This window comes from Delphinus delphis, chromosome 1, assembly GCF_949987515.2.
Source record: "Delphinus delphis chromosome 1, mDelDel1.2, whole genome shotgun sequence".
In the NCBI taxonomy this organism is placed as follows: Eukaryota; Metazoa; Chordata; class Mammalia; order Artiodactyla; family Delphinidae; genus Delphinus; species Delphinus delphis.
In genome coordinates, this window is record NC_082683.1 from 94,609,436 (window position 1) to 94,753,614 (window position 144,179).

The 144,179-nt window shown below is 39.9% G+C and overlaps 1 protein-coding gene and 1 pseudogene across 1 annotated transcript; one reads left to right on the forward strand and one right to left on the reverse strand.

Moving 5' to 3' along the window:
* Positions 1-23,066: 23,066 nt before the first annotated feature.
* On the forward strand, positions 23,067-24,133 carry LOC132422820 (protein LTO1 homolog pseudogene; annotated as a pseudogene).
* Positions 24,134-33,910: 9,777 nt separating this feature from the next.
* On the reverse strand, positions 33,911-92,990 carry SLC25A24 (solute carrier family 25 member 24). The gene is made up of 10 exons (XM_060026425.1): positions 92,575-92,990; positions 72,606-72,732; positions 69,001-69,088; positions 64,607-64,718; positions 62,498-62,656; positions 60,081-60,233; positions 53,836-53,943; positions 52,200-52,367; positions 37,389-37,539; positions 33,911-36,129 (listed from the first exon to the last, which is right to left on the reverse strand). Exons 1-10 carry the CDS (start codon positions 92,755-92,757, stop codon positions 35,945-35,947), a joined length of 1,434 nt encoding a protein of 477 aa, XP_059882408.1. The 5' UTR covers positions 92,758-92,990; the 3' UTR covers positions 33,911-35,944.
* Between the last annotated feature and the right edge of the window lie 51,189 nt (positions 92,991-144,179).

Sequence of the window (144,179 nt, forward strand, 5' to 3'; positions counted from 1 at the left end):
TTTGGGGGGCGCTGAGAAGAGCATTAGGTTGGGAAGGTATTCACTGGAGCCTCCTGAGGTTTTAGTAATGTTCGGTTCCTTAAACTGTGGCACAGCTACACAGGTATTTGTTTTCTTATTTTTCATTAAACTGTACATTTGCATTTTATACACCTTTGACTTATGTTTCAAAATTCAAAACAGCAAGAATATTAGTAAATAATTTGCCCAAATTGTCCACTAGCCTATAGTTCCCTAAAAAACTCCTGATAATGTTAACCCATTAGACTTTGTAAAGTACCAAGAGGGTCGGCCCTAAATCTTGTTCTTCATACCTTTTCCCTTGTCTAGTACAGTACCTGGGATAAAAGAAATAGCTCCATAAACTTTTCTTTAATGAGTGAATAAACGAAGCCTCATTAATTCTCTGTAATGGCATGCATCCATCCCAACACCAATTACTCTTTTCCTAAGAACTATGCTTTGCATTCACGTATCTCTAAGCTTTGCTGGTGTTCCTATTATTTCCTACCCACTGTCTACTGGATTTCCTCTGCTGAAATGCGTGACTCACTTCCTCATATATGTTTAATGAAGTTGTCAGCAAAGCCCTTTTTCATCAGACAGCCTGGCTTGTGTTTCACTTAAGGTCTTATTAGCATGCCTAATTCTACTTCCTGAAAACACAGTTAATTAACTTGCCAAATCTGTGAATGTAGCCCTACATCACATTTAGTTTGCATTTACACACCAAGGGAAATTGGGGAACATACTTCATTTCCTGGGACTTGAGTAGCATGGCAAGAGCACCTGGGGCTTTCTGGGGAGTCCACAAAGAAGGAATTGAGGTGGTAGTTGGAACACCGTAGATTAGGCTCAGCTCTTGGCAGCAATAGTGACAGGGGCCCATCTGCTCCAGTCTCTGGCAACAAACTCCTGAGCCCACCCTGACTCAGGGTTCTAGTCTCAGTCCCCATGAAATGCTGCCATAACACAGATTATTTCTCCCCAGAAGGTCACTGCATTTTTAAAAAGAGACTGATGGTCCCCTCCATACTTCCCAGGGGCTCATGCTCGTGAGTGGCTCTGGGATGGGGTGTCTTCTGATGACCTTGACAGAGTAACACCAAGCAACTTGGGGGTTTCCATACCATTTTGGGAGAAACTGGGGGCTCAGGGAATGCGAGGCAAAGCTGACACACATCCAGACTAGCCCACTCTCAGGCAGCCACAGAGGCCACCTGAGTCTATCCTCCTCCAGCTACTCCTCCCCACACTTACCTTCAGGGTCCAGGACTCCCGATGTAAACGGAGTTCCTGCAATAGGCCCAAAGCTCCCGAAGGAAGACATGCAGATTAAACTCTACGTGTGATTCTGAGCTAATTAGATATGTAAATATAACAAATTCAGAGTAGGAAAATAAACTTAATAGAATTCTAGTTCTTGGGTCTCAATTTCTTCCCAAGGTAGTTTATGCCCAGAATCATGGAGTTGAGGGTACTTCCTGCTGCTAACAGCATGTCCATCTCTAAGCAGCACCAGCAGTTTATGGCCTTGGGGATGGACTGAAATGGTATCATTTTGTCTGGCAATCCAAGCTGTCTTCTGGACCCTGAAGATGTGTAACTTGGAGCATGTCGTGCAACATTTCTCAGCCTCCCTATTCTTATCTGTAAAATGAGGACCACGTGCTGTCCTTCTAGGGTTGTTGAGAGGGTAAATGCTATGACATATATGAGATGGTTTGCATAGAGTAAACCAATAAACTGCAGCTACCTGACTCAATATTATCATTATTATTCCATCTCCCTCTCACATTGCCTCCTGGCCTCCCAGAGATACTGCCTCCCTTTCTTCCCAGAAATGCTCCATAGATTAAAGCATTGACTCTGAGTCAGAATGTCCTGGGTTCCAATCACAACTCTGCCAATTGATAGAGGCACAACCTTCAGCAACTCACTTACCTTTTCAAAACCCGTTGGAATAATAGTACCAACCTCAAAAAATCCTTAACAGATAATTCATGGAACTCAGTCAGTTCAATTATCGGTAAACAATAGTCATTATTATTACTTCCTCAATTTCTCAACTCAAATTGCTAGTATCCCAATACAGATTATCTTAATCTATACAAAAGAAAAAGATTATTAACAGATTTAACCCTCAGAATCAGTTATTCATAAATCAAGAAAAATTTCTCATTAATGGGCATACTGGAGAGATACTTTTGAACAGGAGGATCCCCCTGCCTCTCTGGGCCCTCTCTCCATATCCACACGCTTTAGAGCACAGCTTAAGAACTGCTCCTGACTTCTAAGTGGAGTCTGATGCCTGCTCTGAACCCTCCAAGACCAAAAGACTGTTCCTGTTCATATTCTTAAAGGAGTAGAACAGCGTGGGGTGATTAAGCAATTATTTCCTTGATACAATGCTTTTTTCAACATTTTTCTTTCTGGCAGTTGTTCCCTCTTCTTTTAATTTGGCAATTTAACATCTCTAGTTAAAGACACTTCTGTAAGCCAGAACTACTATGAGTGTAATTTGCATATCTACCCCGGGGACACATAAGGGTATTCCAAGGCTCACTCTGCCCGGTGCCCCATGCCTTGTGGGAAACGGGGTGTGGGAAGGTGTCTTTGAAGCTGGGGAAGGCTGATCTGGATGAGAGAAAGTGACTCTTACAGCACTTTTCCTTCATAGTAAAATTTTTTAACATTTGTCATTAACTAATTTGCGGATTCTCTGTTTACTGACCTTCCCCCCTTCCTGACCCCAACACGCACACACTGGATATTACCTTCCTGATGCTGGATTTGGTCACTGCAACATATCCAGCACCTAGCACCTGGTGTGCACTTAATAAGTATCTGTTGAATAAATGAGCAAATTTAAAAGAAGATTCTTTATGTCCCTCTCTCCTTTGGAATAAATTCCATTGTTGGGGTAGGATTTTAGGGGTCATTGAGGTGAGGGGGAAGGCATCAGACAGCTTTATTTCTGATGTAATTGGATTAGAGCATGTGGCCTGGATGTGTAACTACATGCACTTCCTAACGCCCCCAGACTGAAGAGACTTACCAGCACCCACCCCTCATCCCCAGCTGAATAATCAGAGGCCTCCCTGACCGGGTCAGGCCACATCATGTATGGCAGAAATCAGATTAAAATAAGCCTGTTCTGTGGACAGGCAACTCCAAAAGGAGTAAAAGTGGAGGGGGTGAGCTTCCCTGGTGGTGCAGTGGTTGAGAATCTGCCTGCCAATGCAGGGGACACGGGTTCGAGCCCTGGTCTGGGAGGATCCCACATGCCGCAGAGCAACTAGGCCCGTGAGCCACAACTACTGAGCCTGCACGTCTGGAGCCTGTGCTCCACAACAAGAGAGGCCGCGATAGTGAGAGGCCCGTGCACCACGGTGAAGAGTGGCCCCCGCTTGACACAACTAGAGAAAGCCCTAGCACAGAAACGAAGACGCAACACAGCAAAAATAAATAAATTAATTAATAAACTCCTATCCCAACATCTTCTTTAAAAAAAAAAAAAAGTGGAGGGGGGCTGGCTGAGCCACACGTGTTCAGGTCCTCCCAAAGTCAATCAAATAAGTTGCTTTCTCCCACTCTCCACACGTGGGGAGGAATGAGCTGAGCAATGGATTAAGTACAGGTCAGATGCATCATTTCATCCTGGAAAGAGCCACCTCCATCAGATCAGCAATCAGTTAGCCAAGGGTCTGGTGAACCCCAGGCTGGGGTCATGACGCTGAGCCTACAAAGGGCCAGCCCAGCTCAGTGTGACAGGTGACCAAGAGAGGGCCCTCCAGACCTGGCCTGAGCTGCCACATCAGGAGACAGGGAAGATGTCTTCATGCTTCAAACCAGGCTGATGGCCTCCACAGTGCCACTGGAGACAGAAAGGCCACACACACACACAGTTCCTAGGGCACTGCCTAGCCAGCTTGGGAAATGTCCCCAGGTTCCCGTGCAAATGTCAATGGAGCCACTCACTGGAGTAGGTGAGAGAGTGGCCACAGCCTGAAGGTCAAATGACTTCTCAGGCTTGTCTGGAAATGAGACCCTTATCCAAGGTCCTGAAGGGTATGGAGGGAGCAGGGAGCAGGCAGGTCCTACACACTCAGTCAGTCCTCAACAAGTCAGTCCTCAGCCTCCTTCTCTCATGCCCCTCGTTCCCCTCCCTTCCTTCTGGTACCTCATCTCTCTGCCTAAATTTCCCAGTGCTCTTGTACCTCTGGTTTCCCAGAGCCCACCCAGACCTGCCCTCCCTGAAGCATCCCCCAAAATCACAAAATTAAGTCTCCACTTTTCCCATAATTATTCCCATTCCCAAAATTCAATCTCCCTCAAAGAAGTTACACTAGATATTAGGAAGAAAACATATCATCGAGTTAATTTACACAAAGGCTCCCCTGTTTTGGTCCAAAACACAATTTAGTAGAATTTCACCCGCAGGTGTGTCCCCTCTTTGCCTCTGCATGTGATCACCTGTGGATGTAATTTCTGGGATGTTGCAGCAAGTTGCAATCCCATGGGACACTAATGTTGCGCTGAAGCTGACACTGATGCTAGCAGAATAGAAGAAGAAAGGAATCTGGGTCCTCGATGACATAATTGAGTTGATGATTGTGACATGCCTGGAGCCTGCCTGCCCTTATCTTCCTATAGATTTCTTGTCATGTAATACAGTAATTTCTTATTACTGTATTACTTATTACTAAATTCCCCCAGGATTAGGGGGAGTGTGTAAATCAAGCAAATGTAAGATCAGATTCTGGCTTTATTTAAAATTTCAATATTTTGCTCATTGTGAAATTTTTGCATTAATGTTGACTTGTTTAAACATTGCATTTAAATGGTATTAGTCTTTATTACTGACTTTTTTGGTGCCCTCCCCCAAATTTGCGCCCAAGGTGAGTCCCTCAGTTACTTTACCCGAGTCCTGGCCCTGCTACTTTTTGTTGCAACTTTTGTTACTCACAGCAAAAATCATCATCAGAATGAAAAAAGGGGGGGCAGAATTTGATAAAAGCTGTTAAGGAAATTCGTTATCCATATGAGGTAAATGTTGAAGTGAAGACAGGCCTGGGTAAATGCCTACATGCTAAACCTGCACTGCAGGAAGGAGGGAGAACAAATGCACGGAGGTGAGTTACTGAGCCACAGTCCTGCAACCAGAACAGCTCACTGCTTGGTCTCGCAGGACGCCTCCCAAAAGGTGACATGAAAGCACTGTGTCTTGGAACTCCACGGAGGAGCACAGACAAGCAATATAAAGGCTGGTTTTCCCCTTCCCCTCTTTTCTTTCTTGGTAGAAGTCCACCTGCTGGGGCTTTGACTCCCTCGCACTCCCTGGTTCTGTGTCCCTCCAGGAAGCCCCTGCAGAAGTTCCAAGCCTCCCCAGGTCCCATCTACTCAGGGTGCGGGTATGACGCACTCTCCTTCTCAGTCAGTGCCACGCAAGAGCTCCTTAGTCTATGGCCTCAGTGGCCATGGCTTTATAACCATGAGAGCAAAGAGAACCATTGCCAGGGTAACTCTGGCCAGGAAACAGGGCAGGTAGCCACTCCAGGCAGAGCCAAGGAGATTTGAGATGGCACATAAACTGGCTCTGCTACGGATCCTCGCCTCCCATTTTACACAAAAATAATTCCCAGGGCATTAAAGACTTAACGATTCTTCAAAGAACAATAAACTACAAAAATACTAGAGGAGGGCTTCCCTGGTGGCGCAGTGGTTGAGAGTCCGCCTGCCGATGCAGGGGACGCGGGTTCGTGCCCCGGTCCGGGAAGATCCCACATGCCGCGGAGCGGCTGGACCCGCGAGCCATGGCCGCTGAGCCTGCGCGTCCGGAGCCTGTGCTCCGCAACGGGAGAGGCCACAACAGTGAGAGGCCCGCGTACCGCAAAAAAAAAAAAAAAAAAAATACTAGAGGAAAATAAAAGAGCATAGCTGTATCATCTGGGAGTAGGAAAGGCTTGCTTAAACAAGATGAAAAAAGCAAAATCATAAGAAAAAGCATTATCAATTGTACTAATAATTAAGCTTTTTATAAACAGTGGTTCTCAACTGGGGGTAATCTTGCCTCCTGGGCGACATTTGGCGATATATTTTCCCTGCCAAAACTGGGGAAGTGAGGTGGGATACCATTGGCATCGAACGCCCTGAAACCAAGGATGCTGCTACACGTCCTACAATGTCCAGGACAGCCCTCACAACAGAGACTTATCCAGCCCAATCTGTCAGTAGCGCCAAGGTTGAGAAACCCAACCATAAACAAGGTTAACAGACAAGTTAAAGACAGAGAAAAGCTGTTTGGCATATATGTCCCCAATACAAGATTAGAGTCTACTATGGAGAGAGGCTTACAAATCAATAAGAAAAAAAAGTCAACAGAAAAATGAGATATTCCTCATCCTTTCAGTTGGTAAAAGTTTTAAAAATCTAACAATATCAAGTGATGATGAGAATTTAGGAAGACTCTCATGTACAGCTGGTAACCATGTAAACAGCTGCCCAATACCGCAAGTTATTTGACAGAAGATTTTTCAGATTTGAAATGTTCATATCCCACTGATGGAACGTCAGCAAATGTGAGGTGTGCCTTTATTAGATCCATTCCTGAGAACACAGGTGTGAGCGCCTCTTGGCATCTTCCTGACGGTAGGATTTGGAGCTTTCTTTGACTTAACTTCAACCATGCAGACAAGAATAAAACAGAAGGAAGGCATGTGATGGGCCATGTGGACAAAGCCATATTTCTACCTGAACTGTTCACCTTGCAACTATTATGTGAGAGAATATAAATGTCTATTTTCTTTAATCAGCTGTATTTGGGGTCCTCTTTGCTGAAGTAGCTTGCTTTTACCCAACTAACACAGCTGACCCTTGACCAATGTGAGGGTTAAGGGGGCCAACCCCCCTGCAGGATCTCACATCCATAGTTCCACATCCAGGGATTCATGTACTTATTTACATATTTTCTGGTACATGTTTAGTGAAAAAATCCACATATAAGTAGACCCGTGTGGTTCAAACCCAGGTGGTTCAAGGGTCAACTGTACAATGTAGGTGTGTGCAGTGTGTGTAAAAGTACAGAGAAAGATCTGGAAGACAAAGCTCATAGTTTCCTCTGGGCTGGGGGATGGGTTTGAGATCAGTGGTCAAAGAACTCTTTCTGCGATGTTTCTCTTTTAAATAAGAGAAGGTATTCACACACTGTGCATTTTTAAACATATCTTTTTAAAAGAAGTGACCAAGATCATGTTGCCAAAACCCATGCAACAAATGGTAACTACTGTCGGTAAGAGGCAGGTACAAGATAACTGAGAGTGTACACCTCGTTCTCAGGAGAGCCAGGTCTGCAGGCACGTTCCAAAGTCTGCTGCCGGACCTTGATCAAGTTGCTTCATCTCTGAGACTAAGTTTCTTCAGGCACAAAATAAGGACAATACTGCTTCCCTCACATGGCTGTTGTGAGGAATAAAGGAGATAAAGTATGTAAAATTCTTAGAACGGTGGCTGTCATTTGGAAAGCATTCAATAAATCGAAGCTGTTATTATTATTAGGATATGTGTGAAAAGCAAAAGAAGAGCTCTCTGTTTTACTAGAAATGTATTTGTGAAAATAAAAATGAAAGGGTTATATAGCTGGCAAAGAAGGACAAAATTTAGTTCCATTCACGTGCATGTGTTGAGCACCTATTATGTGCTAGAGGAGTACGACCTAGTCTCCTGCCCCTAAGAAGCTCAGAGTCTAGTTGTGGAGACAGATGAAACTAAACCTGTAAATACGATGTAGAACCTCTAATCTATACAAAAAGAGAAATTGGCCGTGCCTTCTATAGTTCATTGGAGAGACTGGACTAGGAGGGCTTTCAAAGGGAAGATAATAGAAAACATGAATAGAAGTTTCAGAGGCAGAAAAAGTCAGGACAAGGCAGTATGGGCAAGCAGAAGCCTTGTGCAAAGAGATGAAACAGGGCACCGCCACCGTTTGCTGGAATCTAGACATGAAAGTAGTAGCAGGGGTGAGAAAGAAGACCCTGGAGGCATCAGAGGCCCAAACAGGAAGGCCTTGAATGCCATCTTTAAGATCTAGCAGCAGGATGGAGGGTGGATATGAAAGGAGCAAAGCTGGGAAGCAGGAGAAAAAGGAGGGAGCTATTGCTGAAATTAGAGCAATGAACACAGTAAGAGCAAAAGGGAGCCAGAAGAGAGACTATGGAAGCAGCAAAATCCAAAGTAATTGATGCATTGGACATGGGGAAAAGAAAAAGGAAGAAGCTGAGGATGGCCGTCCGGTTTCCAGCCAGCACGACTGGTTGTATCTCTAAAACACAGACCTCAGGAGGTGGAGGAGAGAGCAGTGCAGCAGGTCTATTTATAAGTTTGGCGTAAGGACAAGCCAGCCGATTGCTGCGCTGCCAGGTCTGAGGGTGTGAATGCTTGGGTGGCATCACCAGATACTGGAGCGTGATGCCGGACAAGGCAGCTACTGGCCTCTGCTCTCCACTGAACCCTGGAAATGGCATCTACCTCATGGCCCATGACCAAGTGCTTAAATATGTCCGAGAATGGCCCAACTCACGTCTAAATGCAGCTGTGTCTTTCATGAGCATTTCTGTTTTCATTTAAAACTCATCAGCTGCAAGGGTTGCAGAGACAGAAGATGGAAATGGGTTATCCCGTATTAGAGTCCCTGGTATCCGAGTGCCTAATGTTTAATATTTTCAGTTAAATCATGAGGAAATAGTTACGCAAACCATAATTTTGCTATCCACAGGGAAATTATTAGCTTATTATCCTTAAGAGACTTGTACCAGGGCATCTAAATCTTTAGATAAGGAGCTAATTTAATTTTAGTTCCCCTTCTGCTAAGATTTCATACTCTGGGGTAATATATACAAAAAAGGGAAAACATGTGAGGTCTCTGGGTCAAGAATACTAGCATGATTATTAATGAGTAGAAATTTAGCTGTTTTACTTCTTAAAACTCTAAAGTTCCTTCTCACACACTATCTCATTTATTCTTAAAGATAATATAAAGCAAAAATTCCGAAAATATAGCTAAGTTATACGTGAGGCAAACTGCATTTGGGGAAAAGTCTTATTTTTATAAGTGTATATTACCAAACTTATAACACTTTGAATTATAGAGTTCTGTGGCTGAAACAGACCATTCCAGAGAGCATCACTTGTCTTAAAGGTGAAACAAAGGCTCAGAGCAGATAAATAGCTTAGTGAAGTTCACACAGTTGAGTCGTAGCAAAGAAAGGACTAGTTTCCAGGTTTTCAATCGTCCATCTAGCATTCTCTCCTCCACCTCATCCTATTTCCATTATTGACATCTATTCATTCTTTTACAGTGCAGGTTTCAATTTTAAAACTAAAAAAATTTTCATTATCCCTAGTTAGCCAAACCCATCTCCCTAACCTCTGCTTTCTGCTGGTTTTTCTAAAGTTCATAAACTTACCATCCTTAAAAACAAAAAAAAACGAAAGAGCATGCCACTGATCCTGCCTCCCCCTCAAGCTCCCTCCTCCCTTCACAGCCCAGCTTTCCGAGCGAAGGTCCACACTCACGTTCTCCTCTTTCTTCCCCCCATTCATTCATCAGCCCACTGCCAGCTGGAGCCTGTTGCTGCCGCTCCCAGAAACTCTTCTCACTGCAGTCACTCAGGATCTCACACCTGGCAATGCCCAAGGACCTGTCCTTGCTGGACGTCCCTGCTGCACGTGACGGTGTTGGCCATGTCTTCCTTTGTGAAAAACTGTCTCATCCTGGGCTCTGTGATGCCAGCTTTTCGGTGCTTCCTTCCTTCCTTCTCAGTCTCCCTCATGGGCTCTCTGCTTTTATGAGTAGGCAGGGCTGTGAGGCATGCGTGAGTGGACCTGGCAAGGAGCGGAAGGGAGACACAACCATCCTCAGATACAGCTCCTCTCAACATCCTGCAACCACCACCCCAACTAGTCCTGCCTTTCCTTCCTTCATTGATTCACTCAACAAGTATTTGTCAAGCACCAACCATATGCCGAATACTGTACCTGACCCTGGGGCTGCAGCTATGAAAGATGAGAGTGTAGTTTCTCTGCCTCCAGTTTGTACCGGCCTCCAATTCACTCCCCTCCAACCTATCCATCTTCTGGAAAGATCTGACAGGTCCTGTCACTCCCTTCTGATGAAATCCCTCCAATGGCTGGCTCTCTTTTTAAGCCCAGCTCCTCAGCATGGCATATATCTGGTTTTAATCTATCTGTCTAGCCATTCATCACAGCGAACACTCCAATCACACAGAACAACTCACAATTTCCCAAACACACACACCCTTTCATGTCTCTTTGCCTTTCCATACTCTGCCTCTCTCCCTCCCTCTAGAACACCCTTGCTTATCTTCTTTGTGTGGCAAAATTCGCTTCGTCCTTCACAACTGAGCAAAAATGTCATCTCCTCTATGACGCCTTGTCAACACCCCATCTGTTGTTCCCATTGTACAAACTCGTTAAATCACTTATCACTTTAAATTGAAATTGTTTTTTCATGTCAGCCTTTTCAATAGACTGTGAGCTCTGAGAACAAAAACTACATATTATTTATTTTCACACATGCCTAATGCCTAGCAAAGTCCCCAGTAGACAGTTATTAACAGACACCAACAAAAACGTGTAGAATTAATTACTCTATTTTCAGTGGTACCACAAATCCTCGGTACTTGTGCATCCCATCAACATTTAACATGTCCTGGGTTGATTTCATGTTCTTTCCCATTGTCTACATCTCACTCCTTCTTTTTGTTCTATTTATGTACTTCAAGAGGAAAAGGCAAAACCTGACATCTTTTCTTATCCCTCAGGCTCCTCTTCTTTATTAAATTGAAACCAAACTTCTTAAACCACAAAAGACTTTTGGTTCAAGCCCCTCCTCCTGTAGATAGCAATGAGGACAGATTTCCTTTCACTGGATTTGATTTATTCCTTCATAATGGAATAAAAATCAACTTCATGGAAATGGTACATACAACCAGAGGAAATGCAATGACTAATGAGTGAGATATTATATAACAAAACAGCTTAATTGGCTATTCTTGATTTAAAAAGCACAGCCTCTACAGTTTACAATGTTTCATTTCCTTTCATTCTTTCTAATTTTGTCATTGTGTAGTAATTACTACATACCCCTCTTTGAAAATCTTGCCTTCTGCTCAGCCTATTCCTGCCCTTGTAAATGAACCACGCCCACACACCAGACCTCACTGGGATTGAATTAAAAAGTCACTGCACAAAAAAGCAGGTCCTTGCTCTGCCTCCAGGATGCTGTCCCCTCCCCTGCCCACTTGTGCATCCCATTATTTCTCCCACTCAGTGTTTAGGTTCCTTCACACTCCCACATTTGGGGTTTGTACCATGGCCGCATACTTTCTTACCAACCGTGAATCGATGATTCTGTTTGGACTAGCTGTCCCTCCCCCCCATGATAGCCCCCAGCAGTGCCCTGCCTCAGGCCACAGAGAAGCACTCTCGGAAGCACAAGCTTCAAGGAGCACCTCCCCCCACCCCAACAGGGGAGGGAGATTGACAGGTGTCATTGCTGAGCACAGTCTTACCTGCACACTTTTTAAACTCCCCCTCTCATTACCTTCTTGCAAACTGTAGCCTCATAAAAGTCTACCCTGCCCCCGCCAGCCTCTCCCATCCTCCCCTCTCCTACTCCAGCCTCTCTCTCCCATGAGGACACCACGTGCCCTCCATGGGGTGAGAGGAGGGATATGTGTGCTCTTCACTGTCCACTTCAACTCCTAGACATTCCCTCCACATGCACCTCTATTTTTTTTTAAACATCTTTACTGGAGTATAATTGCTTTAAAATGGTGTGTTACTTTCTGCTGTATAACAAAGTGAATCAGCTATATGCATATATATATCCCCATATCCCCTCCCTCTTGCATCTCCCTCCCACCCTCCCTATCCCACCCCTCTAGGTGGTCACAAAGCACCGAGCTGATCACCCTGTGCTATGCGGCTGCTTCCCACTAGCTATATATTTTACATTTGGTAGTGTATATATGGCCATGCCACTCTCTCACTTCGTCCCAGCTTACCCTTCCCCCTCCCCGTGCCCTAAAGTCCATTCTCTATCTGCGTCTTTATTCCTGTACAGCCCCTAGGTTCTTCAGAACCTTTTTTTTTTTTTAGATTCCATGTATATGTGTTAGCACACAGTATTTGTTTTTCTCTTTCTGATTTACTTCACTCCGTAGAACAGACTCTAGGACCACCCAGCTCACTACAAATAACTCAATTTCATTTCTTTTTATGGGTGAATAATATTCCATTGTATATATGTGCCACATCTTCTTTATCCATTCATCTGTCGATGGACACTTAGGTTGCTTCCATGTCCTGGCTATTGTAAATATAGCTGCAATGAACATTGTGGTACATGATTCTTTTTGAATTATGGTTTTCTCAGAGTATATGGCCAGTAGTGGGATTGCTGGGTTGTATGGTAGCTCTATTTTTAGTTTTTTAAGGAACCTCCATACGTTCTCCATAGTGGCTGTATCAATTTACATTCCCACCAACAGTGCAAGAGGGTTCCCTTTTCTCCACACCCTCTCCAGCATTTACTGTTTGTAGATTTTTTGATGATGGCCATTCTGACCCGTGTGAAGGGATACCTCACTGTAGTTTTGATTTACATTTCTCTAATGATTAGTGATGTTGAGCATTCTTTCATGTGTCTGTTGGCAATCTGTATATCTTCTTTGGAGAAATGTCTATTTAGGTCTTCTGCCTATTTTTGGATTGGCTTGTTTGTTTTCATGATATTGAGCTGCTTGTAAATTTTGGAGATTAATCCTTTGTCAGTTGCTTCGTTTGTAAATATTTTCTCCCACTCTGAGGGTTGTCTTTTCATCTTGTTTATGGATTCCTTTGCTGTGCAAAAGCTTTTAAGTATCATTAGGTCCCATTTATTTCTTTTTGTTTTTATTTCCATTTCTCTAGGACGTGGGTCAAAAGTATCTTGTTATGATTTATGTCACAGAGTGTTCTGCCTATGTTTTCCTCTAAGAGTTTTATAGATTCTGGCCTTATATTTAAGTCTTTAATCCATTTTGAGTTTATTTTTGTGTATGGTGTTAGGGAATGTTCTAACTTCATTCTTTTACATGTAGCTGTCCAGTTTTCTTAGCACCACTTATTGAAGAGGCTGTCTTTTCTCCATTGTATATTCTTGTCTCCTTTATCAAAAATAATGTGACCATATGTGCATGGGTTTATCTCTGGGCTTTCTATCCTGTTCCATTAATCTATATTTCTGTTTTTGTGCCAGTACCATACTGTCCTGATTACAGTAGCTTTGTAGTATGGTCTGAAGTCAGGGAGCCTGATTCCTCCAGTTCCTTCTTTCGTTCTCAAGATTGCTTTGGCTATTCGGGGTCTTTTGTGTTTCCATACAAATTGTGAAATTTTCTGTTCTAGTTCTGTGAAAAATGCCACTGGTAGTTTGAGAGGGATTGCATTGAATCTGTAGATTGCTTTGGGTAGTATAGTCATTTTCACAATGTTGATTCTTCCAATCCAAGACCATATTATATCTCTCCATCTGTTTGTATCATCTTTGATTTCTTTCATCAGTGTCTTATAGTTTTCTGCATACAGGTCTTTTGTCTCCTTAGGTAGGTTTATTCCTAGGTATTTTATTCTTTTTGTTGCAGTGGTAAATGGAGTGTTGCCTTAATTTCTCTTTCAGATGTTTCATAATGAGAGATTTCTGTGCATTACTTTTGTATCCTGCTACTCTACCAAATTCATTAATTAGCTCTAGTAGTTTTCTGGTAGCATATTTAGGATTCTCTATGTATAGTATCATGTCATCTGCAAACAATAACAGTTTTACTTCTTTTTTATGATTTGGATTCCTTTTATTTCTTTTTCTTCTCTGATTGCTGTGGCTAAACCTTCCAAAGTTTTGTTGAATAATAGTGGTGAGAGAGGAAAACCTTGTCTTGTTCCTGATCTTCAAGGAAATGCTTTCAGTTTTTCACAATTGAGAACGATGTTCGCTGTGGGTCTGTCATAATGGCCTTTATTATGTTGAGGTAAGCTCCCTCTATGCCTACTTCCTGGACAGTTTTTATCATAAACGGGTGTTGAATTTTGTCAAAAGCTTTTTGTGCATCTATTGAGAGGATCATATGGTTTTTATCCTTCATTTTTTTAATATGGTGTACCACATTGATTGATTTGCATATACTGAAGAATCCTTGCATTCCTGGGATAAACCCCACTTGATCATGGAGTATGATCCTTTTAGTGTAATGCTGGATTCTGTTTGCTAGTATTTTGTCAAAGATTTTTACATCTATGTTCATCAGTGATATTGGCCTGTAGTTTTCTTTCTTTGTGACATCCCTGTCTGGTTTTGGTATCAGGGTGATGGTGGCCTCATAGAATGAGTTTGGGAGTGTTCCTCCCTCTGCTATATTTTGGGAGAGTTTGAGAAGGATAGGTGTTAGCTCTTCTCTAAATGTTTCATAGAATGCACCTGTGAAGCCATCTGGGCCTGAGCTTTTGTTTGTTAAAAGATTTTTAATCACAGTCTCAATTTCAGTGCTTGTGACTGGTCTATTTATATTTTCTATTTCTTCCTGGTTCAGTCTCAGAAGGTTGTACTTTCTAAGAATTTATCCATTTCTTCCAGGTTGTCCATTTTATTGGCATAGAGTTGCTTGTAGTAATCTCTCATGATCCTTTGTATTTCTGCAGTGTCAGTTGTTACTTCTTTTTCATTTCTAATTCTGTTGATTTGAGTCTTCTCCCTTTTTTTCTTGATGAGTCTGGCTAATGGTTTATCAATTTTGTTTATCTTCTCAAAGAACTAGCTTTTAGTTTTATTGATCTTTGCTATCGTTTCCTTCATTTATTTTTCATTTATTTCTGATCTGATCTTTATGATTCCTTTCCTCCTAACTTTGGGGTTTTTTTGTTCTTCTCTCTCTAATCACTTTAGGTGTAAGGTTAGGTTGTTTATTTGAGATGTTTCTTGTTTCTTGAGGTAGGATTGTATTTCTATAAACTTCCCTCTTAGAACTGCTTTTGCTGCATCCCATAAATTTTGGGTGGTCATGTTTTCACTGTCATTTTTTTCTACGTATTTTTTGATTTCCCCTTTTATTTCTTCAGTGATCTCTTGGTTATTAAGTAGTGTATTGTTTAGCCTCCATGTGTTTGCATTTTTTACAGATTTTTTCCTGTAACTGATATCTAGTCTCATAGCATTGTGGTCAGAAAAGATACTTGATATGATTTCAATTTTGTTAAATTTACCAAGGCTTGATCTGTGACCCAAGATATGATCTATCCTGGAGAATGTTCCATAAGCACTTGAGAAGAAAGTGTATTCTGTTGTTTTTGGATGGAATGTCCTATAAACATCAATTAAGTCCATCTTGTTTAATGTATCATTTAAAGCTTCTTTTTCTTATTTATTTTCATTTTGGATGATCTGTCCGTTGGTGAAAGTGGGGTGTTAAAGTCCCCTACTATGATTGTGTTACTGTCGATTTCCCCTATTATGGCTATTAGTATTTGCCTTATGTATTGAGGTGCTCCTATGTTGGGTGCATAAATATTTTCAATTGTTGTATCTTCTTCTTGGATTGACCCCTCGATCATTATGTACTATCCTTCTTTGTCTCTTGTAATAGTCTTTGTCTTAAAGTCTATTTTGTCTGATATGAGAATTGCTACTCTAGCTTTCTTTTGATCTCCATTTGCACGAAATATATTTTTCCACCCCTCACTTTCAATCTGTATGTGTCCCTAGGTCTGAAGTGGGTCTCTTGCAGACAGCATATATATGTGTCTTATTTTTGTATCCATTCAGCCAGTCTATGTCTTTTGGTTGGAGCATTTAATCCATTTACATTTAAGGTAATTATTGATATGTATGTTCCTATTACCATTTTCTTAATTGTTTTGGATTTGTTTTCGTAGGTCTTTTCCTTCTCTTGTGTCTCCTGCCTAGAGAAGTTCCTTTAGCATTTGTTGTAATGCTGGTTTGGCGGTGCTGAATTCTCTTAGCTTTTGCTTGTCTGTAAAGGTTTTAATTTCACCATAGAAGCTGAATGAGATCCTTGCTGGGAGAGTAATCTTGGTTGTAGGTTTTTCCCTTTCATCACTTTAAATATGTCCTGTCACTCCCTCTGGCTTGCAGAGTTTCTGCTGAAAGATCAGCTGTTAACTTTATGGGGATTCCCTTGTATGTTATTTGTTGTTTTTCCCTTGCTGCTTTCAATATTTTTTCTTTGTATTCAATTTTTGATAGTTTGATTAATATGTGTCTTGGTGTGTTTCTCAGATTTATCCTGTATGGGACTCTCTGATCTTCCTGGACTTGATTGACTATTTCCTTTCCCATATTAGGGAAGTTTTCAACTACAATCTCTTCAAATATTTTCTCAGTCCCTTTGTTTTCTCCTCTTCTTCTGGGACCCCTATAATTCAAATATTGGTGCATTTAATGTTGTCCCAGAGGTCTCTGAGACTGTCCTCAATTCTTTTCATTCTTTTTTCTTTACTCCTCTCTCTGGTAGTTATTTCCACTATTTTATCTTCCTGGTCACTTATCCATTCTTCTGCCTCAGTTATTCTGCTATTGATTCCTTCTAGAGAATTTTAAATTTCATTTATTGTGTTGTTCATCATTGTTTGTTTGCTCTTTATTTCTTCTAGGTCCTTGTTAAACGTTTCTTGTATTTTCTCCATTCTTTTTCCAAGATTTTGGATCATCTTTACTATCATTACTCTGAATTCTTTTTCAGGTAGACTGCCTATTTCCTCTTCATTTGTTTGGTCTGGTGGGTTTTTACCTTTCTCCTTCATCTTCTGCATATTTCTTTGTCTTCTCATTTTGCTTAACTTACTGTGTTTGGGGTCTCCTTTTCACAGGCTGCAGGTTCATAGTTCTCGTTGTTTTAGGTGTCTGCCCCCAGTGGCTAAGGTTGGTTCAGTGGGTTGTTTAGGCTTCCTGGTGGAGGGGACCAGTGCCTGTGTTCTGGTGGATGAGGCTGGATCTTGTCTTTCTGGTCGGACAACCGCGTCCAGTGGTGTGTTTTGGGGTGTCTGTGAACTTATTATGATTTTAGGCAGCCTCTCTGCTAATGGGTGCGGTTGTGTTCCTGTCTTGCTGGTTGTTTGTCAGGGAGTATACAGAACTGGAGCTTCCTGGTCATTGAGTGGAGCTGGGTCTTAGTGTTGAGATGGAGATCTCTGGGAGAGCTTCAGTGTTTGATATTACATGGAGCCGGGAGGTCTCTTGTGGACCAGTGTCCTGAACTCTGCCCTCACACCTCAGAGGCACAGGCCTGACACCCAACCAGAGCACCAAGACCCTGTCAGCCGCACAGCTCAGAAAAAAAGAGAGAAAAAAAAGAAAGAAAGAGAAAAAAATAAAATAAAGTTATTAAAATAAAACATAAAATAAATTACTAAAAATTAAAAAAAAATTTTAAGTATTAAAAAGAAAGATAGAAAAGAGAGCAACCAAACCAAAAAATAAATCCACCAATGATAACAAGTGCTACAAACTATATTGAAAAAAAAAAAAAAAAAAGGACAGACAGAACCCCAGGACAAATGGTAAAAGCAAAGCTATACAGACAAAATCACACAAAGAAGCATACACATACACACTCACAAAGAGAGAGAAAGGGAAAAAAAAAATATTTATCTTTTGGGAAGTCTGAGGTCTTCTGCCAGCATTCAGTAGGTGTTCTGTAGGAGTTGTTCCACATATAGATGTTTTTCTGATGTATTTGTGGGGAGGAAGGTGATCACGTCTTACTCCTCCGCCATCTTGAAGTTCTCTGCCACATCCACCTCTTGTTAAACCCTATCCCACCGAAGGTCCTGCCATCTGACCACTTATTCACTAACTCTCATTCATTAAAGACTTTAAGTAGCTGGATCATGAGAAACTGTCAGCTCTCCAAACTGTTTCTCTCTCAGAACTCAAAATCTGTCTGACCCACCCTCTCTCCTCTCAATTTATATGCTAATCATTCCCACCACCTTTGTTTTGCAAATTCATTAGGACCTCTGGTCCAACAACCCACACATTGCTATGCATCCATCTCCTCCTTTCCCCTTCCTCTGCTTTGACTCCACGCTCCTGACGTCAACAATTCCCTCTCCAGTATTTGCAATTTCCGTTCTGGTCTGCACTTTCACAGCACCTGCCCAGTTAAACCCTAGGTGGTGAATCAAGCTATGTGCTTTCTTGGTGCTTACATTAGGAACATAAATACTGGAGAAAATCACGTGTGGGAGGGCAGGATTTTCTTTTCTGTCACCCACTTATCTTCTTCCTCTCATTGTCCAGGTGACCTTCATGAAGGGAAAGCTAAGAGTCCATCCTCAGTCCTCACCTTACCTGGTTTCTAACACAGCCCATGTTTCAGATTTTCCTCTAACCTCACAGTTACTCCTTCTCATCACCTGGACTGCTTCCTCCTCATCTCTCTGACCTCTTACTAGACAGGAGCACCCAGCTTCAGTCTTCATCCCTTGTCATCTCCTCCTTATCTCTACTCACTTCTCTGATAATTAGCTTCTGGCTTTAAATACCACCTGGATGCTGTTGACTCTCAATGTCTATGTCTACCTCTCCCCTGAATTCCAGATATGCCTTTTTCTTTTCTTTTTTTTTTTTTTTTTTTTTTGCGGTATGCGGGCCTCTCACTGCTGTGGCCTCTCCCGTTGAGGAGCACAGGCTCCAGACGCGCAGGCTCAGCGGCCATGGCTCACAGGCCCAGCCGCTCTGTGGCATGTGGGATCTTCCCGGACCGGGGCACGAACCCGTGTCCCCTGCATCGGCAGGCGGACTCTCAACCACTGCGCCACCAGGGAAGCCCCAGATATGCCTTTTTGAATTTAGCCTTAGATATCTCAGAGGCATCTCAAATTTCAAATGCTTCAAACCCAGTTCTCTACCTGCCCACTCAGCCCCACCTTTTTTGGTATTAACATAGTCTTTCCATCTCGATAAAAGGCAACTTCATCATTCTATCTTTCTTGGGTCAAAAACTTAGTCATCCTTGACTCAACAATTTCCTTTAAACCTCTGTCTAATCTGTCATCTAATCCTATCAGCTCTCTATCCTGCTCTCCTCTTTGTAGGAGGCCAGAGAACATTACCCTTTATTTATAGTCCTTTCATCTCAACCATTAATGACATCATTTAAATGCAGTGGTCAGAAGGAAACAAGTTTGCTGTGGTTCTCAACCTTGGCTGCACACTGGAATCATTGCTTGGTGGGGGGGGGGGGCGGGAGGCAGTGCCTGTATCCCACCTGCAGAGATTCTCATTTAATTGATCTGCTTCTGGCCCCCCACCCAGGTGATTCTAATGTGCAGTCAAGTTTTAGGGCTTAAAGAGAGAGCCCCAGAGAGACCTGGTGAAAATCATTAGTATTAATCAGTGTTTAAATGTCAAGTAGATTTCAGAATCAGTATCACACACTAAAAACAATATCCCCCGAATTAAAATAAACAATAAAAATAATTAAAACTGGAAATCTATACCAATATGTTCTATTCTTTTTGAATAGGCCTTATAATTTCAATCTTTACTTTTATAATCTTTTCTTTCTCATTTTTATAAGAATCTTTTTTATTAGTTCTATATACTGATCATTTGATGAGAAAATTGTACTCCCGGCTAAAAACTGGCCAGATTATCACCAGATCTCAGCTCTGGATCCTTTCTGTGTTTTCTTTTCAAGCACTGACATTTCTCTGAATCTTGAGGGAAATGAGCTGAAAAGCTCATCCCAATATTAGGCAGGGTTGAAGGACTATACCAATTTAAGAAGGCCAGTTTTATTATCTTGATTTTCTTTTTCAGTTCTCGAGCATTTTCCTCTGAAGGCATCAGGCTGTGGGGTGACCAGTTTGCATTTTTTTAATAAGTTAACAAACAAGGGGAAAGAGACAATTGAGAAGTTAAAAAATGATAGGGAAAAACAACTCAAAGAGTGGTGGGTGAGAGGAAGGAGGAAAAAAGAGGCAAAGGAGGTGAAGGCTGGCACTTCTCAGTTCCTGCTATCAGAGGAAGTTGGGAAAACAGGTGAGCAGCTGGTGGACACTGTCATGTGGGGAGGGGGGCCATCATTACATCAGAACCTACCATTTCTCCTCCCCATCCTAATTTCTATTTTCCTCTGATTCAAATTTGTTAGAATCTGTGCAATAAAGTGTTTGCAGTCTTATTTCCCCTGAGAAATTCCCTACGGATGTCACAATTGTACATCGAACAAATATTTATACTTATGCAGTTGCATAACATTGAAATAAGAATTTAGCATTAAAAAAAAACCCTGTTTACTAGAATTGAAGGATACTTTAGATTAATCCAAAAATACAGATTGATTTGCCTAATAGTAATATTAAATTTTTCCCATGATGCTAATTATTCCAGGGATATACCAGAGCAAGCTTGTCTTAATCTGAAACCTAAACTGTATTGCTTTTAAAACATGTCAACCACAGTGCAATCAAGGAGAACAACTTCTTGTTTAAACAAAACAAAACAAAAAACAAAGGAGAATAGAGTAAACTCAATTTTGTGAGTAAACAACTCTGTGGTGCATTTTACTTGTTTTATTTTATTTTTACACTTATTTTACCCCTCCTTGTACTTCCAAGCTTGAATTATGAGTACACTTCTCAAAATATTTTAAGCAAATGAAAAAATATTCATCACACCATTAAAACAAATATCCCCAAATATCTTCTATGGTCACAGTTTTCATATCTGAACATTTAAATATAACTCTGTGTATGACCAGTAATGCTTGTTTTTCTTTTCAATCATTTCTAATTTGAACTTGTAAAACACAGAATTTTTCTATTTTTGAAAAATTGTCTAAAAAAAATAAGAACAAGCCTTTCTCTTCAATGTTACACATAAAGGACCTTCTTTGTCACCTTCTCTCCCAGAATGGTAACAAGCTGACCCTACCTTCCCTTCTCTAAACAAGGCAATGATGGTTCATGCAGGAAATTCAAATCTGGCCAGAGGCAGCCCAGTGATTTTCCAGATGGAGGCAAAGGGAGAAAGCTGAGAAGCTCTGGGTATCTGCAGTCCGCAGAGCTGGGAGAAGTCGGCCACCCAGTGGAGGATGGAGGCCATGACGGTTACTTGTAATAGTTTGGTGCAGGTCTTTTGGGACATCAAGAACTGCTTCTACGGGGTCCTGAGTCATAGCTTCCATTCGAGACATGGTGTACTATCGGGAAAATGCCAACAACAAGCATCCATACTTAAACCCAAGACACAAAATGTTCTATAAATGACAACTATGCAGTAGCGCCCTATATAAGAGCATAAAGTAGTACCACATAAAGTACTGAGTGTTTAACAAATCCTGTCTCATTTCTACAGTGATTACCAATGTATTCTGTGTGTCTTTTCCTACTCAATAGTGAAAACAAGGTGGGAAGGATATTTATCCCCCATTATTATGATTAAAGTTGTACTTTTTCAGTATCTGCAGAGAATATTTTTCATCTGTTCAGATCCATGCGATAATGTACCTCAGTTTATGGCTCTCTTTCAAAAGTGACTGACATGTTCAAGCAAAGTTAAGGGATCGGCAAATATGGGCAGAAGACCTAAATAGACATTTCTCCAAAGAAGATTTACAGATTGCCAACAAACACATGAAAGGATGCTCAATCTCACTAATCATTAGAGAAATGCAAATCAAAACCACAATGAGGTACCACCTTATACCGGTCAGAATGGCCATCATCAAAACATCTACAAACAATAAATGCTGGAGAGGGTGTGGAGAAAAGGGAACCCTCTTGCACTGTTGGTGGGAATGTAAATTGATACAGCCACTATGGAGAACAGTATGGAGGTTCCTTAAAAAACTAAAAATAGAGCTACCATACAACCCAGCAATCCCACTACTGGTCATATACCCTGAAGAAACCATAATTCAAAAACAGTCATGTACCACAATGTTCATTGCAGCTCTATTTACAATAGCCAGGATATGGAAGCAACCTAAGTGTCCATCGACAGACGAATGGATAAAGAAGATGTGGCACATATATACAATGGAATATTACTCAGCCATAAAAGAAACGAAACTGAGTTATTTGTAGTAAGGTGGATGGACCTAGAGTCTGTCATACAGAGTGAAGTAAGTCAGAAAGAGAAAAACAAATACTGTATGCTAACACATATATATGGAATCTATTTTTTCTAAAAAAAAAAATGGTTCTGAAGAACCTAGGGGCAGGACAGGAATAAAGACGCAGACGTAGAGAATGGACTTGAGGACATGGGGAGTGGGAAGGGTAAGCTGGGACGAAGTGAGAGAGTGGCATGGACATATATACACTACCGAATGTGAAATCGATAGCTAGCGGGAAGCAGCCACATAGCAAAGGGAGATCAGATCGGTGCTTTGTGACCACCTAGAGGGGTGGGATAGGGAGGGTGGGAGGGAGACGCAAGAGGGAGGAAATATGGGATATATGTATATGTATAGCTGATTCACTTTGTTATAAAGTAGAAACTAGCACACCATTGTAAAGCAATTATACTCCAATAAAGATGTAAAAAAAAAAAAAAAAGTTAAGGGATCTGGACCTAGAGCCCAGGCCAGGCCGCCCATATACATTCGTGCTCTCTTCTTTTGGTTTCTTTTGTCACATTATTCCAGTTTGCTTTATGTTTTAAATGATTGTTTTTCAGGTACACATACAGGCATCTATTTGAAGGCATCAGTTCCACCGCTTCCCACCTCCAGTCCTGGTCCAGGTAGAGGTAACTCCCCGTATGTCTGTCAGCTGTTTCTCTGAGTAAAATGCTACTGCTGCTATTTTCAGATCTGTGGGGGGCAGACTGCCTCAGTTTGGGTTCCCTCAGAAGTAGACCATGAGACAAGGATTCAAGAGCAGGATGGGGAAGTAAGATGAGGTGGGGAAGGCAGCCAGGAAAGGGTACATCACCAAACCAGCTGCCACTGTGGGCACCTGGAGCTAGACCCCAGGGCAAAATGGAGCCAGTGGACAACGGAGCCCAGGATCACTGGTTTAGGGCTGCTCCTGTCAGCAAAGTGAGTTCTGGCAGGCAAAACCCGGGAGCAAAGAAATGCAGAAGCTGGCAACTGGACACAGAGCTGCTGTGTGCTACCATGGGCAGGACCAGGTGTCTGGGCAGGGCACTGATTGCACCCACTACAGCCATCGTACCTAGATGAGCAAGTCCCTAGCACACACCCTACTTCCCCTTCCCATCCTCCCAATACCACCATTTTTTAATCCTTCTTTGGAAATCCTTGTAACTTTCAGTATATACTAACAGCTTTCTTTTTTGTTCCATCCACAATAGGCAGCATCTCATCCTCTAAGATGAAGACTTGCAGACACCACCCCACCGCCCAGCCTCCCACCTCTCAACTTCTGATTATATTTTCTTTCTCAGTTGCATTGTTCTATAGCTATACTAAGTCCTGGGAGTTCAGCCTATAGTTTAATTTTAAAAGTGCATTTAGGCGTCCGTGCCCAAGCCTCGCGGGTCTGCGGCCGCAGCGCCAGGTGCCGGAGCTCGAGGGGCGTGGTTTGGGGTCGGGCCGGCTGCCGGCCCGGGAGTCAGGACATGTTCGACGCCATCGTGATGGCGGATGAGAGGTTTCACCGGGAAAGGTATCAGGAAGGCTATGAAGAAGGAAGTAGTTTGGGTATGATTGAAGGAAGACAGTATGGCACGTTACATGGAGCTAAAATCGGATCTGAGATCGGGTGCTACCAAGGTTTTGCTTTTGCTAGGAGATGTCTCCTGCACGGTTCCGCCACTGAGAAAGACAGCAAAAAGATGAAGGTCTTAGAATCGTTGATTGGAATGATTCAGAAATTCCCTTATGCTGACCCTACTTATGATAAACTTCACGAAGACTTAGACAGAATTAGAGGGAAATTTAAGCAGCTTTGTTCATTACTAAACGTTCAGCCTGACTTTAAAATTAGTGCAGAAGGTTCCAGACTTTCATATTGAGGATGACAGATGCACAAAGACGAAACATCAAGGAACAGATGTTCGTATGTTAAGTGTTTAAAAATGTGATTAAAGGCAAAACAATGATGGGGGATTCATTGTTTTGCAGGGAGGGTTCCAGCTTGGCCTGTGAACAGGCTTCCTTCCCCCGAGGTCTGCCAGGTCGCCTCGGTGGCCCCCATGGGGCCCCTCCACACAGGCCCGTCCTTTGTTGGGCCCTGTCTGCTCTGCTGTGTGAACATGGCCCTGGCAGAGCCCTCGCAGGGCTGCTCTTCTCTGGTCCAGGGTCCAGGCCGCTGGCTCACAGGTTCTCATCACCTGGCAGGCCTGGCTGGATCTTGACTCCGTCTGGCTCTGGATAGGATAAACCTCCCCTTTACCCCCTGGGCTTTGGTCAGTGCTCAGAGGGACAGTTTTTTAAAAAATGAGAGCCACAGGGTTGACACGAAGCAGGTTAATGGGAAGGAGTCATGGGTTCTGTGACATTTATTGACCCTTGAGATGTGCCAGTGCTGTGACCTGCTTCTCATGTTTTATTTAGTCCCTTCAGGAACCCATGAGGTGGGCGTTATTCCCGTCTTATAGATGAGGAAACTGAGGCCCAAGAGACTGCCTGATCCAAGGGCACTGGGCGGCAGAGTTGGGACTCCAGCCCTGTCTCCTGGTGCCCGCTCTGGAACGCACAGTCACACCCACAGGCTTGGGTTCCTGCTTGCAGGTCCCTGCTATGCCCCGTGGAGTCCTGGGGCATCGTCCCCTGTGGCCATGGACGTGGGCATCTGGCTGAGAGGAGAGGCCAGCCCTGTCCCCAGGGAGCCAGGACGTGCTCTTCCTGTGTCCCCTGGTGGGTGGGGCTCTGCAGCGTGAAAAATGGTCAAGAGGAGGAGACTTTAAGGCCACCCTTCTATGTGCAGAAACTTAGGAGCCTTACTGCAGCCTTCCTTTTAGTGTGAGTTCTTCTGTCTTCTGCCGGACTTAAAAGGCATCATCTGTACATACCGTGCGGCCTCAGATGCCCCTTTGTCACAGACACCAGCAGCGCTTATCTCTGGCTAGTGGGATGGAGGGGCTTTTGTTGTCATTTTCCTGGGTGGATTTTTGTGCTCCCTAAACTATCTGTTTGTATAATGTATTATTTTTATAATTGGAGAAATAATAAACAGCATATTTTAAAGCAAAAAATAAGTGCATTTATGTGACTACACAGTATTTTTCAGTGCAGAGCTGGTGTTCACTATAATTACATTTCTTTTGTATTCAGTCTTTTCCATTTTTCCTGAAGTTTCTGTCTTTTAATGTTCTTGCACTTTTTGCCTTTGTTTCATAATGACATTTTTCCTTAACCTCTTCTGCCCATCAGGGATCAGGTGTTCTGCTGAACCCCTTTTCTCTGTGGAGTTTCTTTGCAGTGCCCTCCATGGTGCTGCTCCAGTCTGGACTCCTTCTCTCTGCACCTACTGTCAGCCTCAGACTTCCTGACACTGCTTTCCCTGGTTGGATCCACTGTTGCCTATATCCCGTCCTCCTTTTTTTCTTGGTATATTTACTCCCTAGTTTTACTTGAATATGTCCTAAGAAATAATGTGCGGGAAGTAAACTTCCTTTTACTTTGGAAATTTATTGTTCTCATCTTCAGTTTAGTAAACAGTTGCATTGCTTTTGACTCTAGATTATCACTTTTCTACTTTCTAGGGATACAGCTGCAAAATCTGATGCATTTTGATTCTTATTCCTTTGCAGATGGTCTGTGTTTCCTCCTCCATTTTGGAAGCTTTTAAGATCTTTTCTCTTTACCCTTGGTGTTCTGAACTTTGCAATGGTGGGTCTAGATGTGTGTGCTGCCAGAGGTGCTTCCAAAGGCAGAGGCACAGGGAGAAATACCCTGGCTTCCCTCTTCCTCTGCCCTCCAGTCTCCTGCCAGTGCCCCCACTGGGCAGCTCCCCCTGGGAGCAGGCAGACCTGAGAGCCTGGGAAACATTACCTGGAGGAGTCACATCTAGGAATACAGAGCAGGGCAGGGGAAGGGCAAGGGCAAGGGATAAATCTGAAGGCAGACAAGCCCAGGACCAGGGCAATTAAGATGACAAAATGTCATACGGAATACAATCTCACTTTGCTTTTTATGGTTTTAAAGGTTATAAAAGTAAAACATACTAGTTGTACAAATTCAAACAACATGTAGGTCTCCATTAAAAAGTGAAAGTCCTCATGCACAGCCCACCCATGATACTCCCTGCCCCAGAGGATAACACTGTGGGTTTCAGTAGAGATCCTATCTGTGCATTTACAAGCTTTATAGACACAGGCTCATGTGATATGTACATAACACATTCTCACTGTTTCTTTTACATCCCCTTTGCTCAATTCTGTCAGGCTGATTAAGTTCTCATGTTTCCTTTGTCTTCTTTAAGTAGATTAGAAATTATACAGCTATTTTACAGTTTTGACTCAAATAGTTCAATGAAATATTCTATATAAAAATATGTATGTATATATAAAATATGATGTGTCTCCATTACTCAGCCTAAGATGTAACAGTATTGCTGAAGTATCCAGAAAGCCCCCTAAATTATAACCCCCTCCCACCCAACAACCACCACTAATCTGAATGTTGCTTTTCTTAAAACTATATTTTAAACTATATGTTATTTTTAAATACTATACTGGTAACTAATTGTGGTGGGTTTTTTAAACTTATATGAAAGGTGACATATCATAAGTATTCTTATACAACTTGCAATTTTTACTCAATGTTATGACTTTTTGTTAGATTCAAACATATTGCTATGAAACTACAAAATATTATCAAGAAAAATTTTTTTAATTCATAAATGGAGAGAGATACCTTCTCTTCTGACATCTTAAGAAAGATGTCATTTCTCCCCAAATTAATCTATAGATTCAATGTAATCCCAATCAAATTGCCAGTAGGCTTCACTGTAGACATTGACAAGCTGATTCCAAAATTCATATGGAAATGCAAAGGATCTAGAATAGCCAAAACAACTTTGAAAAAGAAGAACAAGTTTGGATAATTTACAGTACTTGATTTCAAGACTTATGAAGCCACGGTAATGAAGACAGTGTGGCATTAAAATACACAAATAGATCAACAGAACAGAATAGGGTCCAACAATTGACCCACATATATATGGACAACTGATTTTCAACAAAGGTACAAAGGTGGTTCAGTAGAGAAAGAATAGTCCTTTCAACAAATGGTACCAGAACAATTGAATACTCATATGCAAAAGCTAGAACTTCAATCCATACCTTGCACCATACACAGAAATTAATTCCAAACAGATGATAGATCTAAATTCAAGGCCTTTAAACTACAAAATTTCTAGAAGAAAACACAGGAGAAAATGTTCTTAAAATTTTAAGAAAATCTTAAAAGCTAAGAAATTTTTCTTAGATATAATACTATGATTCAAAAAGAACAAATTGATAAATTGGACTACATCAAAACTAAAAACTGCTCTTCAAAGACATAGCTAAGAGAGTGGAGAGACAATCACCAGATTGGGATATACCTGAAAAAGGACCTTCATACACAATATATAGAGAGAACTCTCACTACTCTAAAATAAGGCAAACAACCCCCCAGAATGGTCAAAATATCTGAAAAGACACTTAACCATGATGAAACTTATAATTTGATAAGCCTTGACATATGTATACACTCATAAACACAGTTTTTACCAAAACTGGTGGCAAAAAAAAGCGCATATCTTGAGGGAAATGTACATTAAAACCACAATAAGATACCATAACTCCTATTAGAGTGGCTAAAATTGAGAAATATTCAGAAAGGCAAGGATGTGGAACAAGTGGGACAATCATGCCACTCCTAGGTATTTACCCAAGAGAAATTAAAAACACATGCCCATATACAGCTTGTACATAAATGTTCATAGCGGCTTATCTGTAATAGCCGAAACTGGAAACAATGCTAATGCTCATCAATAGGTCAGTGTCCATAAGCAAATAGTAGAATATCCCTATAATGGAACACTACTCAGCAATAAAAAGGAATGGACTATTGACACATATAACAACACAAAGGAACCAGTATGCGGAGTCAAAGAAGCCAGACATTTATATGAAATCCTATAAAATGCAAGCTAATCTATAGTGATAACAAGGAAGCAGATAAGTGATTTCCTGGGCAACAGGAAACTTTTAGGGGTGACGGTATGTGCATCATCTTGATTGTGTTTATGGGTAAATAGATACGTCAACACATCAAATTATACACTTTAAATATGAGTAGTTTATCGAATGTCAATTATACGTCAAGAAGGCCATGTAAAAAATATGACTTTCAAAGACTCAACTTATGTCTAAGAAGATCTGCTTGAGAAGTTACAATGTCTCCTTACTAAAAATTAGTTTACTTTTGTTCTTCCAAACAAGTTTATTAAATTTGTAACTTCCTCCTTAATCTGTATTACTTTGTACATATTATATATGCAATTGGTATGAGGTACATACTTATTGGCTCACTTTGGAAATCCTGGAGGTTCCATAAAAATACCTGGCTTTGCTCTAAGAAATATGCACTGCAATAGATGACTCCTCCCATAGCAGGGAAAAGCCTCGACAGTTCATTCTAACATTAAATTGGCAATTATGTACATGTGTCCATTTAAGTTACCCAACCAAGGCTGTCAGTATCCTCGTAAGGGCCGCAATCAACAAGGATACAGAGACCATCCCCCACCCCAGTTAAAGTCACCATTCTATTGCCTGGCAAAAAATGATTTCCCTCAGAAGGAGCATATACCATTTGGATTACACTTTATGAGAGTCAAGAGTATAAACTTTGGACCTAAAAGGCTGAAGTAAACTTGGCCTTACCTCACTTTGTAGATCATCTTAATTTGAATCATCTGAAACTGAACAATCGTATCTGGTCCTAAGTGAAAAGCTAATGCAAGATAGGCCATAGTGGGCTTCCCTGGTGGCGCAGTGGTTGAGAGTCCGCCTGCCGATGCAGGGGACACGGGTTCATGCCCTTGTCCAGGAAGATCCCACATGCCGCGGAGCGGCTGGGCCCGTGAGCCATGGCCGCTGAGCCTGCGCGTCCGGAGCCTGCCGCAACGGGAGGAGCCACAACAGTGAGAGGCCCGCGTACCGGAAAAAAAAAAAAAAAAAAGATAGGCCATAGTGTTAAAATTAAAAAATTAAATCAATAACTAGGAACTAACAGTTTATACTTTGGGAATGGTGGTCTTTGGGCTGCTGTGGGTAAAGCTCCCATGACCAGCACCCTCCAAGCCTTGCTCTGTGGGCCAGGTGTCACTATTTTACTGGTCCTGTGCTATCACCACCACAGGTAAAAATCAGCCTTCCCATTTCACTTTGCATTGATTGCATGATGGAACAAATACAAGGATCTACTTAAAGAGTTTTGTAACTCCTCTGTTCCCAGTCAGTAAGACAAAGGGTAAATTATGGCAAGAAATCCTTGGAAAATACTGTTCCTTTGGGCTGAGGCTCCTAGCCATTTGCTATATGACTATCCAACCACCTGGGAAAGGAAGAGCTTGATTGTACGAGTGTTCCCAAAGGCTGTGCTGTTTGCTTTTAAAGAGACAATTTATACAAGCTCAACAAGGGAAGGCATGAAGTGCGCTGCAAAACTCATCAGTCAATTCCCCCTCTCTCTCTCAGAAATTAGGCATGCTTGATACTTGGAAAGTCTATATTAGTGACTAGAGAACCATATTTATGGCCCATGGTGCCCCAAGTGGGCAAATCTATAGTTGAATAACATCATGAGCAATTATCATGGTGATAAATAAGGCTGTCGGTTCACTTCTCACCTTGAGGGCATGTCCACAGCACTGTACTGAACCTTCTTCTCCAGGTCCTTCTTCCTACCCCTCCTGACCAAGGGGAACTCCACTGCTGGGAATTCTGAAAAGGGGAGGGAAATACCTCACCAGGAGTCACCATCTGCTTATAAGTTAATAGTACCATAGAAAAATAGAAAGAACTTCGCTGAATAACATCATCTTGGCCAATGTATGGCTCTTGATGTTCTCAATCTTTGTGCTCATTGCCTTGTAAGAAAAATAAGTGAATTATTAAGGCCTGACAAAGAGAGGAGCATCTCTCATAATCTGGTCAGAATTCCCTAAAACAATAGCCATACATTTTTACTAAAGAAAACAAACATATGAAATAGCAAAATTTTCAAACTACAGCAAAATTCTTCAGTTGTTTACTGACTTTTTCCTCTCCTTGATATAGTTTTATTACCTTATGAAAGATTTTCTCATTTTTCTCCAGAAGGGACATCTTTATAAAGAGTAAAGAGGGAAGGGAACAAAATCAGAGGAGGAACAAATCACAAACGGATGGACTTAAAAACTTCTCCTCACCTTTAGTCTGCCTGAAGATTCTTTCACTGTAAAAGCCTCGAGCACCCGAGTCATTATTACCTGTAAGTCTACACTTGCACCTTATCACCCATGTCTTCTGAGGGCTTACACTCATATTCCCTAAATCATCCAAAAACAAAACAGATTTAGAAACAGTTCTAACTCCGAAGAATCTTATCATCCTTTTCCACATTACAATTAATTTTACCCTCTTCTTTCCATCTCCTCTTTCCCATCTCCTTCCATCTCCTTGAAAAGTGTCAGCTCTCAATTATACTGTTGACTTTTCACTCAGGACACTATTTACTGAACCGTCTGGCTGTGAGGCTACATTGCCACATATCAGTAACGTTCTGGGGATTTAGAGATTCAGTAGGCTGAATGATGTGTTGTTTCACGTGAGCAGAGCCCACCACTCTGCGGCACAATAATGCTCATTCCTGAGACACAGAGTACAAGGGGCAGGAGGTGTTTTGAGAGCCAACAGCAAGATAACTGAGTGAAAGACTAATTTGTATTTATTCCCCTTACATGTTCCCTTTCATCTCATTTCGGACAAGGAGGCAGGGCTTTAATATCTCCTTCCCTCAGTGATTTTTAAAAGTGGAAAACAGAAGTCACTTTCAATCAGAGGCTCTTCTGTCTTTTGCAAGCATCTAAGTTACCTGCAGAGAGGATGCCAGGAGTCCCAGGGGATGAGCAGATGGGTGCCTTTAGGAGCAAAAAGGAAAAGGGACAAACCCAGGGCCTGGAAAGGAGACATAAGTTGGTGGATCCCAAGGTATGGAGAGATTCACATTCAACTCCTAACCCTTGCAGAATGGAAAGGCCAGACCCCAGGTACAGATGCCCCATGTCTTACCAACTACCCCCATGCCAAGCACAGCACAGCCATGGGGTCCAAGGGACCATACAGGCTGCAAAAAAGGGCCCCTTAGCAGCAACTGGTCATGGTAGACCATGACCAGTGTCCATAGGGGCCAAGATCCCAGGTCACTTGCACAACACTGAGTGGTATAGGAGCTTCCAGCTGGACTTAAGCTAATTTAAAGAAAATTCAGAAATGTCACATGTTTTGCACATCCCAGTTGGCACACTAAGATTCATGTGGAGACCTCCCCTGGGGGTTGAGTGATGCATATCTGTGGCTGACATTGATTACAGGTTCTGGAATTTAAGCTAATTCATCCTGAACCCATGGTTGTGACTGTATTGTAGAATGGTGTGTAAAAAGATGAGTGTAAACTCTTGGAAAACACACCTGATTAGCAAATACCAAGGATCTGCGATAAGGTTCGGTTTGAAAGAGTAATTCATAATGCTTTAAAATCCCTAGCCCTCTTTTAAAAGTAACAAAATACAAATCACTTCTTCAGTTACTATTATCTTGACTTGGTGGAAGTAAATTCAAAGCAAGACAATATCAACTAACAAAAAATAAATAAAAGGATTGTTTTCAATATTGTACAATTTGTATAAATTATAAACAAATAAATCCTGGGCAGTTACAAGGTGGTCAGAGAAGGAAGTGAGCACAATGACAGCTTTGTTGGTTTGCTAAGATTCAAGTTCTCTAATTCTTAGGAAAATGTCTAGAAAGATTTTAAGGTCTCTAAGTTAATTTGTCTTTTTAAAAATTAAAATCCTTCCCAGAGAAGGAAAGGCAAAGAGTAGCCTATACACATGCCATCATGTTGGGACAGCAGTTTCAGGGAAAACCATTGTGTGTGTGATGGACACAACAGTTACAGAAACTGCAAGGTTTTCCAGTGATGTTTCCAATAATGAGACTTGCACCCCCAGAGGAGAGACATCTGAATCTTGGTTAGGAAACATTACCAAGGAACTGTGGCTATTGCAGTACCGGAAGTGCTCAGCAGACAGGCCTCCCTCCAGCCCTCTGTGGCTTCATCGCCTACTACCTTCCGTTTTGCTCACCCCACTCCAGGCACACTGACCTCCCCGATGTTCCCTCCACCCACGGCCTTTACCTGCATTCCCTCTGCCTGGAATGCCCTTCCCAGACACCAGTGTGGCATATTCCCGTGCCCTCTTCAGCCCTTTATTCAAACAGCACCTTCTCAGCAAGGTCTTCTCTGCCTAAAATTGCCACCTCGGCCCCAGCATTGCCTTCTACACTTAATCACCATCTGACGTATTACATATTTTACTTACTTCGTTTGTTGTCTGTCTCCACTAGATAATCTCCATTAGGAAAAGTATGGAGTCCTGTTCAAGGCTGTGTCCTCAGCCCCTAAAAGTATCTGACACACAGTAGGTGTTTAATAAATTCTCACTGAAAGAACCAATGAGCAAGTGAATGTTTACAGAATAAATGCCAAGTGGCCCAGGCTTGGGGCACTTCTGCTTTCACAACTAACAATCCTGCAGTGGCTATGGCCGAGCACCTGAGTATAGGCTTGTGGAGCCTATACTCAGGTGCTTTGCAATTTGCAAACAAATTTGCAAACAAACAAATTTGCAAACAAACAAAACAAGCAAAAAACAAAAAAACCAGAAGGCTGTGAACAGGTGTCTTCAATTGCACTGTGGTCAGAGGGCTGCAGCAGGTCCAGGTCCAGGCCCAGGCAGCTTGGACCTTAGCACAGCTCTGTCCTACATGGAAGCAGAAGGGCAGATGGAATTTTGCAGGGCATGCTCTCCCGGAGAGAGATTTGATGAGCTCAGTCTGCTCTGTGTTTCTCCCAAGCAGGGAATATGGCAAAGGAGGAAAAGGAGGGTTATTGGTTGATCCTCTTCACACATATCATTACTCATTTGGTGCTCTTCTCAAAACAAAGAAATTCCATGAGAACAAAAGAGCTGGGAAAATTCTTATTTGGGCATAGGGAACCTATGCTATACTTTTATACATGTGACCTGATGTAAAGCTCAAAAAACAAAATAGTATAAAATGCAATGCCTGTTCACGTGAAGCTTACGCTCTGGATGGGGATACAAGACAAACGTGTAAGAAACAAATTGGCGACATTTTTCTAATAAAGGGTCCCTGAGAGCCAAGGAGGGCAAATACGTTTTTCCTGGAGGTTGGGTAGCATTCAAGTTGGAAAGCAGAATTTCTTTGCAGTCTTATGTTTTATTTTTTTTAATCAAATTTTATAATCTTTACAGGTGTAAAATCTGCATTATAAAATTGTTTTAATTACTTACCAGTAAACTTACTTAGCTTTTGTTTCCCACAACTTCAAGACACACTGGTACTCCACCAAGATGTGCCAAGGAGCCCCGTGACTTTGGACTCTCTTTGGCACTATGAGCCCCGGGGGTATCACCCTAAATGGTAAATGTGGAATCTGGACATCACGAAAAACATCATCTTATACCAAAATATATGACAGAGGTAATAACTGTTATGGCTGTTCAGAAAAGGCCAAAATATTTGGAAAGACTACAGTGAGTCTTATTCAGTAATTCTATACAGACTATTCAAACTGCTGCCGAAGATATAAACTGCAAGACACAGCCATTCTTTTTGCCTTAGTTACACTATTTTTTTTAAATGAGGAAACAAGACATTTCAAAAACATTTTAATATAAACAGAAAGTAAATATGCAGTAATGCCAGAAATAAACTATCTTCAACTCCAGGCTCTTTTCAAAAGACACAAGATACACAGATAAATCACATTCATTCCTTACAAATGTTAAAGAGCAAACAATTTAAATTCATAATGAACAATGAATATTTTTCAGTAGCTGAAATTTTACTCATTCCATAATTTTACAAGTGAAAAAAGAGCTAATCATGTTCCTTAATATTGTCATTTATGTATTATTCAAAAGTACAAACACCCTGAAGATAGAGTCCCATTCTTATCATATGTATTATAAAAACACTGAGACATTTATCAGGTATAATTAACATAATGAAAACTATATGTTAGGATATGTTTCACAAACACAAGTCCAACATTTCTCTCTGGTTCAGAAAATATGAGAGGTAGTTTCAAATAAAGTAAATGTCTATTATGTCACTACATTTCCATTGAAATGTTGGCAATTTATAACAAATTACTAGAAATAAAACTTGAGTTTAAGAACTCAATTGAATATGGGGATATATGTATAGCTGATTAACTTTGTTATAAAACAGAAACTAACACACCATTGTAAAGCCAGTATACTCCAATAAAGATATTAAAAAAAAAGAACTAAATTGAAAAATGATAAGAATAACTTCAACTAATAAATATTTTTCTAAGTCCTAATCACACAAATCAGAAAAGATAGTTGATTACAAAAAATGGCTTCAGTAAAATAAAAACATGCTATCAATATTATAAATCAAATTTTCTATATCATAATGTGTTTCTAAGCTGGGGGAAAGAGAAAATATGAATGTACATGTTTGTAAATTGGGCCTTTCATTTATAGTACCAAATATATAAAATTAATATATACTATTCTCCTAGCTTTGTGCTGCCCAAATTGAGAACTGCAGGGTCAAATAAATTAAAAGTGAGGGGGAAGTGAGAACGCCATTCACCCATGATCAACCTACTTCACGTAATTAAGAAATTTCAGATAACCAAGAATGGTCCCCAGAAGCCTTCCTGATTAAAATGGAAGTCTGACTCAAGTAGGAAACAAAGGACAAAGAGAAGAGAGATGCTCTTCAGAAACTGATACAAGTAAAAGGGTTTTGTTTCCTGGTGCTTTTCAAAGCAATGACAATAAGCAGAATTTTTCAAATAAGTTGCCTTGTGTTGATAATTTAACAGTAATCTACTGACAATCAGTGTGTCATCCTGGGAACCAAATAACAGTACAAGACAAATGGAGAAGTGCTCACTGAAATAAATATTATTTTATCACTCTTCCTTACACAAAAATCTTATAAGTGGACCAGGGTATTCACATGCCTTGAAGTTCTGCCGCTTATGTTCATTCTTATTCAGCTTAAAAAAAGATTATAGACCTTATACCTATTTGGCTGCTGTAAGATTATGTTTTCATGCAATGACTCTCCATGAATGGTCCTAAAAGGAAATTTTAAGAAGTTTATAAAGACATTCAAAATACATAAATAATTTAAGTTTCTAGGTTTTGCAATCATTTTGTTTTTAAGAAAAAGATATTTAAGTATAAAGGAACTGGCATAAACTTGAACCAACCAAAATAAAGATCAAAGATTTATAATTCATACAAAGCAAATTTAGTTCAGCAAGTACATTTTTTCAGATTTAGGATTCCAGGCAGAGATTTGTAGAAAGGACTAATAAGAAAAAATATAATTGTATTGCCTTTTCAAGACTGTATGAGCTTATCAAGACAATGATTTTTAGCATTTCTGAATGTATAAAATTGAGTCCAAATGTTTGAAGTTACCAATGATTTGCTCTTCCCTTTTGTGAAAAAAAAATACAGCTTCTTTTTGCCATGGACTTGTTGCAGCTCTAGGAGAAAAGGTCACTCTGGAGATGGTTGAAAGTTTCAATAATTATGCTAAAGCAAAAAATTCAGCATATCACTTCTGAGTTACTCCTAAAGTTTGTCTCATATTTTCATAAACCACATAACTGATGCCTACAGCAGGAAGCACCTTCATAAAGTTTGGGGTGATGCCTCTGTAAAGTCCTGGTATTCCTTCCTTAGAAATTATTCGTCGAAAGAGCCCAACCATGTTCAGCTGTGCGGTTCCTTCTACCATGGCTAGAAAATTAAAAAATAAACCAGGCTAATTTAATATTCATGCATGTTTTATTACGACTATGCAATTATGATTCAGAATGATTTTCTAGAACGAACAGAATAAAAGGATAAAATTTATTCCAAGGGGCCCAAGAAATAATTCTCCCTGTATGGCACCTAACAGTGAATGCCTTGATTATAACAAATATGAGTGATTACTCTGTGTTAGATATTGAGTTAGTTACTTTATATACCAATCCTCTAAGGCAAGTGTTATTATACCCATTTAATAAGTAAGAAATCAGAGGTTTAGAAAGATAGAGAAACTTGTCTCAACACACTTAGCTAGCCAAGTGAGAGAGCTGAAAGCTGATGGTCTTTCTCTTCTGTAAATGGAATGAAAACTGCACAGCACTGAAAGAATCAGTAGCAACATATGTAAAGCAGTTGGCATCTGTCAAATTCTCAGTAAATGGTGGCTGGAGTTGTTTGTTATTATGGAACCTACAACTTCTGAACTGTGATTCCTCCCCACTGTGACACTGTCTCCTCGACTTTGATTACACAGCGCCCTCCTGGCTCTCCTGCCGTCTGATTCAGTATTCTCTTTTCTTATGATTTGCTGGTTTTTATTGCTCTGCTAAAGTAGTATTCATTCTGTGCCTTTCTTTCACTTTCTGCTTTATCCCTGGCCAATCTCACCCACTACCATTTCTTTAAACAGTACTCCCTGAGCATTGAGACGCCTCTATCCCCAATCTCTCTTCCGAGTACCAACCTCCCTCCCCCAACCAAGCAGTCAATCATTAATTAACCAGTACTTCCAATGTAGATGATCTGTAAATACAAATGTAAAGAGTGGACTGCATGGCAAATGCAAGTTTTACTTTTTGGAACTTTCTGGAGTTTGGGAGTCTTTTTGCTGAATATTTTCGATCGACAGTTGGTTGAATCCATGAATGCAGAGCCCACGAATATGAAGGGCCAACTGTACTCTTAAAACATGCACTCTCAGCGGGAGCATGAAAATCTTACTCTGTGCATAAACCACAGATATACATACAATATATGCACAGAGTAGCCGTGGTATTAAAATTTCATGAAGAGGAACTGATTTGGAAAAGAATTTCTAAAAAGCTTCCTTAAGGAGGCAATAATGCAAAAACGTTGAGAAATACTCTCTTAAAACCACACTCTGCTGTCTCAGTGGAACCTGAAGTTCCAAAAGCACGTTACTGATGCACTACTTTATCAGTGTCATCCTTTTATCCAAAACTCACCTTGAGCCTGCATGCGTGTTCTCACCAAAGCCAAGGGGTAGCTGGCCAGCTGACCACAGGTGCTGGATAAGGCACCACATCCCAGCAGCACCACGACTCCAGGGTTTACAGAGTCTTTGGCAAAATTATCTAGCCAATGGGACTTCAAGAGCTGCCAGAGAAGCAGAAAAGAAGAAAAATAATAAACAACTAACTTTACAACTGCTTTCACTCAACATGAATGTTCTCACAGCTACTCTCATCCTTATGAGACAGGACACATTTCTGCAAGATTGGGCGGCACAGCCACTGTAGGAAGCAGCAGCTCTGTAGAGAGGTGGGGAAGCCACAGGGGATTCAAAACATGAGAGGTGTGACTGGGTGCTCATCTTCTTCTAACTAAATGTGAAGATCAACAGCACACCAGACTAGGATCTAAACATTTCCTACGGTGCTTATCAATGAAAATAATATAATACTACAAACTGCATCTAATTTTGTACTTTACACATATGTTATTTCATTCAGTCCTTCTACAAAAGCTCTGAGGTGGAGCTATTCTTCTGATTTTAGAAATGAGGAAAGTTAGTCTCAGTGGGGTTTTCTAAACAAGGGTGCTGAATTAAGTATATGGATCCTCAGGCTATGCTTCTTCCCTATTATCCTAGGTCCTTGTATTTCCATTAGAAGGCAATTAATTGAGAGAAATGTATAATCTACTTTTTAAATAAAAAATATCTGAAGTATTAAAATATATGCTAATATGTGGGGAAAATTATATACTAGTTTAAATATTTTAAGATAAAATGTAACTGCATACTTGGACCTTACAATTATATAACAAGAAAATCTCTATAAATTTGAAAAAAAAGATTATATTTAAGTGTCTTATTTAAGGTCCATTTAGTACTGTAATATGACAAGAAAAAGTCAATAAGGCTAAAGATAACCATGTCTGAACTACAAACATGAGAAAAGAGAAGTGATTCACTAGAAACTAAGCAACTATTTACACTATTAACACCAGAATGGGGGGGGGGGAGGTAGGAAAATGCACTTTTAAAACAATTAATTTAAAATCCTATAAAATCTACATGATCTGTAAGTCCTCTCTGTGTGTCCCATAATCATTTTCTTCTACAACCTAGGATCCATTATCATTCCTTGCCTCTCAGATCTCACTATATTATTTTTACTTATTTATTTTATTTATTTTTGTCTCCCCCTCTTTATTGGCTTTGTACCCCTCAATTTATAGATATTCTCAAAATTCTATCACCTTATGAAAGTTCTCTGGCAACATCAAGGTCATAACAGTGGGGTCCTGATCCAATAGGATTAGTGTCTTTATAAGAAGAAATACCAGAGAATTCATTCACTCAACTCTCTCTCCCTCTCCCTCTGGGAACATAGCAAGAAGGGAGCTGTCTGCAAGCCAGTAAGAGAGCCTCACCTCAAACCAAATCAGCCAGAACCCTGATCTTGGACTTCTAGCCTCCAGAACTGTGAAAAAGTAAATTTCTTTTGTTTAACCCTCCCAGTCTCTGGTATTTTGTTATGGTAGCCCAAACATACTAATACACTACCCAAAGCAAACTGCAAATTCAATGTAATCCCTATTCAAATTTCAATGACATTGTTTGAAAAAATAGAAAAAAAATGCAAATAGAATCTTAAGGGACCCCACCTAACCAAAATAACCTAGAAAAAGAACAAAGTTGGAGACCTCACACTTCCTGATTTCAATGTATATTACAAAGCAACAGCAATCAAGATAATGTGGTGCTAGCATAAAGACAGATACATCGAATAATGGAACAAAATAGAGAGCTCAGAAATAAATTCTTGAATACATGGGCGCATGATCTTCAACAGAGGTGACAAGACCCCACATTGGGCAAAGGATAGTCTCTTCAACAAATGGTGCTGGGGGGACTTCCCTGGCAGTCCAGTGGTTAAGACTCTGTGCTTCCACTGCAGGGGGAACGGGTTCGATCCCTGGTTGGGGAACTAAGATCCCACATGCTGTGCAGTGGGGCCAAAAATTAATAAACAAAAATGGTGCTGGAAAAACTGGATACCCACAGGCAAAAGAATGAAGTTGGATCCTTATCTTACAACATATACAAAAAACTAACTCAGAATAAATCCAGGGCTGAAACATAAGACCTAATACTATAAATTTCCTAGGAGAAAACACAGGATAAAAGCTTTAGGACCTTGGCTTTGGCAACAATTTCTTGGATATGATCCCAAAAGCACAGGCAAAAAAGCAAAAATAGACAAATGGATTTCATCACCTTAAAAACTTCTGTGAAGCAAAGAAAACAACCAATAGAGTGAAAAGGTGACCTACGGAATGGGAGAATATATTTGTAAACCATATATCTGATAAGGATTTAATATCCAAAATAAATAAATAACTCCTACAATTAAACAACAATAAAAAATAACCTAATTAAAAAATGGGCAAAGGACTTGAATAGACATTTCTCCAAAGAAGATAAATAAATGGACAACAAGCATATGAAAAGATGTTCAACATCACTTATCAGAGAAATGCAAGTCAAAAGCACAATGAGATATTGTCTCACATCTGTTAGGATGGGCACTATCAAAAAACAAAACCCAGAAACTAACAAATATTAACAAGGATGAATGAAAACGCACTGTTAGCGGGAATGAAAAATGGTGCAGCTTCTATAGAAAACAGTTTGTTCCTCAAAAAGCTCAACACAGAATTACCATATGACCCAGCAATTCTGTATACTGATAGGTATACACCCAAAGGAACTGAAAGCACAGACTTGAAGAGAGATCAATACTTGTATCCCTTTGTCCCAAGAGGTGAAAGTATCCTTGAAATTAATTCAACCCCTCAACAACTGATGGCATTCCAAGCTCCTCAACCCTATCAGCAGGTTTTGCCCTTAAGACAAGCTTGGAAGGTAACATAGACTTAAAACTCAAGAACGTCCCTGAGAGACTCGGCAAAATCCACAACCCACGTTGGGCAGGCTCATTTGGCTCCCTCAATTAAAATTCAAATTGACCGCAGTCAGCCTCTTCCTAACATTAAACAATATTCTTTAAATCTTGAGACCTTAGCAGGAATTAAACCAATCATAGAGGAATACAAAACACAACACCTCATAGTCCCCTACACTAGTCTCTGTAATACACCCATTCTCCTCATTAAGAAACTCCACAAAAGAGGATGGAGATTTGTCCAAGATTTGAGGGCTATTAATAACACTGTCGCATGGCTTCCGGGAAGATGGCGGAAGAGTAAGATGCGGAGATCACCTTCCTCCCCACAGATACACCAGAAATACATCTACACGTGGAACAACTCCTACAGAACACCTACTGAACGCTGGCAGAAGACCTCAGACCTCCCAAAAGGTAAGAAACCCCCCACTTACCTGGGTAGGGCAAAAGAAAAAAGAATAAACAGAGACAAAAGGATAGGGATGGGACCTGCACCAGTGAGAGGGAGCTGTGAAGGGGGAAAGGTTTCCACACACTAGGAAGCCCCTTCGCGGGTGGAGACTGCGGGTAGCAGAAGGGGAAGCTTCGGGGCCGCGGAGGAGAGCACAGCAACAGGGGTGTGGAGGGCAAAGCGGAGAGATTCCCGCACAGAGGATCGGTGCCGACCGGCACTCACCAGCCCGAGAGGCTTGTCTGCTCACCCGCCAGGGCGGGTGGGGCTGGGAGTTGAGGCTCGGGCTTCGGTCGGAGCGCCAGGAGAGGACTGGGGTTCGCGGCGTGAACACAGCCTGCAGGGGGTTAGTGCACCACGGCTGGCCGGGAGGGAGTCCAGGGAAAAGTCTGGACCTGCCGAACAGGCAAGAGACTTTTTCTTTCCTCTGTTTCCTGGTGCGCGAGGAGAGGTGATTAAGAGCGCTGCTTAAAGGAGTTCCAGAGACAGGCGCGAGCTGCGGCTAACAGCACGGACCCAAGACGGGCATGAGACGCTAAGGCTGCTGCTGCCGCCACCAAGAAGCCTGTGTGCGAGCACAGGTCACTATCCACACCCCTCTTCCGGGGAGCCTGTGCAGCCCGCCACTGCCAGGGTCCCGGGATCCAGGGACAACTTCCCCGGGAGAACGCACGGCACGCCTCCGGCTGGTGCAACATCACGCTGGCCTCTGCCGCCGCAGGCCCGCCCCGCACACAGTGCCTCTCCCTCCCCCCCGGCCTGAGGGAGCCAGAGCCCCCAGTCAGTGGCTCCTTTAACCCCGTCCTGTCTGAGACAAGAACAGATGCCCTCCAGCGACCTACACGCAGAGGCAGGGCCAAATCCAAAGCTGAGTCCCGGGAGCTGTGCGAACAAAGAAGAGAAAGGGAAATCTCTCGAAGCAGCGGATTAAAGCTCCACAATCAACTTGATGTACCCTGCATCTGTGGAATACATGAATAGACAACGAATCATCCCAAATTAAGGAGGTGGACTTTCAGAGCAAGATTTATGATTTTTTCCCCTTTTCCTCTTTTTGTGAATGTGTATGTGTATGCTTCTGTGTGAGATTTTGTCTGTATAGCTTTGCTTCCACCATTTGTCCTACGGTTCTATCCATCCGTGTTTTTTTTTCTTTTTTTAATTTTTTTCTTAATAATTACTTTTTATTTTAATAATTTTATTTTACTTTATCTTCTTTCTTTCCTTACTTCCCTCCTTTAGACAATGAATCATCCCAAATTGAGGAGGTGGACTTTTAGAGCAAGATTTATGATTTTCTCCCCTTTTCCTTTTTTGTGAGTGTGTATGTGTATGCTTCTGTGTGAGATTTTGTCTGTATAGCTTTGCTTCCACCATTTGTCCTACGGTTCTATCCGTCCCTTTTTTTTTTTGTCTTAATAATTATTTTTTTACTTTAATAACTTTATTATATTTTATCTTATTTTATTTTACTTTATCTTCTTTCTTTCTTTTTTCCTTCCTTCCCTCCTTCCTTCCTTCCTCCCTCCCTCCTTTATTTCTTTCTTTTCTATCTTTCTTTCTTTCTACTTCTACTAATTCTTTCTTTCTACTTTTTCTCCCTTTTATTCTGAGCCGTGTGGATGAAAAGCTCTTGGTGCTGCAGCCAGGAGTCAGTGCTCTGCCTCTGAGGTGGGAGAGCCAACTTCAGGACACTGGTCCACAAGAGACCTCCCAGCTTCACTTAATATCAAACGGCGAAAATCTCCCAGAGATCTCCATCTCAACACAAGCACCCAGCTTCACACAACGACCAGCAAGCTACAGTGCTGGACATCCTATGACAAACAGCCAGCAAGACAGGAACACAACCCCACCCATTATCAAAGAGGCTGCCTAAAATCATAAGAAGTCCACAGACACCCCAAAACACACCACCAGACGTGGACCTGCCCACCAGAAAGACAAGATCCAGCCTCATCCACCAGAACATAGGCACTAGTCCCCTCCACCAGGAAGCCTACACAACCCACTGAACCAACCTTAGCCACTGGACACAGACACCAAAAACAACGGGAACTACGAACCTGCAGCCTGCAAAAAGGAGACCCCAAACACAGTAAGATAAGCAAAATGAGAAGACAGAAAATAACACAGCAGATTAAGGAGCAAGATAAAAATGCACCAGACCTAACAAATGAAGAGGAAATAGGCAGTCTACCTGAAAAATAATTCAGAATAATGATAGTAAAAATAATCCAAAAGCTTGGAAATAGAATAGACAAAATGGAAGAAACATTTAACAAGGACCTAGAAGAACTAAAGATGAAACAAACAATGATGAACAACACAATAAATGAAATGAAAAATACTCTAGATGGGATCAATAGCAGAATAACTGAGGCAGAAAAATGGATAAGTGACCTGGAGGATAAAATAGTGGAAATAACTACTGCAGAGCAGAATAAAGAAAAAAGAATGAAAAGAACTGAGGACAGTCTCAGAGACCTCTGGGACAATATTAAACACACCAACATTCGAATTATACGGGTTCCAGAATAAGAAGAGAAAAAGAAAGGGACTGAGAAAATATTTGAAGAGATTATAGTTGAAAATTCCCTAATATGGGAAAGGAAATAGTTAATCAAGTTCAGGAAGCATAGAGAGTCCCATACAGGATAAATCCAAGGAGAAACACACCAAGACACATATTAATCAAACTACCAAAAATTAAATACAAAGAAAACATATTAAAAGCAGCAAGGGAAAAACAACAAATAACACACAAGGGAATCCCCATAAGGTTAACAGCTGATCTTCAGCAGAAACTCTGCAAGCCAGAAGGGACTGGCAGGACATATTTAAAGTGATGAAGGAGAAAAACCTGCTACCAAGATCACTCTACCCAGCAAGGATCTCATTCAGATTTGATGGAGAAATTAAAACCTTTTCAGATAAGCAAAAGCTGAGAGAGTTCAGCACCACCAAAACAGCTTTACAACAACTGCTAAAGGATCTTCTCTAGGCAAGAAACACAAGAGAAGGAAAAGACCTACAATAACGAACCCAAAACAATTAAGAAAATGGGAATAGCAACATACATATCAAAAATTACCTTAAATGTAAATGGACTAAATGCTCCCACCAAAAGACACAGATTGGCCGAATGGATACAAAAACAAGACCCATATATATGCTGTCTACAAGAGACCCACTTGAGACCTAGAGACACATACAGACTGAAAGTAAGGGGATGAAAAAAGATATTCCATGCAAATGGAAACCAAAAGAAAGCAGGAGTAGCAATTCTCATATCAGGCAATATAGACTTTAAAATAGAGACTATTAGAAGAGACAAAGAAGGACACTACATAATGATCAAGGGATCGATCCAAGAAGCAGATATAACAATTGTAAATACTTATGCACCCAACATAGGAGCACCTCAATACATAAGGCAAATACTAACAGCCATAAAAGGGGAAATCGACAGTAACACATTCATAGTAGGGGATTTTAACACCCCACTTTCACCAATGGACAGATCATCCAAAATGAAAATAAATAAGGAAACACAAGCTTAAAATGATACATTAAACAAGATGGACTTAATTGATATTTATAGGACATTCCATTCAAAAACAACAGAATAGATCATGTCTTGCGTCACAAATCAAGCCTTGGTAAATTCAAGAAAATTGAAATTGTATCAAGTATCTTTTCTGACCACAAGGCTATGAGACTAGATATCAATTACAGGAAAAGGTCTGTAAAAAATACAAACACATGGAGGCTAAACAATACACTACTTAATAACGAAGTGATCACTGAAGAAATCAAAGAGGAAATCAAAAAATACCTAGAAACAAATGACAATGGAGACACAACGACCCAAAACCTATGGGATGCAGCAAAAGCAGTTCTAAGAGGGAAGTTTATAGCAATACAATCCTACCTCAAGAAACAGGAAACATCTCGAATAAACAACCTGACCTTGCACCTAAAGCAATTAGAGAAGGAAGAACAAAAAAACCCCAAAGCTAGCAGAAGGAAAGAAATCATAAATATCAGATCAGAAATAAACGAAAAAGAAATGAAGGAAACGATAGCAAAGATCAATAAAACTAAAAGCTGGTTCTTTGAGAAGATAAACAAAATTGATAAACCATTAGCCAGACTCATCAAGAAAAAAAGGGAGAAGACTCAAATCAATAGAATTAGAAATGATAAAGGAGAAGTAACAACTGACACTGCAGAAATACAAAAGATCATGAGAGATTACTACAAGCAACTCTATGCCAATAAAATGGACAACCTGGAAGAAATGGACAGATTCCTAGAAATGCACAACCTGCCAGGACTGATTCAGGAAGAAATAGAAAATATGAACAGACCAATCACAAGCACTGAAATTGAAACTGTGATTAAAAATCTTCCAACAAACAAAAGTCCAGGACCAGATGGCTTCACAGGCGAATATTATCAAACATTTAGAGAAGAGCTAACATCTATCCTTCTCAAACTCTTCCAAAATATAACAGAGGGAGGAACACTCTCAAACTCATTCTACGAGGCCACCATCACCCTGATACCAAAACCAGACAAGGATGTCACAAAGAAAGAAAACTACAGGCCAATATCACTGATGAACATAGATGCAAAAATCCTCAACAAAATACTAGCAAACAGAATCCAACAGCACATTAAAAGGATCATATACCATGATCAAGTGGGGTTTATTCCAGGAATGCAAGGATTCTTCAATATACGCAAATCAATCAACGTGATACACCATATTAACAAGTTGAAGGAGAAAAACCATATGATCATCTCAATAGATGCAGAGAAAGCTTTCGACAAAATTCAACACCCATTTATGATAAAAACCCTGCAGAAAGTAGGCATAGAGGGAAATTTCCTCAACACAATAAAGGCCATATATGACAAACCCACAGCCAACATTGTCCTCAATGGTGAAAAACTGAAAGCATTTCCACTAAGATCAGGAACAAGACAAGGTTGCCCACTCTCACCACTCTTATTCAACATAGTTTTGGAAGTTTTAGCACAGCAATCAGAGAAGAAAAGGAAATAAAAGGAATCCAAGTCGGAAAAGAAGTAAAGCTGTCACTGTTTGCAGATGACATGATACTATACATAGAGAATCCTAAAACTACCAGAAAACTACTAGAGCTAATCAATGAATTTGGTAAAGTAGCAGGATACAAAATTATTGCACAGAAATCTCTGGCATTCCTATACACTAATGATGAAAAATCTGAAAGTGAAATCAAGAAAACACTCCCATTTACCATTGCAACAAAAAGAATAAAATATCTAGGAATAAACCTACGTAGGGAGACAAAAGACCTGTATGCAGAAAATTATAAGACACTGATGAAAGAAATTAAAGATGATACAAATAGATGGAGAGATATACCATGTTCTTGGATTGGAAGAATCAACATTGTGAAAATGACTCTACTACCCAAAGCAATCTATAGATTCAATGCAATCCCTATCAAACTACCACTGGCATTTTTCACAGAACTAGAACAAAAAATTTTGCAATTTGTATGGAAACACAAAAGACCCCGAATAGCCAAAGCAATCTTGAGAACGAAAGAAGGAACTGGAGGAATCAGGCTCCCTGACTTCAGACTATACTACAAAGCTACAGTTATCAAGACGGTATGGTACTGGCACAAAAACAGAAAGATAGATCAATGGAACAGGATAGAAAGCCCAGAGATAAACCCATGCACATATGGACACCTTATCTTTGATAAAGGTGGCAGTAATGTACAGTGGAGAAAGGACAGCCTCTTCAATAAGTGGTGCTGGGAAAAATGGACAGGTACATGTAAAAGTATGAGATTAGATCATTCCCTAACACCATACACAAAAATAAGCTCAAAATGGATTAAAGACCTAAATGTAAGGCCAGAAACTATCAAACTCTTAGAGGAAAACATAGGCAGAACACTCTATGACATAAATCACAGCAAGATCCTTTTTGACCCACCTCCTAGACAAATGGAAATAAAACCAAAAATAAACAAATGGGACCTAATGAAACTTCAAAGCTTTTGCACAGCAAAGGAAACCGTAAACAAGACCACAAGACAGCCCTCAGAGTGGGAGAAAATATTTGCAAATGAAGCGACTGACAAAGGATTAATCTCCAAAATTTATAAGCAGCTCATGCAGCTCAATAACATAAAAACAAACAACCCAATCCAAAAATGGGCAGAAGACCTAAATAGACATTTCTCCAAAGAAGATATACAGACTGCCAACAAACACATGAAAGAATACTCAAAATCATTAATCATTAGAGAAATGCAAATCAAAACTACAATGAGATATCATCTCACACCAGTCAGAATGGGCATCATCAAAAAATCTAGAAACAATAAATGCTGGAGAGGGTGTGGAGAAAAGGGAACCCTCTTGCACTGTTGGTGGGAATGTAAATTGATACAGCCACTGTGGAGAACAGTATGGAGGTTCCTTAAAAAACTACAAATAGAACTACCATATGACCCAGCAATCCCACTACTGGGCATATACCCTGAGAAAACTATAATTCAAAGAGTCATGTACCAAAATGTTCATTGCAGCTCTATTTACAATAGCCCGGAGATGGCAACAACCTAAGCGTCCATCATGGGATGAATGGATAAAGAAGATGTGGCACATATATACAATGGAATATTATTCACCCATAAAAAGAAACGAAATTGAGCTATTTGTAATGAGGTGGATAGACCTAGAGTCTGTCATACAGAGTGAAGTAAGTCAGAAAGAGAAAGACAAATACCATATGCTAACACATATATATGTAATTTAAGGGAAAAAAACGTCATGAAGAACCTAGGGGTAAGACAGGAATAAAGACACAGACCTACTAGAGAATGGACTTGAGGACATGGGAAGGGGGAATTTTAAGCTGTGACAAAGTGAGAGAGAGGCATGGACATATATACACTACCAAACGTAAGGTAGATAGCTAGTGGGAAGCAGCCGCATAGCACAGGGAGATCAGCTTGGTGCTTTGTGACCGCCTGGAGGGGTGGGATAGGGAGGGTGGGAGGGAGGGAGACGTAAGAGGGAAGAGATATGGGAACATACGTATATGTATAACTGATTCACTTTGTTATAAAGTAGAAACTAACACACCATTGTAAAACAATTATACTCCAATAAAGATGTAAAAAATAAAAAAAAAATAAAAAAAATAACATTGTCATCAATCATCATCCAGTTGCCCTTAACCCTCATACCCTTTTAATGGCAATACCTACAGAGAATAAATTTTTCACTATAACTGACCTCTGTAGCACCTTTTTCAGCATCTCTGTGGATTGTGAAAGTCAAATTTTATTTGCTTTCATGTGGGAAGGACAATACATCTGGACTGTCATGCCACAAGTCTAGACTAAAAGCCCTTCCTACTTTTTACAGATCCTAAAAGCAGATTTAGCAGGTGTCATTTTTCTGTAAGAGTCCATCCTTTTCAATAGGTTGATGACCTTCTTTGCTTGTCTTCCAACGGGGCAAGTGAGCAAGATAGCATCCATCTCCCCAGGCTGTTAGCAACTAAAGGTCATAAAGGTCTCTAAAGAGAAATTACAACTTATTCAAACACAGGTCATATACCTAGGACCCTTGATCTCGGATTAAGGACTCCTTTAAGACCCTAATAGGATTCAAAGTGTCTTAAATTTCCCATAGCCACAGACCAAAAGACAACTTTAAAGATATTTCGGGCTGACTGGATACTACAGAAACTGGATACTTAATTTTTTAGTTGCCCAGCCTCTCAAAGCTTAAAGACCAGATCCTTTAGAGTGGGAAGAAAACGTCTTTAGGGCTCCAGAACCTGAAAAGTGGACTCTGCAGTCCCCTGCTTTAGGACATACTAATTATTAGCTTCCCCTTTTCCACTCGATGTTCGAAAGAAGAGAAATGGCTTAGGAGCGCTTACTCAAAGGCACAGAGGTCAACACCAACCCCTTGGATATTACACTCAACAATCAGACCTGTAGCCAGAGGCCTTCCTCCAGCATGAGAGCTATTTCAGCAGCAACAGCCCTTACAGCATCAACTGAGGAAATAGTTACGGGCTCTCCACTCACCATCTATGTTCCCCCATGTGGTAGGAGGCTTGCACAATTCTCATCACACTCAACACCTTCCTGCAAGCTGTCTTACCCCGCATGAAATTTCATTACTGACTTCTCACACAACCCTTTCCCGCTACAACAACTTCAACCCTGCAACCCTTCTCCCTTTACTTAGTGACAAAACTCCTCATGACTGTCTGACCCTGACTGATCAGTTATTAACCCTTAGAGCTGACTTACAAGAAACCCCTGTTGCTAACATTGAGATTTCATGGCTTACTGATGGTTCTTGTTTGAAAAACGGCAAAGGAAAATATTGTACTGGGTATGCAATCATCTGCTCCTTTGAAGTAACTGAGGCAGCTCCACTGCTGACCGCTACTTCAGCCCAGCAGGCAGAACTCCATGGTTTAACTAGAGATTGCACCCTAGCAGAAGGTAGAACTGTGAATACCTGTACAGATTGTCGCTTTGCCTTTACGGTAGCTGATGACTTTGGCATGCTTTAGAAACCAAGAGGATTCTTAACCTCAGGGGGAAGCCAGATTAAGAATGAAAATTGGGTCAATAAATCATTGGAATCGATCCAATTTCCACCTGTCCTAGCCATCATTAGGATACCTGGGCATCCAAAATTAAATTCAGATGAAACCAAAAGAAATAACTTGGCTAATCAGGCCACAAGGACAACTGCCTTACAAGCCACCAAATCTCCTAGGAGTCATTTCCTGTGCCTCCCTGTTGCCCAGTGGTCTAACCCTATGACACTGACTCCTTGAAATAACCACTGGAAATTAAAAATTCCCCCCCAACATGGGACATGACTTTCTGGGACAGGTCCATCCCAGTAATGTGAGACAAAGCAAATCTGTAAGTTGATTGGCAATGCTTTTAGAGAATGATCTTGATCAAAAGGGGGATATGTGACATAAGATGGAGTCACTTATGTCAAGGGGTTTTAAAATGAAGCTGCAAGGCCACTCAAGAGGTGGACCTTATGCCTGTCTCACCAGGTGGAACCATAAACATATGAACTGGGCCACACCACAGATAGTCCAAGAACTCTGCAAGAACACCTGCAACTTGTCACAGTAATGAACTCTTACCTCCCTCTAATGATAGCCTTAGCAATCAATCATGTTTAGTCAACTAGGTTCTGCCTTCAGCTCCAACTAAAATTCTTTGTAATGCAAACCTCCCTTCTTTACCATTAAAAACCCCTGACTTGGGCTTCCCTGGTGGCGCAGTGGGTGAGAGTCCGCCTGCCGATGCAGGGAACACGGGTTTGTGCCCTGGTCCAGGACGATCCCACATGCCGCAGAGCGGCTGGGCCTGTGAGCCATGGCCGCTGAGCCTGCGCGTCCGTAGCCTGTGCTCCGCAACGGGAAAGGCCACAACGGTGAGAGGCCCACGTACCGCAAAAAAACAAAGAAAAAACCCCCCAGAAAACCCCTGACTTTTATTCCCTAACAGACACTGTTCAGATTGATACGCAAATCTGTGTGTACTGAATTGCAATTCTTTGATCCCAAATAAATGCACTGTGTTTGATTATTGCCTCCTAGGTTTCTTCAGGTTGACAAGTACAAGGAATGAATCTGTACTACCCACATCAGTCTCTTGGTTTTATCAATGTTAAATTTTAACAAACCAAAGAAAATGTGCTATTTTTGCTTATTTTTCTCTCCTCAAAAAAATCCCTAATATCATCTGCTAAGCTGAACAACTGTATCTGTAATAACCTTTTTTTTAATTGAAGTACAGTGAATTTACAATGTTTTATTAGCTTCAGGTATACAGCAAAGTGATTCAGTTATACATTCTTGTTTTCAGATTCTTTTCCATTATAGGTTATTACAAGACATTGAATATAGTTCCCTGTGCTATACAGTAGGTCCTTGTTGTTAACTATTTTATACATAGTGGTATGTATATGTTAACCCCAAACTCCTAATTTATCCCTCCCACTCCCACTCTCCCCTCTGGCAACTATAAGTTTGTTTTCTATGTCTGTGAGTCTATTTCTGTTTTGTAAATAAGTTCATTTATATCATTTTTTTAGGTTCCACATATAAGTGATATCATATGATATTTGTCTTTCTGTCTTTCACATAATATGATAATCTCTAGTTCTATCCATGTTGCTGTAAATAGCATTATTTCATTCTTTTTTATGGCTGAGTAATATTCCATTGTGTATAAATACATCTTCTTTATCTATTCATCTGTTGATGGACACTTAGGTTAACTTCCATGTCTTAGGTATTGCAAACAGTGCTGCTATGAACACTGGGGTGCATGTATCTTTTCAAATTAGAGTTTGCTCTGGATATACGCCCAGGAGTGGGATTTCTCGATCATATGGCAGTTCTATTTTAATTTGGCAAGGAACCTCACTACTGTTCTCCATAGTGGCTGTGCTAATTTACATTCCCACCAACAGTACAGAAGGGTTCCCTTTCCTCCACACCATTATTATTCCTTTTCTCCACAGCATTTATTATTTGTAGACTTTTTAATGATGGCCATTCTGACTGGTGTGAGGTGATACCTCGTTATAATTTTGATGTGCATTTCTCTAGTAATTAGCGATATCAAGCATCTTTTCATGTGCCTGTTGGCCATCTGTATGTCTTCTTTGGAGAAATGTCTATTTAGGACTTCTACCCATTTTTTGATTGGGTTGTCCTTTTGATATTAAGCTATTTGTGTATTTTGGAAATTAATCCCTTGTTGGTAGCATCGTTTGCAAATATTTTATCCCAGTCCATAGGTTGTCTTTTTGTTTTGTTTATGGTTTTCTTTGTTGTGCAAAAGATTTTAAGTTTAATTAGGTCCCACTTGTTTATTTTTGTTTTTATTTCCATTACTCTCGGAAACGGGTCCAAAAAAGTATTGCTGTGATTTATGTCAAAGAGTGTTCTGCCTATGTTTTCCTCTAAGAGTTTTATAGTATCCAGTCATACATTTAGGTCTTTAATCTATTTTGATTTAATTTGTGTATATGGTGCTAGAAAAGTGAACAACTATATCTGAATGTGAGAGTATTCTCTTCATTAATAAAAATAATTAACAGGGAAATCTAATACAAAAGTGACCACAGGCATATGGGGTCTCATATTCAAGGAACTTGAAAAGAAAGATAAAAGAACACACCCTTGAATCTACTTTTGGTCACAAACTGTTTCCTGGTACATATGTACCTCTCTATATAAAGTCAAATTCTAACAATGAGAACTATTTAACTACATTTTCAGATTCAAAAGATTGCTACAAACTCACCTCATACACAGCAAGATCTATACCTGCATAAGGTATGATGCCTAATAAATTGGGAACGTAACCTTTGTAAAAAGCTCCCATGCCTTCATGTTTCAAAATCTTCTTGGCACAATCAAACATCCCAGAGTATTGTCCAGTTTTGCCTACAGCCAGCCTGGTTTTCAGAACCTGGTTATGAAAGAATATAATGAGTATTATTATTCACATCAATGCTATCATCACAGAATTCAAAAGACGTAACTTTACAAAGAACAAATATCTAGCATATATTGTCACTCAAATGACTGTCCAGTTTGTTGATGTGTTCTCTCTCACAAATTATCTCTCTTAAGGGTCTAAGACCAGAGCCAAGAAGATCCCTTTTGCTCTAAAGATGATCTGAATTAGGGCAGTAGCAGAGGAAATAGAAGATAATCTATTGACATCTTAACAAAATTGTGATGTATTAGATATGGAGGGTGGGGAAAATGGTAGTGTAAAGGATGATCCCAGTGTTTCTAGCTTGGAACTTGGGATGGGGCCAGCAGAGAAGAGGGAAGGTGATGCTATTAACTGAGATGGAGGATATAAGAGGCAGCCTACGTATTGAGTTAGGATATTTTTTGAGGGGTGTGTGGAGTGATATGAACAATCATATTAAGATGCCTGCAAGGAAAGCTATATTAATATGCATACCACAAAGGTGAAAACTAACAGTATTTCTTAAGTCTTATCAGTTATTGAAAAACGCTTTGTCATATCAATAAAGATATCCACATCTACAATATTATTCTTGCTCTAAAGCAGGAGTTGGCAAACTTTTTCTATAAAGTAAATATTTTCGTCTTTGCAGGACTGAAATACCAGGTCTCTGTTGCATATTCTTTGGTATTGCTTTTTTGTTGTTGTTAAACCACCTTAAAAAGGTAAAAATATAAAAACCATCCTTAGCTCAAGGGTTGTACAAAACAGTCCACAGGTCCATGGTTTGCTAACCTATGCTCTAATAAAAGGACGTCCAGTTAGATTACCACCAAATTCTAAGGTTCCATTACGAACTTTATGGTACAGAAACTCTTTGGAGAGGAATGGGTGCTATAATTCTTATCAACACTATGGGAGCCAGCCTCCAAGATGGCCCCCAACTATCCCTGCCTCCTGGTATTCACACCATGTGTAGTCCCCTTCCACACTCTACCAGGGGCGGTCTTTGTGACCAACAGAATAGAGCAGATGTGACCAAAGATTGCAGCTTCTATCTTGGGTGCTCTCTTTGATAACTGATTTGGAAAAACCAGCTACCATGTTGTGAGGATACTCAAGCATCCTATGGAGAGGACCCTGCAATAAGGAACTGGTATCTTCAACCAACAGCCAGGAAAACCTGGCAACAAACACGTGAATAAGCTTGAAAACAGATCCATCCCCAGTTGAACCTTGCAGTGACTGCAGCCCTGGCTGACACCCTGCTATAGGCTGTGAGAAACCCTGAGCCAGAGGAACCCAGCTAAGCTACACCCAGGTTCCTGATCCACAGAAACCGTGAGATTATATATACTTGTTGTTTTAAACTGTTAATCTTGGGATAACTTGTTACACAGTAATAGATAATAATACAAACACCGTTAATGCAATCAGACTTCACAATGGTACTTACCTCCATAGGATAAATAAGTGTCTGTGCAGTTGCTCCAGCCATGGAACCAGAAACGAATCTCTCAAAGGTTCCTACTTTTTGTCCTTCCTCAGTAAGCAACTTCTTGTACTGTGTAAATAAAGTTTTAAATGCACATTAATACCTGCTACAGAATGAATTGTGTTCTTCTCCCCCCTTTCGCGTCCCCCCCCACAAATTCATATGTTGAAACTGTAACCTCCAATGCGATAGTATTTGGAGCTGGGGCCTTTGGGAGGTAATTATGGTTTGATCATGAGGTGGGGTCTCTCTCTCTTTCTCTCTTTCTTTCACACACATGCTCAGTCTCTCCCTCCTTCCTTCCCTATCCCTCACCCCTCTCTCTCTCTTCCCCCAACATGTATGCACCAAGGAAAGGCTATGTGAGCACACAGTGAGAGGGTGGCCATCTGCAAGCCAGGGAGAGAGCCCTCACTGGAAACTGAATTGGTCAGCACCGTGATGACAGACTCCCCAGCTCTAGAACTGTGAGAAATAAACTTCTGTTGTTTAAACAATCCAGCGTATGGTATTTTGTTATGGCAGGCCAAGCTAAGACAATACAAAAATACAAATCAGCTCCTAGAAATCAATTGACAATATGATGTTTCTCAAAATGCACATTGATTATTAATTGTTAATGCACTGCATTAACAATATCTAACAGAAAAGCAAGGTTTGAATGCTAATACGTTCAGTTTACTGGACAGTGATTTTCAAGTTAGAATTCCACAAAACACAGATGATCACAGAGGGGACCCGGTAGCTCCTTTGCTAAAACAGATTCATCACAACATTCTTCCTCAGATGCACAGGTTAATAAAGTGTTCACAGTTTTTAGATATTTTCCCCATAGTTTTCCTTTTTTTAAGATGAGTTTATTTTCACCAGTATAAGTAAAACTAATAAATAAGTGACAAATATTAACAAAACAACTTAGAAAAACAGTTTTTGTAGGTAATACATTTAACCATACTAACATCTCGACCCCAGAGCCCGCCTGGCCCACCAGTACTAAAGCAACCGACATGGCTGATCTGGCCAAAGGGGGAAATCTGGCACAAATGCAGCCGAAATACCGATAGGGCAGGATGTTAACATCATGGGCTCCACAGTCAGGCAGACCTGGGCTTGAACCCTAGGTCTATGTGGCCCTGAGCAAGTTTATGAACATGTCCACATGCAGTTTCCTCATCTGTGATAACCCCAGTTTCACAGGGTTGTTGAAAGAATTTGATCAGATAATACACGTAACACAGCACAGTGCTGGGCAAATGGCAAATGTTCAGTAAATGTTATTGTTGTTGTTGTTGTTATTACTAATATATTCAATATTGTCTTTCTACAACTTGGAGAGAAAATCTCTGTCCAAACACAGACTGTGGTTATAAGCCAGGTAAACCAGATTCCTTCTCCTAGAAATGTGAGGTGGGTCTACAGGTATAATTAGGCACTGACACCTGAGGGAGAAATGGATAAAGCAATAGAGAAGCAGACACATGGAGAAGGGACAGGTCAGTGAGGTTCCACTTTCTGCACTTCCTGAGGCTCCTCCCCTTAATGCCGCAGGCTCCTCCCCTTAATGCCGCAGGCACCTCCAGCCTCCTTCCCTGAGCCAGCCACTCTCTGTTCCTGGGATCCAAAGAGCCCAATGCAAAAACACAGGAATACTTCCTCCTAGTAAAACTGTGTTTCTCTGCTCATGATAAAAATTAAATATATTATGATTTCACAAAGTTCCCCAAATAGCAGATATCTGCTTACCCCCAAAGAGCAATGTTTCCACAGGCTCCATTTCCTGAACTGCATCAGAATGTTAACCAAAACTCCCTTCTGCGTAGGCCCTATTGATTTTCCTGCATGTCAGATTATCACCATCATTAAATGTAATTTATTGAAAACCGTCCTGCGTATGAACAGGAACCTCAGAGACATCGTTTACATAGTGTACCCCCATCCCAAAAGCACCTATCAAAAGTATTCTTTAGTGATTGGTGAATAAATATTTAAAGTGTAGGGGTTTGGGGCCCCTGCACCCCAGAACATACAATGCACAAAGGTAAGAGTTGAGGACAGAGAGCCTGTACAGGGTTAGGCAAAGGGACAGGTGCTTAACACTATGTCACCAAGCTTAATTCCTACCCCAGAAAGGAGGTAACAGTCACAGAGACTTTAGGTGGCTTGCTCAAGGCCACAGAATTTGACTTTCTCAAAGATGACTTAGCTGTGCTCTCAAAGCCAGCCTAAAATCCTTTTCAGGATTTTAATTTTTCCTTCCTTTCTTTCTTTCTCTTTTTCTTCCTTCTTTTCTTTTCTTTTTTCTTTTCTTTTCTTTCCTTCTCTTCCTTCCTTCCTCCCTCCCTTCCTTTCTTTCTTACAATTTTCTTTATTTCTTTCTTTTTCTTTCTTTCCATCCATCCTATCTATCTCAACTCTCTCTCCATTTGTTTGAATACCATTTCAACCTTCTCCATTCTCCTCCAGCTTCCAATACCGCTTCCTCCCTCATTCTCAAAAAAAGTCCTTTCTTGGGAACTCAAGGAAGAACAGAGAGGCCACCAAGCAAGGATATCTTGGTATTCCTGCCCACTTCCCACAAAATCACCCACATCCACTTATATCTTTTTCTTCCCGAGCTGACATGAGAACAGTCCTCCACACAGTCAAAGGCTAATCCTGCCAGCAGACTGGTTAGTACCTATTTCTCCCCCAGCCCCTCCACCCCCCACTCCCTAGTCCACACACATACTTCCTCTGAATACCTGCTGCACTTGTCATCAGTCTCTCTCACTTATATTTTTTAACCTCCTTCTTTGTATTGACATGCTTCCTTCAGCCATAGGCATGTCATCAAAAGGAAACGTATCAAAACCCAACATGCTTCTAACCTATCACTCTCTCCCTCTTCTTTTCTCCTTCCCTTCACTGAAGTCAAGCTCCCAACAAAGGTGTCTACTGTCCAGTTTTCTTCACCTCCTGTTCACTTCAGCTCATTTCAATTGGTTTATCATCTCATTACCTCACTGAAACATTTATACCAAGCTTTCCCGTCTCGGAGCTGGTAAATTCTGAAAGATAAACTGTTTACTGTATTTAGTACCCTGCAGTATTTGACCCTTCATGGAACCCTCTTCTTCCTCTGACTTCTAGGCCGTCACTTTCTCTGGATTTCCTCCTGTCTCTTTGGCTTCTCTTTCTCAGTCTCCTCTACAAGTTTCTCCTACTTCTCCCTGGACATATCCCCAGAACTGTTCTCATTCTGTAAGCCTTCCTGAGGGCTCCATTCCAAAGGCTTTTCACCTCAATCACAACCTCCCTGTCCTACTGGACAGCTCCTTGTACGTATTACAGAAACAACTCAAACCCAGCATGTCCAAAATGCAACCTGTTGTCTTCCCTCAAAATCAGTTCCTCTTGTTCCTCTTATTGTGTTCTCTACATACTTAGTTGCTCAAGTTAGAAACCAGAGTATCACCCTTGATTCCTCTTTCTCACCTCTACATTCACTCAGTGAGTTCTGTTGTTTCTATTTCCCAAAATAGTTTTCAGTTCATTTCAGTTTTTCTTCAATCACTACAGCCGTCTCCTTATACTGGTACTCATTTCTTACCTGAATTCCTGAAATATTTCCTTAAATAGTCTCCCTGCCTCAACTACAGCCTCACTCTCTTCCAATACCTCTTCACTCTTTTTCCACATTGATCTTTCTTAAATGTAAATATACTTATTCCACTTCCCTACGTAAGATGCTTCAATAACCCTCTCACCACATTCAGGATAAAATCTAGACTCCTATCACATCTGACTCCTGCCTATCTGTCCAGCCTGCTTTCATCATCATCTTCCCGGACACACACTCCACTACACTTAAGCCCAGTGGACCACCTTCAGCTTCCTTATTGAGTGATGCTCTCCTGTGCCAACATTTCTGTCCACAGGCTGCTGCTTCTGCTCAAATACCCATCTTCCCCTTCATCTTAATGGACGTAAGACTCACACTCATTCAATGAGGATTTACTGGCACTGGGCAAGGTGCCGGGAACACACACCTGAAAACAGATCCTGCCTAAGGAAGCTCACAGCCTCCTTAAGAAGAGAGATAAGTACTGAGATCATCAGAATTCAGTGTGAGAGTGCTAACAGAGGGAAACAAAGGGAGGAAATAACTCCCGAGCAAAGTCTTGAAAGATGTTCGCCACCATATGACCTATAGGAAGAGGAATGGTGTGTGTGTGTGTCACTGGAGTGGGGGGTGGGGGAGGGATGACTGTAAAGTACCCTTGGGATATGTAAGCAGAGATGCACAGATATGCAGTGCTCAGGTGGATGTGCAGGTATAGAGATGAAGAGAAAAATGTTAGAATGGAAAGCAGTTAGAATGCAGATGGCAGCTGAAACCATGAGAACACAACACCGTACTGCCACCCTGTTCCTGATCCAATTGAACTGCTATGGCAATGAGGACCCAAATGGACCGCAGCTTTATCCCATGTTGATGTGTTTAAGAGAGCTACGTACCAGGCTGAAAATATTCTTTTCTTCGTTTTCTAAACTATTAGTTATTCAATGAACAAGACCTACCTGAATACAGAAGTGAGCTAGTTAGGTACTCTGGGAAATTTGAGAATATATATGGCATAACATTTATGCCAAGGTAGTTTACAACTCACTGGGAAAAACAATGGGTTTTCCATATCCGATGGAAAATTGGATCTTCTGTAAAATAGTACTCTAAGGAAACCAGGCAGGAGAGGCATCAGTTTTGGTTAGGATGCTTAGGAAATGCTTCTCATAGGAAGCTGGGCTTTGGACTTAAGAGAACCCTGAGGGATGAAAGGACCTTCAGCAGGGGGCAGAAAATGGACAGGCATCATAGGTCCCAGAGACCACAAGAACACTATACCACACTGTGCAGAGAGCTTTCTCTTGATATCTAAGAAAAGTTAGCATGCAGTAATTAAATATTGTGAAGAGGCCTGAGAAAGGAGCCTGGCTGGATGCCTGTTGGTAGTGTTCAAGGTAAGAATCTGCTAAGTAGCATAAAGTATAATACATACATTTGCTTGCAATAATACAGACTTTCAAAAATATTGACTTCCTGCATATGGAATAATGGTTTTATACTTGAATACTTATTTATTTTAGGGTCTGGTTTTCCTATCATAAAATCCAAGTATGTGATCAGAATAACCTACAGGTATCTAAAATGCTAGCCCTTACTAGTTGTGATATGTATCCTCAAACATCCACAGAAGGAAAATATACTTCCCAAAGATAAGCTGTAATTAAAGTCATGGAGGCTACATTTTCTTCAATGTTTTCTTTGCTTCTCTATTTCCTAAGCCAAGAAAAAAACACCACTAGACTTTGTAATCTTCTCAAGAGTCTTCTGTTGCTCAAGAACAAAATGTTCTCCAAAATTATCAAAAATCTATTTGAAATAATACAAAATATAAGGTGGAATTCAATTTCAAGGTTCTTATGGTTAACAATGATGGAAGAAGTATCGGAAAGAATCATTTTGTGCGTGCTTAACTAGACAATTCTGCTAATGACAAAGAGAAGCCAAACTCTAAAATCCACTACTGTATTTCCTCTTAACACCAAGTTATGCTGAAGCAGCATCCTAATATCTAAGCATCCTAAACAATCTAAGTCAACAGAGAAGTTGATTCAGAGGTAAATGCATTCATTCGTTTACTCATTCACTCACTCATTCTACACTTACTGAGCACTTATCACACGCCAGGCTCTGTCTAAATGCTGGAGTGCACGGAGGAGAAGCCAAGCCCCTGCCTTCATGGAGCTTTCACTCTAAATTCAACTCAATTTTATAGCAATGTCAAATTACACAAAGGACTCCAACTTAAAAGTTTTCCTTCCAGATGCCGGATGGGGATACTTTCACAAAAACTTATGTGAGTGTGCAGCTTCTATTCTGAATTCAAAATGAATAAGCTAAAATCTTACATTTCCTTTAAGAGCTACTTAGAAAAGAACACAAAAGTCTTTTTAAGTAATATGAAATTCAGAATCCCAGAATTGAGTCATAAGGGATCTCTGAGGTTATCTAGTCTAATCTCCTATAAGAGAAATTCCTCATGGAGTATATGTGGAAAATTATCATGTATTAAAATAATAATCTAAAAAGCATTGTATGATAATTGTTATTGAATCAGTTTATTAACTCCCCTTTGATAACAAATTCCACAGGTGATAACTATTACCTGTTCATATGCCCAGAACTTAACAGCTGTCTCAGGAGCAATTTTAATTACATTTGTACCATTTCCTCTCCAAAGTGAGCGGATACCTCCCTCTTTCACCATCTGTCGAAAGCCGCCATATATGTTCATTTTCTCTGATTTTGAACCATGGACCTAAAAACAAAAGCAAAACGATATGAAATACTGGTGGGATGTTATTATTACTATTTCTAAAGTAACCATACAATCCACTCTCTTTTCTTCAGTATTATTTATTACTGCATGAAGATGTATTTGAAAATAGACTATAGAAGGCTGAGAAAATATATAAGGGGAAGAACTATTACCATCATTTTAGAAGCCTGACTCTGAATCTAAAACTAAGAAAAATCGTAACCCTCAGTGTGGGAAAGCAAACAGAGAAGGCATGATCAAAAGTAAAATTATGAACAATGTTCGTAAGATAAAATGAACCAACTCATTATTTATTAGGCTATGGAACACCCTTTGGAACATGAGCAAGTTCAGTATAAGAAAAATTAGAAAAATATACTGAATGTAATATATTATCCCTCCCCCTGAGAAGTAATACTGACTTGAAATATAAATGGGACTCAACACAATCTGGATGTTATGTTTATCAGAGCCATAGAGAATAGAATACACACAGCCTGACACCAAAAATAAAAATTGTAACTTCTACAGCTTATCTCGAAATCTCATGTACCAACTGCCTAACCCAGTGAATACTGATGAATTACCTGGCTCATACTACCGATGTGATAGTTGTTTAAATAAACTAGACCTTATGCTTGCCTCTATATAAAACTGATTAAATCTAATAAACCAAAAGTAATTAAAGAAGTCAGCTATGCTTCTGATTGTTTCTGCTTACACAAAATGAGTGACTACTATTAAAAAAAAAAAAACCAAGAAGGGAGGAAGGGAGAGGCTGAAGACTAAAGGTCAGCCATGAGGGCAGTATGTGATCTAGTCACAATAAAAACTCTGGACACCAAAGACTCAGGTGAGCCTCCTTGGTTGGTGTGCAACTCTGTGCATGTTGTCACACGCCAATGTCAGGAAATAATACATTCTGACTCTCTGGGGAGAAAACAACAGAAACTCTGCATTTGGTACTTCCCTGGAAGCCCTATGCTCTTCTTTCCTTGGCTGATTTTAATATATATCCTTCACTGTAATAAACCATAACCATGAGTATAAAAGCTTCCAGTGAGTTCTGTGAATTAATGAATCTGAAGGTAGTTTGGGGAAACCCCTGAACTTTCAGGAACAGAAGTCTAAATATATCCATTTTATTTTAAATAAACTTCACAATAAAATACGACAAAGGAAAAGATGAATGCTTATTCAAGCTCTCTCAAAGTCAATTTACTATTGTTCCTAAAGAAAAACATATAGGCCGATTCCCTCTCCTTTTTTTTTAAAGCAGTATCTTTACCCCTAAACATATTTTGAGATGTAGGTACATTCTCAATGGATGCTGGTTTAAAATATTGTCAGAAATCATTTTGTACAGAAATCTAACGGCAAATATAAAAAGTGCTGACCATAGGTATAACAACACAACTTTTAAAACCCTTTTTTAAGCAGCTAGTATGTTCTAGCAGGGTGTTCCAGCCTACCAGGCATTTTCACATACCTTACATTATTTAATTCTTACAACCACCCTTGTTAGATATTCCTATTCCCATTCTAGAATGAAGGAAAATGAGGCCTCAGGGGTTTCATGCAGTGTGAGAACCATGAGCTTTAGAGCCAGAAATACTCCATTCCTTGTCTAATCTGTTGTAAAGGAAAAGTTATTTAACTCTCTGAGCCTTGTGTTCCCCACAGATAATATGAGGATAAAATCCCCCCATGCAGGGTTACTAGAGGATTAAATGGGTTACCATAATGAGCACCAAATAAATATTAATCCTTTCCTTTCCCTCTTTCTTTTCACTCTGACCAGCCAAGCCTACACTGCTAGTAAATAGGAAAGTCAGCTTATAAAACCAGGTCTTTCCTGCCAACCTCAGCTTTAGAATAATTTTTTAAGTTACATCCTTGTTTCAAGATTCTAGATTTCAGAAAAACCCTCTTTTGAGAAAGAACACAAAATACAAGGAAAATATAAGTAATTTAAGGAGAAGCCTACAATAATGGCTAGAGATTTCCTTTTCTAATTAAACATTTGAATAGTCACAGAAAGCCAAGATTAAAAGTTCATCACACACATGTACCAACAATTTAAGGTTTGGTCAAACACTGAAATACTTAACATGGACTGAATTTAGGATTAATAGCAATAAAATTGAGAGATTTCTTTTTAAAGGTATGACTATCACTGCAAAATTTTTAAACTTTTTTCAAAGCACCGTATTTCTCATTGTTTCAGGATATTTTGGGCAAACTTAGAAGATCGCAAAGCTCACCTGCATCATGACTTTCAGACGATCCAAAGGGGCAGTGCTTGTTCGAGAGACGGCACCAGCAACACCTCCTGCCAAAAGCTGCCTCCACCACTGCCCCGACTTCTTTTCATCTTCCGTGAATTCATCTGGAATAGTTAAACTATCTCCTATGTCAATACCCTGTTAAAATGGAAGAAAGAGCCCCAGGCTCCATCAATTAAAGACAGATCATTCCAGAAGGTTTGCTTCTTTGAAAGAAGAATTACATATTTTATAATTAAGATCAGCTTCAATCCTTAGAAAGTACTGTACTGAACCAATCTGAGCATATAGGCAATTATAAGTAGCCTATTCACGCTAAATGAAGTACAGTATCGGTCCGCAAGAAATGAAAATTAACAGTAATTACAAATTTACAAAACCAAAAATCACAACTTTTTTCTTAATAGATTCAGAATAACTTTTCTCTTCTAGGTTTAAGTCAGAATGAAAGAGCAGCATTTGATCAGAGGTAGTGAATCCTTAGCTACAGAAAGAAAACAATTTGTCAGTTCTTCAAAGATACACACTTTATCTCAAAATTATATCCACATTACACTTGATAACATGATATGTGCTCTAAAGATGTAAATAAAAATTAAATTAAAACTGTAATTTGAGTACCCCTAAACTCATTTCCTATATAGACTGTCTGTAAATATTTTTATAAATCTGACTTGTCATTTAAAACATGCGATAGATTCTATATAAAATTTAGCTTACAGAGAGGTATTGTTTAAAATGATCTACCTTCCAATCTTCTCTAAATATTACTATAGGTTACAAACATAGCTTGACAGAAACAAAATTCTATAATAATATTTTTACAACTTTATTATCTAAATGATTCTAGTGTAAAAGATTTTATAGGTAAGACTGTCAGGGTAAGGAGCTTTGCTATAGTAGTAACCCTCTATTTCTTCATTTTACAATCAATAAAATGGATACATGATTGTAGCCTCAACTATTACTATCTCCAAAGATACAATAAGAATTTGATTATGTAAATATGACTTCATATAAGTATAAAATTTATCAAGGCAACTGAACTACAAATATAGTATTATTTTATACTCATAGTTGAAAAGGCATTAGTCACCAATAATTCTACAATGCTCTAGGTAAGTTTAGGCATTGTTACTAGTAACAATGTGAACTCTAGGCTTCATTTAGTGCATATAAAATGTACTGAAATCCAGGAATATGTATAGAAGTCAAGCCCATTAGAAAAATAAAAATTCCTTCAAAGAGTTCCCACTGTTTTCAGGAACAGATTGCAGAATGAAATGAATTTCATTTACCCCAGGATATTTCAGTAGGATATTAATGTAATTTAATTAAAATTTGAAAGTTTAGAAGAATACAGATGGATAGGTGTGCAATACTAAGCAGATGAGCCAAAGATATTTTAACCTTCCATGATTATTATTATAGGTGCCTTAAGCCAGAGATAAATGTAGGTGGTTGACTGAACAAGCAAGTTTCAGAAGGGATCTTTGGTCATTATCAACCACGAGGTACTGAGATTATTTAGGCAATATATTATCTATAAAAAGTAAAAGCCCCAGGACTTCTCTGGTGGCACAGTGGTTAAGAATCCTCCTGCCAATGCAGGGGACATGGGTTCGATCCCTGGTCTGGGAAGATCCCACATGCTGCGGAGCAACTAAGCCCGTGCACCACAACTACTGAGCCTGTGCTCTAGAGCCCACAAGCCACAACTACTGAGCCCATGTGCCACAACTACTGAACCCCGCGTGCCTGGAGCCCATTATCCATGAGAGAAGCCACTGCAATGAGAAGCCCACGCACCTCAACAAAGAGTATCCCCCACTCGCTGCAACTAGAGAAAGCCCACCCGCAGCAACAAAGACCCAACACAGCCAAAAATAAATAAAATAAAAAATTTAAAAAAAAAGTTTTAATATACTCTGAGTATACACCTAACAGAATACGTAGAACTCTACAAGTTAAAGAGCTACTGAGACGGGCACCATGGCCCATAAGTGTTACAGAGTGCTCTTGGATGATAACCACACCAATTGCTTACAGCTCCAAATAAGTATAAATTAATACATAAAGCGTACTCACAGTAGAATGTTTCCAGAAACGGATAATTTCCTCAATGTCTGTAACAGGGTTAAATAAGAAGTAGTCTCTCCATTCATTCCAGTCCACGGTCATTGTCCCATCAGCATCGATGCTGAAAATAAAAAGAAGCTGATTAAAGAACAAAATAAAATGTATAAATAAAACTAACATTATTGGCCATGTTGCAGAATGACAGTTTCTCTTCCAACTTAATATTCTTAAAAGGTTTTTGGAAAGAGCAACAAGCATTCGATGATCTGTTTTAATCATTTAGATAAAAATAGACCCACAAATTACAGGTCTCACTAAAGGCTACTTTTGGTGCTCTGTCAAACTCCAAGTCAATGAGCTATCAAACACTAATGCTGGAAGATAAAACTGCGGGGTAGCAATGAATGAATTTATGATCCATTTTTTCTTACACTGGCTCAAGAAGATAGTTCTTAATGTTCTATTGTAACATTTGGATGTGACTTCAGAATATACTCAAAATACACTATCAATTTCCTTCTCCAATTTTCTCTAAGCTAAGAAAATTACCAATGATTGTAAAAAATAAAATCAAACTTGGTGATTGGGCCTTCTGAGTCTTAAGAAATCCTGGTACCTTATCTTCAACATTTAAAATTAACATATTAACATATGTTAATTAATTAATATGTTAACATATTGTAGCCATTAACTTTTTGCTTATTTTAGTAGGTTCTTGGTAATAATGTCATTTGTACCTGTTTATTTTCCTAAAAGCAACTTTAAACTGCCCAGGATTTTGATAGTTTTGTTCACTACTGTAGACCCAGCATCTAAAATGGGCAGTACAAAGAAAGTGCTCATTTATTTATTGAATTAATGAATATACCTGAAAAAAAAGTTTTGGTGTCTCCTCTGAATTTATTCTATGACTTGTGTGAAAGTGATGCATAAAGATGGCAGTCAGATAAAATGCTATTTTCAGATATTTATGATTATATTTTCCAGTGTCACTTTTAACTTTGATTGCATTCATGAAGTTACACTTAAACTTTCAATTGTCCCAGCACACAGGTGTTAACATTCCATATTTGCATAAGAGTCCTAGTTACTACTGATGTTTATGACACTATTCTTCTGGGTTAAAATATTTATAGCTCTATTTTTTAATCACTATTTGCTATTTTAATGCAATTGTTTATTGTCTGACCCTACCCCTCAACCCCCCACACACGCATGCAAGCATCCTCCACAAGGCAAGGATTTTTTATTTTATTCACTGATATGACCAAAGTGTCTAGAACAGTGCCTGGCGCAGAGCAAATATTTGTTGAATGAATAAATGAATTCCAAACTCTGCAGCTTAAAGCTACAGAACACTTAGTGTTGACAAACTTCTTAAATAAGATAGTCTCACTGTGGGTTTAAATTGCGTTTCTCTTCAACTTACTAACGAATTTGAGCATCTCATCATATTCATCTGCTATTCATGTTTTTCCCCTTGTGAAATGCTTGTTCATATCTTTTGCCCATTTTTCTAATGGGTTGTGTCTTTTTCTTAAATATGTATAGTTCTTTATATAGTTGATTTAATCCTTCAAGTTATAAGTTAGCAAGTACCTTCTCTTTGTCTTTTCATTTTATTTACAGTGTCCATGAATAGATGCTCTTAATTATAATACAGATGAATTTATCAATCTTTTCATATATGGTTACTGACTTCTGTATTTTTTTAAAATAAATTCTTCCCTATACTGAGATACAGACATTTGCTTCTTTTTCCTCTAAAGGTACTGCAGTGTAACTTTCACATTTAGTTTGATTTTTTTTTAATTGAAGTACAGTTGTTTTACAGTATTATGTTAGTTTCAGATGTACAGCAAAGTGACTCAGTAATATGTATAATTTTTTCAGATTATTTTCCATTATAGGTTATTACAAGATATTGAATATAGTTCCCTGTGCTATACAGTAAATCCTTGTTGCTTATCTATTTTATGTATAGTAGTTTGTATCTGTTAATCCCATACTCCTAATTTATCCTTCCTACCCTCCCTTTCCCTTTTGGTAACCATAAGTTTGTTTTCTATGTCTGTGATTTCTGTGCATGGCGTGAGGCAGGTACCCAACTGTATTTCTGTCTGCATGGATAACCAGGTGCACCAGAACAATTTATTGCATAGTCTCTCCTTTTCCCAGGAATTTGCAGTTACTTCTCTCATGTGACAAATCCCAAATACAGATGGGTCTGTTTCTGGGATGGTATGTTCCACTTGTCAACTTGTCTATCTGTGTAGCAATACCACTAAGTCTTAATTATAGCTTATAACAACTCTTTGATATCTGATAGGGCAGGCCCCCAGCTCCTTAGGGTTCTCCAAGAATGTCTTGGTTATTCTTGGGCCTGTATGGTTTCATTTTTCTCTAGAAATGTTTCATAGCCCAAATGCTGGGGCAAAGAGAACAACTGAGAGGGTGGTTCAGGATTGGGGGAAAGTAAGTAGGAGTGGTGGAAGGAATCGATTAAGAGGAGATTGACGGACTGGTGGAAATGAAGGGGCCAGAGATCTGTAAGTCAAAACGCAAGTACCATAGGAGCAAGACAGTGTAGAATCTGGAGGAAGAAGGGTCAGAAGGTAGGATACAGGTTTTTAAGACTTCAGACGAGGAGTGAAGTCTGAAGTCTGAAGTCAGACGAGGAGTGGCTTCAAGTTATGATACAATCCTGAGAGGGAGTGGGCTGCTGAAGCAAAATGGAATAAAAGTCTCAGGTGTGTTGAGGAAGGCAAGGAACACTGACGCTAGAAAGAGGAGTCACCGGCACGAATACTGAAGTTTCCTAGGACCTAAAGAGAAAATGACTGCTTGACAAGTGCCACAAGGTCCTCAATAAATGTGGAGAGGGAACTAGAGATAAGAAAATTAGAGGAAAGAGGGATGGATATGAAAGCCTAAATGGAAAATGGATTTTACTTGAGAGCGGAAGATAAAGATACATGAAGCACACATGTTTGGGAGCGACTGCCTACCTATTTCAGCTACTCCCCACCCATATCGTCTACTGAAAAAGTAGAACTAGGAGGCTGTATTTCAACCAAGTGATTCCTATTCTCATACTCTGATGACTCAGCCTCAGCTGTTTCAATCATCACCTTTCAGACTTCTCTCCCATGAATTCAGTTTTGAGTATACTAAGAGACAGTGAAACGGCAGAAAGGAAGCTGACATTTGGAGGTATTACGAGTCACACTGATGGCTGAGCACTCAAGGGAAGGTCCGTGATTTCCACTACTGAAAACACAATCCGATTCTGCCTTTTAAAACACTGTGAGATAATAGAAAATATATAACTTGGTCTCTGTTCCCTGTTCCTGGCAAGAGCCCCTAAAGCCCTTGTAATTTCCTAAGTGATAAGAGCACTAGGGCATCTTTTGTTCTAATGAGGCAACTCTGGGTGGGCTCCTGGATGGCTCCTGGATGAGGGCTGGTCACCAGAAAAACCAAGTCATGATTAGAAGCTTGGAATTTTCAGGCCCCTTCCCACCCCCATCCCACCCCAATTCTCCAGAGGGGGAGAGGGACTGAAAATGGAGTTAATAATCGAGCATGCCTACATGAAGAAGCCTCCATAAAAATCTCAATAGCACGGGATTTAGGGAGCTTCTGGTTAGAAAACACATCCATACACTGGCAGAGTGAAACACCTAACTCCACAAAGACACCTGTGCTCAGGACCCTCCAGGCCTCTCCTTACGTATCTTTTTGTCTGCCTGTTCATCTGTATCCTTTATAATATCCTGTAATAAACTGGTAAGCATAAGTAAATGTTTCCCTGAGTTCTGTGAGCTCCTCTAGCAAGTAACTGAACCCAAGGGGGAGAACGTCATGGGAACCTCTGATGTGTAGTCAAGTCAGGCAGAAGATGTGGGTAATCTGGGTACCTACTACTTGCGATTGGCATCTGAAGTGGAGAGCAGTCTTGTGAAACTGAGTCCTTAATCTGTGGGATCTGACACTACCTCCAGGTAGAAAATGTTAGCATTGAGTTATGTTGTAGGACACCCAGCTAGTGTCAGCTAGAATTGCTTGTTGTGGGGAAAAAAACCCACATATTCAGTGACCAGAAGTTTCAGAAGTGAAGTGTTTTGTGTGAGTGGTAAAGGAGTCACGTAAAAGGGAAAACAGAGCTTCCTCTACTGCACCAGCCCTGGAGGCCTTGAAAGAGTTTTCCCAGTCCTACACTTTAGGTATATGTATACACACAAAATGAAAAGCGAGAAAAAGGGGAGAAAGATATTGAAAGTACATAGTGAGGAATGGTAAGGTACAAGGATTTGTTTTAAGCCACACTTACAAAGGCAGATCTCTAATACAGGAAACTAAAAGTAAAAAAAAAAAAAACTGTCAATAGAGGAAGAGCTTACCTTTGAAGAATCAACTCTGCTTGTTGTTTAGAAATAGTTAGACCTAGTATCTGGAGAGACTGGACAATTTCAGAAGCCTCAATTTTTCCTTTAAAAAATAAAAATTATAAACTTAGAACTGATAAGGACCTTAGAAATCACGAATTTCAAATCCCTCACTTTATAAGGGAGAGGCTTGGACTGATTAAGGTAAAATTGTGAATTTAGATGAGCTATAGATTTGCTTAAGTACATATTGCAACACCAACTCAAATTTCAACAAATATATTAAACAAATATACACACATTATTTCACTCAAAAGTCATAACAGCCTTGTAGGTAAATAATGACATTCCATCTAAAGAAAAGACTGAGACGTACATGGCCTTACCAAGAAATGACATTAAGAAGCAGCAGAACTGAGATTCAAATCAAGATACTCTGACTTTGAGGTAAATTCAATTAAGCTAGGATCTATTCATTTTAAAGCATGCATTTCTACATTTTAATAAATGATTAAGCATTTATTATACATAAATATGTAAGGCACTGAGTTAAAAGAAAGTAGAAAATGACTAAATGAAGCCAAAGAGTGTGGAATATTCTTTTGAGAAATCTGGCAATAAAAATAAAGCAGGATAGTAGGATGATGGAAGTAGGAAAATTATTATTATAAGAGCAATTAGAGCATGTTGTAGAAAGGAGAAGAATCAGAAGAGAAGAAGAAAGAGAAAACATAAGCAATAAATGTAAGATTGCGTTTCCCTCAAGCATCCCACAGACCCATGAGGATCCTAAGACTAAGATGCATGGACCAGGTAAACAAACCAAAGGGTCTGATGCCAAACCAGGATTAACAGCAAAGTTCTCCAGGAAAAGAGGAAGACAAAAATTACTGTTAGTGGTGAAAGGGAAGACTCCCTTTAAGGGAAGGACTTTGAAGGAATGACAGGATTTGGAGAGACTTCTCCCAGGGAGAAGAAAGGAGCAGCACGAGAATCTGGACAATGTAAGAGCAGTTAGAGGCGTCACCCTGTTAGCGATGAAATTTTTCAAATACCACTCTGAATAATCTCCTTTCTGGCTGCACTCTCAAAGAAGTACAGTTGATTCTCATTATTCACTGTAGTTACTTTCTATAAGGTCACCATGAACACAGAACTAAAGAACCGAACCGCTGTTCCTAAGGGAAATACAGGGTTAGGCTCCTGTGCCTCTGGTCACAATATTCTCATCAACCAATCAATACAAAACCTTGTTTTCTGTGTGTTTCTGTTTAAAGACACCTTGCTTAATATATATTATTGACTCATAAACATTGAACTCATGGTCAACAGCACTATAACTCATGCCTGAGTGAAGCTTTTCTGACACACCTATTTTCTTCCAAAGGCACGTCACAGCCTTCCCACATTTAGGAACACTCGACAGCATTTCAGCACTGTTCTTGGGAGCCATTGCAAATAGTGAAATCACCAATAAAAAGCATAAAAATGCAAAACACATGGCACCAAGTAGACTGCAAAAGGACTTGTTTACAATAAAAAAGCTAAAACAAGAACGCAGCGCATCGCCTCTTTCTATCTCAGCTTTAGAAATGTGCTCACCAAGAAAATGAAATTTGTGGCTGCTCAGCGCAAATCCATGAATGACTGCAAAAGCGCTGTGAGTATTGATGTGGGGGTTATTTGTGGAGTTAAATTTTAGCAAGTAGAAAAATTCTCAAATACAGAATTCATGAATAATGAGGATAGACTGTATATGCTTTGCTTTAAGAAAGTCTAATAAACAAAAGTATGAACCTATAATGAAAAAGTGTTTTTGAATTACAAAAACAAGATAAACTAAGGGGAAACTGTTTGTATTTACTACAAATTTCATCTTTAACACAACATTATAAATCAACTATACCTCAATAAAAAATAAAAATATTTCACCTTTAATTATTTCTTCTGGTGCATTTAGAATTTTCTGAAATGGACCATTGATAGTGCATACTGTACATACTGAACGATCAGCCTCTACTTATCCGGAGATGATCCTGAGGTAACTTCATCTCCCGCTACTGCCTGCCCTAACACTATATAGACAGTCCCTTCTCTGCAGCTGAACTTTAGAGGGTTCAGGGTGGGATGAAAGTTTGTGGGAAGAAATAAATTTGATTGTAAGAATTGAATTTTGCTGCAAGATTGGACTAAGGTAGACTTGGAACATACAATGTAAGGTTTATGGGTGGTAACAAATATTCTAACAGTACTACTTTCCACCACAAACTCAGCTCTTCCTGGCCAAGTCACAGATTTGAACGATCATCAAAACCATTCAAAGGGTTTAGTTGTTTCTTTGTTTGAAGGAACTTGCCTTGAGTCTAACTGAAGTTAATGTTCAGTAAAAATCAGGGATCAGCAAACTATAACCCTCTGGCCGAATGAGGCCAGTTGCCTGCTTTTGTAAATAAAGTTTTATTGGAACACAGCCATGCCTACTCATTTACATATTATCTATGACTGTTTCTGCACTGTGACAGCAGAAATGAGTACCTGCAACTGAGATCACACAGCCCACTAAGCTAAAATACTATCTGGACTTCTACAAAAAAAAAAAGTTTGCCTATCCCTGGTATGAACCATATTTTCTCTCAATTTATTTGTTTAACTTGTTTCTTGAATAACAAATCTTGAATGAAATGGCCTTGACCACTCATGCGTGGGGAGGGGTCTGAGGCTGCATTATACATTTTTATTTTATTTTTTTATTTTAAATTTTTTATTTTTTTGGTACGCGGGCCTCTCACTGTTGTGGCCTCTCCCACTGCGGAGCACAGGCTCCGGACGCGCAGGCTCAGCGGCCACGGCTCACGGGCCCAGCCGCTCCGCGGCACACGGGATCTTCCCGGACCGGGGCACGAACCCGTGTCCCCTGCATCGGCAGGCGGACTCCCAACCACTGTGCCACCAGGGAAGCCCTGCGTTATACATTTTTAAAATAAATGCCCTCTTCCTATCAAAGGTTGCCTCTGGTGATAAGGGTTTGATAGCTCTTCCCTTTCTCCTACAGTGGCCCTTACTTCTTGCTCCACATGACTGGGACTCTAACTCCAAGCTATTAATCTAAATAGAAAAACTATAATCCCAATCAGAAGGTATATATTTAAACGTCTATCTGCTATTTTCTTTTTTAACTTTCAGAATCAGAGCATCTTCTTTGATCACATGTAATTCTTTCAAAAAGACTATCAAATATAAGATAATCTGAAAGTTGTTTAAATTTTAGAATATATAATACTCATGCTTAGTATGAATAAAAATAACTGTTGCCCAGAGAGCAAAAAAACATAATTATTATTTTTAACCCATAGCTTTAAGTCAAATCAGTATAAGGTTCCATAATTAATATTTTACAAAGGCCCTACTCACAGTTTATGATTCATTAGGCAAAGCTACATATAACTTTTCTTCACTAAAAACATTCTACATAAAAATCACATTACTAAGAAAAACAAGTATTAACACAAGTAATAATTATCATCTAAAAATAGACTGACTAAATATACATTGTTTTAGACTTTTGGAAGCATGAGATGTGCTTCTTCATAGCTGGTGATAAATAGAAAAGAAAGACACACCATCATTATTTTTGTCCAAACTCTTAAATGCCAATTTCATTTGTTTCTCATGGTCTTTAAGGTACTTCATAAATTCTTCAAAATCCAGCTTTCCATCTTTGTTGACATCACCAGTAGTAAAAATTTTCTACAAAAAAGAAAAAAATTAGAGATATTTTTATATGGGTTAAAAATACTAGATGTTTTGTACGTCAAGCAGATTGGCTGTTTTCCTATTAAGACTTGTATTTTATAAATCCCAAGATAGAAGACAAAATCTTGACCTAAATTTAAATGTTTAAAATAGTATTTTTCCCTTTAATTTCCAAAATTAAATAATCTTTTCCTAAAGATGATTCTTATAAAAAGCTGTCATATCAAACTGTCTATCTCTATTAAGAAAAATCATTCCTTTTGAGAAAGAAATAATATATTATTTCACACAAATATATGTATTGATATATACACACACATAATATATATATACATAATATATATGGGTACAATATATAAAATTGATAATACTATATATATAATTATATGAATACAATATATAAATTGATACTATATATATACACATATAATACTATATGTATTATACATACACATATGTACATGTATAATACTATATATTATACATACATATGTACATAATAAATATATACATAACACTATATATGGACACACATACATACACAAGATAAATGTATTACAGTAATCCCAGGTTGGGTTAACATATTTTTTTTAATCTTGTAATCCACCACAGTAACAGAATAAAAAAGAAAAGTCATGTGGTTACCTTAATAAATGCAGAAAAACATTTGATGGATTCAATATCATTTGTGACTAAAAACTCTGAGCAAACTAGGAATGGTGCTTCCTCAAACTAATAAAGGGTATCTACAAAGAATTCTAGCCTTTTTTGTTTAAACTAGTATGACTAGGATTCTCTTATCTGCAACCTAAATGCCATCAATTATTACTTACAGTTTTAAAAGCAAATACATTTGTAATGTCACTGAAAAATAATTATTGCTATTTAATTACTTTTACAAATTAGACTGAGGATGATTTTCATCTGGAAATTATTTTCTGATTACTCAACACATACACTGAGATTTGCATAATCCAAGAGAAAATGTCACAGCATTCTGGGGCCCCCTTTATGTACTGAAGTTTCATCTAAGAAGTTTATATCTCGGTCAATGAAAATAACAGTGAACAACTATCATTTTAGAAATTACAAGTTAAAGGACATCTCTAACACTATCTTTGAACAGCCTGATTTTTTTACCCATATTTCATTAGCCTTTGTTACGGTAAATAAAGGTTCCCAGAGTTACAACTGTCTAATGACTCTGACTTCTGAGTTTTCTTGCCTATTCCTCTGTGGAAATAAAGACCAGTCAAAGGAGAAAAGGAAAGGCTGTTTATTCTGAGATTACTATAGCAAGGAAGTCAACCACTGTCACTTGTATTTTGGCTCAAAGGCAGGAAGAAGAGCGGGAAAGCTTTATAGTAGGAAAAAAAAGGTTTTGGGGTGTGCCCTGATTGGAGACTGTTGGCCTGGGAAAACTGTAGGTGGGCTAAAGCAAAAGTGGGGCATCCTGTGTGATTGGTTACGGGGGCATATTTGGCTTTTTCTGGTTGGTCCTAAGTTGGAAGCAGGGACAAAAATTGGGGAAAATGTCAGTTATCAATTAATTTCTGGCCATTTGGGGCTGATTGTTACACAAGTTATTGTTTAGCTTCCTGGACTGTCGCTAGAGATAGCATTCTGGCTTCCAGTAAGTCTTACAGCGGGTTGGCTTCCTGGATTTTTTATTATAAACAAGGGGTAGTTTTCTGGGTAGGCCTTAGGTCAAAGTTCAAAATTTTTTTAATTGAAATATAGTTGATATACAATATTAAGTTAGTTTCAGGTGTACTACATAGTGATTTGACATTTGCACACATTATGAAATTCAAAGTTCAATTTTAAATATGGTCTAACACTGTCTATTTGCATATTCAGTCTCTCACCTTTCACAGCAAAAAAACAAACCAAAACAAATATCATTCAAAAAATCTGGGGCCTTTAAAAATGCTTTGCCAAAGCCCTTCAGGGAGCGTGAGGCTTTTCAGGCCATGAGACACCTCATCTCTTTGCATGGCCTTGCAATAAACTAAACCTTTCTTTGCTCCAAGCTCTGATGTTTCAGTTTGTTTGGCCTCACTGTGCGTCAGGCACATGAACTTGCATTAACAATTTTGGCGAAGCCAGCCTAGGAGTCCGTGCCCATAGCAGGTCCACTCCAGCTTGGGGCAGCCCCTTCCCTGAGCCCCCAGCAACTGCCGGAGCCCATTTCCCTCTGGAGATCTCAGACGGACTGTCCCCAAGAGGTGCTGGCTGCCATGGCATGAGGCTGTTTGGAATCGACAAACATCTGGAGTTGAGGTCCACATTCAGCGTTGTTGGAGTTTCTGACAAGAAATTTGCTGTGGTCCTCTCTTTGCTCCTCTGTAGATTTTAGGAGGAAGGCGGAAGATGGCGGAAGAGTAAGACGCGGAGATCACCTTCCTCCCCACAGATACACCAGAAATACATCTACACGTGGAACAACTCCTACAGAACACCTACTGAACGCTGGCAGAAGACCGCAGACCTCCCAAAAGGTAAGAAACCCCCCACGTACCTGGGTAGGGCAAAAGAAAAAAGAATAAACAGAGACAAAAGGATAGGGATGGGACCTGCACCAGTGAGAGGGAGCTGTGAAGGAGGAAAGGTTTCCACACACTAGGAAGCCCCTTCGCGGGTGGAGACTGCGGGTGGCAGAAGGGGAAGCTTCAGGGCCGCGGAGGAGAGCACAGCAACAGGGGTGTGGAGGGCAAAGCAGAGAGATTCCCGCACAGAGGATCGGTGCCGACCGGCACTCACCAGCCGGAGAGGCTTGTCTGCTCACCCGCTGGGGCGGGTGGGGCTGTGAGTTGAGGCTCGGGCTTCGGTCGGAGCCCCGGGAGAGGACTGGGGTTCGCGGCGTGAACACAGCCTGCAGGGGGTTAGTGCACCACGGCTGCCCGGGAGGGAGTCCGGGGAAAAGTCTGGACCTGCCGAACAGGCAAGAGACTTTTTCTTCCCTGTTTCCTGGTGCACGAGGAGAGGGGATTAAGAGCGCTGCTTAAAGGAGTTCCAGAGACAGGCGCGAGCCACGGCTAACAGCGCGTACCCGAGACGGGCATGAGACGCTAAGGCTGCTGCTGCCGCCACCAAGAAGCCTTGTGTGAGCACAGGTCACAATCCACACCCCTCTTCCGGGGAGCCTGTGCAGCCCGCCACTGCCAGGGTCCCGGGATCCAGGGACAACTTCCCCGGGAGAATGCACGGCACGCCTCCGGCTGGTGCAACATCACCCTGGCCTCTGCCACCGCAGGCCCGCCTCGCACCCCGTGCCCCTCCCTCCCCGCCGGCCTGAGTGCGCCAGAGCCCCCGAATCAGCGGCTCTTTTAACCCCATCCTGTCTGAGCAAAAAACAGACGCCCTCCAGCGACCTACACGCAGTGGCAGGGCCAAATCCAAAGCTGAGCCCTGGGAGCTGTGAGAACAAAGAAGAGAAAGGGAAATCTCTCCCAGCAGCCTCAGAAGCAGCGGATTAAAGCTCCACAATCAACTTGATATACCCTGCACCTGTGGAATACCTGAATAGACAACCAATCATCCCAAATTAAGGAAGTGGACTTTAGGAGCAAGATCTATGATTTTTTCCCTTTTCCTCTTTTTGTGAGTGTGTATGTGTATGCTTCTGTGTGAGATCTTGTCTGTATAGTCTTGCTTCCACCATTTGTCCTAGGGTTCTATCCGTCCATGGTTTTTTTAATGTTTTTCTTAATAATTAATTTTAATAACGTTATTATACTTTACCTTCGTTCTTTCTTTCCTTCTTTCTTTCCTTCCTTCCTTCCCTCCTTTAGACAACGAATCATCCCAAATTGAGGAGGTGGTCTCTGACAGCAAGATTTATGATTTTTCCCCATTTACCTCTTTTAGTGAGGGTGTATGTGTATGCTTCTGTGTAAGATTTTGTCTGTATAGCTTTGCTTCCAACATTTGTCCTAAGGTTCTATCCGTCACTTTTTTTTTTTCTAAATAAGAATTTTTTAATTCAATAACTTTATTATACTTTATTCTTTTTACTGTATCTTCTTCCTTTCTGTCTTTTTTCCTTCTTTCCCTCCTTCCTTCCTCCCTCCCTCCCTCCCTCCTTTCGTTCCTTCTTGCCTTCTTTCCTTCTTTCCTTCTTTGCTTCTTTCTTCCTTCCTTCCTACCCTCCTTTCCTTCTTTCTTTCCTCATACTTCTACTAATTCCCTCTACTTTTTCTCCCTTTTATCCTGAGCCGTGTGGATGAAAAGCTCTTGGTGCTCCAGCCAGGAGGCAGGGCTCTGCCTCTGAGGTAGGAGAGCCAACTTCAGGACACTGGTCAACAAGAGACCTCCCAGCTCCACATAATATCAAACGGCGAAAATATCCCAGAGACCTCCATCTTAACACCAGCACCCAGCTTCACTCAACGACCAGCAAGCCACAGTGCTGGACAACCTATGGCAAACAACTAGCAAAACAGGAACACAACCCCACCCATTAGCAGAGAGGCTGCCAAAAATCATAATAAGGCCACAGACACCCCAAAACACACCACCAGACGTGAACCTGCCCACTAGAGAGACAAGATCCAGCCTCATCCACCACAACACAGGCACTAGTCCCGTCCACCAGGAAGCCTACACAACCCACTGAACCAACCTTAGCCACTGGAGACAGACATCAAAAACAGCAGGAACTACGAACCTGCAGCCTGCAAAAAGGAAACCCCAAACACAGGAAGATAACCAAAATGAGAAGACAGAAAAACACACAGCAGATAAAGGAGCAAGATAAAAATGCACCAGACCTAACAAATGAAGAGGAAATAGGCAGTCTACCTGAAAAAGAATTCAGAATAATGATAGTAAGGTTGATCCGAAATCTTGGAGATAGAATGGACAATAGAATGGACAAAATGCAAGAATCAGTTAACAAGGACCTAGAAGAACTAAAGATGAAACAAGCAACGATGAACAACACAATAAATGAAATTAAAAGTACTCTAGATGGGATCAATAGCAGAATAACTGAGGCAGAAGAACGGATAAGTGACCTGGAAGATAAAATAGTGGAAATAACTACTGCAGAGCAGAATAAAGAAAAAAGAATGAAAAGAACTGAGGACAGTCTCAGAGACCTCTGGGACAACATTAAACGCACCAACATTCGAATTACAGGGGTTCCAGAAGAAGAAGAGAAAAAGAAAGGGACTGAGAAAATATTTGAAGAGATTATAGTTGAAAACTTCCCTAATATGGGAAAGGAAATAGTTAATCAAGTCCAGGAAGCACAGAGAGTCCCATACAGGATAAATACAAGGAGAAATACGCCAAGACACATATTAATCAAACTGTCAAAAATTAAATACAAAGAAAGCATATTAAAAGCAGCAAGGGAAAAACAACAAATAACACATAAGGGAATCCCCATACGGTTAACAGCTGATCTCTCAGCAGAAACCCTACAAGCCAGAAGGGAGTGGCAGGACATACTAAAAGTGATGAAGGAGAAAAACCTGCAGCCAAGACTACTCTACCCAGCAAGGATCTCATTCAGATTTGATGGAGAAATTAAAACCTTTACAGACAAGCAAAAGCTGAGAGAGTTCAGCACCACCAAACCAGCTTTACAACAACTGCTAAAGGATCTTCTCTAGGCAAGAAACACAAGAGAAGGAAAAGACCTATAATAACGAACCCAAAACAATTTAGAAAATGGGAATAGCAACATACATATCGATAATTACCTTAAATGTAAATGGACTAAATGCTCCCACCAAAAGACACAGATTAGCTGAATGGATACAAAAACAAGACCCATATATATGCTGTCTACAGGAGACCCACTTCAGACCTAGAGACACATACAGACTGAAAGTAAGGGGATGGAAAAAGATATTCCATGCAAATGGAAACCAAAAGAAAGCTGGAGTAGCAATTCTCATATCAGACAAAATAGACTTTAAAATAAGGACTATTAAAAGAGACAAAGAAGGACACTACATAATGATCAAGGGATCGATCCAAGAAGAAGATATAACAATTGTAAATATTTATGCACCCAACATAGGAGCACCTCAATACATAAGGCAAATACTAACAGCCATAAAAGGGGAAATCGACAGTAACACATTCATAGTAGGGGACTTAAACACCCCACTTTCACCCATGGACAGATCATCCAAAATGAAAATAAATAAGGAAACACAAGCTTTAAATGATACGTTAAACAAGATGGACGTAATTGATATTTATAGGACACTCCATCCAAAAACAACAGAATACACATTTTTTTCAAGTGCTCATGGAACATTCTCCAGGATAGATCATATCTTAGGTCACAAATCAAGCCTTGGTAAATTTAAGAAAATTGAAATTGTATCAAGTATCTTTTCTGACCACAACGCCATGAGACTAGATATCAATTACAGGAAAAGATCTGTAAAAAATACAAACACATGGAGGCTAAACAATACACTACTTAATAATGAAGTGATCACTGAAGAAATCAAAGAGGAAATCAAAAACTACCTAGAAACAAATGACAATGGAGACACACGACCCAAAACCTGTGGGATGCTGCAAAAGCAGTTCTAAGGGGGAAGTTTATAGCAATACAAGCCCACCTTAAGAAGCAGGAAACATCTCGAATAAACAACCTAACCTTGCACCTCAAGCAATTAGAGAAAGAAGAACAAAAAAACCCCAAAGCTAGCAGAAGGAAAGAAATCATAAAAATCAGATCAGAAATAAATGAAAAAGAAATGAAGGAAACAATAGCAAAGATCAATAAAACTAAAAGCTGGTTCTTTGAGAAGATAAACAAAATAGATAAACCACTAGCCAGACTCATCAAGAAAAAAAGGGAGAAGACTCAAATCAATAGAATTAGAAATGAAAAAGGAGAGGTAACAACTGACACTGCAGAAATAAAAGAGATCATGAGAGATTACTACAAGCAACTCTATGCCAATAATGGACAATCTGGAAGAAATGGACAAATTCTTAGAAATGCACAACCTGCCAAGACTGAATCAGGAAGAAATAGAAAATACGAACAGACCAATCACAAGCACTAAAATTGAAACTGTGATTAAAAATCTTCCAACAAAGAAAAGCCCAGTCCCAGATGGCTTCACAGGCGAATTCTATCAAACATTTAGAGAAGAGCTAACACCTATCCTTCTCAAACTCTTCCAAAATATAGCAGAGGGAGGAACACTCCCAAACTCCTTCTACGAGGCCACCATCACCTTGATACCAAAACCAGACAAGGATGTCACCTAGAAAGAAAACTACAGGCCAATATCACTGATGAACATAGATGCAAAAATCCTCAACAAAATACTAGCAAACAGAATCCAACAGCACATTAAAAGGATCATACACAATAATCAAGTGGGGTTTATCCCAGGAATGCAAGGATTCTTCAATATACGCAAATCTATCAATGTGATAAACCATATTAACAAACGGAAGGAGAAAAGCCATATAATCATCTCAATAGATGCAGAGAAAGCTTTTGACAAAATTCAACACCGATTTATGATAAAAACCCTGCAGAAAGTAGGCATAGAGGGAACTTTCCTCAACATAATAAAGGCCATATATGACAAGCCCACAGCAAACATCATCCTCAATGGTGAAAAACTGAAAGCATTTCCACTAAGATCAGGAACAAGACAAGGTTGCCCACTCTCACCACTCTTATTCAACATAGTTTTGGAAGTTTTAGCCACAGCAATCAGAGAAGAAAAGGAAATAAAAGGAATCCAAATCGGAAAAGAAGAAGTAAAACTGTCACTGTTTGCAGATGACATGATCCTATACATAGAGAATCCTAAAGATGCTACCAGAAAACTACTAGAGCTAATCAATGAATTTGGTAAAGTGGCAGGATACAAAATTAATGCACAGAAATCTCTGGCATTCCTATATACTAATGATGAAAAATCTGAAAGTGAAATCAAGAAAACACTCCCATTTACCATTGCAACAAAAAGAATAAAATATCTAGGAATAAACCTACCTAAGGAGACAAAAGACCTGTATGCAGAAAATTATAAGACACTGATGAAAGAAATTAAAGATGATACAAATAGAGGGAGAGATATACCATGTTCTTGGATTGGAAGAATCAACATTGTGAAAATGACTCTACTTCCCAAAGCAATCTATAGATTCAATGCAATCCCTATCAAACTACCACTGGCATTTTTCACAGAACTAGAACAAAAAATTTTGCAATTTGTATGGAAACACAAAAGACCCCGAATAGCCAAAGCAATCTTGAGAACGAAAGAAGGAACTGGAGGAATCAGGCTCCCTGACTTCAGACTATACTACAAAGCTACAGTTATCAAGACGGTATGGTACTGGCACAAAAACAGAAAGATAGATCAATGGAACAGGATAGAAAGCCCAGAGATAAACCCATGCACATATGGACACCTTATCTTTGATAAAGGTGGCAGTAATGTACAGTGGAGAAAGGACAGCCTCTTCAACAAGTGGTGCTGGGAAAACTGGACAGCTACATGTAAAAGTATGAGATTAGATCACTCCCTAACACCGTACACAAAAATAAGCTCAAAATGGATTAAAGACCTAAATGTAAGGCCAGAAACTATCAAACTCTTAGAGGAAAACATAGGCAGAACACTCTATGACATAAATCACAGCAAGATCCTTTCTGACCCACCTCCTAGACAAATGGAAATAAAACCAAAAATAAACAAATGGGACCTAATGAAACTTCAAAGCTTTTGCACAGCAAAGGAAACCGTAAACAAGACCACAAGACAGCCCTCAGAGTGGGAGAAAATATTTGCAAATGAAGCGACTGACAAAGGATTAATCTCCAAAATTTACAAGCAGCTCATGCAGCTCAATAACAAGAAAACAAACAACCCAATCCAAAAATGGGCAGAAGACCTAAATAGACATTTCTCCAAAGAAGATATACAGACTGCCAACAAACACATGAAAGAATGCTCAACATCATTAATCATTAGAGAAATGCAAATCAAAACTACAATGAGATATCATCTCACACCAGTCAGAATGGCCATCATCAAAAAATTTGGAAACAATAAATGCTGGAGAGGGTGTGGAGAAAAGGGAACACTCTTGCACTGCTGGTGGGAATGTGAATTGGTTCAGCCACTGTGGAGAACAGTATGGAGGTTCCTTAAAAAACTACAAATAGAACTACCATATGACCCAGCAATCCCACTACTGGGCATATACCCTGAGAAAACCGAAATTCAAAAAGAGTCATGTACCAAAATGTTCATTGCAGCTCTATTTACAATAGCCCAGAGATGGAAACAACCTAAGTGCCCATCATTGGATGAATGGATAAAGAAGATGTGGCACATATATACAATGGAATATTACTCAGCCATAAAAAGAAACGAAATTGAGCTATTTGTAATGAGGTGGATAGACCTAGAGTCTGTCATACAGAGTGAAGTAAGTCAGAAAGAAAAAGACAAATACCGTATGCTAACACATATATATGGAATTTAAGAAAAAAAAAAATGTCATGAAGAACCTAGGGGTAAGGCAGGAATAAAGATGCAGACCTCCTAGAGAACAGACTTGAGGTTATGGGGAGGGGGAAGGGTGAGCTGTGACAGGGCGAGAGAGAGTCATGGACATATACACACTAACAAACGTAGTAACGTAGATAGCTAGTGGGAAGCAGCCGCATGGCACAGGGATATTGGCTCGGTGCTTTGTGACAGCCTGGAGGGGTGGGATAGGGAGGGTGGGAGGGAGGGAGACACAAAAGGGAAGAGATATGGGAACATATGTATATGTATAACTGATTCACTTTGTTATAAAGCAGAAACTAACACACCATTGTAAAGCAATTGTATCCCAATAAAGATGTAAAAAAAAAAATCTGTTATCAGAATAAAAAGTTGTATCTTTTCTTTCTTAGCAGTATGTAAGTACCATTTCTATATTTAAAAAATCAATTGAATTCTCAATCTATATAAATAAACTTCTACTACGGAATCTGGAGACATGGGGGTGAAAACTCACATCAAAACTTCCTAGAGATGTCACCATCACCTGAGGAAAAGCCACATCAGTTTCCCTGAAATATACGGTTCTATGTGGCTGGTGCAGAGACTGCCAGAGTTTTGATATGTGAGACATCATCAGTCATAAAAAGCCTTTATATGGCTCACACCACCTCTTACCAAAAACAAAAGACAAATATGCAAAAAAATTTGTTTTGATAAAGAAGAAATGTGTTTTAAAGCGTTAAACTTGTTTATGGCATAACCCTGAATTTCTTATGAAAGGTTAGTTTGTATCAAATAAACAAATATCAATACAAGTCACATGTGAAAATCTAAGTACAAGAGTAGCTTTAAAAAAGCATGAAGGACGTTTAGGTTTAAAAGGAAAAACACAATTTAAAAATCCAAGTAAACTTTACAGAGATAATATTTTGGACTGGTCTGGTCCATGGACAACATCCAGTCCAGGCCTCTGATGTTACAAATGAGGAAACCAGGACACAGTGCTTGGCATATAGAACGTGCTCAAAATACAAATGATCAATGACTAAGTGAATGACAAAATAAAGACTCCCAAAGTTCACATGGCTAATAGGAAGAGTTTTACCAAATCTTAACACGACAGAACTCATTTGACAGTTTTTTGAGCATGAAGTGCCAATTATCTTAAATGAATTTGCCAGTCTTTAACTCTCATGGATCTCCATCTATTGGGTTAAACATCCAAAGAGCAAAGATCACTGGAAAGTAATAATTATACTCAATAATAACTTCTGAACAGAAGATAACTTGGAAATACACTGATAGAAATATGCATTAGGCACAGCATACTGAGAAGGATCCTCCCATCTAGGTTGCTGGGGAAAAGATTTGCAAAGGAAAAAATGCCCAAGCTCATTCTTCAAAAGTCTGATGATAGGGCTTCCCTGGTGACGCAGTGGTTGAGAGTCCGCCTGCCGATGAAGGGGACACGGGTTCGTGCCCCGGTCAGGGAGGATCCCGCATGCCGCGGAGCGGCTGGGCCCGTGAGCCATGGCCGCTGAGCCTGCGCGTCCGGAGCCTGTTGCTCCGCAATGGGACAGGCCACAACAGTGAGAGGCCCGCGTACCGCAAAAAAAAAAAAAAAAGTCTGATGATAAAGGCACCTTATGAGGAAACATCAGCATGGGAGAAACCCCAAGAGTACAAGCCACTCAGACTGATTGCCCTCCTTCCAAGAACAGAAACCAAAATACACTATTAGAGAATTTCCAACTACCACACAACTCCCAAAACACACAGTGATTATGCCAGTTCCCTAAAGTGGGAAGAGAGCATCTTTGGCCTAAATGCACATCTAGGCTACTATTAACAGGTGAGTACACTGAACAAGGTGACTCCAAAAACAAGGTTGCAGCCAACATCTTGAGAGCAATTTGAATTTAGAAGTGTTATTAGAGCCAGGGAGAAAATTGAGAAAAATGCTTGAGAGGAGTATTAGTAACGTTGTTATTCTTCATACAGTAACGCTGGTAACAGACCTGAAAACTATAGTGGGGCCCAGCATCAAGCTTGGGAACGTGTAAATTTGGCTTTACCCTTCTCTGCCCAAGGCCCCTCCAGAATTCTCAGACCCAACATCTCTCTGACCACAGCCCCACTGAAGCCCACCTTCCCTTCGTCCTGAATGACCCCTACGTCCTGCAGGCCTTCCTGAAGTTCAAGGATGTCCAGGGCCCCATCTTCATTATGGTCTAGGTATGAAAACAGTTCTTCATCGAAGGCGTCCATCTGGGATGTCTCTGGCGGCAGAGGTGCTTCGGGTGGTCCACGCTGTGACCCCCGTTAGTCTCCCCGAGGTGGAAGTGAGAGGGAGGATAGTGATCTCTGCCCCCCACAGGCCGAGTTGGAAAAGACCTAAGGTAGCAGCTGCCTCTCTGCTACCAAAGCCAAAGCCCCTGGGCCAGGTACAGAACGGAAAGGGGACGGTTCATCGCCACGGCTCCAGAGCAGAAGCATGAGATGCGCTGGGAGCCTCGGAGGGGTTGGTGCTGGAGGCCAGGCCTGGAGTGTGAGGCCATGGAGTTCCGGCCTCACTCCCAGATCAGCCAATCAGACTCCATGTTTCCCACCTCACTCCAGGAGGAGCCTTGTCTCCAGAAGCTTCCTGAGAGACCTCCACACAGGTCTGTCTCTAAAGGTAGAACTTCTTTTTAGAGAAAAGCGGGTAGGGGAGTTTTGAGACATGGACTGTGGGGCCATAATGACTGGTGGTGTTGGTCCAACATTTTTTTGTTTTTTAAGTTGTCTGGTCACACCTAAGACTTCTTCTTCTAAGGTTAAGGAACTTGGGAATTATTGTAATGAAGCTTGGGACCAGAATGAAAATCTGACCATGTGGGCCTTTCCTTCTGTGATCCTCTCCCCAGTTCCTTATCTTCACTCAGTATCTGCAGTGGCTCCAGAGCAAGGCTGCTGAACAGGAGTCCCATCTCCATCTGCACAGATTCCGGCAGCACACTTGGGAGGATAATCTCAAAATGGGCAGAAGTTAAGTCAACTGGGGTCCAGGAGATACTCATAAACAATGTTTATGGCGTCTTCTTAATCGCCACTTTCCGTAACCACTGAGAGCTCTGGCTTCCCTATACACATACCTGTTGGTCCCTCATCAGGCGCCACTGGAAATGTGGAAGTGTAGTTTCACAGTCAAAATTCCACTTTTTACATAAGTTACTTTTAAAAATATGGAGTACTCTTTAAAAACTTGAATGTTAAAATTCATATGGAGTAACAAGAACTCTCATGCTGGTGGGAATGCAAAATGGTACACTTTAGAAGACAGCTTGGCAATTTCTTACAAAACTAAACACACTTTTACCATATAATCCAGCAATCATGCTCCTTGGTATCTACCCAAAGGAGCTGAAAATGTAGGTGCACATGAAAATCTAAACACAAATGTTTGTAGGAGCTTTATTCATAATTCCCAAAACTGGAAGCAACCAAGATGTAGGTGAACGGGTAAGTAAACTGTGGTACATCCAGACAACGGACTATTATTCAGTGCGAGAAAGAAAAAAGCTATCAAGCCATGAAAAGACATGGAGAAATCTTAAGTGCATATTACTAAGTGAAAGAAGCCAACCTGAAAAGGTTACATACTGTATGATTCTAGCAATATCATATTCTGGAAAAGGCAAAACTATAGAGACATTAAAAAGATCAGCGGTTGCCAGACAGTTGGAGAAATGGGTGGAAGGATGAATAGGCAGAGCAGAGAGGATTTTTAGTGCAGTGAAAAATACCCTGTATGATTCTGTAAAGATGGATACACGTCATCATACATTTGTCCAAACCGATAGAATATACAACACCTAAGGTAAACTATGGACTTGGGGTGATATGTCAATGTAGGTTCATCAACTGTAACAAATGTTACCACTCGGTGTCAGATGTTGATCATGGGGGAGGCTATGCATGCGTGGGGGCAGGTGAGATATGGTTAATCTCTAGACCTTCCTCTTAATTTTGCTGTGAACATAAAACTGCTCCCCCAAAATAAAATTTTTTTAATTCATAAAGATAATCTAATCAAGCCGTTATCTGTCAGTTTTTGCTCTATTTACTCATCATGTCAAGTACGGAAAACACAAAGAGGACCATCCCATGTCCTTGAACTACCCATGCGTTTGCCAGGAAGAGATTATGCCATGGTTAGTCATAAGTACTACTGCAAGCTTCGCAATAAACGTTTCTCCCCAGAGCTGTTGAGCAGTGGCAAACATCTAATGTTGTTTCACAAGATGTGCTGTGGCCCAATCAACAAGGAATTCTCCAACAAAAGAGAATTTTACAGTCCACAGGGAATGATCCTTCCCTGGGCATTGCAGAGAATGCAAGTAGTCACAAAGAGTCATAGAAGACAGACATCCAGGCAGGCGCAAGAGTCTTAAGACCAAGTAGAAAAGATAGAAGTCACAGCCAGACTTCTGAATAAAGAAAACAGACTAACAGCATTTTATATAACTGATAGAAGAGAGCAAAACATAGACTTGATCATCTCATCATTTTATTGCCTTAATTCTAAATCCAGATTTTTTTTTTTTGGTTCTACACTATTCTGAAGTCTTCCAAGCCTAAATTGAACCAAAATAAGCATACTTCCAGCTAAAACTGCTGACTCTTCATCATCAGTTTATTTTTCTGATTTCCATTTCAGTAAATTAAAATTCAGATTATTTCTTCTGCTCTTTGATGTTCTGAAATTTTTTTCCTCAGAGTACCTCAAGTGACATCCAAACATTGGGATTGCCTTTTAAAATGTTCTAACGTGGCCTTTGATGAAAAACAATGAGGAGGGGGAGGCAAAGAGGGAGGAGGGAGGAAACGATGGAAAATAATGCAAAAAGCAGACAGGATTACTAGATTCTTATGGGAAAATTAGTAATAACTACTGTATCTCCTTGTTCCTCATACTATCTTCTACTCTCAATTCCTGAGTCACAGGAGAACTTAATGTGAATTTTATCTCTTCTAAAACACTAATTTCATAATGAGGAGATTTAGAAACACATGGAAAACCAGGGTCACTCATATCAGAAGAAACCATAGTGAGTTCGCCTCTAGCTGGTTCTTAATTTTGTCTCAGAACTTGCCTTGATGTCTTTTCCCTTCCCTGTATACTTTTGGAACACTTAGTAACAATTAGTTATTGTATTCCTTATTATGTTCCACATTCTTTCCATTTAAGGCCTAAAGGAACTTAAATAGAAATTTGCTCTCTTCTACTTGCCAAATTCGTTACAAAAGCTTGGCAACATGGAGATGAGATCAAGTCAGACGGAAATTTATAGAGATTTCACTTTAGGCTGAGTATTTGTTTTAGATGCAAATTATCTTGAAACCTTCCCTTGAAGAATCACCCCATAGTTCTCATTTCTAGATACTCCAGTGGGTAATCTCCCCAATCCTTGACATTATACAAACCCTTGACCTATGCCTCTGAAATTCTCCCCCATAAAGACTGACCATGTAACCCTAATTCCAAGTATGTGATTGGCTACTGTCACCCAGGCTCCCCTCCACACCCTCTCTTCCTCCTGTTTTTGCACAGCCACCAGAGTGATCTTCCTAAGTCATAAGTCTGCCTGTGTCCCCTCTTGCTTAAAATCTCCCAAGTGCTCCCATCACTCAATTGATAAAAGTCCAAACCACCTGGCAGGTCCTCAATGCCTTTCATGATCTGGCCCTTGCCTGGCCCTGACATGACACTATTCCTCAAGAAGGCCAACTGGTCACTCGGTGGAAAGTCAGTTATATTGGGTGCCTCCTGTGGTGTAAGGGGCACTGGGTCTTCCTCAGAGGAAGGTAGGGGTTTCCCTTTCCTGCCCACAAAGGTTCAGATAGCACCACTATCTGGGGGCTTGTGGAATGCCTGATCCACAGGCGTGAAATCCCTACAGAACACAGCATCTGACCAGGGGATCCCGTCATAGTGTAAGAGGTGTGCACCTGGGCCCGAGACCACTGGATCCACTGGCCATTTCACACCCCACACCATCAGGAAGCAGCCAACCTCACAGAATGCTGCAATGTCCTACTGAAAGCACAGCCGAAGCACCACCTAGGAGACAATATTTGGCAAAAATGGGTTGCCACCCTTCGGGATACCGTTATGTACACTAAATCAGAGACCTACCATGTAGCTCTGTGCCCCCAAAAGGAAGAACACATGAGTCCAGGAACTAAGAGGTGGAAGCAGGAGTGGTCCCACTTACTATCACTCCCAATGACCCAATGGGAACTTTTTGCTTCCCATCCCCACAACTCTGGGCTCTGCAGTGTTAGCTTCTGGTCCCCAAGCAGGATAGATACACTCCTGTCAGGGAACACAATGAGGGTTCCACTGAACTACAAGCTATAGCTTCCACCTGGACATTTGTAACTCCTTGTGTCCAGGGACCAACAGGCAAGAAAAGAAGTCACCCTCTTAGTAGGTGTAAATTGGCCCTGATCAGCAGGAAGCAGGGCTGCTTCTACACCACCGAGACAGAGAGGAATACTTACGGAACTCAGATGATCCATGTGGACTCCAGGGATGCCCAGTTATAACTGTGAATGGGCACATGCAGCAACATTGGCCTGAGAAGCTCAGATACTGCAGAAAGGAAAGTTTAGGTCACACAACCAGGTAAGTCACAAAGATCTGCAGAGATTCTAGCTGAATGTGAGTGGAATTTAAAATAGATAGTCAAGAAGGGAAATCATGAGTACCAGTTGTGACCAAGTGAAGCAACGGGGACCGTAGTTTGTCCCACTGTCCTCCCTGAGGAAGAGAGGCTGAGAACGATAAGGGAGCACTCCCCAAACCTATGCTGAGAAGCACATCTGTGGGTGCCATGGAGTGGCCTGTGGAGGCCAGGTCAGATCACTCTACAGGCGAACACTCCTGTTTCCTCTCCCTTACCCTTCTTTTGCACACTCAATCCCATCATGGTTTCTGCTCCTAGGAGAATCAGAAATGACGCAGTTAGCACCAGCAGTAGCCCAAGACAAGAGGTAAGAACATGGGGTTTGGGAACTGGCTCATTCACTGCCCAGCAGGCAAAGAGCCTGGAGTGGAACATGGGGGAAGGATGATGCTTTGTACAAGGTGGGAGCCCAAAGCTGAAGATTTCCCAGCGGTGACCTGGGAAAACAACCTGTTTAAGGGGAACACCTGGCTAGTGCAATGACTCAGGCATTTGTAAAATATGGGGGGAACCATGCTATAAGGGTAGGCAAGAAAGCATAATGATGAAAGGAGCAATTCACCGAGAAGCTAAAACAATGCTAAATTTGAATACACCAGCAGTATAGTCCATTATATAGTCTGTTTTTAAAATAAAAGGGAAAATCAACAGAATTATAAAGGAAAGTTAGCAAATGTGCAATTATAGAGGAAATTTTGACAGTAGTAACAGTTTTAGATAATTTAAAGGCTATGATTGCTTATTAGGTACCATGAATTATTCTAAATACTTTACGTATTTTAATTCATCTATTCACAATAACCCTATGAGATAAGTACTCATGTTACCTCTGTCACAGATGAGAAAACTGAAGCTAAAAAAGATATTTTTAATGGCCCAAAGTTAACTAGTAAGTAGCAGAACGAAGATTTAAACCCAAGTGGTTTGACTAGATTTTTCTTACAAGCTCATCTATGTATGTAAAACGATGTTTATCTGGAAAAACTATAGAATCAATAAAAAGATCAGTGGTTGGGGATGTGGGAATGAATAGGCAGAGCACAGAGGACTTTTAGGGCAGTAATAATACTCTATATGATATTATAATTATGGATACATGTCATTATAAATTTGTCCAAACCCATAGAACATACAACACCAAGAGTGAAACCTAAGGTAAACTATGGACTTAAAGTGATAATGAGGTGTCAATGTAGGTTCACCTTTGGTAAAAAATGTACCATTCTGATGAGTGATGTTGACAATGGGGGCGACTATGTATGTGATGTTTAGAGGCAGAGGGTGTATGGGTAGGTAATCTCTGTACCTTCCTCTCAATTCTGTTGTAAACAAAAAACTGCTCTAAAAAAATAGTCTTTTATATATTTATCTTATTTTATCCAACATTTCTAGGTATCTAGCAACAGGAGAATTTTTGGTTTTCTTGTCCTACATATGCTGGAAATAAAAGCACTAACAACTGCTTTACAATTAAGGTTTTTTTTCTTTTAATTATTTCAAATGAGCCACTGTCTTGTTTAGGGTATTTCAAATCACAGCCTTAAATCTTTTTGTACCACTGTGCTTAGATCACTGAGACATGACCCTCATCTTCAAGATGTTTGGTCTTAGTGGAGGGCACAGTCAATAAATAAAAATAGTACCTTTTGAAAATTATAGCAGTAGTGATACAGGAGACAAAGATCTACAAATAGTAGGGTGAGACCAACTCTTCTATAGGGGGTGGTCCAGAAAAGCTCATCACAGAGGAGGTGATATTTATTAAAAAAAAAAACAAACTCTATTTTTTCCTAATCATAAAAATAATAATGCATGATCATTTTAAAAAACTGAAATAATACAAAAATTGTGAAGAAAAAAGTAACAAGGTAATTTAACTCCTACCATCCAGAAGTAATTATTATTAACATTTAATTGAAGAATATACCCATCAAAAAAGAGTGCTGGGAATAGTTAATAATATCTGGCATGAGCACAGAGTGATACTATGTATATGTATGTAGGTATAAAATATATTTTATGTATATGTATAGAATACATATATTGTGTGTGTGACAAATATACACCATCCTGTTCTATATGTTTGCATACACACAGTTTTATACAACTTATTTTATAATTTGTTCTTATATAAATTTTGGAAAATTAAAGACATTTTTTATTCCTGAGTTCCTCTCTCTTTTTATTAATCAGTCTTGCCAGAGATTTGTCTATTTTATTCATATTTTCAAAGACCCAACCAAAAAAGCATATAGTTGGAAATTTAAAGCACACAAATAATTCATGGGTCAAAGATGAAATCATATTGGAAATTAGAAAATACTTAGAACTAAATTACAACAAAAGTACAAACTTACGGGATGCAACTAAAGAAGTGATTAAAGTGATATTGTAGCTCAAAATTAATAAATCAAGCATTTATTAATAACTCAAGAAATTAGAAAAGGGACAAATGAGTAAACCCAAAGAAAGTAGAAGGAAATAAACAAAAGTTAATGGAAGAAAATTTTAAAAATGGAGACAATCTTCAAAAAGTACCAAAAGTTGGCTCTTTCAGTGTATGAATAAAAAAGACAAAGGTTGAAAGGGAAAAAAAAAAGGTTGGCAAGAAAAAAAGATTTGGCAAGATTGAAGAGGAAACAGGGGTGGGGGGGGGAGATATCAGGAATAAAACAGAGAACATAACTACAGAACAGTCAGAACTTTTTAAAAATCACAAGTGAATATAAATATTATGAGCCTTGGACAGAAAGTGCAGTTTCCTAAAAGTTGTAACTTACTAAATCTGACTCAAGAAGAAATAGTAACCTGAAGAGGCCTGTAACTACTAAAGACATTGAATGAGTAGCTTAAAATATAACTACTATAAAAAGTTTTTGGCTCTTATAGCTTAATAGCACTTTACTCTTGGGATAGGGAATGCCAAAGTGTCCTCCTACGTTTCAGTGGGGTTGGAGAGGTTCCAAATATCTCTGCTGATAGGGGCTGCACTTCAGGGACACAATTAAAATGACTCAGAGAAGCTGAAATTGCTCGTAGGATGGGCCAACCCTTCAGGTCAACTTATGTACTTAGGGCATTAAGAATGTCTTAAACAATGGAATGTTGCCTCTCCTCCTCAACAGGAGGTTGGGGGAAACATACCACTGGTTTTCAAACAGTTTTGAAACAGTAGACAAACTAGCTGGTGTAAGAAAGTAGCTTCGAAGAGATACAAAATGTGAGACTTTTTACAGAACTTGGGGCTCACTGAAGTGTGAGAGCTAAAAAAAAAGAAAAAAAGTGGCTAAATTTTTGCATAGGCTTAAAAAGCCCTGGGATGCATTCAGACCAAAAGTACTGGGCACAGGATTTTTAATTCTCAGAGTGAGTCAGAGGGTCCACTGCCCTAATTTTTCTGTAAAAGTACCGGTAGGCTTTCAGATCCTGATGCGCATCCGTTCCGGGGTACCTGGCCCCATTCCCGAGCTTCTGAACCCACTCGCGGGTTGGAAGCCACACTTCCAGTTACTTCCTGCAGAGCCGCGGGCAGCCGCCCTCCGTCCTGGAAGCGCCCAGAGTCCCCGCAGCCCTTCCGGCCCTCAGGCCCCGCAGCGACCCACCTCCTCGGCGTCCTGGCCCAGGGGGATGCCCAGGCTCTTGAGCCCCTCCTGCAGCTCGCAGATGTCCACCACGCCGTCCCCGTTGCGGTCCAGCTTGTGGAAGAGGGTCTCGTAGCGCGTCGGAGGCTCCGCGTCCTGGCAGGCCGCCGCAGGCAGCACGACGCCCCGCAGCCAGCGCAGCATGGTCCCGGAGGCGCGGGCCGGCCCAGCCGAGGGAAGCCAGGGAGGCCGAAGGCTGCTTGGGCGCGAGGCCTGGCTGTAAGGGGCGCGAGGCCTGGCTGTAAGGGGCCCGCGGCCTGGCTGTAAGGGACCCGCGGCGCACAAGCTGAAAAGAGCCAAGTCCCCACCCGAGCTCGGCTCGGTGCACGGGGAGTGGCCGCTCCCGCTGCTGCCTGGGGAGGAGCTCGCCCGGCGCCGGCCTCCCCGATAGGCGCGGGGGACGGGCTAGGCACTGCCTTGAGCGGGCAGGAAGTAAAAGGGTTGCAGGGTGCGGCCCGGGAGGGGCTGTGGGACCTGGGAGGTAAGCTCTGCGGCGTCCTTACTGGAGCTGTCAGGGGTGCGGCCCGAGGAGCCAGTCCCGGGAGGTTGTGGGATTCTGCATCAGGGTATTAAAGGTGGGACGGGGGACGGAGGAGGGGTGGTGGTGGTGGTGAACAGGAGGATTGAGGGAGCAGCTGGAAGCTCAGGTTACTTAACTTCAAGCTCCCTGCCCATCGGGCTTGGTACCCTGGCGAACTGCCCAGAAACAGTCCTCTCTTCAGGGACACCGGGCCTTCTCGGGCTTTGTCTCGCGCAGATCTCGCACTTTTTCGTGCAACTCCACGGACACTACACATCTCTGGGACTGTTTTCTTTTCTTTTCTTTTTTTAACATCTTTATTGGAGTATAATTGCTTTACAATGGTGTGTTAGTTTCTGCTTTATAACAAAGTGAACCAGTTATACATATACGTATATTCCCATATCTCTTCCCTCTTGCGTCTCCCTCCCTCCCACCCTCCCTATCCCACCCCTCTAGGTGGTCACAAAAAACTGAGCTGATCTCCCTGTGCTATGTGGCTGCTTCCCACTAGCTATCTATTTTACGTTTGTTAGTGTATATATGTGGGACTGTTTTCTATTTACAAAAAATGAGAGAGTTGGGTGGCTGCTCACTTGGGATGGGAATTAAGCTTTAAGAAGCAGAGGAGTTAAATCTGAAAGCAATTAAGAAACAAAAAGGAACACTTAAAACTAATACAGTATCATATAATTATAGCTCCACAAAACTGGGCGCGGGGTTGGGGGGCACTCAAGGGTCTTTTGCAGAAATTATCAACATCCATCCAGGTGGGCAGTGGTAAAAAGAGGGTTTACTTTGCCCTACAGCTTAGTTAGTGTGATCTGCCCCGATAAATCTTAGGGAGCATCTGCCATCAGCACTTATTAGGAAAACCTCAGGCCCCTCCTTCTCAAGATGGATGCAGTTACAAGGCTTGGGGTTTATTGCCCAGGAAAGACAGAAATTCTTACTGCATAACATGGGATAAGCAAAGGAACAGTGGACCTCCAAAGAAAATACCAGACAGGGTCCTAATCCTTCAGCTGTGTAAACTTGGAGATGTGGCATAACCTCCCTGGGTAGCCTCTCTCCTCAGTAAAATGAGAGTATGAATATCTGCCTCATAACAACAAGGTTGTATATTGTATGTGAAAGATCATAACACTCTCAAGTGCCAATCAGATGAGATATTAATTGTAATAATTCTCTGTTCATCCACAGCTGCTTATAGAAACTATCACAGTGTTCCTGTTACCTGCAGGGGATACAGATCTGTACTTGTACTATAAATAAGGATCTGCCCACGTTTTCTGAAACACTAAACAAAAACTAGTTCCAACAAAATCCAGGAACTCAGACCTTGAATTTACTTCCCCTCATACTATTTTATATATTTAAGACATATGCAAATCGAGAGTTTGTAAACTGAGGACTGCTTGTTGAGTAAAATCATCTTGAAACCAATTTGTTTGCTTATTTTACTTACAATTTCCAGTTTTGTTAAGAATTATCCTCTTCCTTTGGAAAGGCTTTCAAACGTCATCAGATTTTCTATCCGTCTTTAAAAACCTCTTTCAATCCCTGCTATGAACACTCTGTACTTAAAGAGAAGCTGCTTGAAATGGTCATCTCAGACTTAAATGTTTTTCTTCTTCTTTTCTTTCTTTCTTTCTTTCTTTTCTTTCTTTGGAGTAAATAGAGGAATTACCTATCAAAATTTTGACTGAGAAAACTTATGTTCACACAAAAACTTGTACAAGAATGTTTATAGCAGTTTTCTTCATAATTTCCAAAACCCAGAAATAAGCAAAATTTCTTAAATGGGTGAATAGATAAGCAACCTGTGTTACATACATACAGTGGAATACCACTCAGCAATAAAAAGGAATGAACTGATGAATGCAACCATACGTTACATGACATTCTAGAAAAGGCAAAACTATAGAGACAGAAAACAGATCAGTGGTTGTCAGGTGCTGAGGGACAGGGAGGGAGTGATGGAACTGTTCTGTGTTTTGATTATGGTGGTGTTTATGCAACTGTATGAGCTTGTTAAAATGCACGGCACTGTGCACTCTCTGGAAATATACCTCAATAAATCTGACTTAAACATAAGTAAAATGGAATAAGAATTCTTAGCTCAAAAGATCACTGTGAAAATCAAAGTAGCTTATGAAGTACATAAACTTCAAGACTAGCTACAGAAAAGCGTGGTTGCGACCAGCAGCATCAGTATCACTTGAGAGCTTGTTAGGAATACAGAATCTCAGCACCACCACCCCAGGTCTACTAAATAAGAGTTGCACTTACACAAGAGCCTCAGGTGATCTTTCACACATTCAGGTTTAAGAAGCTCTGCTACCACTCAAAGTGTAGTTTGCACACTGGTGCCAGACTGCAGGCTGTTACCTGTTCACAACAAGGTAAACCAGAGATTAAGAGGAGGCATTTAGAAACTTTACAGCAGTTTGATAAGTTCCTATGTGTTGAATCTAGTACATAAAAAGAAAACCTCAAGGCTTGTCTTTTTATTTCAATTTTCTAATAATTCATTTTTAATTTTTTAAATAAAAGTATCTGTCTGCAGTGAGTTAAGAAAACACTGTTACCACACCTAATAAAGGTATAATTAACAATAGCAACTTCAAGCATGAGAAAAGAAAATGTTACGTAGATATTTAAACATCTGCATGAGAGAGGGCACCCCTACCCACATGTATGCTGGTAATTCTCAGAGACCAGTGTTCCTACAGAGGTCAAGAGCAGAAACCCTGAACTCATTCGCTTCCTTAGCCCAAGTTATGTCCGTGGTCAGGACAGAAGTCTAGGGTTCAGCTTGTTTCCATTTTTCCCAGCATTTAGCCTTCTCAAGTACTACTGTCTTCCATTGGAACAACTTTTGAGCTTAATTTCATCTACTTTGGTCTTCAAAGACCTCTTTCAACACCTGCTTTGAATACCATATAGTTAGGGGGATCTGCTTGAATAATCGTTCTAGATTTTCAGAGTTTTAGCTGGTAAACAAGTTTACCCTTTTTATTTACTGGAACACTTAGTTCCAATAAGACCAAAGTCTCAGCTGGTCCATAAAGACCTGATCCTATTTCAAAATCCTGGTCATTTGCTGTCTCAAATTTAAGTGATCACAAAGTGGGCTAAGAGTTTGATTGGCTCACTGTAAAAACATCACTGGAAAGACAATTTTATCATATAATGAGTTTTAAATTTGAATGTTCTTGTAGTCTTTAGGGGAACAATAATCATTTTAAGTTTTGACTCATTTATAACATTAAGATAAGTGGATATTCTCCCCAGGTTTTCCAAGGCATTTAGGAGACCGAAATCCAGATAAAAAGGTGAATTCTGTCTCTTGCTCAGCCTGTCCACTATCTCCAATCCCCCAAAAGGTAAATGCAGACAACTCTCAATCACAAAAACATGGCACTTAATTACTGAACAACTGCCATCATTATTGAATCATGTAAATAATTCCCATTTCAAACCAGTTGTGTCAAATTCAAACTGGATTCAAAACCACATACCTCATCACTTTGAAAATAATTATGTGAAAGACTGTGTTCAGACCATCTTCAGTTTGTGAACATTTGTGTAAATTTTGTCCTGAAGACCAATAGATTGAAAGTGCAGGGAAAGAAAGTTGCACATCTATTGAAGAATCAATAATCATGGAAATTGTATCAATATTCTATACTTATGTTTTTGTATGTAAAGCCTCCATCTCCCTCCCTACTTCCCTCCCTCCCTCCCTCTCTTCCTCCTGGAATCACCAGTTAAAAGCTATTAGGCAGGCTTGAGGAAAGCTGCCCAGCATGGATCAAAGCTTAAGGAAAAAAGGAAGCTGAGCAGGGCGGCAGTCTAATGGTTGGGAGACTAGTTACATACAAGAGGATAGAGCAAATAAATAAATATACTGAGGATAATGAGAGCTAGGCTTCTTGTCAGGGAAGTGAGTTACAAATATGCCAAGAGGAAAGCTAGAATGAACCCTATAGTGTTGGATTTGAATTAGTGGTATTGGTGTGAATTCATGTTTTTAAATATTTTTAGATACAGAAATATAGAGGGGTGTCTGTACTCACGGAGCATACAATTTAGTCAGAGGAGACAAAATAACTATACCTCCAGGATACTGTAACTGGAAGAAATTTGGGCCATGTAAGTAACAATAAAACTAAGAATCTACAGAACAATAAAAATTTGCTCCTCTAACATTCATTTTAACAGTTTTACTGTGCAGAGAGAAATTTCAAATGCACATTTTTCATTTTAAAGTGTTCATAACTCATATTTAAAATGGGATTTTATGCTTTTTTAATTTCATTCATACCTTATTGCTATATATACTCAAAAATTAAATGTCTTTTACATTGTTTGCTTGTGTCTTCATAATACCTTCAAACTCATGATCACTTGTTTCTTTGTAGTAACGTGACTGTACTTGTATCTTTTTAATAAGTTTGAAATAGTCTGCAAGCAATTCAATTTGCAGAAAGTCCATCTTTTTAGTACATTTTCGAAGTGTTATTTTTCCTTTCGAAGGAAAAGGATCCACTATTGGAAGAATAGCCACAATGTAATGTTGCTACCAACTCAGTAGAGGGTGCTGCAACTTAAAGATGAAGAATAGCTTTGGGATAAATACTAGTAAAAACAGAGAGGGAAATGCAGGCAGGAGGAGATCAAAGGAAAGAAGGAAGATTAGTGGGTCTTTATTTTTTTAGTAATCAATATAATAGTTATGGATTCCTAAAATATACTCAAAAATATACAGAACTAAAATATTATTTAAAACCTGGGTATAACAACATATTTTTGTCTTTTTAAACAAATATTCTCTGTCCATATTCACTCACTATGCTCTCCAATAAAACTAAAGTAAATCAACAGAAAAAATGTAATATACTTATCTTAAAAATTATTTTTTATGTTGCACACACAATCTATTGCATCAGCATCCTACTATCAATAACAAAATCAAAGTTTCATATGGAGTCAGGAACTTTATAATCCCTGTGAATGATTTCTCAGTGACTCAATCATCTATTTAAGCCCTGAAGTATATAATGTAACTTTGTGCTACAAAAAAAAAAAGGGCAAGTGATGGTTAAAGTTCATTTTGTAAACCTTGAAACCTTCTGTTGTCAAAATGTACTGCTTTTTAAAGTTGTTGTAGTGTTGATTCTTCTTTATTATTGTTGTTCATTTTAATTAACCTTCCCCTTTAATGTCTTCAAATGTCTTCTAGATGTTGACTCTGTATAAGTCATTATATTATGTGTGTGTACATGAATTTAGTCATACCCTAATTTCATATTTTCTATTTTCAAAAAAAATATTTGAGGAAACTTAGTAGGCTCTAAAGAGAAAGTGTTTGGAGATTCCAACTACCAGAAGCCCAGTCTGAGCTAACTTATGCAAGAAGAGAAGGACTGCAGCTGGAACTCAGGTAAAACAAGAAGCATGAACTGGAACAGCCTCAAGATTCTGAATGTTGTGTCTCTGCTCCCATCTGTGCTCCTGCTTCTGTCTTCTCCCACAATGCAGATCAGTTTTCCTTACATAGTAGGAAACATGGTTGTAACTAACAGCTCCCAGTTTTATATCTTACTACCTCAGGCACCAGAGACAGCCGTTTGTAATGCTCTTTCTGGTACTAAGTTCTCTAAATCCTCATGAGGGACTCCTTGACTTAGGTTAGGTTAGGTGCTCACCACTGGAGAAATTAACAATGTCCGTGGGCCCAGGATTATGTCAATGCATTGCAGTTCCCAGTGAATACAAAAAGTGGAGAAGTGCATTTGCTGGAAGAGGATCTAGATGTACAAATAGATTTGTCTTATTAAATTTAATTGACTTAGGTTTCAGTGTATCAGATTATATATAATTTGTCAAATGTTCAAAAGTCAGTTCCACTTGAAAACAAAACAGAAAAATAAAGCATCTCTGAAACTGACTTATTTAAGGCGATGGCAAAATGGGATTCAATTAAAAACCAAATTTTGGGCTTCCCTGGTGGCGCAGTGGTTGGGAGTCCGCCTGCCGATGCAAGGGACGCGGGTTTGTGCCCCGGTCCGGGAGGATCCCACGTGCCGCGGAGCAGCTGCGCCTGTGAGCCATGGCCGCTGGGCCGGCGCGTCCAGAGCCTGGGCTCCGCGGCGGGAGAGGCCACAGCGGTGAGAGGCCCGCGTACCGCAAAAAAAAAAAAAAAAAAAAAAAACACACCAAATTTATAAGCAACTTTGTAGGAACATACATTTTATATAAAGTAATGCAGAATTAACAGGCTGTTAAATAGAAATTTAACTAAGATACCAAGACAGCGTATATCCTAAGACAAAATGAAACGCAAGGCCATAAAGCAGAATTTTCAAAGGAAGTAGTAGTAGAAGTCAGTTTTGTGGCCCTTGAACCCCTGTCACGCACATTGAGGGTAAAAGGGGTTCAATTAGAAGAGGATTTTTAGAGAGAGCTGCTGCTGTACTGAGTGCCCCTTCGACTCAGCCCCACCTCCCACCCAGGGAAAAGGGTACCTGTCCCTCACCTGCAGCCTAGGGCAAGGAACTTTAGTGAGATTACCTGAAAAGTCTGATATAAATCTCATCGGTTTTGAAGACACAGTGAACTGGTATCTGATGCATGCTTAGGAAATGTGTGCTAACCATTCTCACAGTAAAGTGAGAGAGAAGCTGCTGCCTTAGGCAAGTTATACTCTCAGAGTTTGTTGAAACAAAGAATATGTGAATATTTCCCCTGTGAAAAGATGTGGGCTGTGAAAAAAAAGCCAAGGTGGACTTGTCCTAGATCCTGTCTAAAAGGGTTAAAGGGCTGTCTGAAGAGATAAATGAGCTTCAGCAGAAAAAATGGTGGAGGCACCGACAGATGTCTAGAGATTGAAGAAGGAGATATAAGTGACCAACCAGGGAGAATACATGATATCCACCAAGAAACTATAGAAAAGAGTTTCCTAGGAACTGGGTGGGTCTCCAGAGAACCTGCAAAAGACCTGATAAGAGAAAGAAAGAGTTTCACAAGATGTCAAGGCAGAAAACTCAGTGCTGCTCACAGCGGTATTAGGTAAGAACTGGCCCACTGGCCCTTTCCTCTCCTTTCTATTCTATTGTGACTCTGATGGGATTAGCAAACTAGAGAAAATGAATCCTAGAAGGAAAAAAAGAAAAGCCAAAAGTGTCCATCTCTTTCCTAACAGGCCTTTTGTCTGCAACAGGCCTGAGCAGAGGTAGAGGAAGAAATTTTAGCTTTAAATAGAGATTGAAGTTTTGTTGACTACACTGGGCCAAACATACTAATTACTCCCTTGAAGAACCTTTCATTAACTGAAAGTGATAAGTTGTGCAATCTGCCCTGAATTTCATCTAGAACAAGGGAAGAACCAGCCTCACAAAATGAGTTCAGAGTGACTCTGGGAAACAGTTACAAAGCCCTGGTAATTACATCCCACAAGTTATGCTTGTTTCCATACATAAAATACTCAGCAACAATATCACCTCACACCTGTTAGAATGGCTACTATCAAAAAGGCAAGAATAATGTGTGTTGGTTAGGGTGTGGAGAAAAGGGAACCCTCATGCACTATTAGTGGGAATGTAAACTAGTGCAGCCATTAAGGAAAACAGTATGGAATTCCTCAAAAAAACTAAGAATAGAACTACCATATGACCCAGTTATCCCACTTTTCGGTATTTATCCAAAGAATATAAAAACACCAATCCAGGGCTTCCCTGGTGGCGCAGTGGTTGAGAGTCTGCCTGCCGATGCAGGGGACACGGGTTCGTGCCCCGGTCCGAGAAGATCCCACATGCCGCGGAGCAGCTGGGCCCGTGAGTCATGGCCGCTGAGCCTGCGCGTCCGGAGCCTGTGCTCTGCAATGGGAGAGGCCACAAAAGTGAGAGGCCCGTGTACCTCAAAAAAAAAAAAAAAAAAAAAAAAACACCAATCCAAAAACATATATGCACCCCTATGTTCATTGCAGCATTATTTACAATAGCCAAGATATGGAAACAACCTGAATGCCTATCAATGGATGAATGGATAAAGAAGATGTGGTGTATATATATATATATATATACAGTGGAATACTACTCAGCCATAAAAAAGATGAAATCTTTCCAGGTGCAACAACATGGATGTATTATGCTAAGTGAAATAAGTCAGACAGAGAAAGACAAATACCATATGATTTCACTCTTATGTGGAAAGTAAACAAACAAATAAAATAATTCAACAAACCAAACCAGGGCTTCCCTGGTGGCGCAGTGGTTGAGAATCTGCCTGCCAATGCAGGGGATGGGAGTTCGATCCCTGGTCTGGGAAGATCCCACATGCCGCGGAGCGGCTGGGCCCGTGAGCCATGGCCGCTGAGCCTGCACGTCCGGAGCTTGTGCTCCGCAACGGGAGAGGCCACAACAGTGAGAGGCCCGCGTACCCCAAAAAAAAAAAAAATGCCTGTTCTCCCTCCTTCCAGGGTTATTGGAAGAATCATGAGATAATATACTACAAAGAGGAGAGAAACAATACATTATTGTTCCTTCTTCTGCAGACAGAAGAATTGTATTGGAGGTAATCATGTGGGGGGATCATAAATCATACTCATAAATTGCTTGTGATATACTACACTAAAAGTCATATCTTCCCTGAAAAAAATTTCAAAATGGAAATGCTTGCTTTAAATATAAATTTATTGATCTAAAAACATAACACCACTACCAGTAAAAAATAGAAGTAGAGAATGGAAACCATTCCTTTTCATTTGTTTCATTGAATCAAAAAATGTATTTTGATTATACAAATCATGACCAACCTAATTATCTTGGCTGAAGTAATCCAGATTGCACATGAATGAAGTGGAGGCTTCAAGTGGCAAGGCTGGCCACTATGTGCACCTATTTGAATTTTCTTTGGCCAAATTTGTTAAACCTCATTAGAACTTCCTGCTGCCCACACAACATCCTGCACCGACTTCCTGGTAGCCTTTTGTGATCTGACAGGGTGAGTAACTAAACAAAATTATAAACAACACTTCAACTTGCACTGAGGCATTACCATCCTCTCCCTAGGAAAACAAAGGTTATTCATAAGAAAGAGAGGATGACTAAGAAAATCAACTATTATAAAATTACTAAGTTTTAAAAAATGTATTAAAATATGCCCATTTTAGTCTTACATTTTTATTCTGTTTAAATGTATTAAGGCAGTTAATCTTAAACGCAAGGCTTCATTAGCTACCTATGTTATGCTAAAACTTTTTTAGCCAACTTAAAATTCTCTCCTTTATACCAATTTCTTTTGCTATTTTTAAATGACCTATACACTTTGATTTCTGATTACAAAATGATACATGTTTATTGTATGGAAAATACAGAAAATCACAGAAGAAAAAAAATACACATGATCTCACTGTCCAGAGATTTAATTTAGATGTGAAACCTTTCACTTTCTCTCTCTCTCTCTCTCTCTTCTTTTTTGTATAACTACTTTATTGCATATTCCATTTTTTAAAATAAATTTATTTATTTTTGGTTGCGTTGGGTCTCCATTGCTGCGCGTGTGCTTTCTCTAGTTGTGTTGAGCGGGGCTACTCTTTGTTGTGGTGTGAGGGATTCTCATTGCAGTGGCTTCTCTTGTTGAGGAGCGTGGGCTGTAGGCACACGGGCTTCAGTAGTTGCAGCACATGGGCTAAGTAGTTGTGGCTCACGGGCTCTAGAGAGCAGGCTCAGTAGTTGTGGCGCACGGGCTTAGCTGCTCTGCGGCATGTGCGATTTTCCCCAACCAGGGCTCAAACCTGTGTTCCCTGCATTGGCAGGTGGATTCTTAACCACTGTGCCACCAGGGAAGTCCCTGCATGTTCCATTTTTTATTAAAATAATCTCAGATTATATATACTATTTTGAATACTGCTTTTCCTAGTTAATATAGTATAGACATTTTCCCGTGTCACTAACATTCTCCTATATCATTATTTCAAAGAACTGTTTAATACTGTACTGTGTTAGATTTAAACTAATATTTTGTTAAACATATTCATTATTACAATTCTTCACTATTATAAACAGTGGAAAATATAAACACTCTAAAAGATAAATCTTTTTTAACAGCCATGATGTTTTCCTTAGGATAAATTTCTAGAAATGAAATTGCTCAGTTATGGCTTTTTCTGCTTTTGCTAAGTATTGTCAAATGGTCCTTCAGTAAGTTTGGACTAATTTACATTTCCATAGGCAGTGTATGAGATTATTTAATTAAAAAATGCAAGTACTGGGTATTAGAATATTATAAACTTCCATAATTAAAGAGGTGAAAACTGTGTCTTACTTTAATCCACAATACTTTGAGTAACATTGTTTTAGCTTTTACATAAAGCTGTCATCTACTTCAACTAACTTTTTGTGTATCGTGTAAGGTAGGGGCATTGAGGTTCATATTATTCCATATGAATATCCAATTGTTCTAGAGCCATTTGTTGAGGAGACTGTCCTTTCCCCCATTGAATAACCTTGGCACTTTATCAAGAGTCAATTGACCATACATGTGTAAGTCTATTTCTAGGATCTCTAATTTGTTTCATTAATCTGAATATCTATCCTTATGCCAATACCACCCTGTCTTGTCACTGTAGCATTAGAGTAGTTTTTAAATCATATAGTATGAGTCCTCGTACTTTGTTCTTCAAAATTGTTCAGGATAGCCTAGGATGGTCACAATGGATTGAAATTTCGAATTTCACTCCGCTGAGATCAGAGAACATACTTTGTATAATTATAATCCTTTTCAAGTTATTGACCTATTTTATGACCTAGCATATGCTCTATCCTGGAGAAGGTGCATGTGCACTTAAGAATATGTATCCTGGGACTTCCCTGGTGATCCAGTGGTAAAGAATCCACCTTCCAATGCAGGGGATGCAAGTTCGATCCCTGGTCGGGGAGCTAAGATCCCACATGCCATGCAGCAACTAAACCCGCGCACCACAACTACTGAGCTCACACGCCTCAACGAGAGAGCCCTTGTGCCACAAAACTACAGAGCTCATGCACCCTGGAGCCCATGTGCCACAACTAGAGAGAAGCTTGAGCGCCACAACGAAAGATCCCGCATGCCTCAACCAAGATTCAGCATGCTGCAACTAAGACCCGATGCAGCCAAAAAAATTAAGAAAATAAGTAAATATTTTTTAAAAAAGAATGTGTATTCTGCTGTTTTTGAGTGGAGTGTTCTATATATGTTAGGTCTAGTTTGTGTATAATGTTCAAGTGTTCTGTTTCCTTGTTGATCTGCTTAGTTTTTATATCCTTTATTGAAAGTGTGCATTAAAGTGTCCAACTATTATGGTTGAATTGCTTATGTCTCTTCAGTTCTGACAATTTTTGTTTCATATCTTTTGGGCCTCTGTTGTTAGGTGCATATATGTTTTTGATTGTTCTAGCATCCTGATAAATTGACCTATTTAGTATAAATGGTCCTCTTTATCTCTATTAATATTTGTTGTTTTAAAGTCTATTTTGTCTGATATTAGTATAACCACTTTAGCTTTCTTGATTGCTATTTATGTAATGCCTCTTTTTCCATTATTTTACTTTCAACCTATTTGTTATCTTTTGATCTAATGCATGTCTCCTTTTAGACAGTATATAGTTGGATCTTTTCTAAAAATTCAGTCTAATAATCTCTGGCTTTGATTGTTTAATTCATATTAATGTTATTAATGATAGAGCTGAATTTACACCTACCACTTCTGTTTGCTAGTTGTCTTGTGTCCTTTTTGTTCCTCTCTTCCTTTACTGCTTTGTCTTGCATTACGTGAATATTTCCTACATAAAATGCCCACATCTTAAAAGGGTATTAGCCCTATAAATGATTTTTCTTTCATTAATTCACTAAATATTCAACAACAAACGTGTATTGATAGGCTACCTTGCATTAACAAATAGGCCCAAAACTGTAACTGCCCAAATTTAAAAGTAATTATTTCTCACTCTCATAATAGTACTACACAGGTGTTCCAGTCACAGGTAGCTCTCCTCCATGCAGTTTCAGGAAATGTAATTTCACGCCCAGAAATTGTACACATCATTTCCACTCACATTCCATTGGAAAGAACTTTGTCACATGTCCACCCTAATTACCAGGGGTGCTGAGAAATCTTTAGGTGCATTTCAAGGAAGAAGGGGAGATTACATACTTTTTGGACAGCTAGACATCTCTAACTCAGTACTATGAAGAAACCTGAAGAAAATTTTTCCTCTGGATAGTTCAATATTCTGAAATATTCTGAAACTCCTTAATTTACAAGCAAAAATCTATAGGAAGTTTTATTTTTTAAAAAAAGCATTAAGCAGTATATATTTTTGCAAAAGAAAAATTATAGGAGGCTAAAGTGTCGCAATGCCTTAAAAAAAACTTTAGAGGGCTTTCCTGGTGGCACAGTGGTTGAGAGTCCGCCTGCCGATGCAGGGGGCGCGGGTTCGTGCCCCGGTCCGGGAAGATCCCACATGCCGCGGAGCGGCTGGGCCCGTAAGCCATGGCCGCTGAGCCTGAGTGTCCGGAGCCTGCGCTCCGCAACGGGAGAGGCCACGACAGTGAGAGGCCCGAGTACCGCAAAAAAAAAAGAAAAACTTTAGAGACCCACAAAATTTAGAGTAAGCTTTCCTTTCTAGGATCACCTGTATGAGCTATTCCACTGAAGTCTCTATATTACCTTCTGCTTCATAGTGTGTCTGCTGCACCACTACTTCTTGGTATGCTTATTCTATCCTTCCCTGGTGTGGCTACTGTACTATGAGGTTATTACACTCATATGGTCCTTCCCTTGACATAACCTTCTACTTTCTTATGCCAGTGTTCTATTGGTTTGACTTTTCCAGTGATAAGGTGAAATTTGACATTTTCAAACAGCCCTGTGTCTTGCTTAACCAGACTTTTTTTTAGTCATTCAGAGAACCCATAGCTTTTATAGAAGGGACTTTTTTCTATCCTTTCCTTCCTGATACTTTCAGTGATTATAATTATTTTAAAGGAGATATAGCAGATGTCAGGTCAGAAATTCATTCCTTCCCCTTAAGGCTTTTCCTCTCTGATTATAGATCAACTACCTTTGCTATGAAAAAAAAACTCTGCAGGGCTGGCATCAGTATGTACTCTAACAGAAAAATTTTACTTTTCTTAAAGCTCAGTTTCTACTCTAGACAGCAAGGAAAGTCCACTACACTAACTGCTTACAGGAAAATCACACCAATGACAGTTTTCCCTTGTCTTTCCAGTAATAGGTCTGAGAATCCTACCGCAAGTGTATTACTCTCAACTACTCAGGAGTTGCTCCCTACCTCACTCTGTAGTTTGTTATTAATATCCTGTCATCAATATTATTAATATAATTAGTATCATCACTACAATTATGTACTGGGCAGAAAATCAAATTATCTAGTAAAAATATTTCACACAAACCCCATGGCAAGTGAAACAGTGTCCTTAGCTATTCCTTTAAAAAATGTGTATGCATTCCATCTTACCTTCAATTTTTCTAAGTGAGCACGGAGAGGGAAGACATCAGAGCTTAAAGTATGGGACTAACTCAGTAGGTGTTCAATAAGAGTAACACCAGCTCCTAGGAAGCAACTTGGAAATTTGTGAGAGAATTTTAAAATTATTTTTTAATAAAATATTAACTTTAGAATAGTATTTGATTTACAGGAAAGTTGTGAAGATAATACAGAGAATACCCAGGTACCCCATGCCCAGTTTCCCCCTATTATTAGCATTTGCAATTAGTAAGGTACATGTGTCACAGAGAAGAAATACTGCTAAATTACTATCAACTGAAACCCATACTTTATTCACATTTCTTTAGGTTTTAACCTAATGTCCTTTTTAGTTTCCAGGATCCCACCCAAGATACCACATTCTATTCAGTCACCATGTCTCCTTAAACTTTCTCTTGGCTTAGCTGTGAGAGTTCTCAGACTTTCCTTGTTTTTGATGACCTTGACAGTTTTGTGGAGTACTAAACAAGAATTTTGCAAACTGCCTCTCAATTGGGATTTCTCTGATGTTTTTCTCATAATTATGGGATTTTTGGAAGGAAGACACAGAGGTAAAGTGCCGTTCTCATCACATGGTATCAGTAGTACATCATATTAATATAACTTAGTCTATATTGACTTTGATTACCTGGCTGAGGCAATGTTTGTCAGAGTTCTCCAGTGGGGCTTCCCTGGTGGCGCAGTGGTTGAGGGTCCGCCTGCCAATGCAGGGGACACGGGTTCGTGCCCCGGTCCGGGAAGATCCCACATGCCGCGGAGCGGCTGGGCCCGTGAGCCATGGCCGCTGAGCCTGCGCGTCCGGAGCCTGTGCTCCGCAACGGGAGAGGCCACAACAGTGAAAGGCCCGCGTACCGCAAAAAAAAAAAAAAAAAGCTAAGTAACTTTTCCCCCATTTCCATAATACTCTCCTTGGAAGTCAGTATGCATAGCCCACACTTAATGAGTGGGGAGTTGAGGGAGAAGTATCCACATAAATTATGTGGAATTATCCTGCAAAGGAGATTTGTCTATTCTCCTCCATTTATTGATTTATTCAATCATTAATTTACATTAGTATGGACTCATGAATATCTTATATTGGGTTATAATCCAATACTACTTCATTCTGTTGCTCAAATTTTTCCAGCTTTGGTGATTTGGAACACTTTCTATGGGCTCCTGTGCCCCTTTGACATATCTCCTTCAATGTGTGTGTGGGGGTGGGTTTTTTGTTTTATTTGGATTTGTGAGCACTTTAATTTCTGGCACTACAAGACACTTCAGGCTCATCATAGGTATTTATTTCTCCAGTCCTAGAATCAGTTAATTCCACGAGTCTTGTTTTCTTTATTGGAGAACGGTATTAGAAACCAAGATTTGGGCATAAGGTGTGCTGATTGCTACTGGGGTGTTGTTTCTTTGAGGCCATTTCAGCTGACAATGCAAAGAAATATACATGTGTATGCTGACCTGTGTAAATACACCTAACTACCAATGTTCCCTATATGTAACTATCTCTATCTATATTAAGATAAACATGAGTTCTTACTGATGTCTCCAGCAGTAGTCCTTACTGCACAGTACAAGGCCTTCTGCCCTTGTTTATCTGTAATCTCTCACTCCAACAGTGACAAAGGTGGCTCCCACCATCTGCCATCATTTACTTAACTGTTAAATTTCAGTATACATGTATAGTGTTTTCAGAATTGTTAAACTGTACCCCTGTGGAAATCAACTGTCATCAACTATAATATTGTGCTCATGTGCAGTTCCTTTTGCCTTTAGTCTTAACAGACTTGTGGTGGCACTTTTGATTGTCATAATGTTTGTAATGGTGGCTCTGACATTTACAAGGAAGGACTCAGGAATGCTAAATGTCCTGAAATGCAATGCACAATTCTCACAAAATATTGCATATATGACTTTTAAATGTCCCACGGACCATCTATTCAAGTAAAACCTGTTTATTATCTATTTTTACAGTTATAATTTTCATTAAACATTTCAAGAATGTAACTATCATGTAAATTAAGGAAAAATTATACTTCTTTTGTTCAGAATGTTACCAAGCAATGTTTACCATTTTGGAAAATAATGTCACTGATGGTAGCACTGCTTGTGGTATTTGAGCTGCCAAAGCAACATCTCTGTGTTACCCTGCATCTGTTGTTATCACATTTGCACAATTCTATGTATGTATACAAATATGCTTATTTTTCCTTTATTTCAAATGTTAAATAGAAGGAAAAACTGTCTAAATATTGAACTGAATATATTTTGTCTTACTTGGAGTTCTGGGTTCCACTGGAATGAGGTAGATACTAAGTTTTTAGTTGTCCTACTTCTCCTAGAAACCCGAGGAAAAGAAAGAGGAAATAAATTCCCTTAAATACATTTCAGTGAAATCGGAGACAGCAAAAATCTGAAAACTCAAAAATGGGCATGAGTGCTGTCCTAAGCTCCCTAAGAAGTTGGCGTAGGTGTTTGTAACACATGTCCTAGGGAAGAACAGAGGACTCAGCAGTAGGAGATATCAGAAATCTCCACAAAATGCTGTATTCTAAAAGAGGGCCTTATGTGTAGAATAAACTATTGAGAGCAAGACTGAAACTAGATAGGACACCAGGGGGAGAGGTGAAGAGAGAATGCTCAGAAAATGCTGATGGGCTGAGGCTCTGAAGGGGCAGATCTCACAAAGTTCCCACACACCAAAATTTCTAAAATTGAGTGCAGCGTCTTGGAAGGTGATTACTTTGTTTCCTGGTGATGGAAACCTATAGAGAATGTGTGGAGGCCCAGGGGTCCTAAACTAAGCTGGTTTCTGAGAGCAAGAGGAGATATGACTATACAAAGGCAGGTATTTTAAGTTGTTCCCCTGAGCTATGAAGCTTGGAAAGTTACCTTGGCCTCCCCTACCAACCCCACTGGGACTTCTAAGCCAGAAATTTCCATCTCCTTCAACTATGATTAACAAAGATGAATATGCTCAGCATTTAGACTAAGGTATTACAGGCATACCTTGGAGATATTGTGGGTTCAGTTCCAGACAACCATGATAAAACAAGTATTGAAATAAAGCAAGTCACAGAAGTCTTTTGGTTTTCCAGTGCATATAAAAGTTATGTTTACACTATACTGTAGTCTATTAAGTATGCAGTAGCATTATGTCTTAAAAAATGTACATATCGGGGGACCTTGAAGATGGCGGAAGAGTAAGACGCGGAGATCACCTTCCTCCCCACAGATACACCAGAAATACATCTACACGTGGAACAACTCCTACAGAACACCTACTGAACGCTGGCAGAAGACCTCAGACCTCCCAAAAGGCAAGAAACTCCCCACGTACCTGGGTAGGGCAAAAGAAAAAAAAGAAAAAACAAAGACAAAAGAATAGGGACGGCACCTGTACCAGTGGGAGGGAGCTGTGAAGGAGGAAAAGTTTCCACACACTAGGAAGCCCCTTCGCAGGCGGAGACTGCGGGGGGCGGAGGGGGGAGCTTCGGAGCCGCGGAGGAGAGCACAGCAACGGGTGCGGAGGGCAAAGCGGGGAGATTCCCGCACAGAGGATCAGGGCCGACCGGCACTCACCAGCCCGAGAGGCTTGTCTGCTCACCCGCCGGGGCGGGCAGGGCTGCGAGCTGAGGCTCTGAGGCCCGGGTTTCGGTTTCGGACGGAGCGCAGGGAGAAGACTGGGGTTGGCGGCTTGAACATAGCCTGAAGGGGTTAGTGCACCACGGCTAGCCGGGAGGGAGTCCGGGGAAAAGTCTGCACCTGCCGAAGAGGCAAGAGACTTTTTCTTCCCTCTTTGTTTCCTGGTGCGTGAGGAGAGGGGTTTAAGAACGCTGCTTGAGGGAACTCCGGAGACGGGCGCGAGCCGCGGCTAAAAGCGCGAACCCCAGAGACGGGCGCGAGCCGCGACTAAAAGCGCGGACCCCAGAGACGGGCGCAAGCCGCGGCTAAAAGCGCGGACCCCAGAGACGGGCGGGAGACGATAAGGCTGCTGCCGCCGCCACCGAGGGGCCTGTGTGCGAGCACAGGTCACTCTCCACACCCCTCTTCCGCGGAGCCTGTGCAGCCCGCCACTGCCAGGTTCCCGGGATCCAGGGACAACTTCCCCGGGAGAACGCACGGCGCGCCTCAGACTGGTGCAAAGTCACGCCGGCCTTTGCCGCCGCAGGCCCGCCCCGCACTCCGTGCCCCTCCCTCCCCGCCGGCCTGAGTGCGCCAGAGCCCCCGAATCAGCGGCTCTTTTAACCCCGCCCTGTCTGAGCAAAAAACAGACGCCCTCCAGCGACCTACACGGAGTGGCAGGGCCAAATCCAAAACTGAACCCCTGGAAGCTGTGAGAACAAAGAAGAGAAAGGGAAATCTCTCCCAGCAGCCTCAGAAGCAGCGGATTAAAGCTCCACAATCAACTTGATATACCCTGCATCTGTGGAATACCTGAATAGACAACCAATCATCCCAAATTAAGGAAGTGGACTTTAGGAGCAAGATCTATGATTTTTTTCCCTTTTCCTCTTTTTGTGAATGTGTATGTGTATGCTTCTGTGTGAGATCTTGTCTGTATAGTCTTGCTTCCACCATTTGTCCTAGGGTTCTATCCGTCCATGGTTTTTTTTAAAAAATTTTTTCTTAATAATCAATTTTAATTTTAATAACATTATTATACTTTACCTTCATTCTTTCTTTCTTTCTTTCTTTCTTTCTTTCTTTCCTTTCTTCCTTCCCTCCTTTAGACAACGAATCATCCCAAATTGAGGAGGTGGTCTCTGACAGCAAGATTTGTGATTTTTCCCCATTTACCTCTTTTAGTGAGGGTGTATGTGTATGCTTCTGTGTAAGATTTTGTCTGTATAGCTTTCTTCCAACATTTGTCCTAAGGTTCTATCCGTCCCTTTTTTTTTTTCTAAATAAGAATTTTTTACTTCAATAACTTTATTATACTTTATTTTATTTTTACTGTATCTTCTTTCTTTCTGTCTTTTTTCCTTCTTTCCCTCCTTCCTTCCTTCCTCCCTCCCTCCCTCCTTTCTTTCCTTCTTGCCTTCTTTCCTTCTTTGCTTCTTTCTTTCTTCCTTCCTTCCTTCCCTCCTTTCCTTCTTTCTTTCCTCATACTTCTACTAATTCCCTCTACTTTTTCTCCCTTTTATTCTGAGCCGTGTGGATGAAAAAGCTCTTGGTGCTCCAGCCAGGAGGCAGGGCTCTGCCTCTGAGGTAGGAGAGCCAACTTCAGGACACTGGTCAACAAGAGACCTCCCAGCTCCACATAATATCAAACGGCGAAAATATCCCAGAGACCTCCATCTTAACACCAGCACCCAGCTTCACTCAACGACCAGCAAGCCACAGTGGTGGACAACCTATGGCAAACAACTAGCAAAACAGGAACACAACCCCACCCATTAGCAGAGAGGCTGCCTAAAATAATAATAAGGTCACAGACACCCCCAAACACACCACCAGATGTGAACCTGCCCACTAGAGAGACAAGATCCAGCCTCATCCACCACAACACAGGCACTAGTCTCCTCCACCAGGAAGCCTACACAACCCACTGAACCAACCTTAGCCACTGGAGACAGACATCAAAACCAGCAGGAACTACGAACCTGCAGCCTGCAAAAAGGAGACCCCAAACACAGTAAGATAAGCAAAATGAGAAAACAGAAAAACACACAGCAGATAAAGGAGCAAGATAAAAATGCACCAGACCTAACAAATGAAGAGGAAATAGGCAGTCTACCTGAAAAAGAATTCAGAATAATGATAGTAAGGATGATCCGAAATCTTGGAGACAGAATGGACAAAATGCAAGAATCAGTTAACAAGGACCTAGAAGAACTAAAGATGAAACAAGCAACGATGAACAACACAATAAATGAAATTAAAAGTACTCTAGATGGGATCAATAGCAGAATAACTGAGGCAGAAGAACAGATAAATGACCTGGAAGATAAAATAGTGGAAATAACTACTGCAGAGCAGAATAAAGAAAAAAGAATAAAAAGAACTGAGGACAGTCTCAGAGACCTCTGGGACAACATTAAACGCACCAACATTCGAATTATAGGGGTTCCAGAAGAAGAAGAGAAAAAGAAAGGGACTGAGAAAATATTTGAAGAAATTATAGTTGAAAACTTCCCTAATATGGGAAAGGAAATAGTTAATCAAGTCCAGGAAGCACAGAGAGTCCCATACAGGATAAATCCAAGGAGAAATATGCCAAGACACATATTAATCAAACTGTCAAAAATTAAATACAAAGAAAGCATATTAAAAGCAGCAAGGGAAAAACAACAAATAACACATAAGGGAATCCCCATACGGTTAACAGCTGATCTCTCAGCAGAAACCCTACAAGCCAGAAGGGAGTGGCAGGACATACTGAAAGTGATGAAGGAGAAAAACCTGCAGCCAAGACTACTCTACCCAGCAAGGATCTCATTCAGATTTGATGGAGAAATTAAAACCTTTACAGACAAGCAAAAGCTGAGAGAGTTCAGCACCACCAAACCAGCTTTACAACAAATGCTAAAGGATCTTCTCTAGGCAAGAAACACAAGAGAAGGAAAAGACCTATAATAACGAACCCAAAACAATTTAGAAAATGGGAATAGCAACATACATATCGATAATTACCTTAAATGTAAATGGACTAAATGCTCCCACCAAAAGACACAGATTAGCTGAATGGATACAAAAACAAGACCCTTATATACGCTGTCTACAAGAGACCCACTTCAGACCTAGAGACACATACAGACTGAAAGTAAGGGGATGGAAAAAGATATTCCATGCAAATGGAAACCAAAAAAAAGCTGGAGTAGCAATTCTCATAACAGACAAAATAGACTTTAAAATAAGGACTATTAAAAGAGACAAAGAAGGACACTACATAATGATCAAGGGATTGATCCAAGAGGAAGATATAACAATTGTAAATATTTATGCACCCAACATAGGAGCACCTCAATACATAAGGCAAATACTAACAGCCATAAAAGGGGAAATCGACAGTAACACATTCATAGTAGGGGACTTAAACACCCCACTTTCACCCATGGACAGATCATCCAAAATGAAAATAAATAAGGAAACACAAGCTTTAAATGATACATTAAACAAGATGGACTTAATTGATATTTATAGGACACTCCATCCAAAAACAACAGAATACACATTTTTCTCAAGTGCTCATGGAACATTCTCCAGGATAGATCATATATTGGGTCACAAATCAAGCCTTGGTAAACGTAAGAAAATTGAAATTGTATCAAGTATCTTTTCTGACCACAACGCCATGAGACTAGATATCAATTACAGGAAAAGATCTGTAAAAAATACAAACACATGGAGGCTAAACAATACACTACTTAATAATGAAGTGATCACTGAAGAAATCAAAGAGGAAATCAAAAAATACCTAGAAACAAATGACAATGGAGACACAACGACCCAAAACCTGTGGGATGCAGCAAAAGCAGTTCTAAGGGGGAAGTTTATAGCAATACAAGCCCACCTTAAGAAGCAGGAAACATCTAGAATAAACAACCTAACTTTGCACCTCAAGCAATTAGAGAAAGAAGAACAAAAAAACCCCAAAGCTAGCAGAAGGAAAGAAATCATAAAAATCAGATCAGAAATAAATGAAAAAGAAATGAAGGAAACAATAGCAAAGATCAATAGAAATAAAGCTGGTTCTTTGAGAAGATAAACAAAATAGATAAACCACTAGCCAGACTCATCAAGAAAAAAAGGGAGAAGACTCAAATCAATAGAATTAGAAATGAAAAAGGAGAGGTAACAACTGACACTGCAGAAATAAAAGAGATCATGAGAGATTACTACAAGCAACTCTATGCCAATAAAATGGACAAACTGGAAGAAATGGACAAATTCTTAGAAATGCACAACCTGCCAGGACTGAATCAGGAAGAAATAGAAAATATGAACAGACCAATCACAAGCACTGAAATTGAAACTGTGATTAAAAATCTTCCAACAAACAAAAGCCCAGGACCAGATGGCTTCACACGCGAATTCTATCAAACATTTAGAGAAGAGCTAACACCTATCCTTCTCAAACTCTTCCAAAATATAGCAGAGGGAGGAACACTCCCAAACTCATTCTACGAGGCCACCATCACCCTGATACCAAAACCAGACAAGGATGTCACAAAGAAAGAAAACTACAAGCCAATATCACTGATGAACATAGTTGCAAAAATCCTTGACAAAATACTAACAAACAGAATCCAACAGCACATTAAAAGGATCATACACCATGATCAAGTGGGGTTTATTCCAGGAAGGCAAGGATTCCTCAATATACACAAATCAATCAACGTGATACACCATATTAACAAATTCAAGGAGAAAAATCATATGATCATCTCAATAGATGCAGAGAAAGCTTTCAACAAAATTCAACACCTATTTATGATAAAAATCCTCCAGAAAGTGGGCATGGAGGAACTTTCCTCAACATAATAAAGGCCATATATGACAAACCTACAGACAACATCATCCTCAATGGTGAAAAACTGAAACCATTTCCACTAAGATCAGGAACAAGACAAGGATGCCCACTCTCACCACCACTATTCAACAAAGTTTTGGAAGTTTTAGCCACAGCAATCAGAAAAGAAAAAGGAATCCAAATTGGAAAAGAAGAAGTAAAACTGTCACTGTTTGCAGATGACATGATACTATACATAGAGAATCCTAAAGATGCTACCAGGAAACTACTAGAGCTAATCAATGAATTTGGTAAAGTAGCAGGATACAAAATTAATGCACAGAAATCTCTGGCATTCCTATATACTAATGATGAAAAATCTGAAAGTGAAATCAAGAAAACACTCCCATTTACCACTGCAACAAAATGAATAAAATATCTAGGAATAAACCTACCTAAGGAGACAAAAGACCTGTATGCAGAAAATTATAAGACACTGATGGAAGAAATTAAAGATGATACAAATAGATGGAGAGATATACCATGTTCTTGCATTGGAAGAATCAACATTGTGAAAATGACTCTACTACCCAAAGCAATCTATAGATTCAATGCAAGGGGATGGAAACTACCTATCAAACTACGACTGGCATTTTTCACAGAAATAGAACAAAAAATTTTGCAATTTGTATGGAAACACAAAAGACCCCGAATAGCCAAAGCAATCTTGAGAACGAAAAAAGGAACTGGAGGAATCAGGCTCCCTGACTTCAGACTATACTACAAAGCTACAGTTATCAAGACGGTATGGTACTGGCACAAAAACAGAAAGATAGATCAATGGAACAGGATAGAAAGCCCAGAGATAAACCCATGCACATATGGACACCTTATCTTTGATAAAGGTGGCAGTAATGTACAGTGGAGAAAGGACAGCCTCTTCAATAAGTGGTGCTGGGAAAACTGGACAGGTACATGTAAAAGTATGAGATTAGATCACTCCCTAACACCATACACAAAAATAAGCTCAAAATGGATTAAAGACCTAAATATAAGGCCAGAAACTATCAAACTCTTAGAGGAAAACATAGGCAGAACACTCTATAACATAAATCACAGCAAGATCCTTTTTGACCCACCTCCTAGAGTAATGGAAATAAAACCAAAAATAAACAAATGGGACCTAATGAAACTTCAAAGCTTTTGCACAGCAAAGGAAACCATAAACAAGACCAAAAGACAACCCTCAGAATGGGAGAAAATATTTGCAAATGAAGCAACCGACAAAGGATTAATCTCCAAAATTTACAAGCAGCTCATGCAGCTCAATAACAAAAAAACAAACAACCCAATCCAAAAATGGGCAGAAGACCTAAATAGACATTTCTCCAAAGAAGATATACAGACTGCCTACAAACACATGAAAGAATGCTCAACATCATTAATCATTAGAGAAATGCAAATCAAAACTACAATGAGATATCATCTCACACCAGTCAGAATGGCCATCATCAAAAAATCTAGAAACAATAAATGCTGGAGAGGGTGTGGAGAAAAGGGAACACTCTTGCACTGCTGGTGAGAATGTGAATTGGTTCAGCCACTATGGAGAACAGTATGGAGGTTCCTTAAAAAGCTACAAATAGAACTACCATATGACCCAGCAATCCCACTACTGGGCATATACCCTGAGAAAACCATAATTCAAAAAGAGTCATGTACCACAATCTTCATTGCAGCTCTATTTACAATAGCCAGGACATGGAAGCAACCTAAGTGTCCATCAACAGATGAATGGATAAAGAAGATGTGGCACATATATACAATGGAATATTACTCAGCCATAAAAAGAAACGAAATTGAGCTATTTGTAATGAGGTGGATAGACCTAGAGTCTGTCATACAGAGTGAAGTAAGTCAGAAAGAAAAAGACAAATACCATATGCTAACACATATATATGGAATTTAAGAAAAAAAAAATGTCATGAAGAACCTAGGGGTAAGGCAGGAATAAAGACACAGACCTCCTAGAGAACGGACTTGAGGTTAAGGGCAGGGGGAAGGGTGAGCTGTGACAGGGCGAGAGAGAGTCATGGACATATACACACTAACAAACGTAGTAAGGTAGATAGCTAGTGGGAAGCAGCCGCATGGCACAGGGATATTGGCTCGGTGCTTTGTGACAGCCTGGAGGGGTGGGATAGGGAGGGTGGGAGGGAGGGAGACGCAAGAGGGAAGAGATATGGGAACATATGTATATGTATAACTGATTCACTTTGTTATAAAGCAGAAACTAACACACCATTGTAAAGCAATTATACCCCAATAAAGATGTTAAAAAAATGTACATATCTTAATTAAAAATACTTTATTGCTTAAAAAAATCTTAACCATCATCTGTGCCTTCAGCAAATCATAATATTTTTGCTGGTAGATGGTCTTGCCTCTATCTTGATGACTTCTGACTTATCGGGGTGGTGTTTGTTGAAGGCTGAGGTGGCTGTCACAATTTCTTAAAATAAGACAACAAAGAAGTTTGCCACATGGATTGACTCCACCTTTCATGAACAATTACACTGTAGCATGCAAGCCTGTTTGATATCATTTTACCCACAATAGGACTTCTTTCAAAACTGGAGTCAATCCTCTCATACCTGTTGCTGTTTTAACAACTAAATTTTTATAATATTCTAACTCCTTTGTTGTCATTTCAACAATCTTCACAGCATCTTCACCAGGAGTAGATTCCTTCTCAAGAAACCACTTTCTTTGCTCATCCATAGGAAGCAACTCCTCATCTGTTCAAGTTTTATCATGAGATTGCAGCAGTTCAGTCACATCTTCAGTGTCCATTTCTAATTCTAGTTCTCTTGCTATTTACACCACATCTGCAGTTATTTCCTCCACTGAAGTTTTGGACCTCTCAAAGTAATCCATGAGCGTTGGAATGAACTTCTTCCAAATTCTCCTTAATATTGATATTTTGCCCTCTTTCCATGAATCACAAATGTTCTTAATGGCATCTAGAATGGTGAATCCTTTCCAGAAGGTTTTCAATTTACTTTTCCCAGATCCATCAGAGGAATCACCATCTATGGCAGCTATAACTTTATGAAATGTATTTCTTAAAGAATAAAACTTGAGGGCCGGGGCTTCCCTCGTGGCACAGTGGTTGAGAGTCCGCCTGCCGATGCAGGGGACACGGGTTTGTGCCCCGGTCTGGGAGGATCCCACATGCCGTGGAGTGGCTGGGCCCGTGAGCCATGGCCACTGAGCCTGCGCGTCCGGAGACTCTGCTCCGCAACAGGAGAGGCCACAGCAGTGAGAGGCCCACATACCGCTAAAAAAAAAAAAAAAGAAAAAGAAAACTTGAGGGCCGGAGGAGATAAGATGGCAAAGTAGAAGGGCTTGAGCTCACTTCCTCTCACAAAAACACCAAAATCTCAGCTGACTGCTGAAAAACCATTGACAGAAACGAGTGGAACCTACCAAAAAAGATATTCTACATCTAAAGACAAACAAGAAGCCTTCACAATATAATCAGATACCATACCCACCAGTTCGGCAAGCCACAGACTAGAAAATAATTATATCACAGAGGTTCTCCCACAGGAATGAGAGTTCTGAGCCCCATGTCAGGCTCCCCAGCCTGGGAGTCTGGCATCAGGAGGAGGAGCTTGCAGAGCATCTGGCTTTGAAGGCCAGTGGGGCTTGAGTGCATGAGCTCCTCCACAGGACTCAGGGAAACAGAGACTCCACTCTCGGAGGGTACACACAAGGTTTCACGTGCACTGGAACTCAGGGAAAAGAAGTGACTCCATAGGAACCTGGGCCAGACCTACCCATGGGCCTTGGAGGGTCTCCTGGGGAAGCGTGTGTCAGCTGTGGCTCACTGTGGGGGCAAACACCCTGGTGGTGGAGTCCCCTGGGAATATTCATTGGCGTGAGCTCTCCTAGAGGTCACCGTTTTGGCACTGAGACCTGGCACTACCCAACAGCCTGCAAGCTCCAGTGCTGGCACACCTCAGGCCAAACAACCAACAGGGTGGGAACACAGCCCCACCCATCAGCAGACAGGCTGCCTAAAGTCCTGAATGTATAGCCACCTCTAAACACACACTTTGACACATCTCTGCACACCAGAGGGACAAGACCAGCTCCACCTACCAGTGGGCAAGCACAAGTCCCTCCAAGCAAGAAGCCTGCACAAAACCCTGGATAAATCTCACCCACCAGGGAGCAGACACCAGAAGTGAGAGGAACAATGATCCTGCAGCCTGTGGAAAGGAAACCACAAACACAGAAAGTTAGCCAAAATGAAATGACAGAGAAATATGTTCCAGACAAGGAAACTAGATAAAACCCCAGAAGATGAACTAGGTGAAGTGGAGATAGGCAATTTGCCTGAAAAAGAATTCATAGTAATGATAGTAACAATGATGCAAGATCTCAGAAAAAGAATGGAGGCACAGACCAAGAAGATACAAGAAATGGTCAACAAAGAGCTAGAAGATATAATGAACAAACAGAGATGGACAATACAATAACTGAAATGAAAAATACACTAAAAGAAATCAATAGCAGAATAAATGAGGCAGAAGAACGAATAACTGAGCTGGAAGACAGAATGGTGGAAATCACTGCTGTGGTACAGAATAAAGAAAAAAGAATGAAAAGAAATGAGGACAGCCTCAGAAACCTCTTGGACAACATTAAATGCAACAACATTTACATTATAGGGGTCCCAGAAGGAGAAGAGAGAGAGAAAGGGCCTGAGAAAATATTTGAAGAGATAATAGCCAAAAACTTCCCTAACACAGGAAAGGAAACACTCAAGTCCAAGAAGCACAGAGAGTCCCAAACTGCATAAATGCAAGGAGGAAAACACTGAGACACATATTAATCAAATTAACAAAAATTAAAGACAAAGAGAAAAAATGAAAAGCAACAAGGGAAGAGCAAAAAATAACATACAAGGGAATCTCCATAAGGTTATCAGCTGATTTCTCAGCAGAAACTCTGCAGGCCAGAAGAAAGGGGCATGATATATTTAAAGTAATGAAATGGAAAAACCTACAACTAATAATACTCTACCCAGCAAGGCTCTCATTCAGAGTTGATGGAGAAATCAAAAGCTTTACAGATAAACAAAACCAAGAGAATTCCCAGGGATGCAAGGATTTTTCAATATCCACAAACCAATCATGTGATACACCACATTAACAAACTGAAGAATAAAAACCATATGATCATGTCAATAGATGCAGGAAAAGCTTTTGACAAAATTCAACAACTATTTATGATAAAAACTCTCCAGGAAGTGTTTATAGCGGGAACCTACCTCACCATAATAAAGGCCATATATGACAAACCCACATCTAACAACATACTCAACAGTGAAAAGCTGAAAGATCAGCAATAAGACAAGGATGTCTACTCTCGTCACTTTTATTCAACATAGTTTTGGAAGCCCTAGTCATGGCAATCAGAGAAGAACAAGAAATAAAAGGAATCCAAATTGGAAAAGAAGAAGCAAAACTGTCACTGTGTGTGATGACATGATACTATACATAGAAAATCCTAAAGATGCCACCAGAAAACTACTAGAGCTCATCAATGAATTCAGTAAGGTTGTAGGATACAAAATTAATATCCAGAAATCCCTTGCATTTCTCTACACTAATGACAAAAGATCAGAAAGAGAAATTAAAGAAACAATCCCATTTACCATCTCAACAAAAAGAATAAAATACCTAGTAATAAACCTACCTAAGGAGACAAAAGACCGGTACTCTGAAAACTACAAGACACTGATGAAAGAAATTGAAGATGACACAAACAGTTGGAAAGATATACCATGTTCTTGGGTTGGAAGAATCCATATTTTCAAAATGACTGTACTACCCAAGGCAATCTACAGATTCAATGCAATCCCTATCAAATTACCAATGACATTTTTCACAAAAGTAGAGTAAAAAAAAATTTTAATTTGTATGGAAACACAAAATACCCCGAATAGCCAAAGCAATTCTGAGAAAGAAAAATGGAGTTGGAGGAATTAGGTTCCCTGACTTCAAACTATACTACAAAGCTACAGGCATCAAAACAGTATGGTACTGGCACAAAAACAGAAATATAGATCAATGGAACAGGATAGAAACCCAGATATAAACCCATGCACCTATGGTCAATTTATCTATGACAAAGGAGGCAAGAATATACAATGAACCAAAGATATTCTCTTCAATAAGTGGTGCTGGGAAAACTGGACAGCTACCTGTAAAAAGAATGAAATTAGAACATTTTCCGACACCATACACAAAAATATACTCAAAGTGGATTAAAGACCTAAATATAAGACTGGATATTATAAAACTCTTAAGAGGAAAACACAGGCAGAACCTTCTCTGACATAAACTGCAGCGATATCTTTCTTGATCCACCTACTAGAGTAATGAAAACAAGAACAAAAATAAACAAATGGGACCTAATTAAACTTAAAAGCTTTTGCACAACAAAGGAAACCATAAACAAAACAAAAAGACAACCCACAGAATGGGAGATAATATTTGCAAACAAAGCAACCGACAAGGGATTAATCTCCAAAATATACAAACGGCTCAGGCAGCTCAATATCAAAAAAACAAACAACTAATCAAAAAATGTGCAGAAGATCTAAGTAGACAAACAGATGGCCAAAACGCACATGAAAAGATGCTCAACATCACTAATTATTAGAGAAACACAAATCAAAACTACAATGAGGTATCACCTCACACCCGTCAGAATGGCCATCATCAAAAAGTCTGGAGAGACTGTGGAGACTGTGGAGACTGTATAAATGCTGGAGAGAGTGTGGAGAAAAGGAAACCATCATGCATTGTTGGTGGGAATGTAAATTGATACAGTCACTATGGAGAACAGTATGGGGATTCCTTAAAAAACTAAAAATAGAACTACCATATGACACAGCAATCCCACTCCTGGGCATATATCTGAGAAAACCATAATTCAAAAAGATATTTGCACTCCAATATTCATTGCACCACTATTTACAGTAGCCAAGACATGGAAAAACCTAAATGTCCATCGACTGAGGAATGGTTAAAGAAGATGTGGTACATATATACAATGGAATATTACTCAGCCAGAAAGAAATAATGCCATTTGCAGCAACATGGATGGACCTAGAGATTATCATACTAAGTGAAGTAAGTTAGACAAAGACAAATATCATATGATATCACTTATATGTGGAATCTTAAAAAAATTGATACAAATGACCTTACTTACAAAACAGAAACAGAATCACAGACTTTGAAAACAAACTTGTGGTTACCAAAGGGGAAAGTTGAGGGGAGGGATAAATTAGGAGTTTGGGATTAACATATATACACTACTATATATAAAATAGATAATCAACAAGGACCTACTGTATAACATAGGGAACTCTACTTAATAGTCTATAAAAACCTATGAAAAGAATCTAAAAAAAATGGATTTATGTATTTGTATAACTGAACTACCTTCCTGTACACCTGAAACTAACACAACATTGCAAATCAAGTATACCCCAATATAAAATAAAAATTAAATTAAAAAAAAGAATAAAACTTGTAAGTTGAAATTACTCCTTGACCCATGGGCTGCAGAATGGCTGTTGCTAGCAGGCATGAAATAACATTAACGTCTCCATCGGAGCGCTTGTGTAACCAGGTACATTGCCCTTGAGTAGTAATATTTTGAAAGGAATCTTTTTTTTCTGAGCAGTAGGTCTCAACAATGAGTTTAAAATACTCAGTAAACCATGTTGTAAACAGATATGTTATCATCCAGGCTTTGTTGTTGCACTTATAGAGCACAGGCAGAGTCAGTTTAGTATAATTCTTAAGGGCCCTAGAACTTCCAGAATGGTAAATGAGCATTGGCTTCAACTTTAAGTCACCAGCTGCATCAGCCCATAACAAGAGCTTCAGCCTGTCCTTTGAAGCTTTGAAGCCAGGCATTGACTTCTACTCTCCAGCTATAAAAGTTCTAGATGGCATCTTCTTCCAATACAAGGCTCTGTCATATACAATGAAAATCTGTTTTTTAGTGTAGCCACCTGCATCTTAGCTAGATCTTCTGGATGACTTTCTGCAGCTTCTACATCAACATTTGCTGCTTCACCTTGCACTTTCATGTTATGGAGATAACTTCTTTCTTTAAACCTCTTAAACCGATCTCTGCTTATTTCAAGGTAACATTCCCACATATATATTTTTTTTCCTTTGGAAATTTGCTTTATTTTTTAAATTAATTTTTATTGGAGCAGAGTTGCTTTACAATGTTGTGTTAGTTTCTGCTATACAGCAAAGCGAATCAGTTATACATATAAATATATCCCCTCTTTTTTGGATTTCTTTCCTGATTAGGTCACCACAGTGCATTAAGTAGACTTCCTTGTGCTATACAGCATGTTCTCATTAGTTATCTATTTTATACATAGTATTAATAGTGTATATATGTCAATCTGAATCTCCCAATTCCTCCCTCCCCCTCTTCCCCCCTTGGTATCTATACATTTGTTCTCTATGTCTGTGTCTCTATTTCTGCTTTGTAAATAAGATCATCTATACCATTTTTCTAGATTCCACATTTATGCATTAATATACAATATTTGTTTTTCTCTTTCTGACTTACTACACTCTGCATGATACTCTCCAGAGCAATCTAAATGTCCATGAATAGAGGAATGGATAAAGAAGATGTGGTACATACATACAATGCAATATTACTCAGCCATAAAAAGGAACAAAATTGGGTCATTTGTAGAGACATGGATGGAGCAGAGTGAAGTAAGTCCCACATATATTTTTAAAAGAAAAACTATAATGGAGCAATTGAAATTATGAAGAAAGACTATAAAACAGACAGAAAAATGGGAAGCAGGTGGTCAAACAACAGGAGGTTATGACTAGATAACATGAAAATGTGAAGTGGGAACTGACATAACTCAAGAAAGTAACAAAAAGACTACTTTGCGGTTTTAATTTGGAGGCAGTGGAAATCAGTGCTGCTGTCCTGGATTTGCCTGTTCTGATTTCTCAATGCTCTTTCCCTATGTAAGGAGTTTAAGGGCATTTTGAAGATCTATGTGGCTTTCTCTACCAAAGCTACCTGCTCTGCTCTTCTGTTTTACCTTTATTAGTCAGCTCACACTGACATGCTAACAAATAGTATAGACTGGGTTGCTTAAACAACAGACATTAATTTTCTCACAGCTCTAGAGGCTGGGAAGTTTAAGATCAAGGAGCTGGCCAATTCAGCTCCTGGTGAGGACTCTTTTCCAGATTGCAGACATCTTGTGCCCTCATACAGTAGAGAAAGAGAGCAAGAGATCACTTCCTTTTCTTATAAGGCCACCAATCTTATGGGATTAGGGCCCCATCCCTATGACCTCATTTAACATTAATTACCTCCTAAAAGCCCTATCTACAAATTCAGCCACACTGGGGGTTAGGGCTTCAACATATAATTTTGGGGAGGACACAATTCAGGCCATAGCATTATTCATCCTTGAAAAGTCACTAGCCTTCAAAAACAACTTTTTCAAAAAAAAAAAAAAAACAACTTTTTCTAGACTTTCAGACTGGAATTTTTATAAGCAAAAATTTGTCTTGGATGATGCAGAGCAAATGATAAGCTATCTAACCTCATTCTGTCTCAATGTAGTGTTGCTCTAAGAGGCTGAAACAGTCCCCCTAGACTTATGTAAGATGATTATACTACTGTAGATAGTAAGTATATAGAAACAACATTAGCTTTATATCAACAAAACTAAATTTGAATTACTAATTGTCTTACCTTGGAAAAATTACTTATCACTGAGTCTGTTTTATTTTTAAAATAGTAGTGACCTATTTCATAGAAATTTTGAGACAATTAAATGAAACAAAATATGTTAAAAACCTAGTAGTGCTACAACAAATTGCAATTACCTTTTAATTCACAAAGAAACAAAGATTACAAAAAAACAGGTTCACTCTATGCAGCGTCAAAACTTAGATATTGGGGGGAAATAGGAAGATGGCGGAAGAGTAAGACGCGGAGATCACCTTCCTCCCCACAGATACACCAGAAATACATCTACACGTGGAACAACTCCTACAGAACACCTACTGAACGCTGGCAGAAGACCTCAGACCTCCCAAAAGGCAAGAAACTCCCCACGTACCTGGGTAGGGCAAAAGAAAAAAAAGAAAAAACAGAGACAAAAGAATAGGGACGGCACCTGCACCAGTGGGAGGGAGCTGTGAAAGAGGAAAAGTTTCCACACACTAGGAAGCCCCTTCGCGGGCGGAGACTGCGGGGGGCAGAGGGGGGAGCTTCGGAGCCGCGGAGGAGTGCACAGCAATGGGTGCGGAGGGCAAAGTGGGGAGATTCCCGCACAGAGGATCGGTGCCTACCGGCACTCACCAGCCCGAGAGGCTTGTCTGCTCACCCGCCGGGGCGGGCAGGGCTGCGAGCTGAGGCTCTGAGGCTCGGGTTTCGGTTTCGGACGGAGGGCAGGGAGAGGACTGGGGTTGGCGGCTTGAACATAGCCTGAAGGGGTTAGTGCACCATGGCTAGCTGGGAGGGAGTCCGGGGAAAAGTCTGCACCTGCCGAAGAGGCAAGAGACTTTTTCTTCCCTCTTTGTTTCCTGGTGCGTGAGGAGAGGGATTTAAGAACGCTGCTTGAGGGAACTCCGGAGACGGGCGCGAGCCGCGGCTAAAAGCGCGAACCCCAGAGACGGGCGCAAGCCGCAGCTAAAAGCGCGGACCCCAGAGACGGGCGGGAGACGCTAAGGCTGCTGCTGCCGCCATCGAGTGGCCTGTGTGCGAGCACGGGTCACTCTCCACACCCCTCTTCCGCGGAGCCTGTGCAGCCCGCCACTGCCAGGTTCCCGAGATCCAGGGACAACTTCCGCGGGTGAACGCACAGTGCGCCTCAGGCTGGTGCAAAGTCACGCCGGCCTTTGCCGCCGCAGGCCCGCCCCGCACTCCGTGCCCCTCCCTCCCCGCCGGCCTGAGTGCGCCAGAGCCCCCGAATCAGCGGCTCTTTCAACCCCGTCCTGTCTGAGCAAAAGACAGACGCCCTCCAGCGACCTACACGCAGTGGCAGGGCCAAATCCAAAGCTGAGCCCCTGGGAGCTGTGAGAACAAAGAAGAGAAAGGGAAATTTCTTCCAGCAGCCTCAGGAGCAGAGGATTAAACCTCCACAATCAATTTGCTGTACCCTGCATCTGTGGAATACCTGAATAGACAATGAATCAACCCAAATTGAGGAGGTGGACTTCGGGAGCAAAGATTTTTTTTTCCCCTTTTTCTCTTTTTGTGAGTGTGTATGTATACACCTCTGTGTGTGATTTTGTCTGTATACCTTTGCTTTTACCATTTGTCCTAGGGTTCTGTCTGTCCGGTTTTTTTTTGTTTTTTTTTTTTTTTACTTTATGAAAATTTTTTCTTAATAATTATTTTTAATTTTAATAACTTTATTTTATTTTTACTTTATTTTATCTTCTTTCTTTCTATATTTTCTCCCTTTTATTCTGAGCCGTGTGGATAAAAGGCTCTTGGTGCTCCAGCCAGGCATCAGGGCTGTGCCTCTGAGGTGGGAGAGCCAAGTTCAGGACACTGGTCCACCAGAGAACTCCAAGCTCCATGTAATATCAAATGGCGAAAATCTCGCAGAGATCTCCATCTCAACACCAACACCCAGCTTCACTCAACGACCAGCAAGCTACATTGCAGGACACCCTATGCCAAACAACTAGCAAGAAAGGAACACAACCCGAACCATTAGCAGAGAGGCTGCCTAAATTATAATAAGGCCACAGACACAACACTAGATGTGGACCTGCCCACCAGAAAGACAAGATCCAGCCTCATCCTCCAGAACACAGGCACTAGTCCCCTCCAACAGGAAGCCTACACAACTCACTGAACCTACCATACCCACCGGGGAGAGACAACACCAAAAACAACGGGAACTACGAACCTGCAGCCTGTGAAAAGTAGACCCCAAACACAGTAAGTTAAGCAAAATGAGAAGACAGAAAAACACTCAGCAGATGAAGGAGCAAGGCAAACACCCACCAGACCTAACAAATGAAGAGGAAATAGGCAGTCTACCTGAAAAAGAATTCAGAATAATGATAGTAAACATGATCCAAAATCTTGGAAATAGAATAGAGAAAATACAAGAAAGTTTTAACAAGGACCTAGAACTAAAGAGCAAACAAACAGTGATAAACAGCACAACAAGTGAAATAAAAATTCTCTAGAATGGATCAATAGCAGAATAACTGAGGCAGAAGAATGGATAAATGACCTGGAAGATAAAATAGTAGAAATTACTGCAGAGCAGAATAAAAAAAAAAGAATGAAAAGAATTGAGGACAGTCTCAGAGACCTCTAGGAGAACATTAAATGCACCAACATTCCAAATATAGGGGTTCTAGAAGAAGAGAAAAAGAAAGGGACTGAGAAAATATTTGAGGAGATTATAGTTGAAAACCTCCCTAATATAGGAAAGGAAATAGTTAATCGAATCCAGGAAGCACTGAGAGTCCCATACAGGATAAATCCAAGGAGAAACACACCAAGACACATATTAATCAAACTGTCAAAAATTAAATACAAAGAAAGCATATTAAAAGCAGCAAGGGAAAAACAACAAATAACACACAAGGGAATCCCCATAAGGTTAACAGCTGATCTCTCAGCAGAAACTCTGCAAGCCAGAATGGACTGGCAGGACATATTTAAAGTGATGAAGGAGAAAAACCTGCAACCAAGATTACTCTACCCAAAAGGATCTCATTCAGATTTGATGGAGAAATTAAAACCTTTCCAGACAAGCAAAAGCTAAGAGAATTCAGCACCACCAAACCAGCATTAAAACAAATGACAAAGGAATTCTCTAGGCAGGAAACACAAGAGAAGGAAAAGACCTACAATAACAAACCCAAAACAATTAAGAAAATGGTAATAGGAACATACATATCGATAAATACCTTAAGTGTAAATGGATTAAATGCTCCAACCAAAAGACATAGACTGGCTGAATGGATACAAAAACAAGATCTGTATATATGCTGTCTACAAGAGACCCACTTCAGACCTAGGGACACATACAGACTGAAAGTGAGGGGATGGAAAAAGATATTCCATGAAAATGGAAATCAAAAGAAAGCTGGAGTAGAAATTCTCATATCAGAAAAAATAGAATTTAAAATAAAGACTATTAGAAGAGACAAAGAAGGACACTACATAATAATCAAGGGATTGATCCAAGAAGAAGATATAACAATTGTAAATATTTATGCACCCAACATAGGAGCACCTCAATACATAAGGCAAATAGTAACAGCCATAATAGGGGAAATTGACAGTAACACAATCACAGTAGGGGACTTTAACACCCCACTTTCACCAATGGACAGACATCCAAAATGAAAATAAATTAGGAAACACAAGCTTTGAATGATACATTATACAAGATGGACTTAGACTTAATTGATATTTCTGGGACATTCCATCCAAAAAAACCAGAATACACATTCTACTCAAGTGCTCATGGAACATTCTCCAGGATAGATCATACCTTGGGTCACAAATCAAGCCTTGGTAAATTTTAGAAAATTTAAATTGTATCAAGTATCTTTTCTGACCACAACTCTGTGAGACTACATATCAATTACAGGAAAAAAATCTGTAAAAAATAAAAACACATGGAGGCTAAACAATACACTACTTAATAACGAAGTGATCACTGAAGAAATCAAAGAGGAAATCAAAAAATACCTAGAAACAAATGACAATGAAAACACGACAACCCAAAACCTATGGGATGCAGCAAAAGCAGTTCTAAGAGGGAAGTTTATAGCAATACAATCCTACCTTAAGAAACAAGAAACAGCTCAAATAAACAACATAACCTTACACCTAAAGAAATTTGAGAAGAGGAAAAAAAACCCCAAAGTTAGCAGAAGGAAAGAAATCATAAAAATCAGATCAGAAATAAATGAAAAAGAAATGAAGGAAACGATAGCAAAGATCAATAAAACTAAAAGCTGGTTCTTTGAGAAGATAAACAAAATTGATAAAACATTAGCCAGACTCATCAAGAAAAAAAGGGAGAAGACTCAAATCAATAGAATTACAAATGAAAAAGAAGAAGTAATAGCTGAAATTGCAGAAATACAAAGGATCATGAGAGATTACTACAAGCAACTCTAAGTCAATAAAATGGACAACCTGGAAGAACTGGACAAACTGTTAGAAATGCACAACCTTCTGAGACTGATTCAGGAAGAAACAGAAAATATGAACAGACCAATCACAAGCACTGAAATTGAAACTGTGATTAAAAATCTTCCAACAAACAAAAGCCCAGGACCAGATGGCTTCACATGCGAATTCTATCAAACAGTTAAAGAGGAGCTAACACTTATCCTTCTCAAACTCTTCCAAAATATAGCAAAGGGAGGAACACTCCCATCTCATTCTACGAGGCCACCATCACCCTGATACCAAAACCAGACAAACATTTCACAAAGAAAGAAAACTACAGGCCAATATCACTGATGAACATAGTTGCAAAAATCCTTGACAAAATACTAACAAACAGAATCCAACAGCACATTAAAAGGATCATACTCCATGATCAAGTGGGGTTTATTCCAGGAAGGCAAGGATTCCTCAATATACGCAAATCAATCAACGTGATACACCATATTAACAAACGGAAGGAGAAAAACCATATGATCATCTCAATAGATGCAGAGAAAGCTTTCAACAAAATTCAACACCTATTTATGATAAAAACCCTCCAGAAAGTAGGCATGGGGGAACTTTCCTCAACATAATAAAGGCCATATATGACAAACCTACAGACAACATCGTCCTCAATGGTGAAAAACTGAAACCATTTCCACTAAGATCAGGAACAAGACAAGGTTCCACTATTATTCCACCACTATTATTCAACAAAGTTTTGGAAGTTTTAGCCACAGCAATCAGAAAAGAAAAAGAAATAAAAGGAATCCAAATTGGAAAAGAAGAAGTAAAACTGTCACTGTTTGCAGATGACATGATCCTATACATAGAGAATCCTAAAGATGCTACCAGAAAACTACTAGAGCTAATCAATGAATTTGGTAAAGTAGCAGGAAACAAAATTAACGCACAGAAATCTCTAGCATTTCTATACGCTAATGATGAAAAATCTGAAAGTGAAATCAAGAAAACACTCCCATTTACCATTGCAACAAAAAGAATAAAATATCTAGGAATAAACCTACCTAAGGAGACAAAAGACCTGTATGCAGAAAATTATAAGACACTGATGAAAGAAATTAAAGATGATACAAATAGATGGAGAGATATACCATGTTCTTGCATTGGAAGAATCAACATTGTGAAAATGACTCTACTATCCAAAGCAATCTACACATTCAATGCAATCCCTATCAAAGTACCAGTGACATTTTTCACAGAATTAGAACAAAAATTTTCACAGTTTGTATGGAAATACAAAAGACCCCAAAGAGCGAAAGCAATCTTGAGAAAGGAAAACAGAGCTGGAGGAATCAGGCTCCTGGACTTCAGACTATACTACAAAGCTACAGTAATCAAGACAGTATGGTACTGGCACAAAAACAGAAATATAGATCAATGGAACAGGATAGAAAGCCCAGAGATAAACCCACGTACATATGGTCACCTTAACTTTGATGAAGGAGGCAAGAATATACAGTGGAGAAAAGACAGCCTGTTCAGTGAGTGGTGCTGGGAAAACTGGACAGCTACATGTCAAAGAATGAAATTAGAACACTCCCTAACTCCATACACAAAAATAAACTCAAAATGGATTAAAGACCTAAATGTAAGGCCAGACACTATCAAACTCTTAGAGGAAAACATAGGCAGAACACTCCATGACATAAATCACAGCAAGATCCTTTTTGACCCACCTCCTAGAGAAATGGAAATAAAAACAAAAATAAACAAATGCGACCTAATGAAACTTAAAACCTTTGCACAGCAAAGGAAACCATAAACAAGATGAGAAGCCAACCCTCAGAATGGGAGAAAAGATTTGTAAGTGAAGCAACTGACAAAGGATTAATCTCCAAAACTTACATGCAGCTCAATATCAAAAAAACAAACAACCCAATCCAAAAATGGGCAGAAGACCTAAATAAACATTTCTCCAAAGAAGATATACAGATTGCCAACAAACACATGAAAGAATGTTCAACATCGTTAATCATTAAAGAAATGCAAATCAAAACTACAATGAGGTATCATCTCACACTGGTCAGAATGGCCATCATCAAAAAATCTACAAACAGTAAATGCTGGAGAGGGTGTGGAGAAAAGGGAACCCTCTTGCACTGTTGGTGGAAATGTAAATTGATACAGCCACTATGGAGAACAGTATGGAAGTTCCTAAAAAAAACTAAAAATAGAACTACCATACGACGCAGCAATCCCACTAGTGGGCATATACCCTGAGAAAACCATAATTCAAAAAGAGTCATGTACCACAATCTTCATTGCAGCTCTATTTACAATAGCCAGGACATGGAAGCAACCTAAGTGTCCATCAACAGATGAATGGATAAAGAAGATGTGGCACATATATACAATGGAATATTACTCAGCCATAAAAAGAAACAAAATTGAGTTATTTGTAGTGAGGTGGATGGACCTAGAGTCTATCATACAGAGTGAAGTAAGTCAGAAAGAGAAAAACAAATACTGTATGCTAACACATATATATGGAATCTAAAAAACAAAACAAAAATGGTTATGAAGAACGTAGGGGCAATACGGGAATAAATATGCAGACCTACTAGAGAATGGACTTGAGGATACGGGGAGGGGGAAGGGTAAGCTGGGACAAAGTGAGAGAGTGCATGGACATATATACACTACCAAATGTAAAACAGATAGCTAGTGGGAAGCAGCCGCATAGCACAGGGAGATCAGCTTGGTTCTTTGTGACCACCTAGAGGGGTGGGATAGGGAGGGTGGGAGGGAGGGAGACGCAAGAGGGGAGAGATATGGGGATATATGTATATGTATAACTGATTCACTTTGTTATAAAGCAGAAACTAACACACCATTGTAAAGCAATTATACTCCAATAAAGATGTTAAAAAAATGTGGTTAAACACACAAATTTTAATACTAATAAGTATAGTTTATATATTATTCTTAGAAATTAAAAAATTACTGCTAGACAATAGACATAATTGAATCTTTGATAGTAGGAGTAACTTAAAAGCCAGTAAAAATATCCTTTAGTACTCCTAGTTATTATTCATATTAATCTAATTGTGGATAAATTAGAAACTAAAACACACACACACACCATCATTATTTTTGTGCAGACTATTAAATGCCAGCCTCATTTTTCTCTCATGGCCTTTAAGACATAAATTCTTCAAAGTCCAATCTGGAATCAGCATTGGCATCTACAGCTTTAAAAGTATCCTACAAGAAAGAAGAAACTCAAGTACTTTATCGCCAGTAAAGCTACTATACCATGCTAACATTGGCACATTTCACTCATGCTGATTATGATTTCTACCAGCACCCATTGTCCTAGTTTTTCAATCACAGCTACAAAGCTAAGCACATTAGGTGATTTTTAATTTGTGCAATACTGGAGTCAAAAGCCATCATGTCATTCCAAATAATTTTGAGTCTTATATGTAAGTATTTACCTAGGTAAACAATGAATGCCAAGAACCTTGAGGGAATAAAGATATGAAGGTACATAGTCTTTGCCATCAGAGACCTCACACTCTATTAACTAAATGATAGAAAATATGTGAAATTCTAGTATGACCCACAAATTAATTATTTGAGACCTAGCCTTATGAAGTAAGAGTGTATGTTCAAATCTCACTGGGATGGTCTGCTTTTTTAAATAAAATAATAATAATCATAATTTTTAAATGCACATCATATATATTTCTAGCAGACTCCTACCTCAGATGTAGAGACCATGTCTTGTTCATTCTTGTACCATCAATGGTTAGCATAAAGTATGACATTCAAAGGTCCTTAATCTATATATGTTGAATTAATAAATACTGTGAACTGGGCAATGGACTAGGTGGTAGGGATTAAAAGAAAAGCAGATGCAATCCCTGCCCTGAAGGAAGTTACAGACTAGTAGAGACCATTCACATAACCAAAGAGAATCTGTTAGGTGATGTGATGGGAATGTATTCAAGGTACAGTGGAGTTTGGGGGGATTCAGGAAAGCCTTCACAGAGGGAGAGGACTTGAACTGAGAATTGCAGAGAAAAACTGGCCTTAGCTGGGCAGACAAATGGGACAGGGCATTCCAAGTATATGTGACAGTATCTGTAAGCAGGCAGAACATATGTTAGTTAGAAAAAACAATAATAATGATAATAATAACAGCTAATATTTATTGAGCACTTACTTCTAAGCATTTTATATGTACACTGCTATGACCCATTTCTGAGAAAAAGGAAAGGCTGATAGCTTTCAATGGGGACCACAGTGGGAAAGAGCTCTTCAACATGTCCTAGTCATAGAGCAAGCAGCCCTGCCTCTTGGGCCACCTAACCCAGCAAACTCTATGGTACTGAAAGTATCAGAGGTATAAAAAGATATTGTGTGAAGTTTATAGCAAGCCCCAAAAGGAGAGTCTGCAGCAGAAAACTGTAACAGTTCCTGACATGCTATGGGGCCCTGGTAGAAACAGATTGCTTAAATATGGGACATCAAATGACCATAGAGCCAGGGTTGACTATCATGAATTGGGTTCTGTCAGACCCACCAAGTCATAAGTTTTGGTGAGCCGAGCAGCAATCCATATGAAGGAACAGTACATCTGAGATCAAGCACAAGCAGAATCAGAGCACAAACAAAACAAAGAATGGCTCAGATCTCCAGGCCCCACCACTGTTATACCATCACCTCTCCTTAAACTCACTCCTACAACGATTTGGAAGTTCATTATGACCAGCCAACACAGGAGGAAAAAGGAAAAAGGATAAGCTTGGTCCATGGATGGGTTTCTGAGTATGTGAATGCAAACTGAAAACAGCCTGATATGCACTACACAACCACTCAGGAATAGTCCAGAATGACAGCAATAAGCGGAGAGAAGAATGTCAAGTGGTGTACCTGATCATTCACTTTATGTAGGAAGAGAAGTGGCCAGCAATAACAATATATAGAGACTCATGGGCAGTGGTGAGTCGCTTGGTTGGATGATCAGTAGCCTGGAAAGAAAAAGATTAGAAGATCAGAGACACAGAGGTCTGGGGAATATGCATGAGGATGGATATATGGGAGTGAACACAAAGTAATAATATTTTCATATTGTATAGTTGCTACCATGGAAGAGGTACAAAACAACCAAGTAGACAGAGTGACCCAGCCAGCTGAAGTCAGCCAGACTGTCTCATCAGCTGACATAATGAACAGCAGTGCTGACACAACGGGCTCTGGAATGGAGCAGCCATGGTAGTGGAGATAGATGCTATCCATGGACCAACCAGTATGGGTCCCACTTACCAAGCCTAATATAGCTACTGCTGCTACCAAATGCCCAAGCTACTACCATCAGAGACTATTACTGAGCCACTGACACAACACCATCCTTTCAGGGAATTTACCAGCCACTGAGCAGCCAGTTGATTACTCTGAAGCTATTCTACCCTGAAAGATACAGTGTTTCATCTTGACTGGAATTGACACATATTCTAAGCATGTGTTTGCCTTATTTGCCTGCAGAGCCTCAGCTAGCAGAACAATCCAACAGTTAAGAGTGTTTGATCTTACAACATGTGTATATACAGTACATTGCATTGGACCAAAAGTCCTATTATACTGCAAAGGGGCCATATAATGACGACAGGACCCACCAGTCCTATGACATAAAGCACTACCCAGAAGCTGCTGGTTTGCTATAGTGACAGAACAAACAAGTGGTTTTCTTCCAAGTGACAGCTTAAAGATAATACCCTTCATGAATGGAATACCATTCTCGAAGACAGAGTATACACACTAAATCAGTATTCATGCTAATGTTCCTATATCCCTACCATTCCTCTCTGATTCCTACCTCTCTATCAGGTTAATTCTCTGATATTCCTTCTCACATAAGCAGAAGTCTAAGATACAGACTGAGGTGTAGTGTCCTGGAATTCTGACCTAAAAGAAGGATGTATAACCAGAGACTGTCCTCAGAGACAGGACTCAGGGACAAAAGAAAAATAAAGCCATGCAGATGGTTTCATTAAGTCATCAATCTGAAGGTACTAAGCAGAGTGGGAGGATATAGGATTGAGATAATGAGATAAAAATCAAATCAGAGCAATACATTTTGGAGCACAGAACTCTTAAGGAATTTCCTGAGCCATGGGAACCGTTTGGATCTCTAACACACACACACCCTCACCGATACAGCTGAACAAGTACAGTAATATCAGAAGACTGTTTTGCATTGATAAAGTGGAAATAGAATAATTGTTTTCTCTTTGTATTCTGAAACTTCCATCTAAACCGTTTTTAAATAATCAAGACTCATCTAGAGAAGAAAGACATCCCTAATTTAGGTAAGGTACTAAAACAAACAGCTAAAGTGTAAACCCATGGATCAAGGTGTGACTCCCCCTCCGTCTTTGATGTGGGAGAGCAGCTCTGGGGACACATGTGTGCCTGTCGTTTGAAGAAGGCCCTGAAGTGTGAATCCTGGGCCGTGAACCTTTAGAGAATAGATAAGGTCTTTGACCCCCGCATTCACAAAGGCTAATGCGGCCCCTGAAATTCTGTGCCAGTTCAGTAAATGGTGAACGAGTCACCAGAAACCCACTCAGCATCTCCCAAAAAGCCCGAGAGAAGGCTGCGGTGTTTGTGGAAAGCGACCGTTTTGAGAAGGTGGAGAAGGTGTATTGCTGGGCTGCCTTATCCCTCGTGAGGGGTTCACGGAAGAGAAGCCCACTCAGGGCCCTTGGAAGCAGCTCTGGAAAGGGCGAGTCTGGATTTGTGACAGGCTGGGACCTGGGACCCTTTGCTGCAGTGCTTGCACCTGGACAATCATCTCCTCCAGCAACAAAATACAAAGGAACTATAAGGGACTAAAACTAACTGCTTACATGCACAGTTGGGGCAAATTATGAACAACAAGTTACAAAAGGACCAAGAACCCAACTGCCACTTCTGAAGAGCCCAGAGCAAAAGCATAAGTTTGGGAGCAAAAGCAGGGTACTGCGCATGCCCCAAGAACGCACCACCACCCAAGGGGTGGGCAAACCACCTAAGCCACGCCTCCCGCCTCACCCCTGGACACACCCTGCCCTCATCCCATATTAGGAGCCAGCTCTCCCCCTCCCCCCCGAGGAAGCAAGCAAGGGAAGCTGTTGCTTGGTTTCACTAGCCCCTGTTGCAGCAAGGGCCCCAAGAAAGCCTTGCCTGAATTTCTTGTCTGGCCTCTTATCAATTTTTATTGATTAAGGAAGGCCAAGAACCCTGGTGGGGAATCTGTCTGGGCTGGCGGGGCCACATTCTCCCGGCCACTCACCTTCTCTGAGTGCAGGACGAAAGAGGAGCTCCAGTTTCTCAGGCCCTCTTGGAGCTCCACGATGTCCACCAGCCCGTCCCCGTTGTGGTTCAAGTCTTGGAAGAGGATCTTGTAGCGGAAGTAGTCGTCGTCGTCGGTGTGGCAGGTCGCTGCGGGCAGCACGAAGCCCCGCAGCCAGCGCAGCAAGGCCCTGCCGGCGCTGGGCCGCGGCGGCGGGGATCGCAGGCCGCCTCTCCTTCTGGTCCCAGCGAGGGCGTCCCGCCGGCGGCCGCGCCACCTGCCGCCTTCTCGACGCCGTGCTCGCGCAGGGCAGCGGGTCCGCGCAGTCAGCGCGAATGCGGCGGCGGCTGTACGCGAGCCGCCGCGGTTCCGAGCCGCCTAAGGCGAGGGTCCCCGCGCCTGTGGCTCTCGGGCGGCGCCAGGGGAACCTCGGAAGGTCTGCCACGTGGGAGGCCGTGGCCCAGGCGCCACGCTGGAGTCGGCCCTCCCGGAAGTTGGAAGCTGAGGCTCCAAACGCGACGGCCAAGACCGTTCCAGCCTACGGTCGACTCGGGAGCTGAGGGGAGTTTGGGGAGAGGAACGCCTACCCCAGCGTCGAGAGAGCGCTCGGGCGTCGAGGATCTCACCAGGCAAACGCAGCGGGCCTGCGGCAGCAGGTAAACAAGTTGCTCTGACCAGCACCTCTAACCACCTACCTCACTGAACTTCCTCGTCACAAAATCCACAGGAAACTTAAAAATCCTTGCCTTATTTAATCCCAGTCTTGTTTAAACACCGCTGACCACGCCTTCCATCCAGAAATACCTTTTCCTTTGTCTTCTAGAGCACCACGTATTTCTGCCATTCCTCAAACTCTCTTACAGGCTCCCACAAAAAGAGCCTGAATTCTTCTAAAACAGAGGCTCTAGAAAATTGCAGTAGATAGGGTTGAGGGATTAGGTAAAAACCTAGTTCTGTAATTTGTTGCATTGAAGCTTTGTGTCCTCAATCACTAGTCATGTCCTTTGAAAGTCAATGGCACGGTCTAATGATAGGCCCACCAATGTTTTGAAAAGTTTTCTCATAAAATTCCAGACCACAGAGTAAAGTTCACTTATTTTTCAAAATAGCAGTTTTAATAATAAAATAATAATAACCTTATTTATTATTTAATAAATATTATTTAATAATAATAACCTTAAGATGTTATCTATTCCATGTAGTTTTTATACCAGACATTTTGTTAAATGCTAGAGATATAAAGATACAGAACATTGAATCTGCTCTCATAGAAGCTCACTATCTAGTGTGCTCTAAGTTTATAAACAAAATTCAACTTAATAAAAATATGCTATAATTAAGATGTGACCAAATGTCATAAAATATGTGTTATTTAAATGAATGAGTTTTAGGAATTAATAATAAAACAGAAAGCTATTAATAAAGCTTTTAGAAAATATTCTAAGTGCTAGGCATTTATAAATACAAAAGACTTTTTTTCTTTAAAAAATAATTAACTGTCAAAAACAAATACAATAATATATTGTGGAACTTATGTAGAAGTGAAATGTATGACAGCAATAGTAAAAAGGATGTGAGAGGAGACATGGAAGTATACTGCTGAAAGGTTCTTACATTATATGTGAAGTAGTATACATTTAAAACTGCATGCTAGAAACCCTAGAGCAACCGTTGAAAAAAACATGGAAGTATAGCTAATAAAACAATAGAAGAGATAAAATAAAATACCAAAAAATACTGAATTAATACAAAAGAATATAAGAGGGGAAAAGAAAAAAGAACAGTTGAGGTAAGCAAGATAAGAAAGATGTGGGACTTAAAACCATGTAGGTAATTACATTAAGTATAACATTCTATACACTCCAATTAAAAGGCAGAGCAAACAAGACCCAACCATATACTTTCTACAGAAATGAAATATAAAGATACAGATAGGTTAAAAGTAAATGGATGGATAAAGAAATACTGTGCAAACACTAATCATGAGGAAGCTGGGGTAGCTATATTAATATCAGCCAAAAAAGACTTTAAGACAAGGAAGACATTTTATAATCTTAGGAGGGTTGATTCATCAAGATGATATAACAGTCATAAGGTGTATGCCACCTAATAACAAAGCGTGAAATTACATAAAGTAAAAATGGACAGACTGCAAAGAGAAATAGATAAATACACAGTTAGAGTCAAATAATTGATAGAATGAGGAAGCAAAGTCAATAGGGTATAAAATGTTTCAATAACATGATCAACTAATTGACATTAATAGAACAGTACACCCAATAACAGCAGAATACCCATTATTTTCACCTGCACCTGTAAAGTTGAAAGACTAACCATAACCATATGCTGGACCATAAAACAAGTCAATAAATTTTAAATGACTGAAATCATACAGAGTATGTTCTTTGACCACAATGGAATTAAATTAGGAATCAATCACAAAAAGATAGTGGAGAATACACAAATGCTTGGAAATTAAATAATATACTTCTAAATAACACATGGATCAAAGAAGAAATCACATGAAAAATAGGAAAATATTTTGAACTGAATTATAATGAAAGCATATCAAAATATGTAGAATGCAGCTAAAATAGTGCCTAGAATTAACATAGCTTTAGATGTTTGTATTAGAAAACAAGAAAATTTTAAATATGTGATCTAAGGTTCCACCTTAAGTAATTAGAAAAAGAAGAGCAAATTAATGCCAAATAAGTAGCAAGAAGGATTTTAAAGTAACACTTGAAATGAATGAAATAAAAGACAGTAAAGAAAATTAGTAAAAGTAAAAGCTAGTTTATTTGAAAAAATTAATAAAATTGATAAACCTGTAACTAAACCAATAAAGAAAAAAAAACTACCAATAGAAAACATCACTGCAAATTCTAGACATGCTAAAATAATAATAAGAGAACATTATGAACACTGTTATGGCAATAAATTTGACAACTTAGATGAAATGGAAACATTCCTTGAAAGACATATTGTCAAAGCTGACAAAAGAAGAAATAGTAAACCTGAATAACCATCTATGTAAAACTACAGCTAACAGTCATACTTAATGGTGAAAGACTAAGTGTCTTCTCCCACTAAGACAAGGTAACAAGGTAAGAATGTCTCTTCTCACCCCTTCTATTCAACGATGTACTGGATGTTCTAGCCAGTTCAGTAAGGCAAGGAAAAGGGAAAAGCATACATATTGGAAAGAGGCAAGTCAAACTTTCTTTATTCTCAGATGGCATGATCATTTACATAGAAAATCACAAGGAATCTACAAAAAAGCTCCTTGAATTAATAAGTGAATTTAGCAAGATTGCCAGATATGTCAATATAAAAAATTATATTTCTATATATAACAATAATTGGAAAATAAAATCTAATACCATTTACAACAGCGTCAAAAATTGAAATACTTAGTAATAAATTTAATTAAATATGTGCAATATCTGACACTAAATGTGAAAATATTGTTGAAGAAAATACCTAAATAAATGGAGAGATAAATCATCTTCATAGATTGAAAGGCTCATAGATTGGGTCAGTTCTCTCCAATTTGATTTAGAGATTTATTGTGACCCCAAACTAAGTCTTAACAGGCTTTTTTATACAAGCTGACAAGCTGATTCTAAAATTTATATGGAAATGCAAAGGATGTTGAATTGCTAAAGCCATTTTGAAAAAGAGTAAGTTTCAGAGGCCAGAAATAAACCTACACATATATGATCAATTTATTTTCAACAATTCAATGGGGAAAGGGTACTCTTTTCAACAAGTGGTGCTGGAACAATAGGATATCCATAAAGGAAAAAAAAAACTTGAAACTTTATGTCTTGAAAAGACACCATTAAGAAAATGGGCAAGACAGAGTCTGGGAGAAAATGTTTCAATACACATATCTGACAAAGGACTTGTATCCACAATACTAAAGAACACTTAAAATATTACAAACAACCCAATTTTTTTAATGAGCAAAAGATTTGAACAAACATTTCACAAAAGAAGATATGTGAATGACCGATAAACTCATAAAAAGATGCTCAAAAATCTTTAGTCATTACAGAAATATGAATTAAAACTACAATGAGATACCACTCTAGAATGGATAAAATTTAAAACACTAACAGTATTAAGTGGTGCTGAGGATATAGAACAACTTAAACTCTAATATGTTGCTGGTGGGCATGGAAAATAGTATAATCAAAAAGATAGTTTGGTAGTTTCTCATAAATTGAACATACACTTAGTATATAATCCAGCAATTCCATCTCTATGTTTTTACTTTAGAGAAATGAAAGTATGTGTCCAGAAAAAGACTTGTACACCAATATTCACAGCAGCTTTATTTATAATAGCCAAAAACTAGAAGCAACATTCTTCATCAGATAAGTAGATAAACAAATTGTGGTATAGTCATGCAGTGGAATACTACTCAGTGTTCAAAAGGAATGAACTCCTCATACACACAACATGGATAAAACTCAAATACATCGTGGGAAACAATAGAAATCAGAATGTGATAGTGGTTACACAAATATATACTTTCATAGAAATTCATCACAATGAATACTTAAAATGAGTGCATTTTATTAAATGTAAATTATGCCTCAACAAAGTTGAGTTTTAAAATTAAGCAACTAGCTATTACTAACTAAATTTTGCTGAATACTTTCACATACATACAGTATACATACAGTATTCTGTACATTTTGGGTTAGTTATAGATATTAAGGGAAACTATAGTAGGAATGTAATCAAACTGCTCACCAGGAAAAAAATTACATATATCATATTATGGCTAGTTATGTTTCTATCTGATGACAGGAACAGAGTCTTACTCAGTCTCCCCAGAGTGTAGCAGAGTTCTAGACAGAAAAAGACTTCCATATTTGTTTAAAGTATGGAATTATTAAATCTGTAAACAAGGTTAGAGGGATTTTAATTCCATTGACCTGTAAACCTAACTTTTTCTAGTATTTAGTGTTTGGCATGGGACTTAAAATATCTCCATAGTTTGTTGGGCTTTTTTCTTTCCCATCTCTATTCCTTTATTAACTTCTTTCAACCATAAGATTAAAAGCACTAGAAGACACACTTGAGCTTGAATCCCACCTCTACTGCTTACCACTTATGCAACCTTAGGCAAACTACTTAACTCCTCAAAGACTTCATTTTCTCATCTGTAACAATTATACCTGACTCATAAGATCATTATCAAAGTGAAAAAAAAATAATGATATAGAGTGTTTACAACTGGCCCATGGTGAGCATTTAAAAGTTTGCTATTACTACTTTCGTTGTTAGAAACTATATCCTTACAACAAGCAGTATGAAAATGTTCTTAGTGGGCTATTTTGGTGTAATAGTATCAGTTTTTAAAAGATTCCTAGGGCTATGGCAGATACTTTGGACTGGCTCTTCCAACCTTCATTCTACATTGCTCTTTGGAGACTGTGGAATGCTCAAAACTGCATTTCTAAACTCCTTTGAAGTGAGGGTTCCGTATGAAAATTAGATTCCCCCAAAAACCTTACACAGAATTTGGAAAAAGTAAGACTGCTTCCTCCTGTTGTTTCAGCAGGCAAGCAAGGTCATGAATATTAGAGTTTAGATAAGTTTTGGTGCCTGGACTCAGCATTCCAATGTTTATTCACCAATTTCATGGATATCTTGAAGCAGATCTGACAGTGGTGATGGCAGCTACAACAAATTTCTGACCTCTGAATTGCAGCTATGTTCAACTCAGTGTAGTTCAGGGATTATCTTTATTTATTTCTATAAAGAACTAGATAGTAAATACTTTAGGCTCTGTAAGACACATACAGTCTCATTATTCTTTGTTTTTACTACAAACCATGAAAGGAAAATTGAGAAATTAGCCTTCATCAACATTTAGAATATCTGTTCATCAAAAGACACAATTAAGAAAGTTGATATTCGGGACTTCCCTGGTGGACCAGTGGTAAAGAATCTGCCTTCCAATGCAGGGGACACGGGTTCCATCCCTGGTCAGGGAACTAAGATTCCACATGCCGTGGGGCAAATAAGCCCACGTGTCAGAACTACTGAGTTTGCGTGCCTCAACGAGAGAGCCCATGTGCTGCAAACTACAGAGCCCACGTGCTCTGGACCCCACGTACCACAACTACAGAGCCCACGTGCCACAACTAGAGAGAGAAAACCCACATGCTACATCTAGAGAGAAGCCCACACGCTACAACAAAGAGCCTGCGCCGCAATGAAAGATCCCACACACCTCAACGAAGACCCCACGTGCTGCAACTAAGAACTGACGCAGCAAAAAAAAAAGTTGATATTCAAGTCACAAACTGAAAAAGAGTTATTCACAATACATATTGCTAACGAATGACTCCTATGCAGAAGTTTGAAGAACTATGAGGCAGTAAGAAAAAGGCAAACAATCCAATTAAATATCTAGAAAAAAATTTAAAAAAACATGTACAGGCAGTTCAAAGAAAGACTATCCAATGGTTTCTTTTCTATGATTTTATTTTATTTTTAATTAATTTTTATTGGAGTATAGTTGATTTACAGTGTTGTGTCAGTTTGTGTTGTACAGCAAAGTGAATCAGTTATACATACACATATATCCACTCTTTTTTAGATTCTATTCCCATATAGGTCATTACAGAGTATTGAGCAGAGTTCCCTGTGCTATACAGTAGGTTCTTATTAGTTATCTATTTTATATATAGTAGTATGTATATGTCAATCCCAATCTCCCAATTTATCCCTCCCCCCCCTTTCCCCCTTGGTAACCATATTCCAATGGCTTCTAAACAAAGGTGTTTTTTTAAAGATAATCAGAGGTGAATTCCAGAGGCTACACTATGTTTTAAAGCCCTAAAAGTCTGCAATTATAAGTCTTAAATAGTAATTTATCGCTCTGGTAATAATATTTAAATTGACTTCTCTGTTTTCTGAAATGTAAAAGTACTTGTTCAAGCTTCTTTGTTTCTTCAGTAATTCAGAAGGGACCTTTGGAATTTCCTCCATCCTTTGTTCATAAAGGTATAAAAACCTCTAACATGGTTGAATTTTTATTAAAATAGTTTGAGAATCTGTTTTTCATTTGAATTAACACAACACAACTGCCTATCAGTAGAAGATTAGATAAATATACTCACATTTATGTATATGATGGAATGCCATGTAGGTATAGAAATGAATGAAATAAAGCTACATGTATCAGCATATATAGATCTAACAATGTTCAGTGAAAAAGCAAGTTTTAGAAGATGTATAAAATATTATGATATATATTTATGGATACATTCATATATAGAAAAAATATTAAAATGTGCATGGGAATGAAACACACCAACTTGAGGATAAGGATTACTTCTCAGGAGAGGAGAAAAGGAAAGGTGGTGTTTGAAGCAGAAATGACAGAAAGTCAAATATAATAGTATGGTGATTACTTGACAT

Excerpts from the sequence above, each read along its gene's own strand:
- SLC25A24 (XM_060026425.1), bottom strand. The coding sequence starts at position 92,757 with ATGCTGCGCTGGCTGCGGGGCGTCGTGCTGCCTGCGGCGGCCTGCCAG. Across the intron at positions 72,733-92,574 it reads TGGGCCAGGACGCCGAGGAG|AAAATTTTTACTACTGGTGA; the intron begins GTGGGTCGCTGC and ends TCTTTTTTGTAG. Across the intron at positions 62,657-64,606 it reads GTTTCTGGAAACATTCTACT|GGTATTGACATAGGAGATAG; the intron begins GTGAGTACGCTT and ends CCATTTTAACAG.